The following is a 114,736-nucleotide window of genomic DNA, read 5'->3' on the forward strand; positions in this document are numbered from 1 at the left end:
GCCCAAAGCGCTGATGCCCAAAGGTCTGCCGATACCCAGGAGGAGTTGGAGATGCCGGGAACACCCCCAGCCAAACAACCTGAAGACACCCCAACTACTGCCACCAGAACCATGGTAGGAAGTAGCCGGGATGGGGAGGGAATTAGCCATAGTCCCGGACATAGGCAGCGTGTTGTGGTTGGATCCCTGCTGACCTCAGTGGTGGAACCCTCTGCCACTAACAGGGCCCTGGGCTGGGACCCGGTGGAGTAGGGAGGGCCTGGGTCCCCATACCCTAGGCAGCCGCCCTCCCCTAGGGGGCGGCCTGCCTACCTTGTGGTCCAGGGGCTCCTTGGAGACTACGGCCGCTAGGCCCGCCTACCCTGAGAACCAGGGAACCCCCATTGACTTGGACCATTAGGCCTTATTGCCCTGCGATGCAGGACAATCTTATCAGTAGAAGTCCATTGAGCATCCTATCCCGAAGAAATGGGTGTTTGAGGGACAGGGTGTACTCACCCTGCACTGGATGGGGACCCCTACCCTGTCACACTATCCCACATAGTGCAGGTCTAAGGACCATGTGAGTGGGGATGGGAAGAGGGGAAAGGAAAGAGAAGGAAGTAGGTACATGGTTGACTATGTGCTTGGAGAGCAGTTGTGGGAGAATCAAGCTACATAAGCTAGTTTTGCATTTAACTCTGAAAGTGGAGAGGTCCATAGTCGTCCTTATTTCTTTCAGGAGCAAGTTCCATAGTCTGTGTCCGGCTCCTGTGAAAATTCTCTTTGTCTCCCTGTTAGACTGACAGTTCTAGGGTAGGTACATGCCACTGGAACCATAAGAGTTCACCATCACAGAAAGAGATGACCTCAGGCAGCTAGGGCTGAGTCCATGAACCAAATTGAACATCAGGAAAGAAAGACCTTGAACTGGACTCTATATTCAATAGGGAGCCAGCAGGGCACTGGGGTGAGATGTTGAGGGTGACTCGTGTTACTAGGTCAACTACTGCGTTTAGTACGAGTTGGAGCTTTTTCCAGGTCTAATGGCTTCATTCCTAGGCTGGAGCTTCAGGTCATGAATGCATAAGTCAGCTGGCCAAATCTGCATCTCTCAAGGTAGGTTGTTCTGGCCTGCTGCAAGTGGAATCTTTCTGCAGCCTGGCTGTTTGAATGTCCAAAAGCACTCAGGAGTTGAGAAGGATGCAGAGGCTGTGAACAGATAATAGTTTCATATACAGGATACCTCATATAAGATAGGGGACAGATCTGAGCCCTGTAGGTCAGAAGGGATGCGAGTGAAGGCATAGGAGTGCTTGGCATGATGACATAATACCACTCTGGTCTATATCAACTTCTATCCCATTTATAATGCTTCCAGGTATCTTAATTGCTTTACTATTGCTGCTCATCAAGTAGACATCTTCATTGATCTAACTATTCATAATGACTGCTCAGTCTTTCCTTAGAGGATACTGGAAGCTCAGAGCCCATTAGCATACTGCGTACGAGAAGTTTAGATTATTTTTGCTTGCACATAATACTTGACACTTCTTTTCATCCTGGAGCATCTTTGCAGACACCGAGAATAATACACAATCACCATTCATACCTACCCAGGGCTCGTTCCATCATTAAGCCCAGCCTGGTCACATCTCTACTTATAATGTCCCATCATCTAGTCAGTGGTTGGCCTCTAGGTCAGACTGAGTTGTTTTGTTTGCTTTATTTTCTTTGGTATCCTATCATCTGTTTGTCTTCTGCTGTGTCCCCATCCTCATAGTATTTTAAATTGTAGCCAATACCAAACTCTGGTTTCACACCCTACTCTCCTTTTAACTTCTTCATTTGTCTTAAAATCATTCCTCTTTACATCTGCCATCTTTTAGAGAACTCTCATCTCTACTGCCTTCAGCCTTCTGATGCAGCTCTATCCACACCACAGACTAATACCATTAGTACACCAGTATGATACATTTTCACTTTGGTACCAAATATAATGTTTCTTATCAGTCATAATTTTGTCAATTTCTGTGCAGCACTTGTAGCTAAAGCACATTTCTTAATCTCATTCTTAGGGCCCTACCAAATTCACAGCCATGAAAAACGTGTCACAGACCGTGAAATCTAGTCTCCCCCCCCCCCCCCATGAAATCTGGTCTTTTGTGTGCTTTTACCCTATACTATACAGATTACATGGGGGAGACCAGGGTTTCTCAAATTGGGGGTCCAAAAGGGAGTTTTAGGGGGGTCACAAGGTTATTTTAGGGGGGGTTGCGGTATTGCCACCCTTACTTCTGCGCTGCCTTCATAGCTGGGCAGCCGGAGAGTGACGACTGTTGATCAGGTGCCCCGCTCTGAAGGCAGCGCCCCCCACCAGCAGCAGCGCAGAAGTAAGGGTGGCAATACCATACCAGGCCATCCTTACTTCTGTGCTGCTGCTGGCAGCGGCTCTGCCTTCAGAGCTGGGTTCCCAGCCAGCAGCTGCTGCTCTCCGGCTGCCCAGCAATGAAGGCAGCACTGCCACCAGCAGCAGCACAGAAGAAAGGGTACAATACCCCAACCCCCGCTACAATAACCTACTCCCTCCACAACTCCTTTTTGGATCAGGACTCCTACAATTACAACACCCTGAAATTTCAGATTTAAATAGCTGAAATCATGAAATTTATGATTTTTAAAATCCTATGACTGTGAAATTGACCAAAATGGACCATGAATTTGGTAGGCCCCTACTCATTCCTGATGGAATTGCAGGCACTGATCAAGCTTCTGAGGTACACCTAAAATTCTACTTGTTCTACTTCACCACTGCTCTATTTCAACACTTTATCTATTGTCCCTTTTTTCAAGATGCAACCACTTAGTCTTCACATTTATTTTAAGTCCAATTTTCCAAAATAGTGAAGAGTATCAGCATTAATTCAAACATGTCTGCCAATTATCTGCATAAGCTAAAGAGTTTTTCTCTAGTTCATCCAGTGCTCATCTAACATTCTGAATGTCCAGTTTAAGAACAAGATGAAAAGTGATGGTGATTCCATGCTGCCTTGTCTTGCAGCAAACTTTGACTTGAACCAGCCGGTTAATTTTCCATCATTTCTTACGGCGCTGCAGGAGTCTTCATAAATAGTTGTTATAATTGCAGTTATCTTATCTGGAACTCCTGTGATTTCACTACTTTCCATATTGCTTTCCTCTAAAGCAAATCAAATGTCTTTGAAATTGGTGAAACCAGCAAACATCTCTAGCTCTCTCTTCTTACTCTCCTCCCTCTGCTCCTCCCCCCAAATCAACTATCAGAGTGAATATCTGATCAATGCAACTTCAGTCTGGTCTGAAGCCACACCGTTCCTCACCTAGTACTTCCTCTAAAATTTGCCTTAATCTGTTAATAATTACTTTCATTAAAATTAAGATAAGTTAAAGAAAAAAAAGATGTGTGCAACTGGAGCCAAATTTGATCGTGATAAGTTAATGGATATCTGTGAGGGAGGCATACAAGGTGATGCTTGGAAGGCGTTTCAGGCCATTAATTTGTGATGACAGCAAATGAATTTAATATGTTATAATGCTTGGCCTTCTGATTTACTTTGTCTAGTTGTGTATCACAAACCCCCATAGCTTCAAACCCAAACACATTCACCCACAAACTTCAACAACTTCATGTCCGTTTCCTCCAAGCTATTAGTCTATTTAAAACGCTAGTCAACGCCAACCCCTAGGACACACAACTATTCTCTACTTTAACAAGCAGCCATTCACTGTAACTATGTTTCCTACTGCTTCACTGGTCCAGAAACTACAACATTTAATCTTTGGGAGAAGAGAAAGCTGTCAGACACAGGTATATGTGTCAAAACATTAAAAATCAGACTTTCAAGACAGAGATCAGCATTCGAAGTCAGGCTGAGTTCTCTCAAAAGTCTGTCCTTGAATTTGTGTGCTGGAATCTCTTGAAAATTTGGCCCAAGTTCTTTTGAAGATCTATAAGAATGCTACTGTTCAAGCTACTAAGCTGTTCAAAAGGGAAAGCAATGAAGTGGAGTTGACCTAGCTGGTCACAATCAGAAAAGCTTCATGCCTTAGGACCATACCTCTAACTAATAGAGGTTAGGGAGAAGCTCTCCACAGGAACAAATTATTCCTTAACGGTCTACTGCAAGGTTCTTTCACCTTCTTTTCCAGGGTTTCATGTTGGCCATGGATGGAGACAGAATATTGAACTAGATGGATCCATGGTCTGATCCAGTGTGGGAATGGGGAGTTAGGCACTAAATATCCTGAAGGACCTGGGCCTAAGTGACCAGCTGGCACACCCTTGGGAATGTGAAAGGCATCTTTGAGCTTGACCACCTTTGGTGATCACTGCACATCTGGAGGTCAGAATTAAAAGGTCTCTCCTTTTGCAACTCAACAGCCCTCCTTGTCTCAGACTACTTACCACAGGTTGCCTTTTCTGCTTCAGGCTGTCTTAGTGCCCCTTCTGTTGGTTCAATGTGTGATGAAACCAGCCATCAAAATGATACTGCTGTGGTCTCTCCAACCTTAACTGGAAGTATTTATTTTGAGGCGGTGTGAAATAACAGCGGCACCAGATAGATGGCTACAGTGTTCCCCTTGGCCCTCTAAGAAGATTTTTAGATCGATAGTAGCATGGACAACAAACAAAAAATAATTGCTTGGCATATTGGACCTCTGCTTCCTATTTTGAAGCTTACAGCTCTTAAGCATTTGGGAGGCAGAGAGAAATATGAGAGTTACATACAGAGCAAAGCAAATCAGATTCACAGCGCTTAGAGTACAAGAGGGAGAAAATGATTAATTTAATTTATTTATTGTAGAACATCTCAGGAAGCCATATAGAAACATGATAGCTTGGAGTGGGTTGGCTGTTCAATGTATCAAGTTTCCCCACCTCTCCTCCACAGGATACATAAATGCACACCTGGGAGCCCTCATTCAGTGATGGGGGACCAAGTTGGTTGTTCTGGCAATCCATTAAATTGTAAGCACATTACTGTGACAGGCCAGACTTCACATTGCCAACATGTTTCAAGGAGGAACAGGTGCTGGTAGGCAGCATAAAGACGAGCAGATTGCCAGACATTAAGAAGTAGGGCTTCACTCCTCTTCCTCTGCACCCCAAACAAAGGACTCCTCTTCCCATCTGTGGTGGGATGAACATCCCCCACAAGGCCTGGAAGGGTTAAGATGGCTAAGTGGGCCAATTAACTGCTCAGACTTCACCTGGAGAGGGAGACAGGGAGCAGGGATTTAAGTAGAACAGGTGCAGCTGAGGAGGAAGAGGTGGGGCCTACATAAGATAGGAAACTGCCACTAGAAGGGGGCTGCAGTCACACCCTGGAAGGATGGAGCTGTGCTAGGGACTACAGTGATAGTCCATGTTTAATCCTTGAGAGGAGGAAGGTGGGAGGCTAGCAAACCCAGAGGTGGGGAAGCCAGGAAGATAGGAGAAGGTTCAGGGAAAGAGCAGCAAAGTACAACCGTGCAGGCGTTAGCTGCTAACTGGAGGGTCCCTAAGCTGGAACCTGGAGTAGAGGGTAGGCCTGGGTTCCCCTACCCACCACTGGGGAGGTGGCACAGACGAGCCAGAGGACAGTAGACTGCCTGGGATGATTTGTGCTGAAAAGACTTTGATACCCTGGAAGGGCAGGAAGGGTATATCTGGTGACCTGGATAGACAGCCAAGTCCTGAAGAGGAGGTTGCAGTTCCTGGAGTGAGGGGTCTGTAGGGTGAGAGGATGACAAGCGAGTCACCACCAGGGGAGGGTGTAATGCCTGGCTGGAATTGATCCCCAGGATGGCCCATAGGCGATGCCACCAGCAGTAAGTGAACCCTGTGATACCACACCAGAGGGAAACCAGGATACCTCAGGAGCAAGTAAATAATCACACCGTATAACCATCTATCACTTTCACTATCTGGCCACCCAGCGAAACTGACCTGTGTCCACGTATGCAAGTGCACTTTAAATCCATTTACCTGGCCAGAGTGGGCGCTTTCCTTTTCAGCACCAGGGAGTAGCTCCTTTGCCTCAGGAACTGAGCCCACCACCTCAACAAGGAACAAAACAATAACCTACTCACTGTGGCACCCAAGTCCTAATGAACAACTCATTCCTGTCACGTGCTGTCACTGCACTGTAGGCTTGTGTAACCAAACACTAACGGCCCTGGACTGACACATGGAAGGCTCACAGATTAATACCCCGCCCCCCAACATTTTCACTGCTGATCAAACCTGGTGCCAGAAGCCCTGACTACTATTTCATCCCCCTCTGCCTCATTAACATGAATGGTAGTGTTAAGAGGAGGGTCGTTTCTATTGACAAGTGCATGGTAAAAAAGAAGCAAAGCTACTAAGCAAAGCTAGATCCAGTGTCCATACACCATGGCTGGGGTCCTTTTGCTCATCCTGATTCATTCATTAGTGAAGTTAAACGTGTGGTTTTAAAAAAAAAAACATGCACAAAGCAAAGAACTAGTACAAGAGAAACTTCAAGCAGGCTGTAAGCTAGCCAGGAGTCTTAGATTCTAGATGGCAGTCTACTGTCCTGAGAGCAGAGCAGCACATACCACACAGAAGGAAGGGCGCATTTGCGGGACACTGAAATACAAGCAGAACCCATTTCCCTCTAGACATCTCCATCTGCTGGAGCAATAAGTGCAAGGAGAACACAGCATGCTATTTGTGGCCTACTGCTAGCAAGGGTCTGCCATCTGCTGAGCTAAACATCTGTGCTCACAACCTTCAGAGTAAAGCAGTCATCCATCCTTTCCCCACAGCCTACATTCACTTCAGAATATACTGACATATTAGCTTAGGAAGGGCTGTGACAGTTCAGGTAATGCATAGTTAGGAGCAAACAATCAAGACTGCAGAATATCAAATTATAACTGACCAGTAGATCCGGGCCTATGGAAACCAACACAACTACTGCATGCCCCAATCCGCAATGCAAAGTACAAAAGAAAGGGACAATAGGAATGAAGTTCTAAAAAAACCTCTGAAACACAAAGGCCTCGGGGGACTTTTTAAAATGACTTGTATGCGTGTGAGTTTAGAGCAGGTGTAAGATGCCAGAAAGGTGCCGGTCAATTAGACAGCTGGAGTGGGAGGTATAGCCCCAGGAGTCTCCACCCAGGGATGACAATGACCTTCCCCTCAAAGGAGGGCAGAGGCCAAAACAACATGGAGTTCAACTAAGTACTGGGGACAAATAAGAGAGATAATGAGAGTGGGGGCATAAGGTTTAGAACAAGGCAACCAGAGCGACATCGAGTAGAGAACCATGGACAGAAAGATGCCAACCTAAGAACCCTGGAGACTTTAGTTTGCTATGTATTCACCAGACAGGTACAGCATAGACAGCAGCAAGAGAAATTTCCCCAAACATGTGTCTCAGCCCTGATTTGGAGGGACCAACCACATGTAGGGAGAAGGTATGTCACTCTCTCTGTCTATTCAGTGCTATATATATGTATATACATTCACTGCTTAACTTACCCATATGTTCCTGCTAGGATGTGACCAGAGTTTCCTAGGGAACTGGACTGTGACCCATTGAAGTATATGCAGACAGACCCTGAGAAAAAGCTATCGGGGTGAAAGCCATCCTTTACTGTTGATGTAGGCTGGAGTTAAGCTAACACTATAGCAAGGTGATCATCTACCTCCTAATAACAAGCCCAAAGCCATCTCATCCCGCTTATTTCTGACAGTTTTAAAAGAAAGCAAGGTGTCGAGTTTATTTTTATTTAAGCCCCTTTTCTTCTCTCCTACCCAGAAATCTGATGGGAAAGACATATCCCTAGTTCACTTGGAAACATCAAGCAGTCTGATCTACTGGTTAGACCCGGGGACTTGACGTCAGAACCTTTGAGTTCTCTTCCTGCAGCCCTGCCATAGATTTGCATTTGATCTCAGCCAAGTCACGTAACTCCTCTCTGTCTTGATTTCCCAGTTGGTAAAATGGGAGCAATACCCACTTAATTGGAAAGTTGTGAGGCTTCATTCATTAATGCTATGAAAAACTTTGAGGTCCTTGAGAATGAGCAGCAGAGGGGGCAGAGAAACAGACTTGCCCACATATGCAGAGGGCCTGTGACCCAGTGCTTATAGTTATAAGACACCACCACTGGATTTATTCACCGGGAGCTAAAATTAAAACAGGACAAGCTTCTCTACAGGCAGGTAGTGGGAGTTTACTTAATTAATATTTTCAGGGTGTGGAGAGAGGGAGAGGAAGTGGCAGAGGATGTTGCAGACTTTCACTTGCAACTATTAAAATGTGCCTTGCTGGCAGCTTCAGTTGGGGGAAAAATATAATTCCCACCAAAAGTGATTTATCATGATGACACATCCCAAGGCTAAGCTCAGCACGTGCCACTTAGTGCACACACAAAAATGAGAAGGCGAGAGATTCAGAAATGTGGCAGAAAAAAATCCCTTTGCATTGCTGATTCCTTCAGAAATGACAATGTGCCCCAAAAATTAATAAATATCTCTCTCACTGGGAAACATGCTCAGAGCTCTAAGAGGAGCTGTCAATTCACTCCTCTTTCCGGTGGCTCATTCATTTATTTTGGCTAATTTGCATTCATTCTTCTCTTGTTTCTCATTATCTGCCTGCTTCTCCTTCAGCATCTTCTTTCTAAAACCACCATGGTGAAATTAGGACATCAGTCATTTCCATGGCAACAGTCTGTGATGTCATAAGTGTGATTTTTGGCTGGATTCCGATCTTAGCCAAGAAAAGGAGAGCCAAAAAGGCAAGAAATTACTTTTGCACACAGAAGAATCTTGCTTTTGCTTGGAGGCAGCTTGGTCCAAGACAAAACATGCAGAGTGCTGGAATCTGCAGCCCATACCTGGGTGCTTATAACATGGGCACCGCAAACCATGTGGACCATGCTATAGCCAGGGCCGGCTCCAGGCACCAGCTTACCAAGCAGGTGCTTGGGGCGGCCACTTCGGAGAGGGGCGGCACGTCCAGCTGTTCGGCGGCAATTCGGCGGACGGTCCCTCACTCCTGCTCGGAGCGAAGGACCTCCCGCTGAATTGCCGCCGCAGAGCGCGATCGGGGATTTTTTTTTTTTTTTTGGCTGCTTGGTGTGGCCAAAACTCTGGAGCCGGCCCTGGCTATAGCCACCTCTGCTTTAATTCTGTAAAAGTGAGGCTGGGTGCGGGTCATGACTTTCGGTGACACAAACTGTGACTAGCTGAAGTTTTTCATCTATGGTAACAATTTGTGTCTCATAGACTTTAAGGTCGGAAGGGACAATTGTGATCATCTAGTCTGACCTCCTGCACATTGCAGGCCACAGAACTTTGCCCACCAACCCCTGAAATAGACCCCATAACCTCTGGCTGAGTTACTGAAGTCCTCAAATCATGGTTTAAAGTCTTCAAGTTGCAGAGAATTCACCATGTACACTAGTTTAAAACTGCAAGTGACCCATGTCATCTCATTCACCCTGCTACTGACCAAATGCTTAATTCATAATGAAAGAGGTGCCCGGGCTCCAGCAATTTTTTTACTTTTCATAACTGACGCAGCAAGCCCAGAGGTGCTGTGGCTCAGCCCTGGTGAGCCCTGCCACAAATTAAGCCCTGTTCTGAGCAAGCCTCCTCAATGAATTTTTAAAAACATGGCACTCTCTGTATGGTGTGGCCAGTTTAATGGGGTATGGGTTTATTAATGGCTTTAAACAATTAGTTAATTATTAAGGGTGGGATTTTCAAAAGCCTTAAATGACTTCAGAGCAGAAGTACCATTTTAAAAAGCGAAAGGATTTGTGTTCTTAAGTTATTTAGGCCCAGATCCTCAATGGAGTTTGGATGTCTATCTCTCATTTCCCATTAATGGGAGTTAAATCCTCAAAGGCATTTGGGTGTATTTCATTTTTGAAAATCCCACTCTAAATTATTTAAAATAATTTTGATTGCAAAGGATGTTTACCAGGCTTGTACATGATTTCCCATAACAGTTTAATGCTGTGTGCCATTATAAACTGCAAGCTATTTGGGACAAGGACTGTCTTTTTATTACATGTTTGGACAGTGCCTAACCCAACAGGGCCCTTATCAGAACCCTTAGGCACTATAGTAATAGAAATGCAAAATAAAAATAACTTGCAAAACAATAGTTGTCACTTTTGCATTTTACCTATAATTTCCCCCACTTTTTGCAATGATAAGCAATCAGCTACAATGACCAGAGAGCTAATAATGCTGCTTTTACGGTAAGTATCTTTTTGCTATGTAGAGCTGGATAGAAAATGGTTTTGTTTCCCCCCACACACCTGGAAAATTTCAACAAAAATGAAAAAAAATCATATCAAAATTTTCCATAGATTATTTTCATTTTTATTGAAAAAGCAAAAACCAAAACTTTTTGTCCAAAAACTGAAACATTTTTGGTTTTGGGGTTTTTATGAAGAAAACAGACACTCTCCATGGAAAAAAAAAATCATTTAGGCCCAGGTCCACAAAGGAATTTGGGTGTTGTGATGTCCAGTGTCACAATGCCTAACTTTTAAGGGCCTACCAAATCATAGGTTATTATATTATATGGAGATAGACCTATCTCATAGAGCTGGAAAGGACCTTGAAAGCTCATTGAGTCCAGTCCCCTGCCTTCACAGGAGAACCAAGTATGGTCCCTGAGAGATTTTTTGCCCCAGATCCCTAAATGGCCCCCTCAAGGATTGAGCTCACAATCCTGGGTTTAGCAGGCCAATGCTCAAACCACTGAGCTATCCCTGACACTGTAATCCACAAATTCTGAGTTAGGTACTTAGCCTCCCTATACAGTGACTGGGAAGAGAGTTGCCTAAGAATGCAATCCAGAAAAGCCAGTGTGCTAGGCAGGGAGCCCCCTAAAGTAGCCTAATCAAGATGCTAAGAAGAGGGATGTGTCCTAAACCCCACTGCTCTCAGAGCCTGGTGCCTCCATCCCAGCCACAGGGAGGTGCCTATCTCTGCTAGCAATCCACAAATGGGAATCCCTCTCAGACTCAGGCAGCTTCGGCACTTAAGTCATTTTTTGTGATAATTAATTAGGTGCCTACTTCATTCTATGTGAAACAGCCAGAGGAGGAGGCACTGGCCCTCACATTATTACATTAAGACCCATAGTAGAGTACTCCCCTGGGATGTGGGAGCGGGAGGGTAAATCCTCTTTCTGCATGATGGGGAGAACAGATGTGAACTTGGGTCTCACACACCCTGCGGGTGCTTACTCTAACCACTGAGCTGAGGGATACTCTGATGTGGGGTTCCCGCAATCCCTACAGTTGAAGGTATTCCACTTTGCCGAAATAACTATCCTAGAGACGGTTTAAAGCCTAGACAAGGCCTGGGTTGTACTTTCCATGAGAGAACAAATTCATAGAAGTTGTGTTCAGTATCCCGCCCAAAAAAACCTCAGGAGTCAAATTATGCTCTGTCACACTGGTGGAAATCTACAGTAACTCCACTGATTTAACTGGACTGTTTCCCAGTTGGAACCATTTTAAGAGCAAAATCTGGCCTCATGGTGAATTTTTGTGGCTTGTTAGCAATCTGCCCTGGTGCCAATCTTTCAGTTCCCTTGAGAAATCTGGGGAAAGGGTAGGCAGGGCAGAAAAGGTTTAAACAAGTATTTCTTTGTCTACTGGTTCATTTGATAATTACGGCGAGGTCAGGCACTTTATTGCTCCAGAAATTAGACAGTTTCTCCTTCCGGAGATGACTGATGCTGCAAGGCAAAGCAGAGTGAAGAGTTGCTTTCACAGCAAACTCCTTTCCTATGCAGAGAGGAAGTTTCCTAAGGGACATTACAGCACAAAACAAAAGACCATCAAGATAAAAAGCAATAGGAAGGGGATTTGACTTTGCCTCTAGTTCACGGGAGGCAAGTGGAACAAAACACATAAATTAACCCAGAAAATTAGCACTGTGTCAGGGAAAGAGCTGCTTCTTGAATATTATGCATACCTGTTTTCATACTATTTTAATTGGGAGCATAATATCTCCTTTTTTGTCAAATAAAATGTGATCAATAAAATAAAAACCAAGACTTAGTTCTTCTAATAAATACATTTATTTAAAAGCATCTAAGAAACCTGAGAGATACCATATTTGTATTTTTTCCCGCCTTCTATACAAAATATTGCCCAACAGATGTCTTTAAAATGTGTTCAAAAATAAATAAATGAACAAATAAATAGCTCCCGGGCTAGGACTTGTTGGCCAAATCTCTGCCTGGAGAGGACTTTTATGGCCAAATTATAAACCCTTGAAATTAGGAATTTACAATGGAAACAGCTGCTTAGCCAGAATGGTAATGGCCCTGTTAGGCAGCGCTAGAAGGGCTGCAGGGCACTGAGTCTTCTGATCACGGTCATGTACACTGGCTCTCTGGGAACACAGGGCCGGCTCCAGGAATCAGTGCAGGAAGCAGATGCTTGGGGCGGCCAATGGAAAGGGCCGGCATATCTGGGTCTTCAGCGGCAATTCGGCGGCGGGTCCCTCAGTCCCTCTCAGAGGAAAGCACCCGCCGCCAAATTGCCACCGAAGAATGAAGCGGCACGGTAGAGCAGCAGCTGAAGTGCTGCCGATCGCGTTTTTTTTCCTCTTCGCCGCTTGGGGCGGCAAAAAAGCTGGAGCCGGCCCTGTAGGAACAGTGGTGGAATTGCAGAATTAGGGACATCTCACACACCTTGCAGCGAGCTCTGATCTGCCCTGTGTAAAGCCCTTTCTTGCTGGGCGGAGCTTTCCTGGAGTAAGCTATGCTGAGCCTTGTTGGGTCTGCAGGCAGAGTGACTGAAGCATTAATGCACTGAACTTATATAGTGTCAATCACATGAGGAATCCAAAGACACTCGGCCAAATGCTAGTTGACCAAAGCAGCCCCATTGACTTTAACAGGAGAATGATCAGGGCCCATGGGCTCCAATGGGATTGATTACTTGAATAGGGTGAGTAGGGTTTGCCCTTGCTTCTCATAATACACCTCTGTGGTGGGTAAATATTATAGCTGGGGGAAACATAGGCACAGACAGGTTAATTTTCTCACATAAGGCGCACAGCAAATTGATAGTAGAGTCAGCTATAGAAACCAGGAGTCCTGACTCCCGCTCTCCTGCTAGAAAAACACTTTGCCCATGGGTGTGAATTTCCTCTCTTTATCTTATTTGGCTGGGTGAACATTAATTATCATGGATGCACGCTTTGTAATTTCCTCCCCTTACTTCTCCTCCTTTCCACATCCTTTATTAGGTGGTAGACTGAGCGAGACTCCCTTTGATGCATCTCCTCCACCAACTGGCAGAGTTACTGCACTGAGATCTGCACTGTTACTGCACTGCGAGTTACTGCACTGCACATCCTGCAGGGGGATGAATGCACCAGAGCAGCACTGAATCTAAGTCTCTTGCATGTTAGTAAAGCCCATAGCCATAGGGACATTGGGCTAGCCTGCAAAGGGATTTACTTGCCAAGTTAAATGTGTTTTGTGTCAGGAGGGTTGGTCTAACTAGGATTAATTATATAAGAACATCAAGTGGAGCCATGGGAACCCCAGCAGAAGAGACTCTCAAGGACCTTTCTTTCATTACACTTGTTTCTCTTCCCATTTTTAATCGCTGAAAAAAACTGTGGTGCAGAGCAGTGAAGTGACTTGCTAAAGGTGATATAGGTAATCTGTGGCAGAGCCAAGAATAGAAGCCAGGCCTCTTGAGTCCCTGTCCTAACTACTGAACCTCACGGTCTATCATATGGCACCATCCCACGTTGAGAGAGACCATCATTGTATCTGAAGTCAGCAGGCAGTCCAGTTTTAGCTGCAAAGAGCTCTGTGGCCTGCGGGCTGCTCCCCTAATCTCCTTCTCAACTGTTAAATGACACAAACATGCAAAGTAGTCATTTTTTTTAGAGTGCAGCTGGCTATTTATAAACTCTCCTCTTCCCTTTTTTTCAGACCCTCTTGGTTGTTTAAGAGGGTTGTTTATTATTATAATTAGACATGGGCTCAAAAGTGCCAAATACAGAGAATGTTTTCAACCCTCCCCAATTACATTATTTTATTGCATTGTTTTTCAGTACACCACGCTTTTCTGTTAGGTAAGGGGACCCTTCGGCAATAAAATCATTGTTGTGACACATATATATTCCGATTTGAAAATCACCTATCGTTTACCTAGTAGCAAGAAAACACTCCAAGGGAGCCAAGGCATTACCTGGTCTACCCTAGTCGTTCTCAGCGAGGGGTACACGTACTGCTGGGGGGACTCAGAAGTCTTCCAGGGACTACATGGGGGGGACGGATAGCTCAGTGGTTTGAGCATTGGCCTACTAAACCCAGGGTTGTGAATTCAATCCTTGAGGAGGCCACTTAAGGATCTGGGGCAAAATCAGTACTTGGTCCTGCTAGTGAAGGCAGGGGGCTGGACTCGATGACCTTTCAAGGTCCCTTCCAGTTCTAGGAGATAGGATATCTCCACTAATTTAAAATTTAAATTTATTTTTATTTAAAATTTACATCAGCTCCTCTAAATATTTGCCTAGTTTTACAACAGGCTACATAAAAAGCACTAGCGAAGTCAGTACAAACTAAAATGACACAGACAATGATTTGTTTATACTACTCTGTATATTATACACTGAAATTTAAGAAATGTTGGAATATTTATATTCCAACTGATTTATTTTATAATTATATGGTAAACATGAGAAAGTCAGCTTTTTTCAGGAATAGTGTGCTTGTGACACTTCTGTATTTTTATATCTGATTTTGTCAATTTTTAAAAGTGAGGTGAAACTTGGGGGTACACAAGACAAATCAGACGCCTGAGAAGGGGTACAGTAGTCTGAAAAGGTTGAGAGCCCCTGGTCTACCCTATCATTCCTTACTGGCTTTGGCATGTTTGGCTCAGTGATCTGTAGTGATCATCATACTGTGCTGTAGAACCATGAAATGTATCACTGCGTGTGGGCAGGGTTTATACGGTAAACTGATTATTTCATCCCATCTGGTATGCAGGCTGTAAAAGTGGTTTAATTCTTACATACATTTTACAGGATCCTATTAGGAGTTTCAGCAGCTACATGCTTCCAGAACAGAAATGATTTCCAATGACACTAGATAACATCTGCATTAATGCACTTGGTCTTTTCTCCAGTTTGTCAGAGACTAGGACAGCAGAATTGAAGAAGCAGACTATAGTTTAGAGATACGCAATAGGCTCATCTCTACAGCTGCAATTAACAGTCTTTCCTTCAGCTTCTCCTGTGTGGTTCTAAGAAGAGCTGCGTTTTCCTACTGCTGATGAAGGTTGATTAGCAGTCAGGTGGGGAGAGACTCCGGGGATGGCACAACACATTAATTAAATCACTTCTACCAGCTAAGTGGTGACACTGTGATTTATAGCAGCGCTAACTCAACAAGACATCGGCATTTGCTGGGCACCAAGAAGAGGAACAGCTAAGCCAGGAAGCAGGTGGGACTGGGGGGTTGTACACTTTACAAAAAAGTGTGGGGATGTTAATACATGCTGCTGATGGGGGTTATTTTCAGAGCAGTTCGGGAAGACCTGAAGGACTGCAAGGGGAGGATCAAAAACTCTGCCTTGCCCATACAGAAAATGTTTTAATATACACAAACAGCTATTTTTAAAAAAATTATTTAATTTAATCATATGATAACCTATGTTTATAAACTACTTTTCATCCTGAAATATCCCAAAGTGCTTTATAAATTATAGACAGTATATGAAGGAATCACTGTGCCTGCGGCCTTCAGACAAAGGAGTGGGAATTTTTGAAAGGCAGAGCGTATGGCAGAGCAGGAGTATGGTCCAAGGTCAGTACAGTAGTCCGGGAACCAGGAGTTCTGGCTTCTGTTCCCAGCTCTGCTGCTGACTCCTTGCCTAAGTTAGCTCAACTCTGTCTTTGTTTCTCCATCTGCAAAAGAGGAGTTAATGTTACTTAACAACCTTTGCATCAGGCTTTGAAATTCTCAGTCGGTATTAAAGAGAGAAGACACACCGCATGGGAGAGTTAGGTTGGACATTAGGAAAAATTTCCTACCTGTAGGGTAGTTAAGCACTGGAACAAATGACCTACGGCGGTTGTGGAATCTCCATCACTCTCGGTTTTAAAAACAGGTTTGTTAGACAAACACCTGCCAAGCATGGTCTAGATAATACTTAGTCCTGCCTCAGTGCAGGGCACTCACCTAGCTGACCTATCGAGGTCCCGTCCAATCCTACATTTCTATGACAAGGCTCACGGAAGCTTTGCCTCTATCCAGCCTCTATTTTGTTGAGGATTTCGATATTCTAAGGTACCAGTTTAAGCAATCGGTCAGCTAGAAAACTCCACTTTCTGGTAATAGAGCCATGACCTGTTCTTTATGAAACCAGGTGACATTCCTGTATCTGTACAATGGAGATATTTACTTGCTTTTGAAAATACTTTGAGATCCTTGGGTGGAAGGTGTAATAAGTGCAAAGCACTACTACTATTACTACTACTAGCAGTACTTCAAGATGATTTTAGTATGCATCTTTGCCTTGGTAATTCTTTGATTTTTGTTTCGCCTTAGAAGCTTTTAGTAAACATTTTAAAGCAATGTGGGCTATTCAGAGAGTTGGAGGATTAAGCTTGCTGGACAGGCCCAACCCTTTTTTTTAAAGAGATATCTCTTGTATACATAAAAGGGAAAAAGGGAATAATAGATTATCCCATCATTACATTGACTGAGGAGTTAGCGGGTGAACTTTAAGTTAAGAATGCATTGTAAGTTTTTGTAGTTTTTCTAACTCAGTGTGTGACCATGGTAGATGTCAGAGAGGGTCAGGCTTGGTCACTTGGAGACAATGAAGGAAAACATTCAGTGGGAGGTATTTGTATTATTAACTGGTGTTGCCCCAAAGCCTAGAGGCCTCATTCATTATTGGGATGACACCGTGCTAGGTACTGTACATGCACATAATGAAAAGATGGTTGCTGGTGCAACTGATTCACAATCAAAGTAAGAAAGAACCTATCCCCCTGCACGGTGATCAGTGGGAAGGAGATCCCGGCTACAAGAAAGCCAAGGTTGTTCCTGATTGTTTATGGTCACTAAAGATTTCACAATTCTCTTCACAGAAGGAGATATATATAACCCATTGTTCTGGCCATCTTGTGAATTAGGTTAATATATTTTGCTTATCTAACTTCAACCTTCCATTTCAGTTGAAGACAATATTTTCTGTTTCTGTCCTAACTTGTTTGGTGTGTGCTATTCAAGTAATTGCTACGTTTCCTCAGAGGTGATTGCTTTTTATCAATAGATGAAATGGTTTGAAGTAGTAATAACTTGCATTTCTTTCATCTCCCCAGTCCAAGGATCACACAATGCTCTATAGACAATAAATTGATCCTCCTCTGGGGAAGGCAGGAATTATGATCTTCATTTTACAAATGAAAATGCTATAGCCAGGCAGAAATGTGGGTCACAGAGGAAGCCTGTGGTAGAACAGAAACTAGAACTCAGATTTTCTGCATTGCTTTACCAGCAACTTCCTCCTTCATGTTGTAAAGTTTATAAAGTGCGTTGGGGCCTTCTGCATGACAAGCACTCTATACATATCAAAGATGATTTAACTCTGGATTAACTGGATGGCTGGCTCAGTTTTAAATGGATCCATATGCATCGCCTTTTCATCATGAGAATAAATTTCCATCACGGTGAGCAGGGGGTTAGCCACATGACTCTCATTAACGTTAACTTTATTTCAGTAATGAGGTGATAGATGTAGTACAATCATTGAAGCTCACATAATCACAGCGATGAGACGAAAGCATGCTGCAATAAATACTGTTCAGGATGATGACACTGACAACACTGATAGATTACACTGAGGATGGCAAAACAGGTGTCAGTGGCAAAATGATGGAGTGAGGTTGAAGTTCATGCTTCAGTGTGCAATAATAAAGGATTATAAGGGACAGTAATGTACTGCATTAGCATAGCTATGAAGGACAATGACACTAGTCATAGGACAGGATGCAGTCAGCGAGAATACTCAGCAGTCTCAACTCTCACTACAGTCGCTAGAAATAGAGAGTTTACAAGATTGGGCCCTTAACGATAATTCAGGGAAGATAATGAGGAATTACATAGGGATGACTATAAAGGCTATGTCTACACTACAGCTGCACAACTCTGTGCTGTAGCTGTGGTACCGTAGCATGGATGTTTCCTATGTCAACAGGAGGTATTTTTACTTCGATGTAGATAATCATCTCCCTGTGAGGTGGTAACTAGGCCAACGGAAGGCTCCTTAAATGCCATCAACTTAGTCCTGTCTACAGCGAGGGTCAGTTCAACTTAACTACAGTACTCAGGGTGCAAAATTTTTCATAGCCCTGAGCAACATAGCTAGGTCAATTATGGATTAAGTGTAGACCAGGCCAAAGCCAACAGTAGGGAGAGAGCTGTAGGGGGGACAATGATGGGGTGGAAAGTAAACGGGAACCATATTACCATTGCAGCTCTGTTACTTTACGTAATAGAGTTTTCCCATCTAGAACTAGGTGGAAAGCACTTTCCACCAACTAAGGTTGGAAAGATTTGAGGGAAACTAGCATACAACTCCTTCCCTACAGCATAAAACCAAAAATAATGCATCCATTGTTAAGTGAAATTGACTGGAATGAACAGTTAGATATGTTGCACTTGCAGACAGTTAATAAAAATAATTATGAAATATTATGATCTCATGTGATGACTGTAGGGTATTTTTTTTGTTAAAAGTCACAGCCATAAAATCAAACCCTAAAGTTAGGCTCCTAAATAAATGTCCTCATTTTTCAGAAGTGCTGAGCACCCATTGACTGTAATGGGAACTGCTGAGGGAAAATAAGTGAAGGCACTTATTTAAATAGCTAAATATGAACTTAGAAGCATACATTTAAAATTTATATAGATCATAAAAATTCCAACCAAAGAATCCAAGATTCCAGATGCCTTTGACAGTAAATTTAAGAGACACAAGTTGAGTCAAGTTAAAAAAGTTAACTTTAGCAGTCATTACATTTTGATTAGGTAACAACTAGCATCTAAGGTTTTTGTTTTGCTTTTAAAAAAAAAAGAGAATTTAAAAATTCCATAAAGAAACTACATATCTTAGAATGAAATATCCTTCAAAATATATAATAGTCCATTCAAGCCAAAATATAATTACTGTAGACCAGGGGCAGGCAACCTATGGCATGTGTGCCAAAGGCAGCACGTGAGCTGATTTTCAGTGGCACTCTCACTGCCCGGGTCCTGGCCACCGGTCCGGGGGGCTCTGCATTTTAATTTAATTTTAAATGAAGCTTCTTAAACATTTTAAATACCTTATTTACTTTACATACAATAGTTTAGTTATATATTATAGACTTATAGAAAGAGACCTTCTAAAAAGGTTAACATGTATTCCTGGCACGCAAAACCTTAAATCAGAGCGAATAAATGAAGCCTTGGCACACCACTTCTGAAAGGTTGCCGACCCCTGCTGTAGACCGTGACACAGCACAACACCCATTTTACAACTCCCTTTGAAGCGCTCCGGTAACTCCTAAAACTGCTTAATGTCTTACACAAAGTATACCTGAACTGGACTGACCAAAGCATAAACTGCTTGATTTTATTTTAGTGTCTGGAGTCACCGAATGTGGGGACTCTTTGGAGAAGCCAATCTGCTCTAGCTTGTCTTTAATGAGCCTCTGATTTTAACACTATAGCTACTACATCGGAGACACACTTGTGACATGAACAAGGTGTCTTTCAGTTCACTTGGATTTAGTGTCTTGGGGGAAATACTTGAGGGTGGGAGTTGAATTGTTTCCACACTGGTGCTGCTCAGCACTGGAGCTACGTGGCCTGCCCCATCATGTCCTTGACCTTGGGACACAATGTTTTTTGTTCTGCCATCCCTATTTGCTGCACTATCCATCGTCCCTGCAGATACTCAAGCATAGCATGGGGAGACCTGATCAATATTTCTTTGTTGTGCAGCTCTGTATTAACTACATCTCACTTTCCTTTTGACAGTGACACAGATCACATGCTGCCGCTGCCATGAGAAACAAGAATTTTGGAAAGCATATTCATTATGTGGCTGTTAAGAGTGACAGAGCATGGAAACCTCACCCTGACTGGGTTACCTGAAAATCAACATCTCCATCTGATTAAGCAACTACCAGCCAGTCACCTTCCCCCTCTAACCTTAATGTGGCAGGGCTGTGACAAGTGCACACAGCATGACATCAAAAACATTTTGTCTGTCCTCACAAATAGCTTAGTTTGTTTTAATGGCCTGGTCCCTTGCAGAATTTCTATCACGAACCTTAGTTTTCAGGAATGAATCTCTCAGAGGTTTGAAACGGGATCAAACTGAAAATGATGCCAGGGAGAATCCCAGTTCAGTCTAAAGCCTTCACCACCCTACCCAGCCAAAACACTCATTAACTTTCAAAGGAATTTGGCCTAAGTCCTGTCTTCTGGATTTGGCCCTTAAACAAATTTGACCCATTAAGTCATTTTTTTGAGTAGTAGGACCCAAAGACCTATTATTAGGGTCAGAAAAGTGACTTTGTATAAGTGGCAGCTTATTTAACAGATCTGCTCTTGGTGCGTGTTCCAACGACCTTCTTATTGAGTGACAATTTAATTTATTCCAATTAGCCCTACAGAATCGGCACAGAACTGAGAGAGGAAGCTGGCTTTTAACTTCATTAAGCTGCAGAACTAACTTAGGTCTCAGTGGTGCCACCTCTTATCACTTTATTGTGAGTCTTATGATAGTTGGTGTTTTTCCTACAGCCCTAGTTTCTGGAATCAGATCATTACCTGACAATCTCAGCTTTCCTTTAAGAAAAAGATGGCAGAGAAAAGCTTGAGACCGTGAACCTTAAGTGCTCCAGCAAAATGCAAATAAAAATAAATGTTAACTTTTAAAAAAAAAATCTTATTATTTAAGTCAATCTCACGAGTTTTTGACTCAATTATTGAATGTTCAGGTTTGGTAATACTGAGCTGGATTTTATTCTGGCTCATGTATCAGCAGAATTGTTAACTCATTTCCAATTGCATAACTTTTATGATGGGTGATTATGTATGGTCCAGAAAGATCCTCCCTTGACTCTCCAATCCCAGTTTGGGTTTGTAGGACAGGCAGTTCAAAAAAAGCATCTTTATCCTTGTACACTGAGAGAGACTTGCTCTGGAGTCACCAAGACACAGAAATCACAAACCCTCTTGATAGTCTTACACAGTAACTTTTCACCTAAAGCTGCAGTTACAAGGAAGTGGGCCGGCTCCAGGTTAATTGTTTGTAAAGCTCCAACACCAAAAGAGCTTTTCAACTGATCATTCGCAAGGACTTAATTCATGTCTCAGACCGAGTCCTTCGCCATTTAAAAAAATATTGAAATAGTCAAGTGTTGAGAGGAGCTACTGAGCCCACACCGTGCTTTGTGCCCCCCCATGTCTTATTCCCTTTACAAACAAACGTCCTACAATAAACCATGCTGGCATTGAGCCAGTATCTCCCAACCAGAGCCACTTCTTTCCCTTTTGCTATCTAGATGTCCTCAGTAAGATGCAGAAAGAATAGGACCTGTTGACCCTGAAACAATAAGTGTAAACCCTTCAGGGCAGGGTCCCTCTTTTTGTTGTATGTCTGTACAGGGCGGAGGGGCTCCCAGGGTCTACAGAAGTACAAACACTAAGATCCACATTCTGCATCCCATCCTACCTCAGAGCACTGGCAGCTGAGCCGCTGCTTGCCTGAAAATACTGTGGACGGTCTGGGCGCTGGCAGGTTCTGTAGATCCGACAACATGATACTTTTGCATCCCACCCTCAAAACAGGTGGGTGGGTGAAGCCGGTTCAAAACCACTGTGCTTTTAATGCTGGCGTGTACTGCCTGACACACCAGATCTAAGAGCAACGGTGGGAGGAGCTTAAAGCAAAGAGAAAGAAGGTGCAGCCCAGTTCCCCATCTCAAAAGCAGAAGAGAGCCCTCCATCCTTCCCCTATCTTGGAAGAGCAGAGCTCCCCTCATGCAGTCAGAGCACCCTCTCCTGTTTCAGTCCTTGAGCAGTAGAGGAAATACCTGATAATTGGGGTGGGGAGAGGTAATGAGCCTGAAGGAAAGGCAGAGAAGCCAGAGAACAGAAAGGAGACCAGGAAATAAAGGAACGGAAAGAGTAGGAGCAGAGGCACAGCACTCCAGTGTTCTGGATGGGGAGAGGACCTAACAGGGCTTGCCTAGGCTCAGAGTTGCACCTCTTTAAAGGTGTGATTTTAAACCACTTTAATTACACAGATGCACAAGGCCCTCTGTGTGCCCGCTTGTTTCCGTTAAAACAGAGCTTATTGGGGGTTAGCTTAAACTCCATTAGAAGCAGGTTTAAACTGACTTTAAATAAGCCCCTCTTAGAGCAGAATAAGAGCATCCCTGCCGGGGTTTGCACCAGTTTAACTAAACTGCACAAGGCCTTGGGCAACCATGACGCAGAAGCAGGCTGCATCTGAACTCTCCTTTTGCCAATCTGAGCCCTGCGTATACGGCTGCACAAGCGGGTAGAGGGGACTCGAAAACAAAGGACGCTCAGAACTCACCAACTGTCCTGAGGCAGGTGATGGCTGAGGGGGGCTCTGCTCTCCGGTCCCCTCCTGACAGCTGCTTTTCTCAGATACCAGGGTGTCACTCTTCTCCTGGTGCTGCCTGGGTCCAGGGCTGGGAGCGCTGACTACGTCTCCACTCTCCCTTGCTGCCCCACCTGGTTGTGTGGAAAGGGGCAGCTAAGTGGTTGTCCCCTCCCCCACTAGGGTTGTCTTTGCACTAGGGCAGGAGAGAATTTTCCCAGCCGTGTTCCCGCTCTCTGAGGCTGGCTGCCCCTCCTCCATGAGGCTCCTGGAGACGGGGAGCAGGTCTCAGTAGCCCACCCACAGTGACAGTGTGGGGAGAGAGAGAGCAAGAAAAAGGCGGGAAGGCTGCCACCAACACTTGACCATCATTGGTCAGAACAGGAGCTGGGGGCGGGACTCCTGCTGGTCTCTCTCACTGGAATTTGAGCGTATCCGCTCTTAGCTTTACTCCTGGAGCTGCGTCCCTGTGACTCCTACTACAGCCCTGCACGAGCAGACAGTTCTGATCAGCGTTCGCTGCATCGAATCAGCATGGGACTTTCAGTTGCTCTGCAAAAGCAAATCCACAGACTGGCTCAGTATTGCAGACTCAGCCCTTGCTGCCTCCATGTTGCAGTGTGCACACAGTTCAAGTCAAGGAGACTTGTGGGCATGACAAGCTCTAAGAGACAGTTATACTGGCAGTTATCTGTCAGAAGTAAGAAAGATCGCCTCATAAAGTTACTCATTGGGGCTTGATCGGAGGGGTCCATTTGTCATTACTGAGCTGTTGGCAGTTTGCTACGTAGTGCGATACTCTCTCTCTTGTTTCTCCCGGGGTCCGATACTTTTCTTTATTACAGTGGTTGTGAATTAGGCTGCCTCAAACCAGTGACTTCTCTAGCTCACCCCCTATGTATGACAACACCTTAGCACGTGGGTGAAATGTTAAAAACCCAAGCAGCCTTAACTTTTTGGGGGGTTTGTTTGCCCTTTGACTACAGTACTGTTGAAGAACAAGCGTTGGCAATACAGGAAAAATTGCACATTTTCTTGAGGAACATTGATCACCTTTGTCCCCTGCACTCAGAAAGTGTTCCTGTTTTTTGCCAAGTGAAGTTTTGTCTCACTAGCTCAAAGGGACACGTGCCAGACTTCATCTTGAATGGGAGAATACCAACTGCTACTTAAGTCTTAGAGTAACCTCTGTTGGCCGATCAACGGTGTTACATTGCTGTTCGCCTCAGCCTACCTCCCTGGCAATTGGTCTCAACAAAGGCTGACCGAAGTAAAGAGGGGACAGAGAAAATAAGAGGCATGTTGAAGTTGATTACTCATAACTGCCATGGATTTTTAAAAAAAGATACTGTGATTTCAAGTTTATATATGATGCAAACTATGAACTGCCCAGCCAAGTATGAAGGAGTTTACTTGCTTGTTGAAGGCTGAAGTTGATTACTCATAACTACCGCAGGCATCCTTCATTCTAAAGCCATTTTAATCTCCTTGCAAAAATTCGTATTTCCAACCTCGCTGAAGCTGTGGTTTAAAAACTACACTAGCTGCCATGTGAGTCAGACTAGTGCAATGTTAGAAAGCACAATACTGTATATAAAATGCAAGTTGCTAAAAGCCAGAAGTGTGTGGTTGGGAGTCCTTAGTAATAAGAGACAGAAACCAACACCATTTTGCCTTCTGTTTTCCTTTCATCCCCAGCAGATGAGGCTGTGGGATATTTTTTTTTCCCCCCTTTTTCACTGCCTACAGTAGTTTCCCACTGATATAATGGGAATGCACAGGGCCCTTTTTTAAGACTCCCACAATTTATTAAATTCATTAACCCCTTGGAGGTTACTCATTAGGGGAGAAAGGATTCTCCTCCACCCAACTTGCCAAGATTGGAGAAAAAGTATGCATGCAAATTTGATATAGGGAATTGGCACAATTAGACTGGAACTGAAGGAGCAAAACAATTAGCCCACCGCCAAACAAATCCATGAGCTAAGTACGGAAAAAGCTCAGAGTCAGCAAAATGAAGAGGGAAGGCAAAGAGAGGGTAGAAGGTTGTCAGAAGTAAAAGGATATTAGTTAGCAGTTGCTGTATCTAGTGCTTTATAGTCAAAGCTTTACAAAACTACTGCAAGGGTCCAGAGCCTAAAAACGTATCAATAAGGGAAGCGGAGTGATAAATTTTCACTGTAATACACTCAAAATACCTAAGAGACTCAGTGAGACTGAGAGGCTAGAATGCTAAAGCCATGGTCATCAAATGCTCAGTGAGGGTCCCAAGCCAGACTCTGTGTTTGCCCATTCACAGTTTCACTCCATTATGCTCAGGGGGAAAAAAAAAAAGAGGTTCCACGCTTCTCTTCAGCCCTGGTCCCTGCACAGGAGTTTGTACAGTACCTTTTTCCAAGCCATCACTAGCTGAGGATTTGCAGGAAAGCAATTGTGCACAAGCTCTTCTAAGCACAGGACAAGTTTTCCAGGAATCTTAACTCTACTTAGCTGATTGCTTTGGTAGGTAGAATCACTAGATCTCATATAATGGGGCTGCCACTTTCATAACCAACATATCAAATTTACAGTCACATGGTAATAAGTTGATACTTCAAATGGAGGAAGGGCAAGTTTCTGGCATGTATGACTATGCCCCACTGCAGGACTTTCCTGTTGGCACTCAGCTACCTCAACAATCAGATTTCCCAAAGGAGAAGAAGTTTCTGTGGGCTAGCTCTCAAACTTTGCCTTTTTCAGACCACTAAGAGAAACATGTTATTTCTCTTTACGGAATGGGGAAAAAAATGGTTTCCTGTTTGCCTGCACCTCCTTTTCTTGATTATATTTACCTTCATTGTCACTTCTCACCCTATTGCATTATCTGGATTTATTGTTTTGTTACATCTACCTTGTAGTACAAGGGCACACAGACTAGGAAAACAAGTGAGGTTTTAAAACACATTAGCTAACTTTTTACATTACCTTTCGCCCCTAGCATAGACAGGATTTAGATACCTTTACAGACACGAGCTGGACACGGTACCCCCAGAATTGACAATGGGCAGCTAACACGTTTCTAAACTCCACGTATTTCACTAGTTTAGACAGGGTCCAAGAGATTCCCCTATGGTTGTATAGGTTGAGCATTTCTTACAATTTCCTACTACCGCCATTCTACCAGTGATATCAATGATAGGGGGGGGTCCTAGTGTAGACAAAGCATTAGAGCGTTTTACTACCACATTGAGTTTTTAGGTTAAACAATCTAAATAGGAAGATACGGAAGAAAAAAATGCCAGTGGCTGGTGGTGCCGCATTGTACTAGAGCTGTACTGGAGTGGTTGTGCACTTGTGGAAAGTGTTAAAATACAGCTCAGCATAGACAAGGCCTTAGACAAATCTGACTGTCCTCTCTGAATAAAACAGGTTGGGGGTGGTACAGGGACAAAGCACCAGACAGCTAATGTGATCTTCTTAGTGTCAAAGAGGGTATCTCCTTCGACTTCATGCTCCATTAAATCTCAAAGTCCTGGTCTATGTTTGTTTGCTGGCATAGCTATGATAAGGGGTGTGATTTTTTCATACTCCCAACCAACACAGCTATGTAGGCAAAAGCCTGAGGCTAAGTATACACGACAGATGCTATCAGCACTGCTACAGTGCTGCAGCTCTAGCACTGTAGGGCAGACCCTTGCTACAGTGACAGAAGGAATTGTTCCATCACTATAGTAAATCCACCCCTCCCCCTCCAAAAGGCAGTAGTTAGGTCAATGCAAGAATGCTTCCGTCATCCTACCTGTGTCTACCATGGGGGATAGGTTGGCTTAAATACATCTCTCGGGGTGTGAATTTTTCACATCTCTGAGTAACGTAGCTAGGTCAACTTAAGTTTTAGGTATTGATGCAGTTAAACTGGCAACACAGTCCTTTTGCCAGTATAAGCTGCATCTCCACTAGGGGTTCTGCCAGTATAGGTATATTGGTCCAGCTATATCTGCCCATCAGCGGGCAGCTGCCATGCCTCGGTACCATGCTTCTCCAAGCCCACCAAAAAGCACATACATCCAACTTTATGTACAATGATGTTTCTTCCTGCAAGTTGCCATAAGAGGGCAGCAAATGGGAGAAAGGATGGTGACCGGATAAAATTCTGCTGTCAGAGCTCCATGAAATACAAGTTTTTAAGACTTTCCATAGGACTTGCTGGCAGGGACATTTTATTTTCCAAGACCTTATCTCATTTGAAAACTTTTGGGAAAGGATGAGGAAAAAATGCAAGTGAGTTTTCACAATTTCAAGTATTAGAGATGGCTGGTAACTTTTAAATTCTTGCTTATGCCACATGAAGTTTAACTATAAGCACAACAGAACAACCTGCAATGGGCTAAAGAATATTTTAACAAAGGGATGTCATAGAATACCGGCCACATTATTCTAATTTCTTAATTGGGTAAATTGCTTTATCCCAAGGGAGGAGTAAGAGGTATTGATTAACATACATGAGCACAAAGTCAGAACCATGGCAACACACAAGGAGCAGATATATGGTAGAGGCAAGAGCAGAAGAGAATAGGAGTGAGGTGCTGTATACACCAGAACTGCCGCGTTTGGCTCAGTGCTAGGAGTCTGACTTTCAGGAAACACAAATTCTCTCAGCATTTAGAAGCACGGGAAAAACATTTCTCCCAACTCCCTTCTTTCAGACTGGCCTCACAGAGGCATCAGAAGGAAAGATTTAAACTGCAGCCTACAAGAGTGACAGGAAACTGCAGGGGGAAATCAACACTGTGTTCAATTAGCCACGCTAATTAGATTGAAATCTCAAACTAGAGAGTCCTCCAAGCAGCCAGGTCAGAACCCCATGCTGGAATGTCATTTATAAGCTGTTACTAGAACTACTGTGAAACTGCAAAAAGAACAGGAGTACTTCTTCTTCGGAAGAAGTGGGCTGTAGTCCACGAAAGCTTATGCTCTAATAAATCTGTTAGTCTCTAAGGTGCCACAAGTACTCCTGTTCTTTTTGCGGATACAGACTAACACGGCTGCTACTCTGAATACTGTGAAACTGGCCGCTAATCTAACTTCAGAGGAGGGCTAGAGCCACGTGTCCTGACATTGTAGTCTAATTACTTACTACATCAGGATCTCATTAAAACCAGGATCCCAAAACACCCCAGTCCTTTCACTTCCTGCCCCTGCACAACCAGGAGCGAAGCATTTTGGAGCCATGCTGGTGTGCAGTACAAGCAGCAGAAGCCTCAGTACTTCAGGCAAGGCGATCTGAATAATCAAGAGTTGGATGACTTACGGGTTACCCCGCGAGACTTTCTTTTGTTAAGCTTTTCTAACTAGGATGGCATATGCATCCACTCACAAAAACACCCCAGCCCATGCACAGCTCTCCTTTCTCTCTCATGTTATGGGAACTGAAGGCTCCATGAATTCCAGAGGGGACTTTGCTATGCCAGTTTAAACTGACACACAAATGCTATGGTGATGGGCCCCAATGCAAAAAAAAAAACCAACCAACCAACCAACAAAAAAACCCTGACAGAAGAGAGAGATGAGTTATTCTGGTCAAGATGAAGGATGACTTTTCTCCAGGATAATCTATGGATTGGAAGGAGTCAGCCAATGGCTACAAGAAACATCAATACTTTCAGCTATTCCATATAAACCCAATAAATAATTCATAGTTACATATAAAGTCTGCACCGTGGATGCTGAAAAGTCCTCCAGGAGATAAGCTCCCTAGGCATTATTTACCTTTTAAGCACAAAAAAATCCCTCTTCATATCTACAGCAGTCGGTCTAAAGTCCATGTTCTTTGGGGATATAATTTAACTTCTATGTAGAGATGAAAAGCTGTATTATGCCCTTTTCTATGCTGATCTACAGACTAAATCCATTGCGTGTATCCTAAATGGTAGCTCTTCAATTAGATTAACCATTCAAAGGATTCCCTCCCACCCATCCATGGCAGGTCTATCATGTTCTTCAGTCTAAATAGGAGAGATTTTCCCAAGAAATAAGTCCCAAGCTTAGACTGCAAATCACTCTCTTTGTCTTTGGAAATCTCAAGATGAGAGTTTAAGCTCTTGTACAAGCAGCTCTTGTCTTGCAGTTCCAGGCGCCAATCCTCAGTTTGTTTTCCCCATGTTAGTTCAGATTAGGCAGCTTTCAAATAGGCAGGAGCTCAGGGGGATACTCGCCATAGCAGTACTTTGCAATGGGGTCTCTGTAGGTGTTTTCGTGCTGCACGCTCTGTTGGGAAGAGAGGGAAAAGCCCTTAGGGACAACACGTGCTATTAAAAAGCAGCTCTCCAGTGTAAAATACCTCATTCCCCTCCCACAAAGGGCAGACGGCAGTGGTGTTTATATGGCAATGGCTGTTTCACAGACACACCATCATAGTATCTAGGGAGCAGAGCTAAAAAAAAATTAGTTGCAACATTACAACACATGGTCGCTGAACTGTAGCCAGAAGCTCCTTTAGAGTAAATACCCAAGCAGGCTGGAGTCAGACTGCTCAAGTTCCCATGCACACATTCTAATCAAACTCTATTGAAAAAAAACAAACCAAACAAGTCAATGCTTGAGCGATAGGAGTGTATAGCAGAGGAACCTAGAGTCAAGACATTGGATCTCCCCTCCCCCAAAGCTCTAGAGACATTTGGATCTATCATCCCTCATTTATGGTTCAGACATCATCTCTACTTTGTAGTAGGAGCTCCTGCTTAAGTACACCATAAGAAGGTGGGGGCATCACCTCACCACCATCTTCCAACAGGTATGGCTTTTGCTTAAAACAAGACGTCTGCTAACCAAGCAGGCTTGAAATGGTGGTTTTAATTATAGGTACCCAGCACTGGTTTGTGTATTTTAAACATAAGTTAAAATATCTATAGTCAGCAGACTTACAGAGGTGATTACCCACATGTATTGTGCTGTGAAGGAAACAATTTAGGATTGCTAAAGCTGCTGTGGAAACAGGCACACTAATGTACTTGGTTGGCCGCATTCCAGGCTAGCAGTCCCTTTATAGCATGTCTCTAGTGCTAAGAACAAGTCAGTGTCCATTTCTGTACTGCTCTAGCAGTGCACTATGCCCCAAGTTTAGTGAGAAAGCTGCTCACTTATCTCCCAAGACTGGCTCCCAAGGACAGCCTAAACATGTACATGTGAGTGCACTTGAGCCCACACGTGCACATATAAGAAATATAGGGCTTCTGTTCACTACTGGGGTAAGTCAACCTAAGTTATGTCGATGTAGCTTAGGTTGACTTACTGCGGTGTCTTCGTTGCACTGTGTCAATGGGAGACACTCTCCAGTCGACTTCCCTTACTCTTCTCAGAGAGGTGGAGTACCAGGGTCAACTAGAGAGTGCTCTGCCGTTGATTTAGTGGGTCTTCACTAGACCCACTAAATTGACCCCTGCTGCATCCATTGCAGCAGCGTTGATCTCCCCGTAGTGAAGACAAGCCCATACATTCATAGCATCAACATCACCTTCTCAGATATTTTTGGCACCTCCCTTCCCTCCTCTACTTCACATGCCGCAGCATCTGACCTGTGATGAAGTCCTGCACTTGGCCAAGCACAACTCAAAGTGATCTTCCACTGCCATGAAGAGGTTCTGGAAAGCGATAGCTGCCCGGTTCAGGAAACGCTCCAGGAGAAGTTGCTGAGAGAGGGAGAAATAATATGCACCTATGTAAGTTAGTTACGGAAGGGGAATGGAGAAAAGTGGATTTCTTTGTTAGCATACACTGAGAGTTTGACCATTAAGGTTACAGCAGAACAATTTCACCAAACTGTTCTTCTTACATTGTCTTTTGAAAGGTTTATTAGCAATGCTTTCTCAGTGCTGCATTTTTTAATAATAAAATTCAAAGTAGCTTTGGATTGTGCCTGCTTAATGGAATGTAGGGAAGTGCTGCAGTGCCAACACTCAAGGACCATAAAAGACAGTTGAAAAGGAGAGTTGGTCCTGCTTTGAGCAGGGGGTTGGACTAGATGACCTCCTGAGGTCTATTCCAACCCTAATATTCTAGGATTCTATGACTGAGACTGAGAGCCAGGTCCCAGCAGCGATGGAGTAGCGAGAGCAGGAACTGGTAGGAAGTAGCCCAGGGAAAGAAGATTTTGGTCCAGTTGTGCTGCCGAGAGATGAGGCAGCAACCACGTTTCCCACCAACCCAGTGGCGGGATTGCCTGCCACTGCTAGGGCCCTGAGCTGGAACGTGGTGGAGCAGGGTGGGTCCAGGCCCCCTACCCCCGGCCCCACGTGCGAGGCTGGCAGTGCATTAACCTTTAGGCCGGAAGGCTGGCAACATAGGTAACTGTTGCTGTTTGCTCCATCCAGGAGGCTGAGGGCTATAAACTGTGTAATTGCTCTGCCCATGCCAAGCGGGCTGGAGGTCTAGCCTACTGCTACTTGCCCCAGCCAGGAAGCAGCAGGCCACAGACTGCTGAAGTGCTTCGCCTACACCCAGAGGGCCAGAGCCCTAGACTGTGCTGTGTCCGCCCCCGCCAGGAGGTCAGGGCTACCAGCTGACTGCGGGTGTTGATTCCTCCTTGTTGGAGACCTGAAATGATATCTGGGTGATTGTGCGGCCATAAGGTAGAACGGCTGATGGACACACCGACTGCCCAACGCTGCCAAGAGGGGGCACCCCGACTCAGGGGGAGGATGGCTACAAATGGGTTTTTCAAAAATTTTCTTTCATAGAGAATTTTGAAATGTACGGCTCTCTTTCTTAATTGGAATGAAGAAATCTCAAAATCCTTTGCAAACTGGACTTTCCATCCTCCACAGAGCTCTAGCTGTTATTGTGGGACCATTTCTTACATGGTCCCAACAGGCTTTCCCTGTTTCCAGGTCCCTTCACAATGAGCGCACACACTCGGCCAGCTGGCATCTGAGGATGTTCAGCCAACTGAACAGGGTAAGAACTTGAAAAGCAAGAGGCGCTCCACGCACCTTGTTGGGCTGCAGACAGCAGGAAACGCAGTACTCGTACACGCTGCAGCAACCGTTGGGCAGGCAGCTGTCACAATTATAGAGCTTTGCACTAGGCACGTTGACGTTACAACAGCCGTTCACCAACACGTCCTTCCTTTCGCAGATGTAGCCTGAAAAACAGAGGAAAAAGGAGTAAAGTACAGAATCCACTCTGCTGTGCCTCACACTGGAGCAGGGTCATGGAAAGCAATGGGGCTATAATAAGGAGCGCATGTACAAGATTAGGACCCTATCATTTGAGAACAGGCAAGTTTGAGGAATGTTGCTGTACACCAATGACTGATATGACCAGGTGGCCCAGCAGATGCTATTTGGAAATAATGAATCTTACGGCCAGTCTGTCTCTAACTCAATACTTTGTAGATAAATATAGTGAACTAAAATACATTCAAAACTTGCACTCTTCCAAATTTGCCACAGTGCTTTATTTTGGGGGGCCTGGGTAAGGGTGGTTACAATAATTTCACCCCATACCTCTCCAGATAGATCACTGCCCGTCTCAATCTGAAAAAGAACCCTGTCACATACACCCACTGCTTAGTGATTGCAGTCATCCCTAGGAGCGATTGTCCCTTGATCCAACATACGCAAACTCGCTTTAATCTTACTAGCTTGGCAGAGTAGCCAAGCCGTGGCAGCACGAGCTGCACAAATCCAACTGAAATCCTGGGTCATTACTTCCGAGGCTAGCCTGCACTGAAGTTCACACTGCAGCGGCGTCATTGCTCCGGGCCCCATAGTATCGAATTAAAGCTTAGGTATATCGGCTTGTGCTGCAATCGCACCCCATGATTACAGTCGAGATACACCCTGTATACGAAACAGACTCCTCACTTAGGAAGAGTTTTAACTGAGTAAGTCCATTATGAACCTTTCTGAAGAAGGAGCATCGCTTCAATGTTTTAGGGAATGTGTAAACTAGGAACTTTGGGGACTGGAATTCAAATCCTAGCTTGACTCACAAGTGACAGCGAGTTCAGTCGATCAGAGGGGGGCCACAAGCTGGCTTCGGGGGGTCCGCCAATCAGGGCTAGCATTAGATTCGCTGGGGCCCAGGACACAAAGCCCAAGTCCTACTGCATGGGGCTGACACCCAGGGCCCGAGTCCCACCACCCAGGGCTAAAACTGAAGTCTGAGCAAAGTAGCTTTGCAGGGGCCCCGGGTAATTGCCCTGTTTGCTACCCCCTAACACTGGCACTGGCTTTTATATGCAGAAAAACAGTTGTTGTGACACAGGTGGGCTGTGGAGTTTTCATAGCCTTTTTGGGGGAGGGAAGGGGGGTCTCAAAGAAAAATGTTGAGAACCCCTGCAGATGATCTCAGTTTAGTCTCTACTTGCGTACATCACAAAAGCTACTACACAATTTTTGCATGACTGATGATCTCTCGTCAAGAAAAGCCCAGTGCTGGAACAACAAGAGCAAGGTGCATTGCAAAGCTGTCTGTGGGGGAAACGTGTACAAGACTTACTTGCTTTTACAGTGTCTTTCTCGGTGTTTGGAAAGTGATTAGCGCATTTGGAGGGATTTTGCAATCTAACCAATAATAGTAATATAAGACGGGGGAGAGTGGGCTCTCACACTGAAAGCACTGCATTCACCCATAAGTTTCATATACACACAAACGCTAGGTAAATCAGGGAGTCATTGGAATGCAGCATTGATTTCTGCATCTTTTAGTCTTGCAAACATGCCTTAAAAATATCCTGGGAACTGCCAGTCATACCAAAGTTGATTTAAAATTTTCATTCTTCAACTTTATGGCCACAATCCTTCAGACACTTATGCACATATTTAACTTTTAAAAAGTCAGTAGTTTCATTGACTTTAAGGGGACAACTCACATACTTAAAGTTAAGCACATTTAAATGTTTGCAAGATTGGTGCCTGTATGTGTCTAGGACCCCCCTGTGCTAGGCACTGTACAAAACAAAGATGGTCCCAGCTCCAATGAGCTTACCAATATATATATATAAAAAATCAGCTCCAGGCAAAGTAAACAATATAAAGTTGCAATTAGAGGGACATTGCACCTACGCTACTGGCACCCTGTAGGATTTCTGGCATGACAGTGCTTGCAAGTATCTTAAAAAACAGATTTGCAATAATAAAACAATGACGTTAGTTAAGCATTTGAGCAAGTAGTGAATCATTTTCAGACAAGCCAAAAGTAAGAAAAAAGATGTTTGTAGTGTACCTTTAAAAGAAAAACTACATGTATTTTACCTCTAATGGATGTAGTTCTGAAATATGCATTCCTATTAAGGGCAGACCAGCTAGATACATTCAAACAACTTTAAAATTGCCATCTGATAAGGATGGGTGCCCAGTGATCTTAGAGTTTTGTTGCAATAAAACATGAAAAGGAACTAGGGTGGATGTAGCCGATGCCTAAGCCATCTCACATTATGAACCAGTCAGATCTCAGAAACTAAAGCAGGATGGGGTCAGCCTCAGAACTTGGATGGGTCCATTTAAGTGCGGCAGAAAGTGAATCCTGCAAAAAGCATTCTACTTGTTTCCCCAAGTCAATACTGAACCAAAATTCCAAGCATGGTGTTCTTAAAAATACATAAAAGTGAAATGACTGGAGTTTTTACTGTCCTGGCTCAATTCAAATTTCAAGTAGCAATCCCTCCAACTTTCTATTGCCAGGAAGTAGCATCTGAGACATTTCTACAACAGAAGAATTTACTCTAGTGGGAATGCACGAGAGTGGAGGGAATTGCTACTTGAGGGTCCCAGCAAAATCCAGAGGGTGCACACAGTGCTGAGCATTGTGGTTTGCAGGAAAGGCTCTTATCAGTGGCCTTACCCAGTTCATCCGTAATGAATAGCTTCCCCTGGACAGAATTTCTGCACTGGTTACTTCGCTGACTGCTATTTCCCAGGCTGAACTGCACCTTCCACATGATGGGCTCATGTTCCTGTACTTGGAGAAGATTCCGATCGCGTACCGTCCTCTCCTCCTGCAACGAAACACAGCAGTGCAAGTTAACACACAGTTCCCTTCTCTTACTCTGCGCTCCATTCCCTCAGCTGAACGCTAATTGTTGCAATTCCCAAGACAGAAGGAAACTGCAAGAAACTAACGCAGCATGAGATATCACACCAACAGCCTGAGACAGTGGTTTACCACATACGGTGTGCAACATTAAACCAACATCATAAAAATAAAGGGTGTTGTAGATATTAATTGCAGGACTAATTAACATCTCAGACATTATTTCAGGCCATAAAAGTAGCATTCCTTTCTCTAAGGCCTTGTCTACACTACGAGAGTAGTTCGATTTTACTTGCATCGAATTTTTGTAATCGATATTGCAAAGTCGAACGTGTGTGTCCACACTAAGGACAGTAATTCGACTTTGTGCGTCCACACTAACGGTGATAGCGTCGACATTCGAAGCGGTGCACTGTGGTCAGCTATCCCACAGTTCCCGCAGTCCCCTCTGCCCATTGGAATTCTGGGTGTAGCCGGCAATGCCTTCTGGGTAACAAAATGAGTCGAGGGTGCTTTTGGGAAACTGTCGTCATCCGTCCATCACTCCCGCCCTCCCTCCCTGAAAGCGCCGGCGGGAAAACAGTTCGCGCGCTTTTCCAGTCATTGACAGCGCGGACGCCACTGTACTCCGAGCATGGAGCCCGCTGCGACCATCGCTGCAGTTGTGGCCGCTCTCAACGTCTCGCAGCTTATCATAAAGGTTTCCCTGAGGCAGATGCAGAAAAGTCAGGCAAGGAGGCTACGGCACCGCGGTGATGTCCTGAAGTCTGAGAGTAGCACAGACCTGTCAGAAAGCAGGCGACCCAGCGCCGAGGACATCACAGTGGCAATGGGTCATGTTGATGCCGTGGAACGGCGATTCTGGGCACGGGAAACAAGCACTGAGTGGTGGGACCGCATAGTACTGCAGGTCTGGGATGAATCCCAGTGGCTGCGAAACTTTCGCATGCGGAAGGGAACTTTCCTGGAACTTTGTGAGTTGCTGTCCCCTGCCCTGAAGCGCAGTGACACCCGGTTGCGAGCTGCACTGAGTGTACAGAAGCGAGTGGCCATAGCCCTGTGGAAGCTTGCAACGCCAGACAGCTACCGGTCAGTCGCGAACCAGTTTGGGGTGGGCAAATCTACCGTGGGGGTTGTTGTGATGCAAGTAGCGAAGGCAATCGTTGATGTACTGCTGCCAAAGGTAGTGACCCTGGGAAACGTGGAGGCGATCATAGATGGCTTCGCAGCGATGGGATTCCCAAACTGCGGTGGGGCCATAGATGGAACTCACATCCCTATCCTGGCACCGGACCACCAGGCCACCCAGTACATTAACCGAAAGGGATACTTTTCCATGGTGCTGCAAGCACTGGTGGACCACAGGGGACGTTTTACCAACATCTACGTGGGATGGCCGGGCAAGGTTCATGACGCTCGTGTTTTCAGGAACTCTGGTCTGTTTAGACGGCTGCAACAAGGTATTTACTTCCCGGACCACAAAATAACTGTTGGGGATGTGGAGATGCCTATAGTCATCCTCGGGGACCCAGCCTACCCGCTAATGCCCTGGCTCATGAAGCCCTATACTGGCGCCCTGGACACTGAAAAAGAACTCTTCAACTACCGGCTGAGCAAGTGCAGAATGGTGGTGGAGTGTGCTTTTGGCCGTCTCAAGGGGAGATGGAGAAGCTTACTGACTCGCTGTGATCTCAGCGAAACCAATATCCCCATTGTTATAGCAGCTTGCTGTGTGCTCCACAATCTCTGTGAGAGCAAGGGGGAGACCTTTATGGCGGGGTGGGAGGTTGAGGAAAATAGCCTGGCTGGTGATTACTCACAGCCAGACAGCCGGGCGATTAGAAGAGACCAGCGGGAAGCGCTGTGCATCCGGGAGGCTTTGAAAGCAAAGTTCCTGAGTGAGCAGGGTAACCTGTGATTTTATAGTTTGTGTACTGAGAAGCTAAACCTGCCCCCGTTTCTTTACCCAGGTAATGTTGACTATCCTATCCAGTTACATACCCCCTTCACCCCCCCTCCAACACACGTGTCGAAATAAAAATAGTTCTACTTTGTTAAAGCACACCGTTTTCTTTAATACTGTTTTAGCGGGAATTTTTTAAAACTGGGACGCAGACTGTGGTGCGGGGCGGGTCTAGTGTTGTGATGCGAATGCAGCTTCTAAACTCAAGGATTGACAGGCTCCGCTGCGGTGGGATGCTTGTTTCAACGGAGCCTGTCACCCCTCCTGATCGGGACTGTGTGTATGGGAGGTCTATTTGACTTTGTGGCAGGGGGAGGACGGTTACAGATCCCATGCTGTGTGGCTCTGTGATCCTGTCTAAGGACCGGCGCTTAAGATCTGTAACTGCCCTCCCCCGCCACAAAGTCACAGAGCAACCCACCCCCCCCAACATTACATCAAAACAACCTCCCAGACTAACCGGGGCAACTAGTCACTGCATCACTGCACTGTGTATGTGCCCTGCTGCTGTGCCTGCCCCCGACTATGTACCCTGCCAAAGGAGACTGTCCTGTCCAATTTCCAACCCCCTTTCCCCTCCTCCTCCAAAAGAACATGATTGAAACAGTAGTTAACAGAAACGAATTTTTTATTATCAACTACACATGGCATTGGGAGGTGAAACTTGGACGTGGGCTTGTGTCAGGCGGGAAGGAAAGAACTTTTCAAATTTTGGGAAATGAGAGCCTTCTGCTACTAGAGCTCTCTGCAGGGGTGGAGTGAGAGTTAGCAGGGACTCTGCCGCCTCTCCTTCTTTGCACTTTGGGTGAGGTGGGTATGGGACTTGGTGGCGGGGGAGGGCGGTTAGAGATGGACTGCAGCGGGGCTCTGTCCTCCTGCCTCCGTTCCTGCAGAACATCCACAAGGCGCCGGAGTGTGTCCGTTTGCTCCCTCAGTAGTCCAAGCAGCGTTAGAGTCGCCTGCTGGTCTTCCTGCCGCCACCTCTCCTCCCGATCCATGTTGGCTTGGTGCATTCGGGTCAAGTTCTCCCGCCACTGGGTCTGCTGTGCTGCCTGGGCTTGGGAAGAGGCCATAAGCTCAGAGAACATGTCCTCCCGTGTCCTCTTCTTCCTACGCCTAATCCGCGCTAGCCTCTGGGAGTGTGATTCCAGGCTAGGTTGTGAGACAGTCGCAGACGGGGCTGTGGAAATGGGAAAAAGGGAGTGAATTCCTCTGAAAGATAAATGTAGTTGTGAACAAAGAACATAGTCTTTCTCTGTGAACAAGACCATGCACAGCACCTTTCACATGCGCACTCAGCACAAGGTCGAATTCTCGGCCTTCGCATTCTGTGCCTGGGGTCTTGAACAGCACATTTGAGAAGCGAGGCAGCACAACGGAATTTCTGTTGCAGGCAGACATGGTAAGCCGTACACTTGTGGCAGTTTAAAACTTTTATATTACCACTGGCCTCATTTCACATTTAAATCAATGTCAGTCCCTGCTGCCAGCAATCCGGCAAGCGGGAACTCTGCCCCTGTCCCACCCCCTCGCGGCTGTCCCCGGGAACGATCCCTTTCGGCTGCCCCTCTCCCGCCTCCACCGCGTGGCTGCAAACCAGCGGTGACAGTTCTGTAAAGGAACGGGAAAGCAGTCCCAACACTAACATTCCCCTACCTAATTAAAAGCAGGTCACCATGGCCGACATCACCCTGATGAGGATCTCCGAGAGCGACAAAGAGAGAATGCTCCGGGAAAGCCTCCAAAGACCAGGGCCGTATGCCGCCCTGCTGTGCAGAGCAATGATCCCCGAGTACCTGATAATCTCGTGGCGCGGCAACGTGTCGTACTTCGGAGGACCCAATAAGGCCGCTCTCCCCAAGAACCTCATGCAACGGCTTTCAAGTTACCTCCAGGAGAGCTTCATCGAGATGTCCCAGGAGGATTACTGCTCTATCCCCGCACATATAGACCGCATTTTACTGTAGCTGCAGTAGCAGGGAATACACAGTAGAGCGGCTTGTGCAGGACAATCACTGAAAACCGGACATTGCTAGATTTCTTTTCAAAACTTGCACTGCCCCTTACTAAACCGTTAAGCGCCTAGGGCACACTAATCATGAACAACCCATTCTTTTAATTGTTAATATTCCTGTTTTGTTAAAAATAAATGTTTAGATGTTTACAACACTTACTGGCTGATCCTTCACCAGATTCTGTGTCCGGGGTAATGGCTGGGGACGCTTCGTAGGGGATCTCTGTAAGGGTGATGAAGAGATCCTGGCTGTCGGGGAAATCAGCGTTGTGAGAGCTGCCAACTGCCTCGCCCTCCTCATCTCCTTCCTCATCTTCCCCGTCCCCTAACATGTCTGAGGAACCGGCCGTGGACAGTATCCCATCCTCAGAGTCCACGGTCACTGGTGGGGTAGTGGTGGCGGCAGCACCGAGGATGGAATGCAGTGCCTCGTAGAAACGGGATGTCTGGGGATGGGATCCGGAGCGTCCGTTTGCCTCTTTGGTCTTCTGGTAGCCTTGTCTCAGCTCCTTGATTTTCACGCGGCACTGCGTTGCATCCCGGCTGTATCCTCTCTCTGCCATGTCTTTAGAGATCTTCTCGTAGATCTTTGCATTCCTTCTTTTGGATCGCAGCTCGGAAAGCACGGACTCATCGCCCCACACAGCGATGAGATCCAAGACTTCACGATCAGTCCATGCTGGGGCTCTCTTTCTATTCACAGACTGCATGGCCATCACTGCTGGAGAGCTCTGCATCGTTGCCAGTGCTGCTGTGCTCGCCACGATGTCCAGACAGGAAATGAGATTCAAACTGGCCAGACAGGAAAAGGAATTCAAATTCAAATTTTCCCGGGGCTTTTCCTGTGTGGCTGGTCAGAGCATCCGAGCTCGCACTGCTGTCCAGAGCGTCAACAGAGTGGTGCACTGTGGGATAGCTCCCGGAGCTATTAGCGTCGATTTCCATCCACACCTAGCCTAATTCGACATGGCCATGTCGAATTTAGCGCTACTCCCCTCGTCGGGGAGGAGTACAGAAGTCGAATTAAAGAGACCTCTATGTCGAACTAAATAGCATCGCAGTGTGGACGGGTGCAGGGTTAATTCGATTTAACGGCGCTAACTTCGACATAAACGCCTAGTGTAGACCAGGCCTAAGTAACATACATTAGAAGTTATTTCACCCTCTTCCTAGTAACACAAAGAATGCTCTCTCCTTTCCATCCCCCCATCAACTCGCCTTACAAAACAGGGACACTAAGAACAATAAAATGTGCACTTCTGTAGTACCTTTCATCCAAGGATCCCAAAGCACTTGGTCAACGTTCACTTTGAATTAAGCCTTGCAACCCACTCCTGGAGAGGTTTACTAAATATTGTTGTTCCCGGTTTAAAGGTGGGAGAAACTGAGGCAGGTAGCATTGAAAGCCTACATTTTCCAGAAACATCCACTAACTTTGGGTGCCCAACTTGAAACACTTTAGGGCCTAATTTTCTTTGGTGCGGCCCTTCTATGACTCGTTAGGTCAAAAGTGCTGAGAAACTGCAGCTCTCTCTGAAAATCAGGTCCTGCAGATGCTCGGCACTCAAAATCACTGGCTACTTGTAAAAATTTGATTTACTCAAAGTCATATAGGGAGTCAGTGGGGCAGCCAGGGCAGAAACCAAGAATCCGGACTCCCAGTCCCCCTGTTCAACACACTCCCTTGCAAGATCTACTAATGCTCCAGACAGGTCAGACATGAAAGCTGCTTTTTCTACCTCACCTCCAATAAAGAGGTGATATGTGATACAGGCCGTTCAAGAACAGCCAGGCGAGGTCCATTTAAGGATGGACAGATACTTAAAACATTTCAAGATTGCCTTTGGAAAACCATCTTCCACATGCACCTTTAAAGCGGCTCTGCAGACAAAAGAATAGGGCTTTATTTGAGCGCTGCTTAAGAAAGCACAGGTGTCAAGAGATCTAGGCCTCACTGTAACAATCTAGAGCAAGTCTCACCATCGGGAATCTATATTTTTCTTTAAACAAAGATCTAATTACAGGGATATTTTTAACAAAGCTCATTTACAAGGGGGAAAAAAATGTCCTGACCTTTAATAAAAGAAGGTTAGTTCATTTAAAAAAAAATGAATTTACACGTGTAGAGATTTTCAAGGTCACCTATTGGAGTTAAGTATTCAGCTCCCATTAGCGTTCACCATTTATGATATTTGCTTTTTTTCTGCAGCTCACTGAGGTCCCAATCCTCCAACCAGATTTACACAGGCAGGCCCTTCTGCCTGCCTGGCTCCTAATGCAGAATTAGGGCCTTTGCTTGGAGCAGTGGGTTTCACTTTTTGTCCCTCAGGGACAATACTGTTATCCTGCTTGGGATGGCGTTTCACAACGTACATTACAAGAGAACACTTTGAGCCCATAAAACTTTCCAGTTGCCCTTTAGATCCCATGAACACGTTGCTATAGCGTATTACTGATGTAAAACTTTCACTTTACATAGAGTTTCAGGTTCAGGCTCCTACCTAATTAACAATACCCCTTAAATCTTAGTGATGATGCTGGCAGAAGTAAAGGAGCCTAGGATAAGATTTTGAGATCCATCATTAACACAGGTTTTTTAAAAAATCGTAGCATTTCAGCATATTATTTTTAGGTCACTCTGCTAAACACCAATAATTTACAACCTGCAAGAGAAATCATTTTTAAAATCTCTCGTGATGTGCTGCAAGTTTATACAGGGTGGGGATGTTCTCTACCTCTCGGAGCTCACAGACGGGGACCCAAACCTGCAGCCAGCACCAGGTGCAGTACTTACTTCAATTTGTAGTCATACAATGGGAGCACTTCCAGCAGTAATAAGCACCATATTTGGCATTAAGTGTTTTTGTAGGACTGGGCCTTGACCTACAGAGAAATGGGGCAGTGAGGGAGGGGAAAGACAAAGAAGAAAAGCAATACTGACCTGTTTGAAGGTACTGGTAAGGAAATAGATGAGGGAGAGTCCAAATACAATACCCAGGACCCAACGCTTCCGCAGCAGCCTGCGCCACACCATTGACACAAAGTGCACCATTCCCACATACACCTTTACTGACCCTGCTCTGGAATTGTTGGTTTTTCCCCTTGTTGCACTAGCTGCACCAGGTTCTGGTTCTCCCTAGATTTTTCTTATTTCTCCTTCAGCCACTGCACTTGCTCATTTAGGGGGGAAATGAAAAGAACCCTTAGAGGTAAACTAATTTTTCCAGGAGTGCATTCATCAGCTACACACTGAACCAGCCTGAGAAGTCTCTGGAGGAACTGGAAGAGCACAAAAAAAACCCTTTAAAAACAGAAGCTCTAGCTTAAACCCTAACAAGGAGTTTGGGACTAAACACACAGAGAAAAAGCCACTGCTTTTCCTGGGTGAGCAAATGTTTAAACAGGGCTGTTTAGGGGGGGACACACTTCAGGCGGGCTCTGGAACCTTAAAAAGCAAACTGAAGTCTCGGCTGCAGTCAAGTCCACCTCCCTATCTTTACAGATCGATTGAGCATGAAGTAGAGGCAATCTAACAAAGCGCACTAGTTTAGAGAGGGCCCCTTCGCCAAGCCAACATGCCCTCCCGTCTCTGGAAAAAAACGAGACGATCACGCCAGCCCGTACCTCTGTGGCTAGCCCCACTCCCCCCCATGGCATGCTCCTAAAAAGAGGGGATGGGGCTCCCAGGAGCCTCCTGGGCCTGTCTAAATCAAACGGGGGGACATAACCTCTCCTCCTTTCTCAGAAAAGGATCAATCAAAAAAAAAAAACCCACCTAGCAGCTGATGCCGAAGCAAATGCGCTGCTAACTCACCCCCTTCCTGCTCCTGTTGCCTGCAGCAAAGCAACCTAACCAGACCCGATAAGTGCTTCCGCTCCGCTCCCGGCACATGATCCGCTGTAGCCCGATAGGCTGCGGGAGAAGAGGGAGGAAGTTACTTTGTGTCGAGCCTGGGAGAGGTGGGGGAATCGGAAGTCGCCCGTCACGTGGGTGGCTTTGTTTATTCCAGTTGGCTTGGCAGGGGTTGGATGATGGACCTTGTGATTGCTGGATTGTGAGGGTAGGTAAAGGAGCTCTGTGCTTTTTGTCCTCCTCCTGTCTAACGTGGTGGGTTTTTTAGACAGGGAACTACTGCATTGTAAAAGGGATGATGGGATGGGGACTATGTGGTATCCGTGTTTATTGTGCTGCTGCGTTCAAAGAAGGGGAAAATTCCTCTTCTTCCCTCTTAACCCCCCCTCCGGCAATTCTTTAGCCACCTCTTTCATCGTAAATTTCATTTTTCAAATCTCAGAATAGCTGGGGAAGCCTGAGCCCAGCCAGAGAAAATCGTCAGTCATTCTATATCAAATCAAACGCTCTGAACCTTGTTAGGTTCGCTTCAAATTGCAATGTATCCTGAGGCATAGGGACAGGCCTGCCTGGGGGTGTGTGTCTGCATAATAAACAGACAAGAAGGTTTGAATGTCTGCTTTTTATTTTGTGTTTGTACAGCGCCTAGCACAATGGGGTTTTGGTCCTTGACTGGGGCTTCTAGTTAGTACTGAAATACAAATAATAAAAATAAAAACATTATTTTTTCAAATATGACCCATTAGAGAATTCTGTTCTTATACCTAATTAGTATGGTACTCTTTGCCTGTGATGTGAACATTTGAATACTGTGCAATCCTTGACAATCCAAAGTCCTCTGTTAGCAAGATGTATGTAGCCTGATTTGTTTTTTCCTGGTATAAATGCTAGCGTGCACGTGGCATTGCAGGTGCAAAATTGCCGTATGTCACAACATGATGTGGAACTCCCAAATCCAGACACAACTCAGTCATTCAGTGTTTAAGTTAGGTGCAGGGCTGTCGATTAATTGCGATTAACTCAAAAAAATTAACTGTAATTAAAAATTAATCGTGATTAATCGCACTGTTAAACAATAGCATACCAACTGAAATTTATTAAATATGTTTGGATGTTTTTCTACATTTTCAATATATTGATTTCTATTACAACACAGAATACAAAGTGTACAGTGCTCACTTTATATTATTTTTATTACAAATATTTGCACTGTAAAAATAATAAACAAAAGAAATACTATTTTTCAGTTCACCTCATACAAGTACTGTAGTGCAATCCCTTTATTGTGAAAGTGTAACTTACAAATGTAGATTTTTTTGTTACATATCTGCACTCAAAAACAAAACAATGCAAAACTTTAGAGCTTACAAAACCACTCAGTCCTACTTCTTGTTCAGCCAATTGCTAAGACAAACAAGTTTGTTTACATTTACGGGAGATTCTGCTGACTGCTTCTTATTTACAATGTCACCTGAAAGTGAGAACAGGCATTTGCATGGCACTTTTTTGTAGCCGGCGTTGCAAGATATTTACGTGCCAGATATGCTAAACATTCGTATGCCCCTTCATGCTTCGGCCACCATTCCAGAGGACATGCTTCCATGCTGATGATGCGCATTAAAAAATAATGCATTAATTAAATTTGTGACTGAACTCCTTGGGGGAGAATTGTATGTCTCCTGTTCTGTTTTACCCGCATTCTGCCATATATTTCATGTTCTAGCAGTCTCGGATGATGACCCAGCACATGTTTGTTTTAAGAACACTTTCACAGCAGATTTGACAAAATGCAAAGAAGGTACCAATGTGAGATTTCTAAGATAAGATACTCAACTCAACTCAAGGTTGATACAACACTCAACTCAAGGTTTAAGAATCTGAAGTGCCTTCCAAAATCTGAGAGGGACTAGGTGTGGATCATGCTTTCAGAAGTCTTAAAAGAGCAACACTCCAATGCAGAAACTACAGAACCCAAACCACCAAAAAAGAAAATCAACCTTCTGCTGGTGGCATCTGACTCGGATGATGAAAATGAACATGCATCGGTCTGCTCTGCTTCGGATCGTTATTGAGCAGAACCTGTCATCAGCATGGATGCATGTTTTCTGGAATGGTGGTTGAAGCATGAAGGGACATATGAATCTCTAGCGCATCTGGCACATAAAATATCTTGCGATGCCGACTACAACAGTGCCATGTGAACGCCTGTTCTCACTTTCAGGTGACATTGTAAATAAGAAGCAGTCAGCAGTATCTCCCTTAAATGTAAACAAACTTCTTTGTCTTAGCAATTGGCTGAAGTAGGGCTGAGTGGACTTGCAGATTCTAAAGTTTTACATTGTTTTATTTTTGAATGCAGTTATTTTTGTACATAATTCTACATTTGTAAGTTCAATTTTCATGATAAAGAGATTGCACTACAGTACTTGTGTGAGGTGAGTTGAAATATACTATTTCTTTTGTTTTGTACAGTGCAAATATTTGTAATCAAAAATAAATATCAAGTGAGCACTGTACACTTTGTATTCTGTGTTGTAACTGAAATCGATATATTTGAAAATGTAGAAAACATCCAAAAATATTTAAATAAATGGTATTCTATTATTGTTTAATAGTGCAGTTAATTTTTTTTGATTGCTTGACAGCCCTAGTTAGGTGTCTTTTGCGATATCTATCCCAATGGTATCTGGCCTTAGGTTTGTAGTACTGTGTACAAGGCCGAAGATCAGCTGTCCTATTGGATCCCTAGGCAATCTTGGTGCCTAACCCTTTGGGGTTCTCTTCACTGCCCCCACTATGGCTGATACCTAAAAGGAATTCACTTTGCAAAGGGCCATGCTTGGCTTTGGTAGGGGAAAGACAAATTGATGGATAGTCACCCCATAGTACAAGCTAGTGGAGCCCCAGTAGACTGAGCTCAGGGCTGTCGGGGAGGGGGGCGGGATGTCAGGAACTCCTGAGTTCTCTACTGACTTCTGCTCTCATTCTGCGATCAGACCTACTTGGGCAGATCTCTGCTATAACATGGAGATCCGTGGCTATGCGTAGGCACAGGAATCTTCTTGCACGGATCAGACTGAGGCCTTGGGCAAGTCACTTAACCTCTCTCTGTCTCACTCCATTTGTAAGATGGGGGTAATATTGTGTATGTAGCTTGCAGGGGTGTTGGGAGAATGGGTTAACATTTACCCAGCATCTGGGGGGAGAAAAGGTAAATTGTTGTTAAAATGCTAAGTATTGTCACTGTAATTGCAGCTTCCATTTTATTTGCAGGGGAGGGGGCAGAGGGGGGTATCTTTTATAATATATTCTGAACCCTAAAACACAACCTTGGATTCAAAAATTTTTATAATCAAAGGGCTGCCATGAATTACAAAGAAGATGTTTGTAATCAGAACAGTGCTTGTGGTTTACAGTGTCACCAAAGATCCTGAATGGAATTACTTTCTTGGAGCTCGTGAGTCCATCAGCCCATCTGTGTACTCTCTGTATAATGTGGTTTCAGCCATGTTCGTATGCAATTTGTGGTTTTCCCAACTCTCTCCCTCTCTCTCTAATTATGAAAATATACAGTAAAGGAATGTCAGATGGAATGGCTGTTCGAAATGCTGAGATCCTCTTCTTGCTATTGACTCTTATCCAGCCCTTCATCCTTCTGAGGTATAGGACAAAGACACACACAGTAGACTGTAATCTTCAGGATCAGGCTTTACAAACCAAGGTCCTCTCTGGGTTTTGTAGACCTCAAAATCCTGTGGTACTCTTTAATAGTACAGGCATCTGCTTGTGTGTTCTAGCCAAAATATCTCTTCTCTCCTCATTGGTTTGTCACTTAGCTCCACCTCTGAGCTGGCTACGTTTCAGTGTTGGGATGTATATGTATGCGGGGGGAGGGGCGGGGATATGTTTATCTTATAATCTTGTGAAACGCTTTGGGAGGAAAGGTTCATGTAAAATATTTATTTTGATCCTGCGCCTGCATCTTGCAGGCAAAGGAGTCCACCTGTGCATTGTACCTAGCCTCCCTGACTTCCCTATATGTGCATCTGTCGGCTCACATGTTGTAAGTTGCAGGACCAGGATTTTTTAATGTAATGGATAAAGTCTGTATTTGATACAATTTGCATGGCCTTTTGCTTCTTTGCCAAAGAAATGTTTATTCTGTTTCCATGTGGGGCCTTAGGAATAAAGAATGAGGGATGAGGAATATGGCAACATGAGCAGAAAATTTTTGAAGTTAAATCTTTTTTTTCTTTTTTCTTCCTTCTTCTATAGCTTCCCACAAAGTATAGGCTACACGTCAAACACGTTAGGATATTTGAGGGAGAGTTGGGAAATATCACCAGAACAACTACGGTATATCCTTACAGAGTAAAGGTATGTGTTTACCAGGGTGGATTGAATTAAATCAAAGTGATTAAAGTCACTGATTTTAATTGTGATTTAAGTCAGCAAGCAGGAAACCTTGATTTAAATCACAGATTTTAATCATGTTTTGCATTTGTACTTTCTAGTTATTTTCCTAAAGAGAGGTTCATTCTCCTTGGTTGGTTTCCATTAAAACATGTTGATTTGCATCTTAAATATAGCTTTTACACTAAATGTGGTGCTTCTTATTGCTAATCTGGAGGATACACAATGTCTATACACATTTATTTAAGCAATTGTTTAGTTTAACTTACATTTATTCAGGTTCTTAATTTTTACATTTTTGATTAGGTTAGAAAATGGTAAACAATGCATGTGTTATTTACTAGATAATCATTCATTTTTACTTGTGATTTGTGTCAGCTCTATTTGGATGAAAATTCAGTTAAAATGCACATAAACAGCATTTTAATTTTTTTTATTAACTAAAAACTATCTTTACATTTGCTGGATACATAAGAAAAAAAGTTTATTAAGAAGCTTATCAAAACATGTTTTGCATTTAAAACAAACTGTTTTATTAAACAAAGGAAGTATTGTCTATAATTAGCTAACTGAACTGATTTGTTTCTGGTCACCATGTCCTTCAAGATTTTAGAACTAGTAGATCTCTCTCTCTCATACCTAGTTTTTATTCTGAGATTGGAAGAGGAAAACAAGCTTTCCTGCTTTTTCAACTTCCCAATTGGTTTCTTAACTCTGAATGAACGAGTCATTCAGTTGAACCAGTTTATACAACTGAAATGAAGAAAACATTCTCTCTGCACCTGCAGAAGAGGCTACTGCTCCCAAAAGCTTGATTAGCATTTAAATAAACTCTGGTTCCAGGTGCTTAGCCAGTGACTTCCACCAGTTTAATGGCATGACTTTCCTTAAAACTTAACAGCAAACATGTTCTGTTATTTTTTATTTAATTTAAATGTTTCTGATACATTAAGCCCAAAAATTTTAATTTAGGTTCTCAGTTTCAAATGTACAGGTTTATTTACAAAAAAAACCCAAAACCCCTGTATTTAATTTAAATTTAAAAATTTGATTATTTTTTTTAGATTTTTTTTTTTAAATCATCAATTTTATCCATCCTATATGTAACTAATATACAACTCTACCCCGATATAACGCGACCCGATATAACACGAATTCGGATATAAAGCGGTAAAGCAGTGCTCCGGGGTGGGCTGTGCATTCCGGCGGATCAAAGCAAGTTTGATATAACGCGGTAAGATATTTTGGCTCCCGAGGACAGCGTTATATTGGGGTAGAAGTGTACATATAATGAAACCTTGAAAAGTTAAGGTAAAATAATTAAATTAAGTGATGCTGAAAAAAAATCTCGGTGAAGGATTGCGTTGGATTGGAAATAAGGATTTAATGGTTCTGTTCCCAACTCCCTTATAAACTGTCAATTTGACCCTTGGCAGGTCACTTTAAAAAACAAACAAACAAACAAACAAAAAAAACCTCTCAGTGCCTCAGTTTCCCCTGCAATAAAATGGGGTAATAATGCTAGCCTTCCTCATTCATGTCCGTGTGGCACTTTGATACGAAAGTGATGACACATTTGTTTCTGCTTTCAGAATGATATTTTAAAAAAATAGTTTCATGGACTCAAAATTGCTGCTGGAAAGAGAATAAAAAATAAATAAAATCTCATCCCAATTCTGTGAAAGGCTGCTATAGCCAAGGGTTTCGGGTTATTATAATCTTTGTGCTTATTCTTCTCCTACTCCAGACCCTAGTTTATTAAATAACTTGAGTGCCCAAAAGATCTGATCTTTCATACATGCACATATTTAAGAGAAGCCTGGAGAGTTTGCTAGTGCGAATTATGTGATTTACCAGGGATGCACTATGTAGCAAAAAATAAAACTGTGTTGTCCTGATGTGACTGCATTTTTCATAAAATATTACTTTTTCCCCCCCTCTCCTGTGTGCTTCACATTGCCCTGCAAACTCCTTCAGAAGAGGAGGAGGAAAAGATCTTATTCCTAGACAACAAAGAGCCAATTCGTATGTCACATCTAGGGTCACTGTCGGTTGTCCTGGAGTCCCTTCTCAGATCATCTCATCGTAGGATTCTAAAGTCCATGTGACTTTCAACTTTGTTCCTGATGCTATAGAATGCGATCTGGCTCCTTCCTGCCCCGACTGGAGAGCTGTTTCTGTGCGCTACCAAATGTCAGTGGAAAACCTTTCAAGAGTTGTTTTTTTTTTGCTAGTGTGCTAAAAAAACTGATACACTCCTGAACCACTGTTCAGAGAAGCAGGTGATTTTTGCCAACCATGCCACTGGGTGAATGGGTGTCACAGCTCTCCGACCCTACTAGTCCCCCTGGGGATTGCTGATCTGCAACGTTAATGTTGAGTGTGCTGTGTTTCAAGGTGTTAAGGAAAATGCAGAGACGGCACAGCAGCAACACTGATAGCCTTCCTCCGGAAAGGTAAGTTTCTTTCCTCCCACGTTTCTTCCACATTCCTTTCCAATAGGCAATATTCTGATTAATTTGTTTGGTGTATTTCATATCCTTTTTTGGAAGGTAAAAGCTACAGCAGAGGTCGGCAACCTTTGGCACGCGGCTCGCCAGAGTAAGCACCCTGGCGGGCCGGGCCGGTTTATTTACCTGCTGTGTCCGCAGGTTCGGCCGATCGCAGCTCCCACTGGCCGCGGTTCACCGTCTCAGGCCAATGGGGGCTGCGGGAAGCAGCGTGGGCCGAGGGATGTGCTGGCTGCCGCTTCCCGCCACCCCCATTGGCCTGGAGCGGCAAACCGCGGCCAGTGAGAGCCGCAATTGGCTGAACCTGCGGATGCGGCAGGTAAACAAACTGGCCCGGCCTGCCAGGTTGCCAACCCCTGAGCTACAAGGTTAAAGAAGGAATATTTTCTATTATCTGTAACATGGCAAAGCTTGCTGCACACATTAGGAGGTAGCTGAAGTGAAACCATTTGTTGTGACCCGGTGCAGAATATCAGATCTAATGACCCAGTGGGCCAATCCACTGTGGCAAATCCTACACTACGGTTCCTACAGTTTGTTTATTAAAGAGACACAGTGAACATAGTTTAGGCCCAACATTTAGTTTTGTACATATACAGTTAAACATTTTTCAAATTCAGCCTAGTTTAAACTCCTGATAACCAAACTTCAGATAAGTCAGAGTTCTGTCCCTCAAGATTGTACTGACTGAGGCTCTACTTTTGTGGAACTTCTAAACTTCATAGGAGAACTTCAGGCTGTTGTCCTGTGGGGATCCTAAGTGCTGAAGATTTGGAAGTTAACTCGGTAGGAGTGGAGGTCCTCTACGGCTATGTTCTTGAGATGTTCTTGTGGAACTCCTCAAGAACTTAACTGCAGCTCACTGGAGCTTAGGTGCTTCAGTAGACTGAAACTTCTGGTTAGCACAACCCCAAATTTTATGAAGATTTTAGACGGTCCCTGAGACCTTCTGTAAACCAGGATTTATCCCTTTGTACATGGATAGATAAAGGTATACCTACTCTACTTTTAATCTTTTTTTATAACTTCAGTGAACACAGGTTTGTTGTGGTGGTGGTTTTCAATGTTAAATTTTTCTTGGGCTAGTGCATGAGAATGGGGAAATGAAATTAATCAGAAACAAAAGTGAAACTAACCAGTCTCGTTTTTCTGTGGAGTTGAGGGAAATGTCTGTCAAGTGAAATGTGAAGCAAAAGATTCTGACCACTTGTGATCATTAATTATTCCATAACACTTTTCACAAGAGCAGGTTAAGTCTGGTCTTCTGGTCAAATTCTGACAGGAGTGTAACTCTTCATGTTAGTGCAAAAGAGACAGGCCATGTATTTCTGTTAAATTATTTGTATGTTCTTAGCCAACCTCTAGTTTTGTCTCCTCACATTTCCCATGATGTTACCTGGCATGTAGTCTGGTGTGTGGGCTGAGCTCTGGAACAGAGGTTTTGGGAGCTGAGTGGTTCATAGGATGTTGCATGGACCTTCTGACATGAGCTGAGGTATGTCCCCAGTCAGTAAAAAATGTGTAAAGCACTTTGGGATTGATTAGGATGAAAGGGGCTGTACAAATTCAGGAATTGTATCTTTATCAAATGCAAAAAGTAAGTAAAGTAAACTGGACTCTAAAAACTCTTTCATTTTTAATACAATAAAGTATTATCACTAACATGGGCAAGGGTTATTTAAAAAAATATATATGGTGAAATACTGGCCCCATTGAAGTCAATGGCAAAGCTCCTATTGACTTCAGCAGAGCCAAGATTTCACCCATAGTGTTTACCTTCACAGTATCCCTTTTTAACTATGTGGCTAGTTAACCTCTTCCCTGCTGGAGGAATAGTCATGTATCCTAACAGCGTTGTTCCAAACAACATCAGTGTATTTGATTGGCATATGGAGCTGCCCCAGGTATATTATATTGTCTATGTTTATGGTTTTGGAGATAAATACAGAATTTGCTACTGGTGTAGCTTCTGTGTCCAACCCTGATTCGTGGCATTAAGTGTGTCATCCAGTATGTATCTGGTTAATTCTGAACCATAGAAAATGGTACAGTATCTGGTTGCTTTGATTCCTTGCGGGTGCCTGCACAGAGACTCTGGGAGTGGGGTGTGACTATGAAAAGCCTTGTTTAGAGCTTGCTTAGTGGGGAAGTGCCCAAGAGGGAGTTGGAGCTGGTTCCAGAGCAAGATGAAATGCAAAGCTGTGTGCCGAGTAAGAGGTCTAGGGAGGGTTATGGGCTCGGGGGGGAGACGGGCTACGGGAAGGTGCGGGCACTGTGTATGTACCTGTGTAATCTCAGCTCGTGATCACTGTTTCTAAAGTTGGAGGCTTCCAGGGATTAGGATCCGGAGAGACTGTAGCGCTGCACTGAGTGTCTATTTGTGGGTTCGACCTATTGCTGATCTTTGTATTTATTCTTTTCTGTCTCTGTGTTAACAAGTGTTTACTTTGCACTGGGCATTTTCTTGCTAGCAACTTGCTTTGGGAATTATCCCCTCTGTTCCCACTGCCACATGGGGTCAGACCTTCCATACATTCACTATAGAGCCATGCCACTGAGTACAGACCAACAGAGCATATTTTCCCTGGGCATGTGGCATTAGGAGGAAATAATGAGATTCCTGAATCTCTTCTTGGAAACTCTCTGTAGGCCGGTGGGCTGTCTCCCCAGCACAGGAAGGAACGAATGCTGTGCCCAAGTCTGTTTCAGACCCTTGCCTCAGGGCATAATTTGTCAGTGAAACACAAAATTCATGTGTAACACCAAAACAAATGCAGGTGGGCATTCTCTTCCCTTAAATCCCCTGTTGGGTCATGTGACAGGGAAGTAGCTCTTTCTGGCTGTTTTACCCCATGTTGTTATCATTTGGCTTTCCCTCCAGACAGTGCCAGGATGGCAGTTGGCCACCATTTAAATAAAGTGGGAAGAGCCTGGCAACTGGAGCTGTTAGGTCATTTATTTGGGATGACACAGTTAATTCACTCCTGAGTAGTGTGGCCATCCCAGATGCATACCGATTAAAAAAAATGTACACTACTGCACACGGTGTTTTGCATACACTGCGTGTTTACTGTCAAAACCATTTTAGAGATGATGTAGAGTTTTAAATTGGCCTGTAACTGGGCTGTTTTTGGGAACCCTCCAACTCTGATTTAAAAAGCCAGCGAGGAGCTCAGGAACTTTATGGCCCATTGGGGGGTGGGGAAAAGCAACACTATTTGACCTGCCCAATTGAACTGCCTAACGACTCCAGCCATGCCAAGGTGAATCAAATCCAGCCTTGGTGTTTTGGAGAATTGAGAGGATGCTTTTCTCAGTGCACAGCCGGTTGTTTGATGGTTCCCACTCTGGGGTCTCTCTCCCCATTGCAGAAGCCGGAGTCAGACGGTCAGTTCTGAGACCAGCGTGGATGAAGGTGGAGTTTTCGAAGGTTTGAAGGCCGAAACTTCCTCACCCCAGCAGCTTTTCTCAGGGCTGGCAGGCATCCCATCTGGTACCATCCCAACTACCCCGTTCCAGTCAGGTTTGGTCCTGGGTTCCTCAGCAGGAGGCGGGGATGTGTTCATTCAGATGCCAGCCCCAAGGGAAGAAGGGGCCAGCCGAACAGAAGGAGCTCCGTTCCACCACCGTCAGCAGCCCCATCACTATCACCATGGCCACCATCGGGGATCCTCTTTGCTGCACATGGCTAGTGGAGACCGCCACGGACACGCAGAAGACAATCCTGAGGACCAGCCTGGGACTCCTGCGCCTGCCCTCTCGGAGCTGAAGGCTGTGATCTGCTGGCTCCAGAAGGGGCTTCCCTTCATCCTGATACTCCTGGCTAAAGTTTGTTTCCAGCATAAGCTTGGTAAGCAGCCAACTCGCCATCTTCATTTGGTTCCCAGGTTGAGAGAGGGTGGTTCAGCAGCTGGGTCCTGCCGCAGTGTCCACTGTGCTTATCTCTGTAAGAATTCTTAGAGGTAGCAAATTCAGTGGGCAAAGGGGACCAAGGCAGACAGGGGTGAAGCTACCTGTCTTTGGGCATCCTGCCTTTTCTTCCCCTTTAATTTCATTACTAGACATTACAGTTGAGTGATGCCCATGTTTGATGTCCTGTCCTGTCATGTGGCAGACTCTTGTTCTGTTCCTTGCCTTGGTCTCTCTCCCTGCCCCTCTCCACCAGGGGCTGAGAACGCTGGGAAGATCCCCACTCAGCTCTCCAGGGCAGAGGTGGGATGGAAATACTTATAGCAGCCTCTGCTGGTCAGCTCTTGTGTGGCACTGAAAGTCTCGGAAGGGATTCGTATCGTGCTTGGCTGAAAGGATGGTAGCTGGAAGATGGGATGACCAGTTACACTTTACAACTGAGATTTTTCAAAGCTGCCTAAAGGATTCAGGCACCCAATTTCCTTTAATTTGAATGGGACTTGGGCATCCAAATCCCTTAGGGGCCTTGAAAAATCTCAGACTACAATCCTCCTTTTAAACGTTCATTTGTAGATGGAGTATGTAACTGTCTGGTGAATATTTGTCTTTATGGACACGGATATCGCTAGCTGGAGGAAGCCATAATGTGCAAGTGCCGCCCCCTCGCCCTCCTCCCTCCCCCCCCAATCCTTGCCTGCGGCACCCCTCAGCCCTGGGTCACAACACAGCTTTGCCAGCGCACCTCAGTCTTGATCTGCAGAGCCAGCTGCTATTCCAGTTTTCCCTCCTTTCCTAGCTCTGTTCGTGCAACTCAGCCATGCCCTGCCCTACCTTTGCTATTGTGTTCCTGGGTCTCTCATGAACAGAGGCTGCTGTTTCTTCAGTATTGTATCAAACTGTGTGGCAGCTTGTGCTTCTGGGCAAATACGCCCTGGACATGGCCATGATGCATTCACATTAATTTGGTTTGTGATCTGAACCCCGCCCTCGAGAGCTTAGCGGTCAGTGTGTTAGCATCCCCTACTTTATCCAGCAATTACAGGTGTTGGGTTGGTTTGTTTTAAACCTAAAATGTTGACTATAAAATAATTTAACAATGTGAATACTCCCTCCCCGGTGCAACAGCCGTTTGACGAGTGTCTTTCCTTGCAGGGATTGCTGTGTGCATTGGTATGGCCAGCACATTTGCATATGCTAATTCAACTCTCCGAGAACAGGTCTCTTTGAAGGTGAGTACAGTATCTTGCTCTGTGGTGTTCTGAGACATTGCTCTTAATATGCAAAATAATGCTGATACCAGATCTTGTCTTGCACTTTGTGCATGAAACAATGAATGTGCACAGATTTCTTTGCATATATGAATACTCTGATCTTTCCCTGCCCCACACAGCCTCCCTGTCTTGCAGGAAGCCTGGTATAGTGGTTAGAGAATGAAAAATCAGAACTGGTTTCTATTCCTGGCCCTGCCACTGACTTGCAGTGCGACTTCAAGCAGCAGCTCTGTGCCCCAGTTTCCCTATATGTAACAATGGAAGTGATAATGCCCCTTTCGCCAGGGTGCAGTGAGGCTTAATTCATTAACGCTTACAGAGAGCTTGGAGATTTTCAGATGAAAGATGCTATAGAAGTATTACTTCTTAATATACTTGATGTTCTGGCTACATCTTAAATAAACCAATTGGCTTCTTCAGGTATCATGGTTTATAGTCTTATTGGAATATCTCAACAGCATTGCAGTGCTGGGTTGGGGCTGCATTATCACATAGATGATATGTGAGTGGCATAAATATATAATTATGCACACATGGTAATGAAATAAATGTGACAAAATGCAGACTGATGGGATAAATTGCACAACTAGGTATTAATTATCGGTCTTGCACATTTGACTGCCTAACCTTACCCTCAGACTTGCATCTGAAGAAGTGAGGTTCTTACCCACGAAAGCTTATGCTCCCAGTACTTCTGTTAGTCTCAAAGGTGCCACAGGACCCTCTGTTGCTTTTTACAGATTCAGACTAACACGGCTACCCCTCTGATACTTAACCTTACCCTGCCCATTAATCCAGTTGCTTGAAGACTCAATCTAGCATTCCTCTGAACAGCTTCAAAGAGCCACATTTTTACTAAATAAACCTGCCCAAAAAATTCTTTCTCATTTTCCCTCCCAAATGTGGAATTTCCTTCTCAAAATTACGCTGGTCCAAGGCTCAGAAGAGGTAACCTTCAGACCTTCACACGTGCTGAGTTTAGGATCTAGTATCGTGTCATTCGTTCCCATCTTCACAGATGTAGAATTTAAGCTACTGTTGGTTCTTTCATTTGTTCAGTTGTTTCTTGATTATAAATCACATGCTCTGAAACCTCCCTGCATCCAAACACTGTCCATTTATGCTCTATGCAGTATGTTCTAGATATGATGATGGTCTAAAAGAGTCTAGGTGATTTTTTGTTTTTGTTTTTTAAAGCTACATGTTTAGATGTGATAGGTCCAGTTATCAAATGTGTCCCCTGATAAGGCCATCCAGATCCTGCCTATGGAAGCTCAAACCTATGGTACAGCATATCTACTCCTACTTATCAAGTTGAGTGTAAGCATGCAGGATTTGGATGTCCTGTTGAGGCATCCACCTTTGAAACCTGGGGTATGTGGGTCTGACTCTCCCTTTCTGCCAGTGTAATTCTCTTGATTTCAGTGGAGTAACTCTGCTTGACAAAGTAAATGAGAGCAGATTCTGGTCCTGTTTATCTACGTCTGTACCTTGCTGCCTATTTTTATGTCTCACTCCCATGTAAATAACTAATTACTGAATGCTTAGAAGTGTGTGTCTGTCCCCTGGGTTGGTCTCACATTTTTCAGCAGTTAAAGGCTTGGTGCACAATATGCATGTTCCCTTTAGACTTTTGAATCTGTCTTGTCTGCCTCTTGTTTGTGCTCAGGAGAAGAGGTCGGTGCTGATTGTCTTCTGGATCCTGGCTTTCCTCCTGGGGAATACCTTATACTTGCTTTACACTTTCAGCTCCCAGCAGCTATACAACAGGTGGGCATGTGGTAAATCCTACCTGGTGGAAACAGGTAGTAATTGCCAGGGTGGAAAAGAGGTTGCCCACCTTCTCTCACACTTTTGTGAAATGCAAGTGTAGTTCCATGGAATCTGCCATCTCTGCTACGGTAAATGGAGGAAAAACATGCGGGTTACTTTTTGCCCATGGAAGCTGGGATTTTCTATCATGGTGTAATTGAGATATAGAGAGCCAGGATGCTGGAACCAGATGAGAATACTGACCTTTGTTTTCCCTTCCCACAATGGCTTCTTTCCATTGCTGTGTATCAGGCTTTCATTCTGTTACTAAAGATAGACTTGAGGAGTAATGTTTAGATTTGGATTCAGAGCCAAATGTTCCCAGCATTTGGGGGTGTTTGGATCTGGTGCAAATAGGGGCCAGTCTCCAAATTTAGTTATGGAGATCAACTTTTCTGAAGCTGAGGGGTGTAACCATCCAGAGTTTTGGTTGGGGTCAATCTCTTATTAGAATGATAAAGGAAGAATTAAATGCCATGAAGCTATTGGAGTTAGGCTAAGCGAGTGTAACCAGGATAGATGGGGTGAAATGATGCAAAGGCAAATTTAGGCCAAATGTTAGGAAAATTGGTCTGAAAGGGAGATCTGTTCCCCTGTGGAATAATTTCCCAAGGGAAGTTGTGGGAGTCCCACTGATTGAGACTTGGAACTGTATATATTCAAGAAATCATTGGAAAATGAATAGTATTGAACAGTCTTGCATCAGATGAGCAATAATAGCTTAGATGACATCACAGATAGAGCCTTTCCATTTTTAATTGTGATGAGGCAGCAGTAATAGAACCATCTCTTCCCTGGAAAAAATGCATATTGAATGGTAGAACGATTGTATGCTCAGAACCGTGGCACCCATCTGAATTTGCATTATTAAACCAAATTTATCATTAGCAGTTATTAGAAATACCTGTGTCTTTAACTGTTGCTTGGAGAAAAATGAGTTTCATTTGACCCCAACACTCTGAATTATTTTATTTTAAAAAATGTGACTCTCATCTGGGATTCTGCCTGGGTGTTTGGAGTGAAGGGGCAGCTGTAGTATGAATCAGACTGGAAGCAGATGAGTGACGGGACGTGTGAGGGAAAGTTGCAGTTCAGAGGCTCTGGAGGGAAGGATTGGGTCGGAGTGGAACAAGTTGGGAGAATGTGCTGGAAAGGCTGCTGTAGTGGGCAGCCGGGAAACAGAAGGCAGGAAGGAGACTGCTGGGAGGCTCTGAGGAGCAGGGAGATGAGATAGGGGTGCGGGGGAGCTGATGAGGGTGATGATGGGGATGTGGGGGAGCTGGAAGGTGAGATGGGGGTGTTGGGGAGCTGATGAGGCCAGGCAGATTTGGAAAGGAACAGCAGAGTTGGGCTGGGAGAGGGGCAGGTTAGTTCAAAGGGTTCCAGCAAAACAGGAACATTGTGCCCCTTTGTTTGGGGAGCGGTGAGTTGATGCGAAAGGGTTAAATATATTGCAAAGGCTGACAGAGAGTTCCACACCAAGGCCTGATCCGCCAAGCAGCTCCATGCAGAATCCCCCTGACTTCAGCAGTGCTCCGTGTGGATGGAGAGGTCTGTCTGTGCAGAGACCCTGGCAGCACTCTGGCCCAGAGTCCTGCACAGGCTGGGGAGGATAGAAATCGCCATTTGCTTTTTGTTCCTTTCAGTTATTTTTCATTTCCTGATTTTGCTGCTGTTTTTTGTGTATTTATTTTCCTAGCTCACAATACTATTTAAGTCTCTGATTTTGTTTCTGTTTTTAGGGTTTAATTTTACCTGTTGCGCTGTGCCAGAGTTGTGAGTATTTTAATTTCATGCTCAGGCTTTTTGTTTCGGGTTTTTCTTTTTGTTATGTTTTTGCTTTTCACATGAGAGAGCTTGGTGGACAGTAATAGTGACAAGAAGCCCCTTGTGGCTGCTGAGGAAGGACCTGATTTAACTGGTACCCCATGCAGTGGTTTCCTGAAGTACTGGTACTCTAGGCTCCTCCTACCTAAGGAGCAAATATTCAACTCAGTGTCCAGCCCGAGTTGCTGGACTGGGGGTGGTGGGAGGAGGAAAAAGAGAGGCATCTTTCTGCTGCTCTCTGAAGGCTGTTCTAGCCCATGGCGGAAGTAGACTTGCACATTCTCTAATGCAGGTGCAGGAGTTAATCGGAGCATGGTGCCGCAGCGGATACTCTGACCCTACCGCACCCATGCCTTGCTCCTTCCTGTTCAGTGTGAGCTGCTGGGCTGAATGCCTCATGTGGGGCATATACGCCTTGCAAGCCCCCCGGAATGCAGCCTTCTGTCTCTCTGCAGCAGAACCACCCTGGTTTTCAGGTGCAGGGTCTGCGTGCTGAGCCCTGCTGGGTCACTGCTCTCCACCTCCCACTAATTTGTGTTTGCTGGAATCCATGACCGAGCTTGGCTTCCCCTTCCTATGGGTTTGGAATACGTGCACTTCAATAGGCGATGCTGATTCACAGAGCCCAGCTCTTAGTTGGCCTCAAAAGTTTGTGAGCCAGTGTCTCGGTGCAATTACCCCACGCTGAATGGCCCTGAGCATTCTGCTGTGCCTAGTGGCGTGCTGCCCTTGTCGCGTGCCTGCCCTGCGTTCCCAGCTAGCTTAGTGCTGTGGAGAATGCTGCCCCGGCAGTAGTTCTGCCTTTGCCAGGATGTGCTTTTGTGGGGTTTCAAGACTGGTCTACACGCACGGGGCTGTTGAATTGGCCTGTGCTGTTCCTACTGAGGAGTGGCAACTACCCCAGCGCGGCTCTGAACTGCAGTGGCGTGCATGTTTCAGATCATTCCCCAGTGGTAAAGATGGAGAGATGTAGGTGGCTTTTCCTTCAGGAATAGGGTTGAGTGGGAAAACTTGGGGACCAGAGCTGCTGATATTGGGAACACCTCCCTGGAGGGAAGTTTCTTTTATCGGCCTGGAGTGCAGGGGTTAACTTCCACCGTAGGCTTTGTGGATGACTGTGTTCCCTTTACTGAAAATGGGCAAGTCTGAAGCCATTGACCTCAGTGGGGCTGGATAAGAGCAGGCATGGGTCAAAGTCCGGAAGGGACTAACCTGCTGACCTTGCTCCTGTTACACTTGATCTAAAGAACCTGTGCTCACGTTTGGTGGAGTCCCTGGGCCCATTCTTTGTACTGGAGCTTTGATGAAGGGCAGATGATGGGCCATTCGTTAATGTTTGGGTCTTGCTGTCCTGCTTTTCAGCCTGATATTTCTGAAACCGAACCTGGAGAGTCTGGATTTCTTTGACCTGATGTGGACTGTGGGGATCACAGACTTCGTACTGAAGTATCTCACCATCTCTTTGAAATGCCTGGTCGTTGCCCTGCCTAAAATCATTCTGGCTGTCAAGTCAAAGGTAAAGGACTCCGCTTTCTTCCTGGTCCTTGTCTGATGGGAGCCACCCAATAAAACCATGCCTCTGAGGTTAGATACAGATTCTCCTTGGTTCTTGCTTGGGTGTGCAAAGGAAAGGGAGCCTCCATTTCCCAAACCCTTTGCATGATTTGTGTAAGGACCAGACAGACTTTCACTCCCATGTTCAAGGTAGGGTGGGGGCTGCTGGCTCCCTCCCTCCCAGAACTGCATATTGCCCCAAAAAGGGAAGGAGAGAGGTGGGGCTATAGCCAACAACAATGGGTGAGAGTGAAACACTTTGCTACAGGCTGTGGGCAGTTTGCACTATCTAGCCTTTTGTGAACAAACCGCCCGCCTCCCCTCCTTCCGCTGGAAAAACAGTGGATTAAAGTGATAAAAATTGTATGTTTTGTGGAAGACAAGCATCCTTATCTGTGTAACTGATAACACCTTAGATTGTTTAAATGGAATTTTAGAAATCTGATTTACCATGTATGTAGTAGAACTGGTCAAAAATTTTCAAATATCAAAATGTTGATGAAAATGTGATGTTAGGGAAGAAAAAAATCACAGAAAGTTTTGGTAAAATTTTTGCACCAATTTTCCTGGGTTATTTTTTTGACTGACTGTAGAGCTGGTAGCAACTTTTCTGATATGTATACTTATTAATTGATACAATCTCTCTTCCTTCCCTCACCAATCTTTTTTTTTTTTAACCTGAATTCTAGCATCACTCACTGTGTACAATGAAACGAAACAAGCCAGGGTCACTTCATGTTTAGAATCCATTTCATTTTGTGGACTTGGTTTCCTGATGTGCTATTGCATCTGAATTCTTATGGCAGGTGAATGTTTGTTTAAAAAAAGTGGTTTCTAATTTTGGGCACTGAACCTGAGGCGCCCCCAAGGGGCTGATCTTCAGAGATGCTGGCATTTTTCCTTCCGAGTCAGTACTTATCCAATCCCCCAGCGTGTTCAGGGTCCATTATGCTGCTGTGATTCTTGGATGAGATGTGAAACTTTGGTTCTGAGCTCTTGTGTTCACTGCAGACCTGTAACGCTCTTTTTATTTTATTGTTTTACAAGAATAGATGTGTTAACCCAGGTGTTCTGGGAACGTTCCAGCTTAAATAATAATTACTTTATATCACCCTAAAGGTGTGTCTGCATACAGGTTGAAGCAGTACACCACCTCCTTCCTGTGTGGATGCGGTTATATGGGTGTGAAGGTGCCTTGTATGGTATAGCTTATCCTTGTACAAGACGGGGAAAAATCTATATCGGCACCTTTGCACCCAAAGTAGGAGCGGTACCTAGTTAACTATTTCAGGAGAAAATTGCATCCCTAACTGAAACTGTTCCATCGATACTGAAACTGTGTGTAGACCAGGTCTCAGAGTATGATGTTTTTCACTTCCTGTCCTAAACAGTTGTGTAAAGTGCCTGTTCACGATTAGAGCTGTCATGTTCTCCTTGCCCCCACCCCCGACCCATCACCAGTGGTGGATGTGGTAAGTAGAGCTTGTGGATCGGTTAAATTTTGGTTGCCTTTGGAATGAAAGACACGATAGAAATGCAAGATATTACTGTCCTCATCCCTCACTGAAAGTCTCAGGCAAAGCAGTTAAAGGGAATTTTTAAAGCGGGAATAGTTATGCTTACAAATAACATGGGTGGCAGGGGAGTTAAGCTGTTTGTTCCTGCGCACCAGGGGTACTTGAGATGGTTATTAATTGATCTCTGGCGATTGTCCAGTTCTTTTTTTTTTCTCTATTATTGTTATTATTTTATTTTGGGAGATTAATGTGCTGGGTCAGGGCATAATCCAGCTTGCAAAAAAAGTGATGCGACTAGTCATCCCAAGATAAATTGCTGCACTGGAAAAGGTTCACAGCCTTTGCTTGCTTGTCTGAGAGCTATCCCAAGTACTCATTAATCCTTGTCGGGGGAGAAGAAAGAGACTGGGTCTTTATTTGCAGCTACAGTGGGAGGCTGGTAAGATCACATCTGTCAAGGGCCCATAATGGCTTACAGCACAGATGCTTCATTTTTAATACCTTTTTCTGCACAGTGATATTTCTCCAATTTTTTTTGAGTCCCTTTTTGTCTTGAGATGTTGTTGATGGTTTCTCTGTCCCTTGACATCTGAGGCTCTGTTGCTATCACTTAATCATGGGTTTACACATACACATACACACACACACCCATAGTTCTCTCTACATCCATCAAGCCATTTGGGGCTGTGATCTGTTCTGATCTTAAAAACTAAGCAGGATCAGATTAATGGGAGACCTCTAAGAAAAACCCAGCTCACTACAGGAAGTGCTGTTAGTGATGGAGTCGAGCGCTTTTTGCTGAGCTGATGCCCCAGCGTAGTTTTAGGGGGCAATGAGATGCTGGAAGCCCCATTGGCAGAGGAGAACCTAAGCTCTCGTCCACTTAAGAGTATTGAAGATCCTATGGCACCTTAGGTGCATCATCCTTAGAGGATGTCTATGCTGCAGCTGGAAGCATGCCTCCCAGCCTGGGTAGATAGCTCAAGCAAAGCTAGTATGTCTAGCACACTGAAAATGGATGTTGCAGCCCGGGCTACCTGCCTGAATACAAGCCCGTCCAATCCCCAAGGTCCAAACTTGAGTGGCTAGCCTGTGCCACAATGTTCATGCTGCTATTTTTAGCATACTAGCTTAAGTGAACCTAGAAAGTGTCCGTCTCCCTACGCTGGGAGGCATGCTCCCGTTTGTAATGTAGACATACTCTTTGTGTTTTGGCCAAAATCCATTCGAGGTATTTATAGTCTGACCGCTCCTCTTGCAATGTCAGTCGGATATGGTATTCTTCACTTTCTGCCCAAAATTATTAGTATGGCGCTGTTGTTTTCAGTTTAAATAGCTGCTGCTTTCCATTTCATGGATGGCTGCAGCCTAATGGTGAGAGGTGTGAGTCTTATCTATATGTGGCTAATGTAGCAAAATGCTTTGGGATCCTTCAAGGTGAAAGCTACCAGAGGAATGTCCAGTTAAAATCACAGAGGAGAGATGGATGCTTATTTCAGCTGCCATGAGATAATGCTGGTGCTACTGGATTCTTCTTCCTGATCAAAGCAGTGGTTTCCAGCTGCCAGGACCAGGACCAGGAGTGGAGAACCTCATGCCGCCAGTGAAAGAGAAGATGTAGTTCAACACCATGGAGAAGGCAGTGGAGAGAAGGGGGATTTTCTCCTGCGTTTGCTGGCAGTGCCTCTCTGGTGTTCAGCGATGGTTGTAGTGAAACTTGCTAACTGGGATCTAATTCACAGGCTTTTATCTTTCTCAGTTTGACTTCAGACCAGTCACTTTCAGATTCGTCCCATCTTTCTGAGTCTAAAACTACTCTGGCTCTTCTGGCCTCTCCTCAAGATTTTCCCACCCTTCATCAAAGTTCCCAGGCTTTTCTGAACATTATGTGGCTTTCCCCAATGCTCTCTTTCTCCTCTTTTACTTGGGCATGTAGAAAATCCTTGGGTTTGCAGGGAGACTGGGAAGAGACGTTTGATGAGAGGTTTGATAAGAGGTATGGAGTAGTAGTCTGATCCAGGCCAGGGACCCGGGAATTCTTGAGTTCTCATCTCATCCCTGACACTTTGTGTCCTTTGATAAGTCACTTACAAGTTTTCAAAAGGGGCTTCTGTCCTGAGTGGCCAACTTGAGATAGCTTGGCCCTGACTTTCAGAGGTGCTGAATACCTACCATTGGGACTACTCACAAGGGCACGGACTTAGGTGCATGCATGAATCTTTTCAGGACCAGGGCCCAAACACAATGAGTCATATTAAATGCCCTGGAAATTTGGGAGTATTTGGGTCCAGATCTTTAAAAGGAGTGACAAGTATTTATTAATACTATTATTTCATTAAAGTGCTTTAAAACAATTGAGCCATTGGATTTTTTCCCCTTGTGTTTATTTTTTTCCCCCTTGAAATGGAGCTTCTGGTTTCCATGATTCTCCTGGGTGATACAAAACAGGACCAGGAAAGCCCTTTTGCCGCACTGCCATTTCGAGATGCCATGAAGAAAATTTGCCCCCATCCATTGTTTAAAAGGCTCCAGCAATCAAGATTCCTAGGATGGACGTTTGCCCCTAGTAGAAGCCTGGTTCCTTTCTCTCTTACCTCACGCGTTTTTGCATCGTTTTCTCTCTTTTTTTGTTGTTTTTTCCCCTTTATTCCATTCCATGGCAGAGCAGCAAAGATTGTTTAATAGCCACATGGGGCGTGGAGGGGGGGGGTCTCACATGCACCTGGGATTTCCTAATCTGCAGTCTTCAGTAAGTGAGTCTTTTCTATTTATTTACTTCTAATTCCACACCCACCAAGCTGTCGTTCCTTAGCCGTGAAAATGAAAAGCTGCCATTTATAGATGTACCACAAGGGAGGCCTTCGCAGGCCACATGCCTCCTGCAGTTTAATTTACTTTCATTCATTTTATATTGAACCAAATGATATTTGTTGGGGTGTTTTTTTAACGGAGAGCTTTCAGCACGTGGGGTGGCAGCCAAGCCCCCCTCCTGTGGAAATTAGGAACCCAGCTGCTATTTAAATTTCTGCTCTGCTCCTTTGGGCTTTTTTAGGGGGCAAAAAAGAGGCCTTTTTAACACTGTGGGTAATTTACATTCTGTCATTATAGGCCTGCTCCTGCTCCCATTAAAACTCCCCACTGGCGCCAAAGGTGCAGGATTGGACCCTGTGCCTGAACTTGCCACCCTTCCACTGCTCCATTCAGTTCAGTCTCCCTTTACTCTCTTCCCCGCTCCTCATGGCATGGCAATAGCTTGTCTCATGATCTGTGGCTTCAGCGCTGGCCTGGACGCAGCGTGGGAGACACGGTGGGTTCTTTTGTGTAACTCACATTCCATGACTAAGTTTTTCCCAATCCTCTCCAGCAGCGTGACTGAAAAACAATGGTTTGTTTCCGATAGCGGTGCTAGCCAAGCGTGTCGTTCCTCTCCCATCCTTGATGACACCTGAATCTGCAAAGGAAGAGATGACTCAGACATTCACGTGATGCAGCTCGTTGCTGGCAACAAACTATGCCTTGATCACCACAAAGCCAAGGATTTAGGGTGCTTAGTGGTATCTGAGTGCCTCACATAACGCCCCTGTGAGGTAGGGCAGTGCTATTATCCCCATTGTACAGATGGGAACCAGGCACAGAGTGGTCCAGGGTGTTTGTGGCAAAGCAGGAATTGGACTCAGATCTCTCAGATCCTACACTAATGCTCCACTCATTGGATCTGTCCTTTCTCTCCTTCACTGGGAACCATATGCAGATTCTACAGCAACTTTCCCTAATTCAGGAGCTGTGGCTGGAAGAGATGGGACTCTGCCTTAGAGGGGCATTTTATCCTTTTCTTTCTTGCAGGAAAGAGTGGCTAAAACACAGGACTGGGCATCACGGAACTGGAGCTCTGTCACCAGACTCCCTGCGCGATCTTTGGAAAGTCACGAAAGCCGCCATTTTCAGAGGTGGCCACTGATTTGGGGGTACCTTAGTTTTTTGACGTGCCAACGTGAGAGATCTGGGGCCTGATCTTCAGAAATGCTGAGCCCCTACAACTCCCAATGACTAGGCAGAGGTCCAGTGGGAGTTGCTCACGTTTACTGAAATTGAAAAAAGAAAACCCCTTTTGATTTATTCATAGTTAGCCTGCGGTGAGTTTTCACCTGCCTTTACATAGTGGCAACAGTCCTTTTCTTTTCTTTTCATCCTACCCAACCTGTTTCCTTCCTGGTGCTGGCAAAGAGGCTCTAAGGGAGAGGGTTTTTGGTCAATCTCCCTGCTGTCCTGTGGTCTGAAAGTCAGCTGGTTTCTCTTAGAGATTTCTTCAGCATCCTCTTCTTTTAGGATATGTCCTAACAGTGCTGGCAACTGGGCGAGGGTGACTTAGAACTTCTCCAGGGTGACAGTCACAGTTTACAGTTGTCTCATTGTGACGCAAGCATACACACCATTAAAAGAACATGAAGGTTGCAAAGTCAAGCTCTCAGAAGTTAGGAAATACCAGAGTTAAGGTTGCCCATACAACCTCATTTTGGCCCGTTTGCACATATGCGTTATGAAAGTCTTTAATTACATGAGCACATGCTATTTTCTCCACAGGACCCCTCACATTCAATGCACTGGCTCAGCCTGCTCTGGGAATGAATCAGGGTTGTGTAGTGAAGGATGCTGTTCTCTGTAGGTCCTCTGCTTCATTTCTTGCAGAAGTTGGAAGTGAATGAGGCGAGGATGGCTTCATGGTTAAGGCAGCTGAATGCTACCCTGGAGAACTGGATTCTTTCTCTCCCTCTGCCACAGAGTGCCTGTGCGATGCTCGGCAAGTCACTTGAACAGACTTTTCCCAGGTAGTCAGTCAGTGCGTGGTCCTCGTTTTCAGGGTGCCTGGTTTGAGACTCCATGGGCTGATTTGCTGAAATGCTGAGCTGCAACTCAAGTCAATGGGAGCTGCGGTTTGAACAGATAAAGTGCTAATGGGAAGCACTCAGAAACATTGGGTCCTAGGCCTCTCAAACTGGGCACCCAAAATTAGTGGACACTTCTGATCTTAGTCTCTCTGAGCCTCAGTTCTGCATCTGTGAAATGGGAATAGCACCCTCTTACCTCTCTCCTGGGTGTTGTGAAAATAAATTAATGTTTGTGACACATTCAAATACTGTGGGGATGAGAGCCCTAGAAAAGCCTGTGTGAAAATTAATAATTCTGGCTTCAGAGCAGGGTTTAAACGCTGTGCAGTAAATGAGGCCTGAGGTCACGCATGGAATGACATGAAGACAAAATATTGAATAGCTGTTCGTTAAATGAGCACCATCCATCCTGTGCACTGAATGAAGCAGAGGACTTGTGAGGAAAAAAGTCTGTGATCATATAATTAAAGACTGTATCATAATGCATACACACATGGGGTCTGAATTAAGGTTGTACAGGCAACCTTAATTCTGGTATTTCCTAACTTCTGACAGTGCAACCTTCATAATATTTTTTTTCCCCTAGTTTTGTGTGTAATTTCCTCTGTGGGGAGGGGGAAGGAAAGTGAAAAAAGAAATTCCATTATGTCTCATCACCTTTAGATCTACCACACAGACCTTTGCCACTTGAGCTAGTAGAGTAACTGACAGCAGTAGTAGGTAGTCATCCTTTATGTGGACCAGCACCAGAGGGAAATGAGGCACAAACTTTGCTAGTGAGTTTCACAGATAATTGCTGACAGTAGAGGAATGGTGAGACTTTGGGATCTTGGGTTCCATTCCAGACTCTGGAAAAGAGTGTTCTCTAGTGGTCACAGACCCTTCTGTCCCCTCCAGTTTGTCACTGCTCTAATCCTATTTCTTCCCCATCACTGACTCCCCATCCCATTCCCAGTCTTCACTCCTCAAGCTTTTTATCCCAGATCCAATTTCCTTTCCCAACCAGTTCTAGTCCCTGCTCCACTTCGGCTCCCTGTCCCCAATTTCTCTTTCTCTTCTTTTCCCCTCCCCTCAACTTTTCCCTTCTACGTTCTACCCATGCACTTTCCTCCTCCTCCATACTGGACACCAGCCAGGAGTCAGAGAGAGCACAGGAGAGACAGAAGCTCTGCTCATAGTTCTGGTTCCTTGCCCCACCCTGTCCTGGAGCAGGTGAGAACTGCAGTTTCAGGAAAAGTCCTCCTCAGTCCTGGCACCCCTGGTCTGGAGCAGGCTCATCTGCTCTGTTGGGATGGCACTTGTGCAATCCAGTCACACGAAGGAGCAGTAGGGGGCTGGCTGTGCTTGGTGCGGACAGAATCCTCAGATTTTAGGTGTCGCTCTAACAAGTCTCTAAAAAGCATGTACGAAGGGAGATTTTTTTTCAAAGGCTTATAGCTTAGCCAGATTTGTGAAGATTGTGATGGGAATAGCAAAAGGCATTCCCTGACAGAGGCCAACTCCAAAGTGAGAAGGTGCTGGACCTTCTTAACGAAAGGGTTGTATGACTGATTTATTTTTAACACTGGTGAAGCAATGGACTTTTCCCTCACCTCATTATCAGAAATGGCTGAAACTTACAAATTAATTAAATAAATAAATAACCTAGAGCCTGAGGCGGACACGTGGCATGGAAAATTTCAGCCCAAATGGTTAAAGTTCAGCAAAGTTTTATGAGCAACTGGAAACAGGCTCTTAGAATGGGACATGTCTGCCAACCTTAATAATAGGCAGCACTCACAATGCTGCCTGTAATAAGTTATGGACCTCAGAAATTCTGAATTTTGCAGCTGAGGGTAAAGGAAACTATATACCTGCTAAAAGAGAGGGACCGCACTTCTTTTCAGGCTCATATCTCTGCCAGTGTTTTGTGGCTATTTTGAGATTTTTCCCTAAATTTAAAAAGAGGCCAGTGTCACAAGTAAATGTCCTGGAGGGTTGAGACTTGGTGCATCTGATGGGTACAGGCTCTGTACTCCATGCTCCCAGAAGGCAACGCTTTTAATTTTGTTGGGGCAACATTTCATATGGCACTCTTTCCTTTTATTAAGTCTCATTTCGCTATCTTTGTAGCTGCACCCATCATGGCTGTGATGATATTGTATCCGATTGCAGGGTTCTCTTGGATGGTCATTCTGGTGGTGTGAGTCATCCAGGATGGTGCATACCCATTTCATGCTGGTAGCTGCACTCCTTTGGGGCTGTTAACACATCTCCAGGCTGCTGAGATGTCCTCCAGTTACCAGTAAAAACCCGTGGGAAGTGCTAGCCTAGAGGAGGTGACTGAGTTGGAATTACATTAACACTTCTTAGCTTTACAGGAGTGGAGGCACCGTAGTTAACAGAATCAGAATCTTCCATTTGCTGCAAGTCCATCTCTGCCTCTTCCTACGCTTCTGCTCCCTGGCCAGAGCTCACCTGAATGTTTCCCAGCCCTGTGCTCCACCGTCGGGAAGCTCAGAAACTCTGCAGGAGCTTAGTTTTAGCCCTGCCCAGCTCCCGAGCTTCACAGGAGTGAGGTTCCTCTTGTTATCCCATAGCTTCACAGAAGGCATCTGAAATCTTTGGAGGATCAAGTGTTGACCTGTACCAGGACAGTCTGTTACGGATGCCGAACTGGATGAAGGAAAAGTCCAAGTCTGGTGGGAGAAGCAGCAAAGTGGATTGCTTTAGGAATTTGCAGTGCATTTTACTTGCCAGTTGTTTTCATGAGAGAGAGAGAGAGAGAGAGAGTGTGTGTGTGAGTGTGTGTGCGCCTATGCTGCAGGAAGTGATAGACTAGTCATTAGCAAACTGCGACCCTCTGTCACAGAGGCTTATGAAATAAATGATGATCATACTGAAGCGTGAGTCTGGTGAGAAAGCCTTTCGTGCTAATTTAATAAATTGCTTGCATTTAGAATCCCATATTGTTGCTGTTACATTTTTGCTATATGATGCCACATGGGATTAAAAAGAGGAGGGATGGGGGAAGGGGAAAAAAAGCCCAGGTCCTTTAGCAACCGCTGGTGTGACCTCACTCGCTGTCCCAGGGGGGATATGAGATCATGAGAATGCCAGAGCTCTCTGAAGGATTCGATTTGTTCAGCACAGCGGGACAGCCTGCCAAGTGATCTCATCTCTGAGACCCAGAGGGAGGGTGCTGACTGCTGCTTTCTTCCTGGACTGCAGAGGACTGAATCCCTGCACCCCACCGATGGCGATTAATGACAGCGACCTGTGATGACATCGTCAACAATACTGTTACTGTGATGCACGCAGCAAAATTCTAGGGGAATTTTTCCCATCCCTCCCTACCTATCCTTATCAAATCCAAAATCTGGACATCTTAAAATTTAACTTTTAGGAGTGTTAACGCCATGACAGCTGATCTGTTGGTTTATGTTTACGACCCCTCATCCCACTCCTTTGCCCTGACATCAATTCTTCCTTCTAAACAATGAGTGACAACACAAACTCAGATCCTCATCAAGGCTGGGAGACCCAAAATTAGATCCTACTTATGTGGTCAGCTTCTCGGTGCTTGTTCTCACTGCTATAGAGTGAAAGAAAATGTGGTTAGAAAACATATTTCTGTTGCAGCCTCCTGGGGTTACGAGAAACCTGAAGGTAAACAATGAGGCCTTGATGGTGTCCTTTGTAAGAACAAATGGTTTCAAATCTAGAGGAAATACCAAGATGAGAGGATTGTTTCAGTAGACGTTTAAAAAGGGGATAGGGCCCATTCCTGCAAAGTGCATGGCTCCCTAATGTAGAGCAGATAGTTGGATGAATTCTCTTTCCCAATACAATTCTTGGGAGGATTAAGCAACCCTGAAACTAAAGGTTGTATTTCAGAGCTGGTCTTTGTGTCTCAGAGTTTGTATCTGAGACAGCACACACTGCGCAGAAGGGAATGCTGGAAAGCAAGGGAGGGCCTGTTGCAATTTGATTCACCAGGATTCTCTGCAAAATAGGGAGACCATGCTGGTTGTACAATAGTAATTCTCTGCCTTCAGCACAGTGGTGGGACCAGGGAAGGAGAAACATGTCTTGTACTCCTCTTCCTATTTATTAGTATTATTGATCATACAACGATGCCTACAAGCCAGTGCCCTATCGGCACGATACAAACATATAGCAAAGAGACAGTCCCTGCCCTGAGAAGCAAATGTAAGACTGTAGACAACAGCTGGATAAAACAAACCGCCCGGGGGAGCACAAGGAAGCAGTGAGAAGATACTTTTCCCTTTCTGGGCACTAAATTAGATGGCAGTGAAGAGGGCAATAGTTGCAACTCACCAATACCAGTGTGTGCAACCATTAGTAAAGTGCCTGAGAGGCTAATGGACATGCAGGACTCATCATAGCGCGAACTCTCACATCTGAGCCTTTCTCTTCTCCTTTTGGGCCCTTGGCAATGATGATAATTTGTATCATTTATGTTTTACAGGGGAAGTTTTATTTGGTTATTGAAGAGCTGAGCCAGCTGTTCCGCTCGCTTGTCCCCATCCAGTTGTGGTACAAATACATCATGGGGGATGATGCATCCAGCAGCTATTTCCTAGGAGGGATCCTGATCATACTGTATAGTCTCTGCAAGGTAAGGAGATGCCTGGTGAGTAAACGTTGTATAGAGCAGCAAACTCCCTGATTTTTATTTCTTATGATTCAGAAATAAACTCTTTAAAAATGTACTATTTTAGACACTTATATGGTTCCCATTAGTGTTGTATCTGAGCACTTCATGCTCTTCAAAGAGTTTTATCTACCCAACACCCGTGAGAAGTACTATTATCCCCACTTTGCAGATGGTAAAACTGAGGCTCAGAGAGATTTAAAACAGTGGCCTAAGGTTGCACAGGAAGTCTATGTGGAGCTGGGAATTGAATCCTGGTCTTCTGAGGGTGTGCCCTACTTGAACAATTAGACCACAGCAAGCTGGGGTATGAATCCTGCCCCTCATTGGCCTGCCACTGTCTGTCTGTGTGCACCGTACTGATGTGCATTAGCAGTTCCTCAGAGCACTCTGCTCTAGCTCAGAGCGCTCTAGCTAACTGTTCACACATCTCAGCAGGGTTCGCACGGACAGTGAGACCACAGCAGACTCGTGCGAGAGAGATTTACAGCTTCCCACAGTCTAAATGTTCATGTAGACAAGCCCTGCGTATCAGACTGGCACCTTAATCGCTGGACCATCCTTCTGCCTGTTACATTTATGAAAGCAGCCATGCCTAGTTATGTGCCTGTGAGGACATCATACTAGTGCAGCCAGAGTGAGAGCTCGGACTGATGGACATCGTTTTCTGGAAGATACTGGATTAACACCACTGGAGACTGAGGCTGGCATCCCCACCAGCACGATGGATCTTGTCCAGACGGGAAGAGTCTGCCATTTTTCTTAATTACAGTAACCAGGCTCTAGGGCAGGATTGCATTTACAAGCATAAACGTTAGGCCCCAGACTAAGAGATGAGCAAATGGACTAAATTTCACCCCCTTTTGGAGGAGGTTTCCGGGAGAGGTGTGTGTGTGTGTGTGTGTGTGTGTGTGTGTGTGTGTGTGTGTGTGTGTGTATATAAGGGAGTTTCTCCTCTTCCTCTCTGCTTTTCACTAGAGGCAAGATGAGGGAAGAGAAGTGAGTTTTCAGTTAGTTTTGAAGGATGTAAGGTCCTTCATGAGAGTCTCACCATCGCCTTGTGGTGGTTGCTGAGCAAGCTGTGTGCCCCGCTTTCATGAGTCTGACCTATGCTGCTGATGGTTTTCTTATTCCTGTGGAACATAACTCCCAAGGGAGGCCCTGCTCTCAGGTCATTGGTCTGTCGCAATGGATGACCTTCAGGATGAGGACTGAGATCGTTGCGTTTACCCAGTTCTGTCTGGGGAGCCAGTGTGGTGATTCGAGTGCTGCAGTGCTATGTTCTTTGTGGCTAACGTTGCTAAGGATGCGAGCTGCTGCGTTCTGGACAAGCTGGAGTTTTCTAAGATCAGTGTGTTCACGTACAATGAGTGGTGGTAGAAATCACAAAGGCATGGATTGCTTTGCCCGGGTCCTGGACAATTACAGATGGAAAAAGCTGGTTTGAGCAGCTGTAGCTGTCGAAGTATCTAGAAGTCCAGTGAAGAGTCCAGGAGAACTCCCAGGCTATGAACTGAATTGATTAGTTGATGGCAGACTCACTCAGTGTTCAGAGATTGTTCTCATGAAGACCAGATCTTCACCAGGGTTTTTCTTTCCCCCTCCATCGTCACCTTTGCCTTGCTTGGGCTTAGCTTCGGCCAATTGTCTTCCTCCACTTACTGGTATTGGCCAGGCACTGAGATAGTTGGACAGTAGTGATGAATGAGATGTAGGCATGGGGTTGTCCGCATATTGTTGACATTTTGAGTCTCGATGTGTTACTGTTTCCCCCCTGTGGCTTCATATAAAAAACAATAGAAGAGGATGCGAGACAGTCTAGGGCCTTGAGAGACTTTGAGATGAACTCTCTGGTATCACAAGGAGAAGTTGCCCGTCACCATTCTCTCTGAGTGCAGCCTCGGAGCAAAGATTGCAGTCAGCTCTGGGTTTCCCCATCAATTCCTGCTCCTCCTGTGTGGCAGAATAAAAGTATAGTGTAATCAACAGTACTGAATGCAGAAGGGTCTAGTGCAGTGGTTCTCAACCTATTTACCATCGTGGGTGCCCTATGCAGCTCTCTCTGTGTTATGTGGGCTGCATCCACACAGTATATATGCTACCTGTGTGGCCCTGAGGATGTCACATGGGCCGCAGCTGTGTGCTGATTGGGCAGCGAGTTGAGAACCACTGGTCTAGTAATAGAATAAATCTCTCCCGTTGCCCCCGTATGGACAAAACGAGTAGTGCCGTTTCCATTCAGTGTCCTCACCTGAAACCTGGCTGATAGAGGTGCAGGAGCTGAGTGGGGGACAGATGTAATTGAAGACTGCTCTTGGCATGCTTTCCGTTAGTTTGCTCAAGAAAGGCAGGCTGAATGCTGAGCCTATAGCCTTGTGTAAACTAAAAAGGTGCATCACTGATTAAGTTAAAACAGTGTAAGCCTCTTGTGTGAACACTCTTAAACCAATCTGTCCACATAAGAATTTAACGGAAATTGTTTTTTAAACAGATTTTCTTAAATCAGTGCCAGTTGCTCAGCTAGACACAGCCTAAGTCTGTAAAGTCCAGAGATAGCTGCTGCTTATAATAGATTTGTATTGCCTAGATGGTGCCATTTGTGCTAGGTATTGTACAAACATGAATGAAAGACATTCCCTGGTGTAAAGAGATCACTAGATAAATGGTGGGAGGGGAAACTGAGGCACAGAGAGAGGAAGTGACTTGCTCAAGGTCATAGCAGGTCAGTGGCAGAACCAGGACTCCTGAGTCCCAGTGCAGTGCCTATCCACTGGACCGCACTGCCTGTCTGTGCTCTCCACTGTGCTTTTGGAGGACTGAACTATTTCATGTTGTAGGGTGGTAGGAAGCTTCCCTCTTCAAAAGTGGCATTGACTGTAAGCTTCCAGGAGGGGACCTAAGCGATCCCATGTGTCCTTCCTGCACCCGGCGGGGCATGGCTTTGAGTCACATGTGGTGATTCTGATTTCTTGTATGCTTCAAGTGTCTCTTGTGTAAATGGGCAGTGCCTGGGAAAGGGGAAGAGATGTTTCCAGTCCTGGGCTCTTCATATGGCTCCTGTTGTCTGGAGAGACCATCCCAGGTTCGGGTCATTCGTCTTTATGGCATAGGCTGACATGTCTCCACAGGCTGAGGGGCTGACTTCTGAGGTAGCTGCACGGCAATCTGGATCGATGAAGCGATTGATTGTCCTGAAAAGTTCTCCTAGTTTGTGATTTAGCAGCTGCAGTATCAAAGGAGAATAACGATCTACTGCCCTCCACTGTGTCTCAGGAGTAGCATGGCAAGGGTCCCTTCTGTTGAAGTCTCTCTGCGTATGCTGTTAGCGTGGAAGTTTCTTTCCTTCCTGCTTTATTCAAGGTCCTTGTTGATATACAAGGGCTATGTGGTGGGAGGAGGGACGTCAGTGCACTTACTTCAGAAGAGCACCTTTGTATCCGATCAGGACCTTGCCCCCCTACCACTAAACCTGCCCTTCTTTGGTATCTTTTGTGAATTCTTAGCTTGCAGAATTCTGACTCCCAGTTCTGCACTGTCCTGCTCATGACACTGCCAAGGCACGGCTCATAACCAGCAGCAGAGGTCAGGAATGGGAGGGAACTGCCCCGGCTCTTCTGCTTTAAGCAAATATCTGCTACCTTTAACCAGGAAATATCTGTTTTAAACCTAAGAGCCGGCCTGCAACCATGGCCTCCAGCCTACAGCCTAGTGTTGGGAAAAGCCAAAGAGGTTGGCAAAACATGGCTTGATTCTCCTCTCATTCTGCGCTGAAGTAAGTTGGGAGTAACTCTGTTGAAGTCAGTAGAGTGAAACCAGTGTAAGTGGGAAGATAATACAGCCCAGTGGCTGAGAGTCCAGGATCATTTAAGGTGCCTTTAGTGTCTGTGAGCCGTATACAGGATTTGAGGTACTACAGATTTCAGCTTCCCTTTCACTGGAGACACTGTGTGAGAGGAGTGGGGAGTGGACTGGGAGAGGGAATAGGCTGGTTTACATTTCCAATACAGTGCATGGAATATTAGATGCTTGGATCCCATTTACAGTCACAGGAGTTGCATGTCTAATTCTTTACCCGACGCATTGAAAATATACCCCTAGGAGTCCACGTGAGCAAAGCCACAAACCACATTAGAAAAACCACAAAAGCCTATTTGGTGCTCAGACCTGCTGTGCTCTTGGCAGTAATCCAGGGCTTAGCTCGACTGTATCACCTCTCCAAGGCACAAAGGGCAGGTCCTGCAGGCTCAGGTTATAGGGAGGTTGTATAGAGCAGCTGGCACTGGTCCTCTCCGTGCATATGCCTGGCTTACATGTGAACACAGGGCTGACTTTGGTGCGGGAATCCCAGTTGTTAATATGTATGCAGGCCCATGTCTTAATGCCCTACCAGAGAGAAGAGTCCTGCCCAAAGTGTTACTGGCTTCATTTGCATGGGAGAGGAGCGGGGTTGGGAAAACAGTTTGGAAGGACTGGCTCACCGGCCTGCAGGGAGGGATTTCTATTGCCAAGTCAGGGACCCTGATCTGAGTCCCATCCTAATCTCACTCTCCTTGGACCAGTGGAGGCTGAAGGTACTTGGTGTTGCTTTATGGCTGCCCTTCCAGCTCATTAAGGAGCAGCACTGGCCAGTTGTGAACAAAGGTGGAGCAATTCCTTGGCCAGAAAGATGGTGGCTGCAATTTAGATTTCAATGGGTGGCAAGGGAAACACGCATTGTAGGGAGGATGCTAGAAGAGGCTGTGGGGCCCCAGCAGAGACACAAATAAGCCCCAGAAAGAGAGCATGGGGTTGTGTGAGAGAGAGCTGCTACCTACCATGGGATCATTAACTTTTAAAGATCCGTAACAGTCTGCAGCTCAAGCCCTAGGAGCTGACTGGAAACATTACGGAAGAACCCTTGGAGCCCTTTTATCTGCTGACTGGAAGCATTACTGCTGCCTGCATTTGATTCCACATCTATTGCACGGTGATCTCACTGGCATTCTCTGCAGAGAGCCCACTTAGTCACGGTAACCAAAAAAAAAAAAAAACCAACCCCTCACAAAAAAAAAAAAATCCAGTTTTTCTGATGTGTGTGCATATCATGTAAGTCTAATGCAGTTCTTCATGTTAGGTCTTTCTTTTGCCCTTCCACTCGCTCCATATCCAGACAAATTAGAGATGGAAAAGTCCTGTTATGCCATGCAGCCCCACTCCCTGCTAATGCAGAGCTGTTCCCTATGGGGCCTTTTCTCACATCTTGTCTAGTCTAGTTTGCAGTATGGCTTTCTCTATTTGTCTTGGGAGATTGTCCCACAGGCTGATAGATTAAACTCTCAGAAATGTATCCCTGATAGTCCATCAGACTTTTCCCTTTCTTAGCTCTATCTTCACTGCTATTTTTATGCTAAATAATTTCTCGTCTCCTCGGTATTTATCCCCCTTGAGATATGTAGACAGTTATTGTGTCGTGTCCCCCACCACACACACTCACTCACCTTTTGTTGCCACTTAGCCAAGCTGTATGTATTTAATCCTTTAATTTTTTCTCAGAAATCAGTCCCTCCAGCCCCCCACCATTTTTGTTGATCTTCTCTGAACTCCTTCCAATTTATAATGAAGAGCCCAGAAATGAATACCATATTCCAGCTGTAGTCCCATCAGAGATGTCGAGAGAGTGAGAGAGACTATTTTGTCCCCCTTCCTCTAACGTGAAGTCTCTGGGTATGCAACTTAAAGTAATGGTCCTTTTTATTTACCATATTGCAGTGTCAGCTCATGTCTGTTTCTCTGCTCTTTGTCACCCCTCAGTCTCTTTGGGCATTACTGCTTCTCGGGCTCTTTCTTTGCTACGAGTATCTGTTTGGACCATCTCTTCCTAGATGTTCTCCAAGTTACAAGACTCTGTCTGTTATCGCCCTGTGAACAGTGTCTAAAGCTAAATGTTTCTATTGCAGTCTTTTGACATCTGTGGCCGTGTGGGGAGTGTCCGGAAGGCACTGAAGGTCCTTTGCACCCCTCAGGTAAGTAGTCAATGTGTGTGGCTAAGTTGACTTGGAAAATGTTGCCACAAAGGAAAGGTTCAGTAAAGCATTGCTCAGGGTGCCAGATTTATGGTACTTTTGAAAAAAGTCACCCACCATCCCGTGGCTGTGATGGGAAGCCTTACCTAACTTTTGGGTGGGGAAGCAATTCCTGATGTCTGCCCTTTCCCAACAATGTTAATAGAACCTTGCATGGCTGGTCTATTGCAAGATGCTGCATCCCTTTTCTGGAAACAGATTGACAAGTATGTATGAAATGTGACGGTTAGAGGCGCTGAATAGTATTGTTTGATCCACTGAGTCTAATAAAGCAGCGAGTTGCCGTTTGTGTGTGTGTGTGTCTGTGTGAGGCAGAGACTTTAAGACATCCCCTGATTTATGATTAAAATAAATACTACCGTATTCGCCCCAAACATGGCAACGTACAGTAGTGTTATGGTGGTATTTACAGCCACTGCTGGAGAATACTGTGGTAGGACCCCGTGGCTTTTCTGCCATGTGGAGTATAGCTATGGGACCAAACACCATGGTACTTTCTCAGCACTTGGCACGGGTAATGTGTATGTTTGGAGACAGTGTGGCCCAATGGATGGGGACTGGACTATGAGTTGGGACACTTGACTCTCTCATCATGTGGCTTTGGGCAGGTCACTTCACCTCTCTAATTTTCTGTTTCCCCATTCGCACAGTGGGGGTAATGACATACACTCTCCTTTTTATAAAGAGCTTGGAGGTTTGTGGATGAAAAGTGTTTTGGGGATTTTTTGGAGCTAGCTTGTTGTTAGTAGTGTTAATACTTAGCACTTTCTAAGCCCCTTCTATCAGTGCTTTGCAAACGATATTGAATTAATCCTTACAACACCCCACTGAGCTCCGTAAATATCATTATCCTTATTTCCCAACTGTAGATACTGTGGCACAGAGGGATGAAGTGACTTACCCAACATCCTGCAACAAAGTCACTGTCAAAGCAGGGTCTAGGACCCTCATCTCCAGACTCCCGCTGTCAGCCACAGTGCAGGGATGTAGCTTAGTTTCCACTGGGCTTTCTTCAGTGTAGAAAAGCTGGGCATGAAAAGAAGCATTTGTGTGCGTGTACAAGAACAAACCAGGTAATCTAAACCCTTTTGAACAGAGAGGTTTTTCTTCCCTCTCCCTAACAGACCTATGGAGTCCGTGCAACCAGCCAGCAGTGCAGTGAGGCTGGAGACATCTGTGCTATTTGCCAAGTGGAGTTCAGGGAACCTTTGATCCTTATGTGCCAGGTAAGAACACCATGCTTGCCAAACCCGTTGTAGGATCAAACTTAACCTCGTCACTTCTAAACATAGCATAGAAATAGACACAGTATCTCCGTCTAGTGCCCAGTGGACATCTAAGTCACCAAACACCCAACGTAGTATAGACATAGACACTCCCCTGTAGAGCCGAGAATATAACCAAGATCCCCAAGTCTCTCCATTCCTCTACTGTCAGCAAATATCTGTGAAACTTGCAGCCAATGTGAGTCTCATCCTTCTCTAGTGCTAGCCCACACAGAGAGTCAACAGACTTGAGCTAGAAATAGCTGTGTAGACAGCGCTTCGAAGTTGCAGCTCAGACTTTGAAGCCAACCCCCCTCCATAGCTCTGGCTGGAGCTGCAACTTCGAAGTGCTGCCTGCACAGCTATTTGTACAGCCCCTAGCGCAAGCCCGAGTCTGTCGACTGGGGCTGAGAGACTTGCTGCGACTCCCTTCAAAATGCTGTGTAGACATACCCCTAGGTTTTGGAGAGTCTGGCCCACACCTGGAATTGCACTTTGAAGAGAACAGAGAGCTAGTGCAGCGCACCGAGCCCTGCTGTTATGTACCCAGAGAGACATCCCGCACGTAAGAGAACTATATTTTGGACATGTGTTTCCATTTCTTCATTAAGAGATGCTGATGTTTGAGTTATTGCCTGTGTGGGGCTAGTGTGCTCATATTTGGGTTTATTTTTCATGCAGACGGGTGAGTGAGATCCTACAGGTTGCTCCCTCCTTCTAAACTTGCATTGCTTCCCGTACCAAAGCTTTTCTGTTGCATCTGTGCACTGGGTGACAGGGTTGTTCCCCTCCCCTCAGCCTGACAGAGTCCCTTTTCCTCCACAGCATGTGTTTTGTGAAGAGTGCCTCTGCCTGTGGTTTGACAGGGAGAAGACCTGTCCTCTTTGTCGGTCCATCGCAGTGGAGACTCTGCGCTGTTGGAAAGATGGCACTACCTCAGCTCACTTCCAGGTTTATTAACCCCAACACGTACCAGGATCAGGATGACCTGTGAGCAGACAGAAGAAAAAGCTGGGAAACTCCTTGCTTCCAAGTATTTAGTGGGTTGTTGTCTCGGTCTTTCACACAGCTCTCTCTCTCCATCCAACCGGGGGAGCAGGTTGGCATGTTGTTACGTCTCTAGCAGGGATCAGAGTCCATTAGCATGAAGAGTCTTCTAAGGAGAGGGAAGGGGAGTGGGTTTTCAGTGCTTCAGAGTCAGAATCCATCCCTGCCACTCTTCACTGCTAACTTGGGCCTGAGGTCCTTGCTTGAACTTGCTGTCTACAGCACAAATTACCCCAGGCTGGCTCCTCTTTGTCTATTCTCTCGGTGTACATAAATGTCGTGTTTGTAGGGAAAACATGATGAGAGTTTCCCATTATATGTGTGTAGTCCATAATATTAGAGGAAAGCTTTCCTCAACTGACTTGTGAGAGGACAGCAGACTGGAGTTATGTCATTAAACCAGCCTCCTGACTCCCCAGAATCTGTCATCATAAAGTTACATTGCCACTATTGTATTACCTGGGGAAACATGTCAGAGTCACTGCTTCAGTACCACTGGTTCAGAGGTTCATTTAGGGTTCTGGGAACGGTCGGTGGCCAATAGCCCTGTTGTTGTCATTGATACCATAAAACACATGGGTTGCCATCTTGATCTTTATGAAACCTCAAGAAAAATAGCAGAGGGCCATATTAAAGAGACTAAGAGGGGGTGGCATTTTCTCAGCTTTGAAATGTTTCATCTTTAATGTTCATGGTTGGATTATCTGCTTCCTCTGCAAGTGGGAGAGCTTGGAGAGGTGGGGAGAGATTAAAGCCAAGTCTGAATTTTATTACAAAAGTTCAAGTGCTAATTGAAGGCCATGTAAAGAGATGGTTTTCTCAAACCCAGCCCACAAACTGTATAGAGTTCATTTAAAAAAAAAAAAAAGGCACCTCATGCTGTTTCCTGGGGATTGGCTTTATTAAAAAACAAAATGGGAATCCAATAACATATAATTTAACTCAAAACTTTCTTCCTAGGCTTGGCTGCTCCGAAGGCTCCTCTCTCAGGGCTGCTCAGCCCAAACCTTAGATCCTCTCTCTCTAGGGAGTCAGCAGAATCCACCTCATTGTTTCCTAGCAGGATTGATGCCTGCTAACAGGGTGGAGTGTTGCATGCAAATGCTACCAGTGTGATACAGACATAAAGAATTTGGATTCTTTCGAGCTTCATTTGAGATGCCCAAAGATGATCCTATAGCTCATCTTAAGATTTCTCCTAGATCTAGGGTGTGTATCTGGATGTGGCCAGCCTGCCTGCAAACAGACAATATTTCGAAATCCCCTATCGTGGTGACAACTCCTCTAATAAAAGCGATCAGTGGCCCCCTCCTTCTATGAGGATTGTGTGAAATAGATGCAGGGTGCATTTTACTTGAGAGGTTGTTCATTATGAGGACCTTGCAGTCGGGTTCCACCATCCAGGGTAGACTGGGACAAACTTTCTCTATTGATAAACCCCATCTCGCCTAAACAAGCAAATGCCTCGGCTTCAGAAAACGCTTTTCAAGGACAGCGGCTTGTACCCTTAATAGGCAAATGAACAGACTAGATGCTGGAGTAGCACAAGTCTGTATTCTGCTGTCACAGTGTCTGTCGAGAATCTTACGCTGGCACTAGGATGCCAATGGATTTGATGTTTGTTCACTGGCTCTCGAGCTGGAGCTCTCTCTTTCGCTAGACGATTTACTTTTTGCCGAACGCACGGAGAAATGGCCTCATTAAGCAATCATGGCATCTTCCATGCTCATTACTATGGAAATGGCCGTAAGGTTACAATCCCACTTGCCTGGATAATCAAGCAGGAAGAACTGTACCTCAGGGAAACAGGGTGGCACGTGTGTATTGGTTGCTTTCCTGCCCTCCTACTGTAAAGCCTCCTTGGGGGGAAAATTAAAGCAAACAGGAGCTAATGGCAACTGGGTTTTGTCTTAACTTTCCTTGGAAAAAATAGGACAAAGGAGAAGTGATGGAGGCAGAATCTGAATCAAACCTGAATTAAGAGAGAGATAGGATGAAGGGAGAGGAGAAGAGGCTTTGCCCCACAAAATGAGGTGAGGTGCCTTTGTTAAAAGCCTCTTTAGAAAGGCATGGACTAAGCCGAACAGTCCTCTGGTTGTCTCCAAAGGAAAGGTCTCTTCGATTCTGTAGGAAACAGGAGAGATTTCCAACTGGCATAAAATTTCGACATGTGAATCATAGCCTGGGTGAACCTTTATCTGGGTGGAATGGCAAATTGCTGACTCTGCAAGGAAGCACAGGTGAATGTAGAATGAATGGGTTCAGTTCTGTGTGGAATACCATGGAGTGAAACTGATAGGTTAATGTGTAGCTTCTGCTTTCTAGAGTCTCAAGGCTGTTCTGAAAACCTGGTTCCAAGTAGGAGTGACTATTTCTTTGCTTGCCTTTAGGAACTACTGCAAAAATCAGTGTTGTGGGGAATGATGGTGAAGTGTATCAAAATGTTAATAGGAGAAAGATTAAAACTACTGAAGGCATTTGACATTCTGGTTGTAAATAAGCCTTTTTTTGTCTAGTGTTTCCTCCCCTGCCATCAATAGGTGCAAAATTTCTCTGTTGATAGTCTTTTCTCTTCCCTTCCTTCCCCTCCCTCCCCCCGACTATAGTCTTCCAGCTGCGAACATGAGAGAGTGAATTAGCATCTTAATAGTAACTTGCCAGGATTAAAACACTCCACTACTGCCAAAACACTCCAGAAAAACATAACGCAAGGCTTGGTACTACTACTCATTGGGGGGGATCTCTCTGTTTAGTTGAGGCTTTCAGTAGAATTATACACCTGCCATAACACTCTAATTTGTTGTGAGATATGAGCGCCTTTTTTCCCATCTCTATGCCACCTCAAAGTGCCCTATTGACTCTTGTTTTGCCCCTGTTATAGGCCTGTATTCTAGCTTCAGAGACACGTGCATGGTTCTCCTGTGTTCTATTTCAGTACATTAGGCCATCATATGTAATCCGACCGCTCTGAGTGAGCAAGCCATGCTAAGCTTCCAGTGTCTCTGTAATGACAGAAACACATGAAGGTTTTGGTTTGACACTCCTGGAGACCGAAGGCCTCCATTTCGCTATAGATGCAGCACTAACAGCAGCAGAGTAACTTTCTCCATGCTGATGCCTGTCAATGGACCTCAATCCTGATGTGGAAGAGCCATGTCTAGAGGTCAGAGACTAGCTCAGTCGTCTTGGACCTTCCTCCTCCCTCTTGAGATTTAGTGCCACATACAGTGGTGCTTTTGTACCGTAGGAACTTGTTCCACATGAAGGGCAGAGGTCAACTCAGTTCACATAGGCCACCAAACAGTTGTGAGTCATAAATACTTTTTTTGTCATTATCAACGTGTGCTGGGCAACACAGAAGTAACAGGCTCTACAGTCCATTAGCAATTCCTTGAGACACCCCGTCTCGTATTAGTTGTGGTGATTCTTCGGTGGCCTAAACGTGGGGCAAAAGAGTCTTAGCCTCTGCTCAGAAGGTAACACAGGGCCGGCTCCTGCTCTTGTGAAAGTCAATGGCAAAACTTCTATCGACTTCAGTGGGAGCAGGAGCAGGGTTGGGGAAAGAATATATAGTAAATGATCTTCTCTGTTTTGGAGAGGAAATAAAAAGTAAGACCTTTTTTCCCAGTGAACAATTGATTTTTTTTAATAAAGTCATTACAAATATGTACAAAGAATCTCCAGCATATGAAATTACTTTTACAAAAGAGGGAAAGAAGCCATGTCCATCTATACACCAGAGCCATAACGAGCTCATTGCATCTGCAGTAAGCACATGCCTTGCCTTAGCTTTGGTGTGGGAAGGAACTTGCACAGCTACTCTGTAGGGTCTTTCCTGTACCGAGTAGATTTGATGCATTTCATGTTGTTTAATCTGTTAGCGGAGTGTGACTGGTAGCAAACTAGAAAATTCTCAAATGTATTCGCTCTTTGAAATTATGGGCGAATTTCTTCAGCAAATAAATCGTGGCCTTCAGATTGATCTTAAAGAGTGTTATGAATATGATGGCAAATTTTCTGCTCCCTGATTGAATGGCCTGAAATGCTGAGAGTCACTTACACAGTTTGAAAACTACTTTTGGTGAATATTCGAGTATTAAGCTGAAAACTAACTTTTCGCAAATGTACGCACACCGGTAAAACGCAAGTGCTCAAATACCTGTGCTGAAGGTGCACGAACATGGTTATAGCAAAATCTGCTTTTGCATTTGAATGAACATTGATAGAAAAAAAATTCTTTTGTATGCTGAGCTATAATATATCGCACCAACCTCTTATATTATGGATACACTAATTCCAGTTTTTAATAGAACTCCCAGCTCTGTCCTATAGTAGCGGAAGATGCTGTTCCTTAAAAGACCTGAGGATGGAAATGACTTTGGGCTAGGTGGCGGTGGTGATCATTGCAAAGGCAAAGGGAGCATTATTCAAGCCAGCAGGAGAGAGGTTAACGATGATGACAGTGGAAGTGCCTCATGCTGGATGCAGAAGCATGCTCCGTGCTATGAGAAAAGAGGGCTCTAGAGTAAGAGATTGTAAATTCAATCCAGAACAGAGTGGGGAAGGGGAAGACTAGAAACAGCACACGAGGATTCCTCTCCTCCCTTCAGAGTACCTGATATGCTGGCATTCTTCTCAGGAAGGTGAAGTCATTGGGAATCATTAAGAAAGGGATGGATAATAAGACAGAAAATATCATATTGCCTCTATATAAATCCATGGTATGCCCACATCTTGAATACTGTGTGCAGAAGTGGTTGCCCCATCTCAAAAAAGATATATTGGACTTGAAAAAGGTTCAGAAAAGGGCAACAACAATTATTAGGGGTATGGAACGGCTGCCATATGAGGAGAGATTCATAAGACTGGGACTTTTCAGCTTGGAAAAGAGACAACTAAGGGGGGATATGACAGTGGTCTATAAAATCATGACTGGTGTGGAGAAGGTAAATAAGGAAGTGTTATTTACTCCTTCTCATAACACAAGAACCAGGGGCCACCAAATGAAATTAATATGCATCAGGTTTAAAACAAACGAAAGGAAGTATTTTTTTCACACAACGCACAGTCAACCTGTGGGACACCTTGCCAGAGGATGTTGTGAAGGCCAAGGCTATAATAGGGTTAAAAAAAAACTAGATAAATTCATGGAAGATAGGTCCATCCATGGCTATTAGCCAGGATGGGCAGGGATGATGTCCCTAACCTCTGTTTGCCAGAAGCTGGGAAAGGGCAACAGGGGATGGATCACTTGATTATTACCTGTTCTGTTCATTCCCTCTGGAGCACCTGGCATTGACCACTGTCAGAAGACAGGATACTGGGCTAGATGGACCTTTGGTCTAACCCAGTATGGCCGTTCTTATGTTCTTAAGTCACCCATTGTTCATGCTTTAAGTGGGTTTTGACTTTGATTAACATGGTCGTAATCAATCATGCCAGTGCTTTCAAAGCTTCTGTCCCATGAGAGATGAACCACATACAGCAGCTTGTATAGATGAGGCTGAACTACAGAGTTTGCCTCCAGAATTAAACTTGTCCAAAATTTAGAGGGATGTGAATGTGGGAACATGTTACAGAGGTAGGGTCTACCTGCAAAGTGTGCCTCTGTATCCAAAATTCCATAAGGTTTGGTGTGTTTGGATCCAGGGTTTTGGTTTGGAGCTGTCCCTAGTTCTGTTACATTTAACTCAGGCTTATTTTAAAGGAATAATTATCCTCTCTAAGCTGTTCATAAAGAAATCTGGAAAAAAATAAAGCTGGGTCTGGCAACATGGGACCCAGTCCCATTATCAACACTCTTTTTCCTCAAGGGAAATTGGCTTCTCAAGAGAAGTGTTTCCTGCTGCCTCACTCCCAGAGGGAGATGCTTCTTTCTTTAGCTCCTAGGTTTATAGTGTGAGGAATATGGCTGTAGCAGCACTTAGTCAAGTGTTTTCCAGTTGCAAAAGAACAGAGAAAGTGCCTGAGTCTAAGGCCCACTCTACACAATGAAAGTGCACCCACTTAACTACATCTGTTTCTAATCAATTTAGTTAAATAGCTGCTGCCCTCTTTCTGGAAACTCTAAGACTTGAGGGTCTTCTCTCTATTTAGTTTAAGTTGGTAACAAACCAAGTTACGTTTTTTTAATCTGTTCGAAGTGTCCGCACAAGGGAGCTGCACTGATTTAACTACATTGATTTAGGGAAAGATATGCATCCGAAGAAGTGGGCTGTAGTCCACGAAAGCTTATGCTCTAATAAATTTGTTAGTCTCTAAGGTGCCACAAGTACTCCTGTTCTTTTTAGTTAAATTGGTGTAATTTCAATGTGTACACAAGCAGTCAGTGGATCAGTTAAGCCTCATCGGCAGAAAACCATGTATTTGGATGACTTGCTCTGCTTCCAAATGGTAACACTTGTTCTAGGATACACAAATGTTGGCGGCGCGTATATTCTGTAATATAGAAGGGGTAGAATGGCTTCCACATTTCCCTTTTAGCTGGTGAAAATCATTCCAAGAAAGAGAGTAGAAATCTGGAAACACTAGATCAGATTCAACCCTGGGTATGACCCCATTGACTCCAAGTCAATGGACTTACACCAGGAATAAATTTGGCCTAGTGATGGGGGGGATGAGGGGACAGTATTTATCCTATTCTTAGCTGCTTTTCTAACTTGAAACGTGAAGTTCCAATATGCGATGGGATCTAGCTCATGCGAGTGCGGCTTTAAAAATTAATAAAGACTTTCTTCACAGTCACATTATGCAGCATTCCATACAGACTATGATCTCATAACCTCCTTCCCTGGCTTGCGCACACACTGTCTGCTGAAACCTAAGATGAGGTCTTTTTTTCATTTAGAGAGCACTCCCGCTCTTCACAGAGGCTCTGCTGCAGAGCTAATCAAAATCAATGGCTTCTTGGCTGCTGCAAAAAGGAGAGAAGAGGGAGGGACCATGCAGGCTTCCTTCACATTAGGAAAGTACAAACCCCCCACCACCATCTTGCGCAGTCCTTGTAATGAACAAGAATAATGGTGGGGAGTACACAACATATATTAGTTTCCAAATACAAATATCAACTGGAGTTGAATCTGTTGTTGTTGCTGTTGTTGTTTTTTAAAAAAAGCATAAAAACACTCCTTGTCAAAAGATGGAGGCATTCAAGTATAGTCATTTATACCAGAAAATGTAAGGCTTAGACAAATACATACCCTCTAGTAAATCACTGGATTTATATACAGAGAATGTTGGCTGTAAAGCTTCTGCCAAGAGACTTCTCTAGCAAAGTTTCCTTGACTCAGCTGTTAGATTAAGTCTCTGTAAACCTAATATTCCATTCACACAAAACATCTGATTTTAAGCCTACAAAAGCCAGGCAAGTCAGAGTTAAAGTGGAATTCCTGTGCCAAATTCTGTTCTTATGTAAACCTGTGAAATGCTGTTGATATGGTTGTAGCTTTCCTGGGCATAACGTGTCCTGTTGTATTCTTGACTGAGTTCTTGGGAACAGCTGAAGAGATCTCTGTCCTTCTTCTCCCCACCCCCCCTATCCCCATCCTTGGCCCGGTCCTCTTTCAAAGAATCCTTCCTGGATTTTACATTGAGCCCTGTCTGTACTAAGGGACTTTGCCGTGTGCCTCATTGTTGAGTCTCGGCACCTTGATTGAAGTAACTCCCACTGACCAGGGACACAACACTGAGAGCAGAATCTGTCCCTCATGCCCTTAAACTGTCTCACAGGATTGTGGCTTATCTGTGACTGATTTATGAAAACCCTAGATGGGGCAAAAGCCACATAAGGTCTTGGAGCTGCAGACCGAGGTAGCCCATGGGTCATAATATAGTTAGCAAATGATAATGCAAACTACACATGCTTAAAGGGAAGGGGACCAATACCTCCCTCAGCTGGGAAGTCAGGGACTGTTTAGAGGCAGAAAGCTGATAATTTAGAAATTCCATGGGAGGGGAGGTCCCCGCCTGTCCTGTACAAATAAACATAAACTGGATCATTTGCCACATGAGGTGGCCATGTCTCCTAGCCATCTCCGTACGGGATTCCTGTCTGTATAGGATATCCTGCTCAAATAGACAGAGGTACAATGTAGTTTCCTTTGTGATTTATTTTCATAAATGTATATGGTTTTCTTAAAGCATCAGCCTGATCCAGAGGAGTGCTGAACACTCACAACTCTTGCTGAAAGCAGCAGGCCGAAGGCTGCGCCCATTGAAGACAACAGCAAAACTCCCATTACTTCAGTAGGTGTGAGATAGGGCCCACGGGGAGCTAACGGTGTTCAGCACCTCTCAGCATCAGGCCCCAAACGTGGTAGGGAAGAGCCTGAGGTCCATTCGTAGCCATGTCCCGTCCAAATCTCCTCCGCAGAGGAGCTGTGTCATTCTTCACTCACTAAAAAAAGAACAGGAGTCCTTGTGGCACCGTAGAGACTAGCACATTTATTTGAGCATAAGCTTTCGTGGGCTACAGCCCACTTCATCAGATGCATGGGCTGTCGCCCACGAAAGCTTATGCTCAAATAAATGTGTTAGTCTCTAAGGTGCCACAAGGACTCCTGTTCTTTTTGTGGCTACTGACTAAGACGGCTGGTACTTTGAAACTCTTCACTCACTGTATGTCATAATTTGAGCTGGGAAAAAAATATTTTTTACACCCTTTTCCCTGTTCATCAACTGTTCAAGAACCAGTAATTCCCACAAACGTGCCTGAAAATTGATGAAGGTTTGATGCATAGATTTCAGCCTAGAGACTGCATCGAAACTCTTCTCTGCAAGTATCCAAAATTCAAGCAGTTCTGATTGGATGTAAAGCTCACATGGTACATTTCTGTTCTATGGTGGGATGAAAGTACAGGAAGATTTTCAAAGCCTCTAAGAGCAGGTATGTGCCCAATTCCCATTGGAAGTCAATGGATGTTGGGCATTTGACATCCCTTTGTGCCATTTGAAAATCTCCCCCATAACTAGTAAAAATCAATCTTTGGGTGCAAATACCCCAGTGACTTTCTGTGAGCATTCTGCAATATTTGTTTAATGTCCTGTTCTGGTGAGCATTTATTTGTTTGTAAATTTGAATACATTTCCATGCAAATATTTTTGCCAGATCTAGTCTTGTTCCTGGTGCCATGTGTCCCTATTCACAACAGTAATACACAATGTTATCTCACATGAGTTTACATTCAGTGATGTTTTGTGTGTTTGATTCTTCTTTGTGCAGCTCATCCAGCATAACATCTCTGAAATAACAGAATGCACTTGTTTAATATGGATGTATCGGACCCAGTCTTTTAAAAGTATTTAGTGAGAACAATGACCAATCGGATCAGACTTCGTTGCTAAACTTCCAGCCCAGAGCCATTTTTATCACTGTTTTTATGAGACTTCTGAAAGTAATGGTTTACAAAGGAACATCAGCTAACGCAGTACTAGTAGGAATGCCTGTTATTGCCCCCTGGCCTTAGAAACTGCTCTGAGCATTTTGTAGCTCTTTAAACCCCTACGGTTTCAGAGAGTAGCAAGGACTTAGGCATGCAACCCTACCAGCTCCCCACCACAAAGCTCTAACATAGCTGATTATTGGGCCAAATCCTTCCACCTTTTTTGAATATCTAGGGGTGAAAAGAATCTCCTGTTCTGCATGACTGCTGTCATATCACATGGTACATTCCAGCAAAGCAAGAGATGAGCTGCCCCAAAGTGAGTTGTTTTATAAAGTTCAGGATTAGATTAGCTGGTGTTTTTTGTTTACTTGCTTGCTAATTTATTTACAGGTAGAAAGAAAGGAAAATAGCACCTTCTCAACCTATTTTTTGTGTATAAATATTAATAGCCAAAATATATTTCTCCCAGGCTCATGTTTCAGAACATCATCCTGGTAAAACTGTAGCACCACAAAGAGACAGTTTAGCCCTAGACAAACATGAAATGTAGCACCAGAGAAAGTACAGTCGTAAGAAAAGCATATCTCGCCTGGTGTCATAGAGCTTAATATATACACACACAAACTGTCTCTTGTCAAAACTGCTAAACACCCCTTTCCCACACCTCCCAAGACAAGCCGATGCCTATTTGCAGCAAATGCACTATCCGCAGGTATTATTTAGCCCTGGGTTTGCCGGTGATTGTTCACACTTCTACATTTAAAGGGGCAGATGCGTGCCGTGCCATACCATAGACAGTGCCTGGTGAGGAAAGTGTTAGCACTACAGCAAGGACATCACTAATCTTTTGACTCAAACTGCAGGAGCACAAGCGCTCAGACCACAGTTATCTACAAGGAATGTTGCTTACGTTCTCAACAAGGCATGCAGGTATTAACGTATGCTCTCTATATAAGCATGTATGTGTCTCTGTTTTGCTGCTGGGCACTTGAACAGCTCCTTCAGTACAAATCTTCTTTCACGTTGCTCCAGCCTCTTTCACCCTCCTCCTCTTCTTTCTCCATTCGTCACAGCTGCTGCTCAGACTCTGTACTCCCTGCAGGAAAAGGGGAAATGATTTTCTCCAAGGGTGCAGGGTTTTCTCCAGCCTGAGAAAGCAAAATAATTTGTTTTTAATGATATTGATGCAATGGTTACAATAAAAGTATCTTCTAAATGTATGCATAAACCTTCCTGTTGATGCAAGAATTTACTAACTAAGAGGTGTATGTAATTTATGGGGAAGACAGGCTTTGTTGTTAAATCACAGGAGAACAAGAGATCTGGCTTTTATTCACAGTGCTACCACAAATCCTGTGTGGCTTTAATTTTGGGTGTCCCAGTCTTCTTGGGTGTCCAGCTTCAGATGAGTTAAATGTTAACTTTTAGAGAAACAACTAACTGTTACAGGAAGGCACTGTGGTCTATTGATAATTGCAGGGAACTGGAAGCACTCCTGGGTTATAGTCCTGTTCTGCCACTGATTTGACATGCAACCTTGGGCAAATCACTTAATGCCTCCGTGTTTCATGTTCATCTGTAACATCAGGGCAGTAATAACTTACCTGCCTCAAAGATATCTTAATATTTGTAAAGTGCTTAGGGTTAGGGTTTCATCCTCAGATGAAAGGTGCCGTATCAGTGCAAATGAGTGGTAGTGTTGTCCCAGGGCACATGTGTTCATTGATACAGGCATTTGCAGGTGTAAAGCCCAGTTCTCAAGAGCAGATTGTGGGAAAACTCTTAAAATAAAGAGTTTCTATGTCATATTTGCATCTCCAGTCTTTCAGTTGGCCACTGAGAGGGAGTGAAATTCACCCCTGAGCAGAGAGCCAGAACAAGGTCTACACACTTTTTAAGTCTCATTAATACCCATTATGGGGCCTTTTAAGGGACTTCAGAGGTTCACAGCTCTCAGATCCCAGAGTGATGGGTGACCTCATAAAAACCTCAATAGAGAAATCTGTGCTGGCCCTCTGTATCGGATGAATTTCACACAGAGTGAGCAGTAAAATATCCAACTGTGTCAACTATGAGAGAGTAATTAGGGTTGACAGCTGGGTATGGGGCAGATTCTGGTCTAAGTTACACTAATGTAAGTCTAGAGTAACTCCATTGGCTTCAGTACCATTACTTTGTATTTACGTGTGTGTGTGTTTGTATGTATATATATATATATATATATATATATATATATATATATGTATATATATATATGATCTGGTCAAATTCTCATTCTGCAAATGACTGCTGAGTAACTCCTGAAGCATGCTCTGTTTCAGCTACAAGAGATTGTTCTGTTTCTGTGTAAACACACCAATTTCCACAAAGTCTCAGAGGTCCCAGTCTACATGGAACTTCAGCAATGACTCCCCTCTCTACCCAGGGCTGGCTCCAGCATTTCTGGAGCAAAAAAAAAAAAAAGCCTCGATCGGTGGCGGCAGTTGAGCGGCAGGTCCTTCGCTCCTAGAGGGAGTGAGTGACCTGCCGCCCCCGAATTGCCGCAGGTGCCACCCCTCTCCCTTGGCCGCCCCAAGCACCTGCTTGTTAAGCTGGTGCCTGGAGTCGGCCCTGTCTCTACCCCTCCCCATCCATAGCTCCCGCTGTCAGACTGAAGTATCTAAAGCAACTGTGAACAAAGCTAGAAGGACTAAGTCCAAATTGAATCAACCAGGACTGAAACACCTGTCAAATGGTTAGGCCACCCACAGGAAGCAATGCAAGTTGCCTGACCTATGATACCTGCATGGGTGCGCGCGCGCACACACACACACACACGTCTGAACCTTCACTTTTTTTGCAGATCTGCTTATGCTGTAGCAACTTTTTCCTGGTGGGGAAAAGGGGGAAAGGTGTTTAGTGCTCAAGAGAATGGGAGTATGAAAATACTGGCTTAGGGTATGTCTACACTGCAGTTACACACCCATGGCTGGCCCAGGCCAGCTGATTCAGGCTAAAGGGCTCTTGCTAAGGGGCTGTTTAATTGCAGTGTAGACTTTGGGCTCAGACTCAGCCCAAACTCTGGGCCCCTCCCACCTCACTGGGTCCTAGAGCCTGGCCTCCAGCCTGAGCCTGCACATCTACTCCACAATTAAACAGCTCCTGAACCCCACGAGTCCGAGTCAGCTAGCATGGCTTTTAATTGCAATGTCGACATACCATCAGAGTCGAAACATGCCAGAGGACAGATGTGAACACACAGTTCACTTCAGTGCTTCTGACCTTGTCAGTGGCACAACTGTTAGAACATAAGAATGGCCGTACTGGGTCAGACCAAAGGTCCATCTAGCCCAGTATCCTGTCCTCTGACAATGGCCAATGCCAGGTGCCCCGGAGGGAGTGAAGCTAACAGGCAATGATCAAGTGATCTCTCTCCTGCCATCCATCTCCACCGTCTGACAAACGGAGGCTAGGGACACCATTCCTTACCCATCCTGGCTAATAACCATTAATGGACTTAACCTCCATGAATTTATCCAGTTCTCTTTTAAACCCTGTTATAGTTCTAGCCTTCACCGTTACTCCAGCCTTGGGTTCCTACACATGCTGCCAACGCACCTCAGCCCTGGTTTGTAGAACTCCTGTAAATTTTATTTCTAGGCTTCTGCTGAGCAAAGCTTAGCCCCGGTGCAGTGGCTTTTTGTGTGTGTGCGAACAATCACCATGGATTAGCCTGAGACCACCTCGGCCACTTGCACTGTGATCTAAAACACATTCGAACCCAAGTCTTCAGAAGTCAAAGGGTGCACTTCATAGGGGTGAGGGAAAAAAATCAAGGAAAAATCTCAGAGGAGATGAGATTCAGAGAAAAGTCTATATGTGGAATTAAATAAACTGAAGTGGGATCTTTGCCTGAGTAAAATCCAAATAAGGGTGTTAGGATTTTACTGAAATTTTACAAAAGGACTTTACTTGTGCGACTGTAGCACCTAGAGACCGCAACCAAGGATCATGGCCCCACTAAGCTAGATGCTGTACAAACACATAGCATGAGACTGCCCATTTCCTGAAGATGTTATTAGGGTGGCCAGATGTCCCAATTTTATAGGGACAGTCCTGATTTTTGGGTCTTTTTCTTATATAGGCTCCTATTACCCCCTACTCCCTGTCCTGATTTTTCACATTTGCTCTCTGGTCATCCTATGTTACATTCTACGAACATTTTTTCTCTCTTTCCCCTAAACCAGCAGAAAACATTCACGAAGTTTTAAAAGTTTTTGAATTCAAAAACTTATTAAGAGCCAAGGGAGAAGTTTACCCCTGTGCAGACAAAGAACCAGCACAATGCTTGTTCACCATGTAAGCCCTGTTTTGAGGGCTTAAGTGCAACTTAATTTTTGCATAGGCTTCTTGCTGGCTCTCTGCATAGGGGTGAATTTCATCCAAAGAGTAAAGGAGAACCCCAGAATCCTGGCCTAAATCCCATCTCTCAATAAAACAACTTTGAATATCGAAGGCTGTGTTAAAGCCATTACTGGGTGCATATTGGCTGCATTGCCAATATCTGACTCATTAATGGAATACGCTTTGAGCCAAATTCTGATCTCATTTACAGCACTGTAAATACAAGGCAACTCAAATTGACTTCAGTTGAGTGACTCCAATTTTGCCACAATAGCACTTTAGCAGATTGGAATTTAGGCCTTTGAGTAGGAAAGGGGCTGTATAAAGCCAAACTCCACCCCATATGTAACATTGGGGTAGTTACCAGGAGGGAATGCCAGCATGTCCTCTCTGTAGAGCTGGTCAAAAAATGTTCATAGCAGTTTTTTTTAAATGGCTTTTTTTTTTTGTCAAAAATTGAAATTTTCCTGAGACAATTTCTATTTTTGTCAAATGTTTTCAGGTTTTTAATCGGAAAACCAAAATTTCCTTGGGTTTCCAAAAACTGAAATATCTTTGGTTTTCAACAAAACCCCCCAAAATTGTGTGAAAAAATTATGGAAATTAAAAATTGTCATTTCCTTTGATATTTTTCAGGGAAACTAAAATGCATTTTTGACTTGTACCTCCCTGTCTAGCCACTTATGTTCAGAACCTAGAATCATAGAAATGTAGGGATGGAAGTGACCTCAAGAAGACATCCAGTCCAGCCCCCTGCAGTGAGGCAGGACCAAGTAAACCTAGACCATCCCTGACAGGTGTTTGTCCAACCTATTCTTAAAAACCTCCAATGAGAGAGATTCCACAACCTCCCTTGGAAGCCAATTCCAGAGTTTAACTACCCTTCTAGTTAGAAAGTGTTTCCTAATGTCTAACTTAAATCTCCCTTGCTGCAGATTAAGCCCATTACTTCTTGTCCTATCTACAGCGGACATGGAGAACAATTGATTACTGTCCTCTTTATAACAGCCCTTAACTTAGTTGAAGACTGTTATCAGATCCCGCCTCGGCCTTCTTTTCTGCAGACTAAACATGCCCAGTTTTTTTAACCTTTCCTCAGGGGTCAGCTTTTCTAAACCTTTTCTCATTTTTGTTGCTCTCCTCTGGACACTCTAGTGTGTCCAACCTTTTCTAAAGTGTAGTGCCCAGAACTGGACACAATACTCCAGCTGAGGCCACACCAGGGCTAAGTGGAGTGGAACAATTTGCAGTTTACCTTCCATGTCTTACATACAATGGTCCTATTAATACACCCCAGAATATTAGCCTTTTCCCCTAGCTGCATCACATTGTTGACATTCAATTTGTGAGCCATTCTAACCCCCAAAGGCTTTTCGGTAGTAGTACCAGCCAATTATTCCCCATTTTGTAGTTGTGCATTTGATTTTTCTTTCCTAAGTGAAGTACTTTGCACTTGTCTTTATTGAATTTTATCTTGTTGAGTTCAGAGCAATTCTCCAATTTGTCAGGGTCCTTTGGAATTATAATCCTGTGCTCCAAAGTGCTTGCAACGCCTCCCAGCTTGATGTTATCCTTTAACTTTATAAGTATACTCTCCACTCCATTATCCAAGTCATTAATGAAAATATTAAATTGTACTGGACCAGGACTGACCCCTTCAGGATCCCACTAGATACACCCTCCCAGTTTGACAATGAATCATTGATAACTACTCTTTCAGCCAGCTGTGCACCAACCTTATAGTAATTTCATCTAGACTGCATTTCCTTAGTTTGCTTATGAGAATGTCGTGTGGGACTGTGTCAAAAGCCTTACTAAAATCAAGATATATCGCATCTACCACTTTCCCCATATACGCTAGGCCAGTAACCCCATCAAAGAAGGAAATTAGGTTGGTTTGGCATGATTTGTTCTTGACAAATCCATGCTGGATATTCCTTATAACCCTATTGTCCTCTAGATGCTTACAAACTGATTGTTTAATACGTTGTTCCAGTATCTTTCCAGGTATCAAGTAAAGCAGACTGGTTTAGAATTCCCTGGGTCCTCTTTGTTCCCCTTTTGAAAGATAGGTACTATGTTTGGCCTTTTCCAGTCCTCTGGGACCTCAGATGTCCTCCATGAGTTCTTGAAGATAATTGCTAACAGTTCTGAGATTGCCTCAGCTAGTTCCTAGGATGAATTTCATCAGGTCCTGCCAACTTGAATACATCTAATTTATCTAAATATTCTTTGACCTGTTCTTTCCCATTCTGGCTTATATTCCTTCCTCCTTGTTGTTAATATTGTGTTGAGTATTTGGAAACCATTAACCTTTTTAATGAGGGCTGAAACAAAATAGACATTAAACACCTCAGCCTTCTTGCTATCATCAGTTATTAGCTCTCCTTCCCCACTCAGTAGACGACCTTTACTTTCCTTCATCTTTCTCTTGCTCCTAATGTATTTGACGAACCTCTTCTCATTGCCTTTTATGTCCCTTGGTAGGTTTAACTCATTTTGTGCCTCAGCCTTTCTGATTGTGTCCCTGCTTGTGCTATTCTTTTGTACTCCTTAGCAGTTCATCCATGGTTCCACTTTTTGTAGGATTCCTTTTTGATTTTCAGATCATTGAATTGGCCCCCTTTAATTTCATATGATAAACAAGAGAGCCAAAGACACAATGAAAGCATTTAAAGATTTTAAATCAAAGCCAGTGAGATTTTCAAAGATAGTGAACTGGACAGTTAATTCCTATTGATTTTAATAGGATTTGGGCATCCAAACCCCTAGCCGGCTTTGAAAATCTCACTCATAAATCCTTCAGTCTTATCCACAGCATCACTCTACTCTGGGCATTGCTTGGCTAGATGGCGTTTCTACCAGATAGGAAAATTGCTCTGCTGAAGAAGCTAACCTCACAGTAAAGGGATTTAATCGCTCAGGGAGGACGTCACTCACCCTTATTCAGCGCTTCTTTGGCTTGTCTTTATTCAGAGACACAGAATCAAGCCAGAGCTGGGTACTCAGTTCTAGTACTGATGAAGTCACGGAAGAAGCTGACTTTTTACTTATCTTGTGAAGCACTGCGTAAATGGAGCCCAATTCACTGCTAACATGGAATTATACCTGCTTATACCAATAATTAATTTTGCATATAGTCAGTGCTTAATACATAAAATAATAATTATAAATAATTCATGTCAAGGGAAAATATTGGGGCAGTTGGATTGTCTGGGGAAAGGACATTGACGGGCAGAATGACGCAGAATACCTGGGATTCCAGCCTGATGCACAGGGATGGTGCAACCCATTAGGCAACCTAGGCAGTCGCCTAGGGCGCTACAATTTGGGGGGCGGCGACTGCGGCGGTATTTCAGCGGTGTGACCTTCCGCTGCCTCTGTGGGGGGTGGCATTTCGGGGCGGGACTTCCGCCGCCTAGAGCGGCAGAAAAGCTGGCGGCGCTCCTGATGATGTAGCAGTGAGCTAGTGCGAAACCAAAGGCCTTGCTGAGCCCTGGCATAAGTGAGTGAGACTTCCATTGAGTTCCAGGGGAGATGCATCCACTTGCATCAGGGCTTTTTGAATTTGCTTGTGCTGGAGGTGGAAGGGATAGTTGGGAAAGGAAGATCAAGGAGTAGGTTTGAGGGTGGTGGCAACAGGAAAGAAGCGTCGATCCATTGGAGAGAGGCTCAGAAGAACAGCCAATTTGGGAGGTTTGGAGATGGCAAGATCAAGGAGGCCAGAGGCCAAAGAGGAAAGTTGTTGGGGTGACTCTGAAGTTCCAGAGGATATGGGTCCTGTTTAGCCTTAATCCACTCCTAGAAAGAGGTATTTTGTGGCTGCTGTTTCTCTTATCAATAATATGCTTCTTTGCTACTGGCTTATTAGGGGTTTAACGATGAGGATTTTCTCTTGTGCAGGTTTAGCAGCGAGGGGCTTTGGGGTTTATGAATGGGGAGCATAAGATGGAGGATTTCTCCATCCTTAGTTTTTCCGGGAAATAGGCGGCAAAGCTTTTTTCCTAGTGTCAGACTCAGGAAGGCACACAGAATACACAGGATGTAACAGATTGAATATTCGGTTTGTTGTTCATGATACAAAACTGTGGCCTACTGCTGCGTCAGCCAGCCTCACCCCATAACTGCAGTTCCGCCTCTGGTCCTTACTCTTTTTTGGACTTCTGCACAGCTCAGTGTGAGATCTCCAAAAATCCTATCAACTCCATTTTAATACAGCTAATTAACTACACTGAGACGTTTGACAGAGCAGCTCTGCGTGAACCTAGCAGCAGACAGTGGGGGAAATTATTGGCAACACAATGAGCATAGAACCAGGCTGGTGTTGCTGGCAGGAAGAGAGAGGGTTTAATTTAATACACTGCCACTTCTAGACTAATAGAGCAAAATACAAATGACACTGCATGCCAAATTGGCACATGCTAACTACACTTCATGCACTGGCTGGGTGTTGAAAGGTGATGTCAGATTATATATTACAAAGCTGCCACTTTCCGAGCACTTTTCATCCAAAGATCCAAAGTGTCCAACAGACATTACAAACTGGTTCCAGCCCTTGGGCCCAGCCCTGCTTCCATTGAGGATACATGGGGTGAAAGTTTTAGAAGTATTTAGGTATTGCTCTGCTCAGTGCTGCAAGGCCTAAGCAATTTAGATGGCTAAGTGCCATTTTCAAAAGTGCCTTAGGCCTGGTCTACACTGGGGGGTGAGGAGGGGATGTTGATCTAAGTTTCGCAACTTCAGTTATGTGAATAACGTAGTTGAAGTCAACGTACTTAGACTTACTCACCGTGGTGTCTTCGCTGCGGTGAGTCAACTGCTGCCGCTCCCCCGTCGACTCTGCTTGCACCTCTCGCGGCGCTGGAGTACAGGAGTCGACGGGAAAGCGCTCGGGGATCGATTTATCGCGTCTAGACTAGACGTGATAAATTGAACCCTGCTGGATCGATCGCTGCCCAACGATCCGGCAGGTAGTGTAGACATACATAGGCACTTAGCATCCCAAGTCCCATTGAGACTTAGGGCCCTAAATGCCTATGCCATTTTTGAACATGGGACATAGACACCTAAATCACGTAAGCCTTGCAATGCTGAGTGAGCCAATGCCCAAATACCCTTTAAAACCTGATTCCTGGGAGAAGTGGGAGCAAGCCCCCAATACAGAGAGATCATTTCCTAGTCTAAACTGCTGTATAACATTACTATGCATTATTAAACAGCTACCTTGTTCCACTAGAGGGATAGCTGCGCATCATAGGATATAGATAGATACATGCACATATACTTACTAGGTGTAGAGAGAGAGATGGTGATGAATTCCATGCCCATTTGACACTCCAGGGGGAATTTAGAGAGGCAGTAAACAATTAGCCAAGCTGGAATTTGCCCTTGTTCTGACTACTGTTCCACTTCTCTAACCACTAGACCATAAGACCAATACTGACTCAGCCAGGGATTGGGCCGAGCAGTATTAAGTGGTACAAGCTAACTCCCCTATTCTTATTAACTGTACCATGAAATCCCTAGTGAACATGAGTGGTCAGGACCTGGGGTTTACATCTTACTGTATAAGGAGTTTATCACTGAAGAGTTTCTCTGTAGATGTACGGGGGGGAGGCCGATACATATTTTGTTCAAAAACAAACATCCTACAGAGCTTGCAGAGTACTGCTCATCACATATCTCTTCTATTCTAAGTTCTAGACCCATGCTCATCACTGCAACATCATAGAAATATAGGACTGGAAGGGACTTTGATAGGTCATTTAGGCCAGTCCCCTGCACTAAAGCAGGACTAAGTATTATCTAGGCTGTCCCAGACAGGTGTTTGTCTAACCTGTTCTTATAAACCTCCAATAACAGAGATTCCACAACATTCCTAGGTAATTTGTTTCAGTGCTTAAATACCCTTATAGTTAGGGCATTTTCCCTAATGTCTAACCTAAATCTCCATTGCTGCAATTTAAGCCCACTACTTTTTGTCCTGTCCTGAGTGGTTAAAGAGAACCCCCCCCCTTTATAACAACGTTTTACATACTTGAAGACTGTTATCATGTCCCCCCAAGTCTTCTCTTCTCCAGATTAAACAAACCCATTTTTTTCAATCTTTCCTCATAGGTCATGTTTTCTAGACTTTTAATCATTTTTGTTACTCTCTTCTGGACTTTCTCCTGTTTGTCCACATCTTTCCCGAAGTGTGGTGCCCAGAACTGGACATAATACTCCAGTTGAGGCCTTATCAGTGCTGAGTAGAGTGGAAGATTTACTTCTCGTATCTTGCTTACAACATTCCTGCTAATATGTCGAAGAATTATGTTCGGGTTTTTTGCAACAATATTACATTGTTTACTCATATTTAGTTTGTGATATGCTATAACCCCCAGATTCATTTCTGCAGTACCCTTCCTAGGCATTCGTTTCCCATTTTGTATTTGTGTAATTGATTATTCCTTCCTACATGGAATACTTTGCATTTGTCCTTATTGAATTTCATCCTGTTTATTTCAAACCATTTCTCCAGTTTGTCAACCTCATTTTGAATTCTAATCCTGTCCTCCAAAGCCCTTGCAACCTCTCCCAGCTTGGTGTTCTCCGCAAACTTTATAAGTGTACTCTCTATGCCATTATCCAAACCATTTATGAATATATTGAATAGAATCGGACCCAGGACAGATCTCTGCAAGACCCCACTCGATATGCCCTTCTATGTTGACTGTGAAACACTGATAACTATCTCTGAGTACACTTTTCCAACCAGTTGTGCACCCACCTTGTAGCAGGTTTGTCTCCAGTCTATATTTCCCTAGTTTGTTAATGAGCAGGGTCATGTGAGGCAGTATCCATGTGGCTTTGAGATACATTTTTTCATTTATTGCATACAGCATAAATTAGTGTGAGCAAAATCCTTTTCAACCAAAACTGAGAGAGAGAGAGAGAGAGAGAGAGAGAGAGGAAATAAAGACATGGAAGGTATGACAATAAAAGATGGTATACCAAAAAAAAAGGTATAAATTAAACCCTGAAAGTGAGCTGCTGGTGGTATATTTAATTATCCCTGTGTGTGGATGTATTTGTGTCCACCGCTCATCACGTGACTTGGAAGCTTACCAGGGGAGTTGGATGGCTCCCCTGTACATGTGGCAGCCAGGAGACTGTGTTATTAGCCAGGATGGCCCCCCACATCTGGACTCTCAACATCATCCCTGTTGTTATTTCAAAGCACAAAGAAAAGTCTTTTTTCTAAGACCAGCATTTGTATTTTTGTCCTTGAAGCCAGGGGAGTCATGGATTCAACTGCACCCACTGAAACCATGAAACCAAGGGTGGAAAAATACCCCATTGGGGGAGGGAGGGAACCCTGTTCACTCCTTTGCATGAGAACCTCATGCGGCTCCATAGCCCAGGCTCTGTGTCATGGTGACGCTGCTCCCGGCCATATCGCTGTGCAATGAGGTCAGACTTGTGTGCTGCTATGGAGGTCCAAAGGGCAAAATCTGCCAGAAGGTTCACTGGGGGGCGGGAAGTAGGAGGGGCAATATCCCTGCGTGTCCCAGTCTCCAGGCAGCAGGGATGCAGGGGCAGTATAGTTATAAACTGAGGTTACCCACTTTTCATTTGGGCAATATGAAGTTTAGGTTCGGTTACTTTACCCACCTCTTTTTTTAACACTACACCACTGTCAGGTCACTGGGCTCATGGCCGGGCCTCTCTTCACTATGAGTAGCTGGGCCCAGATGTTGAGTGGAACAGTCTCCCGCCACTGCATCCCGGCTGGGGTCTGTCTCGCCACGGGACTCTCAGGACCGGCCCCAGAGCAGCTGCGCAGAGTGGACTGGGCCCTCACTGGAACACACATTCCCTCCCCTGGGTGCTCCCACTGTGTCATGCTTTCTTTGTATTTATTGTTCTGTTTTGTGTCGTGCTGCGATTACTAGAGTTTAGTATGGTGCACTATGGTGCACCCATTGAAGCAGGAGGCTATATCTGCCACTGCTTGCCGCATACGAGCACTTCGAGTGAGCACAGAACCCCTGTCCTTGTAAGCCTTAAGGACGTGGAGAGTATAGAGAGGGAATGTGCACAATGAAGATGGAGCTTGCATCCGCTCGACTGAAAATAATACTTTGCATTTCTATAGCATGTTACCTCAGAGAATCTCAAAGCACTTTACAAACAGTTAAGCTTCACAGCACCCCATGCGGTAGGTAAGTATCATTAGACCTATTTTATAGATGGGGAAATTGAGGCCAGGGTCACACAGTAAATCAGTGGCAGAGCCGAGTGGGAACAGAACTCAGGTTGCCCAACTAAGCTATGCAAATATTTACAATTAACTTTAAACTCGGTTGAACTGAACCTTGGATCTGAGGTTTGGTGGGATTTCTGCACCTCAGCCTGGTGAGCTTGGACTGAGTTTTGTTCAGACAGCTAAGAGGCTGGTAAATATTCCCTATGTCCCAGCCAGCATCACCAGCTCCATCCCTTCCTATAGTTGCATGCTCTACACACTAGCAATTCCCAGCATTTCCACACCCTAAGACAAGAAGCGAGTTCCTATATCTTGTTGAAAATGAGGGGACAAATGAGCGGCTAACATAAAGGAGTCAGTTGCAATGTTCCCCTTGGAGGTTTGAATTTGTTGAGCTCAAACCTACAAGTGAATCTCGGGGAAATTAATTTCCAAAAACTGTGAACCAAACCACACCACTTGGTTCATGAACCTCTTCACAAATTGAACCCTGGAGGAGACGGTATCAGTAGTGGTTAGAGAAGGGGAATGGAAGTAAGGAGAGCTGACTACAATCTCATCCAGCAAGCTTAGCTGCATCCAGTCACACACCATTCCAGCACCTCTCTGAGGGACACTGCCATTGTGTAGAATTTAAAGTTTCAGTTAAAAAAACATTTTGTAGTCCTGTTTGCCAAGAAAACTTTCTGAATGTGGCCTGACTGAATCTGCAGACAGACAGAATAGCTGTATATCACTCACAGAATCAATAATAATATGACACAAACACACACACACAGTGTAAACACACATCTATCTATCTATCTAAAACCCTACTTTAAAACACTCTGATACAGAGGTCTCCCAAGTAATCACATTTTTATTTATTATTTTTCAGACACCTAAAAATGTGCCAGGCACCTTGCAAACAAGTAAGGATATGATTCCTGCCTCAAAAATCAGTCTTGATTTGACATGACACTGCAACTGAGGGTCACAAACAAACAAGGGGATTAGGAGAAAGGAGGGAAAGGACAATATTTTCTTCTTCTTTGGCCTTCCCTTCTGCTGTCCTCTGTGTTGTCATCTCATCCTGTTTTGTCACTAAGGCAAGGCATTGTTTACAAAATCACATGTGAGTAACTTGAGGTCAGTGGAACTTAAACACTTGCATTTAAGTGCTTTCCTGAATATGGATAGAGTTAAATATTTGCTTAACTGTTGTCCTGAGACAAGGCCTTAGGGTATGTCTACACAGCACTTTTGTCTTTCACGGGTACTTTAAAAAGCCCCCCGCCCCCCTCTCCCGTGAAAAACAAAAATGTTGCCAATGCAAGTGGCAGTGTGAACCCAGCTTTGTCGGCAGGAGAGCGAAGCTAACGCTGCTCCTGGAGCTGGAAGTATTTTGTCAGCAAAAGTGCCAAAAAAGTACAACTTTGTCGCTAAAAGCTGTGTGGTTTAGACAAGCCATTAGGTTTTAAACTCCGATGGGCAAGAAGTAAAATTTCCTTTATTGGAATTGTAAAATATCTATCCTATCTATGGTGCTATATAAATAACAATTCTAATACTATTATCTCTGAGTGAGAATAGCGCCAGTCATCTCAATAGGAAGTTAACTCTGAAGAATAATGATGAGGATTTAAATGGCAACGCTATTGATTGTTTCACTGCTGATAATTTTAGCAGAACCATCCAGAATTTAGGTAGTCACACAAAGCACAAACCAGTAGTTTAGCAGGGGGGCTGGGAGGAACAGAAACTGGCTTCTTTTATTTGATGGGGGAGAAAGATCACAACCAAAGAGCAATGTGGTATTAGTAATTTTTTAAAATAATTAGTTGTGGTTTATTTAATAGAAAAAAAACGTATACATCGATAAACATAGGAGTTACAAAAATCAAGACCAGCCTGATGAAATTGTAGGGTTAGATTCACACAGGGACTCAGGCATTGTGACACTGAGCATAGCAACACCTAACTTTTAGGTGCCTGGAAAATCCCAGGAACCAGGCTAGGATTCACAATGTCTGAATGAGGTGCCTTGGCTCCCTATGCAATGAATGGACTGCGATCTACGAAAGCTGGCCTACTAGGCGGGGAGCCACTTAAACTAGCCAGTGGGAGATGTCAACAGCCGGGGTATGTCCTAAGGCCTGCTCCTCTCAATGAGATAGGTGCCTAGGAACTGGGAACCCTCTCCTGGAGTCCCGTGGATTAGAAGCCTACAGTGTTTCTTGTGAGAATGTGCTAGGCAGGTGCCTAACTCCACACCCAATGAGCCAGCCAAAGGAGGAGGAAGCGGTGGTTGTGGTGGTGCTCACTTTATAGCTTTCAGCCCAGTGGTTAGAGCACTCACTTGGGATGTGGTTCAATTCCCCCCTCTGCCAGAGGGAGAAAGGATTTGAACGGGGGTCTTCCAACTCTCAGGAGAGAGCTCTAACCATGGGGCTAAAAGTTGTAAGGGGGTCACCACCACTCCAGCCTTCTCCTCCAGTCAGACCCAATCTGGTAGCCAGCCGCTAAGCATGCTTACCTCTGAGATAGGTATCTGAATGCCTGTCTTCCCCCAGTTGGTGAATCACCGTAGGGCTTAAGCAGGAGATAAGCATTCAGATGCCTATAGGGAGGCAGCAGGGTGCTTGCTCAGAGGCAGAAACTGAGGTGCCTAGGGAACTTTTTATGGCAAAAAAAATTAGGGGCTGAGTGAATTTAGGCCCCTACAGGGTGGGGCTGGAGCTTGTGAATCACAGTGGAGCCTAAAACTGGGACTTAGGCTCCTGAACCCCCATCTTAGGTGCCCAAATCTGGGGTTTAGATGCCTAAGTACCTTTGTGAATCCCACTGGCAGTCGTTCAAGAAATAGATAAAGTCAAGTGCTAGGACTGAGAGAGCTTTCTACACAGCTGGCTTAGTCTACAGGGACAATCCATATATTCTGGAGGGGGTGGGGAAGAGAATATGGTTATCACAGAACTCTTTAGTGTGACCAGCTGAGAAAGCAGCTTTCCACTGAATCAGTTTTAGGCGTTTTTCCCAGTGAACACCCCAAAAATATTTCTCCTAAGAAAGCATCAGCCTGCCTGGCACTGGGTGGGCATAGGAAGGAATGGAGAGAAGAAACCAGGCAGCAACTTCCAGGGATTGACAGCCCTGAAGCTAGTGGGGCTGGGATCTCTTGTGTACTCCGACTGGACAGGGCTCTGGAATCAGGAGACATCCTACACCCATAACCCCATCCCCAGATTCCCGGCGGGGGAGGGGTGGTGGTGAGAGAATAGAATCGTTCTAGAGACCACCCAGTCCCACTCCAGCCCTGCACGGCCCAAGGAAGCAGAGAACCAAAACTTGCACACGTGCCATTCAGTTAAATCAGAGGTTCTCAAACTGTGGTCCGCGGACCATCTCCATTCAGGTGTGCGCCTGGGCGGCTGCACATGAAAGAATGAAGGGCCACCCATCGTTAGTGTGGCTCCACTAATTAGGTGCCTGGACCCTGGAGAAGATGCACATGTAAGGTGAGTTGTTTCAGAGTAGCAGCCGTGTTAGTCTGTATCCGCAAAAAGAAGAACAGGAGTACTTGTGGCAAGGTGAGGTGGAGGCCTTGGGGGGATAGAGGGTAAGTGGGAGGGGGTAGTGGGGTGAGAAGAGGGGCTGGGGGAATTTGAGACATGCAGGGCTGCGGCGGCCAGAGAAAGAGGTGACTTTCCCAGCTCAGGGGCTGCTGCAGCAGGGGAGAGAGGGACAGACCCCCCTCCTTCCCAGCCCCAGCTTGGGGGCTGCCGTGGCGGGGGGGGGGAGAGAGGGAGAGATACCCCCCTCCTTCCCAGCCATCCATCGCACTAGAAAGGTAAGACTACTAATATTAAAATATGAGTTGTGTGCTTTTATTTGTAGAACAAAAAAACCTTCATTATTATGAAGGTTTTTTTATATAGCGCTTTTATCCAAAGCACTTTACAAGAGTTAGCTAAGGGTACAAACAACATTTGGAAAGATCATTAAGTGGTCCACCGAGACCTTCAGCAATGTTCAAGTGGTCCGTGGAAAAAAGGTTTGAGAACCACTGAGTTAAATCATTCATGAAAACAATCCACGTGGGCTACTGTGGTTTGGCAGGTAAAGTGATCCTGACGGTGGCCTGCTGGGACTAAACCTCTCTGCTAGGGCAGGCAGCAGCCCTGATCCCAGCCCGCTCCAGCTCTGAGCTTGGACAGCCTAGGAGGCGGGATGAAGCAGGTGAAGTTTCCTCCCCTTGCAGAAGGGACACAGACAGCGAGGTACTAACCTCCTGCAGTGCTCCCTTGCCGTTTCGTCGCTGTGACGAGACACCGTGAGCGGTGGGCGCAGGGGGCTGCCTCCAAGGAACCTGCTCATGGTCCCGTATCTTCAGGGGACTCAGAGGAGCCAGGGCCACCCGATAGCATGGTGCATGTGTGTTGTGTGGCGCGCTTGGCCACAACCCGGGAGCCCCCTCGGTCCCTGATTCTGTCGAATGGACTCTACACAGTCTCAGCTCTTGACAGCAGCTCACCCTCTTTTGGGGCTGTTGCAAAGACCGTGAAAACTGTGTGTCAAACACCTTCCGTTTGGCGGAGCAGCTTAAATGAGTGGCACTGTCCCGTCCCGTGAGCCCACACCCACTTCAGAGGGAGCTGCCCTTTGTGCCAAGCATCTGCACCGGCGTTTTAACCTGCCCTGGAGTGTACAGCGAACACACAGCAACTCACTCTGCATTGTATGGGGAGAGGGTGGGAGGTTTCAAGCCAAGGGGTCACCACCGGGTTTATAAAAGGGAAGAGAAACGTTCAGACGAATAACCCAAAACAGCAACAAACTGAAGCGCCAGGGCGGCTCTTAAAAACAGGGTCACCACAGCCAGTTGCTGGTGGGAAGCTGGACCCCTAAAGAGACCTCACCGAATCGCAGCTTGCCCCTCGGAACTTTCCAACAGGGCTGCCCAGAACGGGGGGGGCAAGTGGGGCAATTTGCCCCAGGCCCGCAGGGGCCCCCACGAGAATATAGTATTCTATAGTATTGCAACTTTTTTTTATGGCAGGGGCCCCCTGAAATTGCTTTGCCCCAGGCCCCTGAATCCTCTGGGCAGCCTGCTTTCCAAGGCAAGAGTGAAAGTGGGCTCATGTCTGTACAGGGGAGCTGGGGACCTGCCACCCGGATCGGCCGCGTTCCGGGGAGAGGAACAGACCGCTCTGGGGATTTGCTCAGTACAAGGTTTGCTACATTACAAGACAACCTCCCGCCCCCTCCACTATCCTACGAGGAGACTGAGCGATAACGGATGACACACCTGTGGGACAACACAGCCCATGCTGGTGTGTGGCCGCCCGTGGAGCAGCTGAGCCGTCCCCGCCTGCAGAGGCCTGGGTACCAACTCCATGCCCGCCCCCTTCCCGCTCCAGCGTCCACCAAACTGTAATTAACAGCGCGGAACGTGCTGCTGGAGCCCGTTGCTGGCTGCGGATCAGGCGGACGGTGAGTTTGCTGCCGTGCCAAGCGCTGACAGAGAGCCCCTTACATCAGCTTCATCAAACACTCCGCTCCGGATTGCAGCGTGCGCACCCGGCACTGGCTCCCAGCCCCCACCCCGCGCCCGGACTGATAGACGGTGTGTGTGTGTGGGGGGGAGAGGGGTAAAGTTTCAACCAGATTCTGCCCCGAGGCACGGTGTGGTTTGGGGCCGAGCCTCTCGCCCTATCTGTGCCTCAGTCTCCTCCGCTGTACAATGGGGATAAGGACCCTGCCCCTATGATCTCCTCGGCTAGTTACTCGCTGGGCTCCCCTGCGCTGTCAACCGCCCTGGCATCAGCCCCCGTTTTATAAGTGCCCCCCGGGCCAGCTGAAGGGCGCGGGTCTCTCCCGGACTAGCCTCCCCAGCCTGGGGCACCAGCCAGCCCTGCGCTGCGGGGCAGACGGGGACGGTGAAGGAGGAGAAGCGGACGGCAGCGGCTGCAGACTCCAGCCTTTGTCCCTGGACATCACCCCAAGGCTCCCTCCTCCCCCAAGAGCTGTTACCGGCCCCGGTTATTTTGCAAAGCGCCCCCGACACACCCCCGCCCGGTTGCTGATTTCGCGCGAGCTGGGTCCCTACCTGTTGCTCTTCCCGGTTGCTCTCAGCTCCTGCCCGAGCCCTTGTCCCTACCAGCTCCTCTTGCGGATCAGCCAGACCAGCGCGGCCACCTGCGTGGCGGCGCACAGCAGACACAGGTAGGTGGCCAGCTTCTCCCGGCCGCAGCCCGCCTGCTGCTCGCCCTCCGCCACGCGGTCCGCTCCTGCAACTCATCGCCGACCAGTTTCAGGCGGGCCGCCACCAGCTGCGCCCGGAGAAGCGCTCCCCGCGCCGGGGCCGAGCTGCAGAGGCAGGCGGCGGGGGCCCGCCGTGCAGCGCGCAGGGGCACATGGCTGCGCTGCGCCCGGCCTGTCCAGCCCAGACCCCGGGAGCGGCCGGCGTGGCGGGGAACGTGAGCTGTGCTGTTGTTGTGCCGAGCGCGATTATTAATTAAAGTGGTCACATGGTGAGGAGGGGGTTACATCATCCTTCCCCATCGGGGCTGCGGGCAGGAGACAGGAAAGGTAACTTTTAACTCTTGCCGCGCCGCGGAGCCGACACAAACCCGACTGTCCTGCCGCTGCCTCCAACTTCGGCAGGCGGGACAGCCCAGGCCATGAGGCGCGGGGATGTTTGATCTCCCCCCTTGGGGGTATTTTATACCCCCTGGCTTGGGGATGTTTTATACCCCCTGGCTTGGGATGTTTTATTACTCCACACACACCCCCTTCGGCTAGGGGATATTTTATAACCTCCCCCAGGATATTTTATACCGCCTGGATTGGGGATGTTTTATTACCCCACTCCCCTTCGGCTTGGGGATATTTTCTACCCATTTTCTGGAGGCTCGGGGATTTTAAAAGACCCTTCTGTGACCTGATCTTTATTTCAGATTTTGCACCATCTGATTTCCTCCAAGCTTTGACTTTGTGCTTAAATACTGGGTTCTCTCCCGCGGCTCCCCTAGAATGTCACGTTGGGCGGTATTGTTTAGTTCTGGGCTCACTCTTTCATCCTTGCTGGATGGGAAGGAGACGCACAAAGCCCAGTATTGTGCGGTGCGGATAAGGAGATGCGGAGGTCCTGGGTATGCCCGCGTGTGCCCCGGTTAGACTCCGAATCCACGATGGAAACCAAGACCCGGGTGGAATACTGTGAGCGGGATGAACTCCTGCTTTAAACAGCAAGCAGGTGAGTTTAAACGAAGGAGAAAACGAAGCGTTTCCTCTGTTCTGCTTCTCTTTGAGAATCAGCTAAAGCTAAAAGCAAAGAAACAAAACTCTAAATAGTTTCCCCAGAAATTACTGCTCGGGGCGAGAGGGGATCTTGAGGGCACCCGAGCTCTAGTTTAAAAAAGAAACATGATATGTGAAAATCAGCCACAAATGTTATTATCCTTGATTATGAAGCTTTACGGGGAGGGAGGGGGGTCTCTCGGGACAGAGCTGGGGATCCGGGAGATGTTTAAAGAAGAGAGAAACCCGACCCTGTAGCAGGCCAGGTAAACCCTCTCGCACCAATTCCCACTGGCTTGTGACACTGTGAACAAGTCACTTCTCTCAACACAGAGCGGTGAGCAAAGAGGCTGGTCTCGATCCATAGAGAGCCACGGGAAAACTTCCACTGACCTGGGAGCAGGATCGGGTCCATCCAGGGGGCCTAGAAACAGTTACTGGCACTGGGGTTTTGTTGTTCTCTTGGGGAGATCGGTGGCCTGCTCCTAACATAGTTCGCACTCTGGGTATTACCCAAACTCTCACCCACCCACCCACCCCGTTCCTGGGTTCAGCGTTATCCTAATCCGATTGGCCCCAGAAAAACAAGCTCTCACTGGATAGCCAGCTCCTTACAGGACCGAGGAAATCTCTGCTTATTCTTGGGCAACCTTAAAACCGGTGAGTAAGTAGGTTCTCTTTTCCCCCACTGGATACACTCGATTGGAAGATGTAACTTTTTTGTTGGTTTTGGTCCCGCTGCAAAATGCAACTCACGCCTCTTCAGAGACGTCTCCTCTCTTCCTGCATTGCGAGTAGGGTCCTATTCCCAGGAATAAAATACAAGGGGCTTTCCTTTACATTACCCAAAAGGGAACAATTTCCCCTTCACCTGCCAGTTTGCAATGGTTGTCTGAGTGGATACAACGGGGCTATCCTTGCCCTGTTTTGAAGAATGCCCCTTAATGTAGCTCCAGCTTTTCTCGGGGACTTTTGAAAGAACAAACTGCTCCATTTCCTGCAGCCTGAGGGCAGCTCCATCCCTGGTGTAAATCTATTGATTTCAGTGGGATTAGGCCAGGGGTGAATTGGTGATCTAGGCTCTGGGCTGTTTCAGATGCAGAAGAATAATTCAGGCTCATCCTTAAATAAATCTCCCTCTTCTGTTCTTTAGTAAGAGCATCCTTCTGTTACAGGGGCAGCTTTGTCATCTCAAAAAGACCAGGAGTACTTGTGGCACCTTAGAGACTAACAAATTTATTAGAGCATAAGCTTTTGTGAGAGCCACTCTATATGCATCCGAAGAAGTGGGCTGTAGCCCACGAAAGCTTATGCTCTAATAAATTTGTTAGTCTCTAAGGTGCCACAAGTACTCTGTTCTTTTTGCGGCTACAGACTAACACGGCTGCTACTCTGAAATTTGTCATCTCAGAGACTGTCCCTCTGCAAACCCTTCATTTGCATCGGTTTGTAACTACAAGACACATTTTCTGTAGGCTGTAACTTGCCCGAGTAGCTCTCAACCTGAACATGGGAGCCAGGGTAAATTCAATCGCTTGTGGGTTTCTGAGTCACAAGAGTCCCTCAAAATGGGGGCTTGGAATCCAAACAGCTTCTTTGAGGTTTGTTCATTATCTTTTAATTGGGTTTTGTAAAAAGCATAGAAAGCAGCGTGCTGCAAAGAGAAAAGCAGCGAGTAATTGCTTAAGCTGCCCACAGAGCAGAACTAAGCAGCAGCAACTGCGGCTGACCAGTGGCGACCAAATGAAGGAAATATTGGAGTATCCCACTCCATAGAGAGAGAATTGTTGGTACCACCCCATCTCTACACCCTTTTAACACACAACTTTGCCAACAATTAGTCCTTGGTGAAGATCCATTGTTTTACCAATTTCAACAAATGTTATAATTTTGCTAAATTAAAAAGATTATTTTGCCTTAAAAGTAAAAGGTTAATTTGAAATCGATTTACTGAGGATTTTTTGTTGTTTGATTTTATTTTCACCTGGTTTCAGAGGACATGTGCAATGGTCAGATTTACGCTAGTCCATACAGCTGCACGTCCTGAAGCAAATGGTAAGCTCCTGGGCCATATTTCAGTGCTAGTTTTCAGTCTGCAACTGAAGAATGTAATCTTTAAAAAGCAAATGAAGTATGGATTATTAATCACACACACAGCATTTTTTCCTGCGAAAAAACTCAATTAAAGATGTATTCAAATTGGAGCTGGGAAGTTCCCAGTGCAGAGTTTGGGCCCCGTGGGATTCTCTGATATTTCCACCCATTCTCAGTTGGGTGGTGTGGGAGACATTTCCTGATTCTAGGTCCATATAGTGGTTTGCAAAAGGAAAATATATTTTAGAGTCAGGAAACTCATTGATCACTCTGTGGCTTGTGTGGTATCTTTCTAACCAGCTGATGAGTTTAAAACTAAACCTTTTATTAAGTCTGGAAACTATGTACAGAAGTCAAGTAATTAAACTTCCTATTATTCTCTGGCTGCAGCCTAGGACTGCCCTTTCCTGGGCTTCTTTGTTTCTGCTCCCAGCAGAAAGTTTATCACAGGAAATCCCAAGACTGCATGAAGAGTATGCAAGGAATTGTGGCATCTCTACACTTCCTGGAGGACCCACTCTAAAGCACAGGGTGAAAGATTGTCTCCTCCAAAAACCTGCAGGTGATTTAGAATGCACAAGGAGATCTCAAGGATCTTGGTGAAGCTGTGCAAGGCGAGGGCCATTTGTGAAGAGTCACAGTGGCTCTGCACTGCTCCCCAGGCCACATCTTCCTTGGCTGAGGTGTAGTCAGGGGAGTCCTGGATGTACTGTTGAAGCATCTTCTTGCAAGCTGGAACCTCGCCCCTCATGGCTAGTAAAATGAATCAGGTACCCAATCTGATGCTGGCTGAGATAGTTAATGTCAGTTTCCTTCAAAAGAGAATTAATTAGGACCCTGCTCAAGAAAATGTTTCCTGGAGTACAAAATATACATGGCTGTGGTCCCATCAGTGTGCAGAGGACAGCAGCTCTATGTCTATTTTAATCAAACCCAGACGATGCAATGTCTTTCCCAGTTGCCTGGCCATGACAGGAAGTGGATGAGAGGAAACTAGCTGACACTTCCCCTAGGCAAGATAGAGGTGATTGGGAAAAGCATCTACAGCAGGGGTAGGCAACCTATGGTACGTGTGCCGAAGGCGGTATGCGAGCTGATTTTCAGTGGCACTGCCCGGGTCCTGGCCACCAGTCCGGGAGGCTCTGCATTTTAATTTAATTTAATTTTAAATGAAGCTTCATAAACACTTTAAAAACCTTATTTACTTTACATACAACAATAGTTTAGTTATATATTATAGACTTATAGTAAGAGACCTTCTAAAAACATTAAAATGTATTAGTGGCACGCGAAACCTTAAATGGGAGTGAATACATGAAGACTCGGCACACCACTTCTGAAAGGTTGCCGACCTCTGATCTACAGTGTATGACATGGTTGGTTTCTGCCCCTGTGACTGTACCTTTATGAACTCCTGATTAGATTATTAGATTGTACTCTATGCACTGAAGACCACTCCTCAAAATCTCTGCTGATGTAAATGGGGAAAAATTCCAATTAAGTCAATGCAGCTGCACCCATTTACACCAGCAGAGAATTTGTCCCCATTATGGCAATATGCAGGCTACCCTTGGAGATCATTTGGAAGAAATCTGAGGACCGCTGCTTAGCAGGAGTGGCCACCAGGAGCATATTACACCACTGTTTCAACTATTGCATGGGCTTCCAAATGCAATTCAGCACACTAATATTCTGACTATTTAGGTACTTAAATAGCCCCCATCACTGAAGTATATGAACGCTTCCCATGTATGTCAAACCAGAACTAGTAACAATCTCCATCTCTATTTGTTTACAGTTTTACATTCATAGAATCATAGAATCATAGATTATAGGACTGGAAGGGACCTCGAGAGGTCATCGAGTCCAGTCCCCTGCCCGCATGGCAGGACCAAATACTGTCTAGACCATCCCTGATAGACATTTATCTAACCTACTCTTAAATATCTCCAGAGACGGAGATTCCACAACCTCCCTAGGCAATTTGTTCCAGTGTTTAACCACCCTGACAGTTAGGAACTTTTTCCTAATGTCCAACCTAGACCTCCCTTGCTGCAGTTTAAACCCATTGTTTCTGGTTCTATCCTTAGAGGCTAAGGTGAACAAGTTCTCTCCCTCCTCCTCATGACACCCTTTTAGATACCTGAAAACTGCTATCATGTCCCCTCTCAGTCTTCTCTTTTCCAAACTAAACAAACCCAGTTCTTTCAGCCTTCCTTCATAGGTCATGTTCTCAAGACCTTTAATCATTCTTGTTGCTCTTCTTTGGACCCTTTCCAATTTCTCCACATCTTTTTTAAAATGCGGCGCCCAGAACTGGACACAATACTCCAGCTGAGGCCTAACCAGAGCAGAGTAGAGCGGAAGAATGACTTCTCGTGTCTTGCTCACAACACACCTGCTAATGCATCCCAGAATCATGTTTGCTTTTTTTGCAACAGCATCACATTGTTGACTCATATTTAGCTTGTGGTCCACTATAACCCCTAGATCCCTTTCTGCCGTACTCCTTCCTAGACAGTCTTTTCCCATTCTGTATGTGTGAAATTGATTTTTCCTTCCTAAGTGGAGCACTTTGCATTTGTCTTTGTTAAACTTCATCCTGTTTAACTCAGACCATTTCTCCAATTTGTCCAGATCATTTTGAATTATGACCCTGTCCTCCAAAGTAGTTGCAATCCCTCCCAGTTTGGTATCATCCGCAAACTTAATAAGCGTACTTTCTATGCCAATATCTAAGTCGTTGATGAAGATATTGAACAGAGCCGGTCCCAAAACAGACCCCTGCGGAACCCCACTCGTTACGCCTTTCCAGCAGGATTGGGAACCATTAATAACAACTCTCTGAGTACGGTTATCCAGCCAGTTATGCACCCACCCACCCACCCACCCACCCACCCACTTATTCACATGTGTAAGTGCGGGTGTTGTGTTGAGTCTGTGTGTGCGAGGGAGAAGAAAGTGCAGAAAAGCTAAGATGAAGAAACCAGTTTTACATTTAGTTCTGAAAGTGGCAAGACTGATGGTCATTGTTATCTCTGGCAGCAGATAGGCTGTATCTGAATGTCCTCTCTCCTGCATGGAGGAGTCTGCCCTGAGTGGCCGATGGTTTTATTGTTCTGGTGGGACGCAGCTGTCTTAGGATGTCACCATGGTCATGGAGGGAGAGGCGTTTCTCAGGTAGTTGGAGCCAACCCCATGCAGTTCTTTGAATATGAGGACAGAGAGTTTGAGCTGCACTCTATATTCAGTGGAGAACTAATTCAGAGGGTAGAACATTGAGGTAATGTGCTCACCGCATCCTGTGTTGCTAAACATGCAGGCTGCTGTTTGTACCATTTGGAGCTTTTTCAGGATGTGTGGCTTCATTCCTAGAGATAATGAGTTGTAATAATCAAGGCTGGAAATCATGAATGCATCCATCACCATGGCCTCATCTGCGTCCAATAGGATGAAGAGCAATGTTTTGGCCAGTTGCATTTGGAACTGGGTGTTCTTTGCCATTCACGGCTATTTGGGCACGCAGCGTCCTAAAAGACCCCACAGCCTCAGACTGACACATCATCCTGGTGCTCTGCTGTCAGCACTGGCTCCTCTTGTAAAAACCAGGATTATAGTTGGCTTATTTGAATATAGCGTATGACCCTTTGCCTGGTTATTGCTGAAATATGGGACAAAGCCTCTTGTATTAACTTGATACTGGATGGGGGAGACAAGGAACTGAATAAGGGTTGTCTCTTAAGACAAGGGGCAGTAGTCACCCTATTACAAGCAATTATTTATATTTGTATCTTTTTTTAGCACAGTAGCCTCTCCTGGAATCAGGGCCAGGCCCTCCTGGTGGGGGGGCACTATAGAGAGATAATAAATGCAGCCCCTGCCCCCAAAGCGCTTGCAATGTATAGTCCTGATTCTTGCAAGTTGGGCTGCTTGGGGCTTCCCAGGCACACATGTTGTGGGTCAAATTGCAGGATCAGGGCCGAAGGCTCCCAAGGTACGGATCCTGCAAACACCTAATCCCATATAATTTTACTCAGGGGAGTGTGAGCAGTTACCCACGTGTCTGCAGGATCAGGGCTATCCTAACTACGCGAGGAC

General features: G+C 45.1%; 4 protein-coding genes across 11 annotated transcripts; 1 reads left to right on the forward strand and 3 right to left on the reverse strand.

Moving 5' to 3' along the window:
• Positions 1-17,747: 17,747 nt before the first annotated feature.
• On the reverse strand, positions 17,748-42,625 carry SPRING1 (SREBF pathway regulator in golgi 1). Of its 2 annotated transcripts, none has more exons than XM_024108099.3 (5): positions 42,481-42,625; positions 34,501-34,654; positions 31,644-31,795; positions 30,231-30,344; positions 17,748-28,923 (listed from the first exon to the last, which is right to left on the reverse strand). In XM_024108099.3, the coding sequence occupies exons 1-5, from the start codon at positions 42,556-42,558 to the stop codon at positions 28,840-28,842; spliced, it is 582 nt and encodes a 193-aa protein (XP_023963867.2). In that variant the 5' UTR covers positions 42,559-42,625; the 3' UTR covers positions 17,748-28,839. The 2 variants fall into 2 exon arrangements, with proteins under 2 accessions (XP_023963867.2, XP_008169727.2); XM_008171505.4 differs by having other exon boundaries at positions 41,608-42,623.
• On the reverse strand, positions 37,263-39,794 carry LOC135975800 (uncharacterized). The gene is made up of 2 exons (XM_065568299.1): positions 38,827-39,794; positions 37,263-37,832 (listed from the first exon to the last, which is right to left on the reverse strand). The coding sequence occupies exons 1-2, from the start codon at positions 39,401-39,403 to the stop codon at positions 37,357-37,359; spliced, it is 1,053 nt and encodes a 350-aa protein (XP_065424371.1). The 5' UTR covers positions 39,404-39,794; the 3' UTR covers positions 37,263-37,356.
• Positions 42,537-81,731, forward strand: RNFT2 (ring finger protein, transmembrane 2). 7 transcript variants are annotated; one of them, XM_024108098.3, is made up of 11 exons: positions 42,537-42,727; positions 46,795-46,896; positions 49,330-49,388; positions 52,814-53,292; positions 54,504-54,580; positions 56,292-56,392; positions 59,624-59,777; positions 70,690-70,839; positions 76,812-76,877; positions 78,062-78,163; positions 79,028-81,731. In XM_024108098.3, exons 1-11 carry the CDS (start codon positions 42,557-42,559, stop codon positions 79,160-79,162), a joined length of 1,596 nt encoding a protein of 531 aa, XP_023963866.2. In that variant the 5' UTR covers positions 42,537-42,556; the 3' UTR covers positions 79,163-81,731. The 7 variants fall into 7 exon arrangements, with proteins under 7 accessions (XP_023963866.2, XP_065424370.1, XP_065424368.1 ...); XM_065568298.1 differs by having other exon boundaries at positions 42,595-42,727; positions 46,812-46,896; positions 48,910-49,388; XM_065568296.1 differs by having other exon boundaries at positions 42,595-42,727; positions 46,812-46,896; positions 49,068-49,388.
• A 6,027-nt stretch (positions 81,732-87,758) lies between these two features.
• Positions 87,759-107,775, reverse strand: HRK (harakiri, BCL2 interacting protein; the record flags this gene model as incomplete). The annotated part of the gene is given in 3 exon segments (XM_065568510.1): positions 87,759-89,780; positions 107,352-107,487; positions 107,490-107,775. Coding segments are annotated over 2 exon segments (375 nt in total), but the record flags the coding sequence as incomplete, so codon positions are not given.
• Between the last annotated feature and the right edge of the window lie 6,961 nt (positions 107,776-114,736).

This window comes from Chrysemys picta, chromosome 15, assembly GCF_011386835.1.
Source record: "Chrysemys picta bellii isolate R12L10 chromosome 15, ASM1138683v2, whole genome shotgun sequence".
In the NCBI taxonomy this organism is placed as follows: domain Eukaryota; kingdom Metazoa; phylum Chordata; order Testudines; family Emydidae; genus Chrysemys; species Chrysemys picta.

Excerpts from the sequence above, each read along its gene's own strand:
- LOC135975800 (XM_065568299.1), bottom strand. The coding sequence starts at position 39,403 with ATGCAGAGCTCTCCAGCAGTGATGGCCATGCAGTCTGTGAATAGAAAG. Across the intron at positions 37,833-38,826 it reads ATCTGGTGAAGGATCAGCCA|CCCCGTCTGCGACTGTCTCA; the intron begins GTAAGTGTTGTA and ends CCATTTCCACAG.
- SPRING1 (XM_008171505.4), bottom strand. The coding sequence starts at position 41,718 with ATGGTGCACTTTGTGTCAATGGTGTGGCGCAGGCTGCTGCGGAAGCGT. Across the intron at positions 34,655-41,607 it reads TTACCAGTACCTTCAAACAG|GAGGAGAGGACGGTACGCGA; the intron begins GTCAGTATTGCT and ends GTTTCGTTGCAG. Across the intron at positions 28,924-30,230 it reads AGTGCAGGACTTCATCACAG|AGCGTGCAGCACGAAAACAC; the intron begins GTCAGATGCTGC and ends TCTTCCCAACAG.
- RNFT2 (XM_024108098.3), top strand. The coding sequence starts at position 42,557 with ATGATCCGCTGTAGCCCGATAGGCTGCGGGAGAAGAGGGAGGAAGTTA. Across the intron at positions 46,897-49,329 it reads TATATCCTTACAGAGTAAAG|GTGTTAAGGAAAATGCAGAG; the intron begins GTATGTGTTTAC and ends CTGTGTTTCAAG. Across the intron at positions 53,293-54,503 it reads TTGTTTCCAGCATAAGCTTG|GGATTGCTGTGTGCATTGGT; the intron begins GTAAGCAGCCAA and ends CTTTCCTTGCAG.